The 141736-nt window shown below is 49.2% G+C and overlaps 2 protein-coding genes across 19 annotated transcripts; one reads left to right on the plus strand and one right to left on the minus strand.

Annotated features, from left to right (window-relative positions):
* Positions 1 to 2588: 2588 nt before the first annotated feature.
* Positions 2589 to 50445, plus strand: Atp6v1c2 (ATPase H+ transporting V1 subunit C2). Of its 17 annotated transcripts, none has more exons than XR_006851149.2 (16): positions 2589 to 2978; positions 4265 to 4423; positions 6660 to 6727; positions 26946 to 27031; positions 33370 to 33464; positions 36606 to 36697; positions 39397 to 39495; positions 39935 to 40003; positions 41985 to 42077; positions 42181 to 42274; positions 44602 to 44970; positions 45168 to 45293; positions 45556 to 45653; positions 46886 to 47445; positions 48064 to 48238; positions 49788 to 49906. XR_006851149.2 is itself a non-coding variant. In XM_046441257.2 (15 exons), exons 1-15 carry the CDS (start codon positions 2811 to 2813, stop codon positions 50270 to 50272), a joined length of 1839 nt encoding a protein of 612 aa, XP_046297213.1. In that variant the 5' UTR covers positions 2601 to 2810; the 3' UTR covers positions 50273 to 50445. The 17 variants fall into 17 exon arrangements, 8 of the variants coding, with proteins under 8 accessions (XP_058434347.1, XP_058434349.1, XP_046297215.1 ...); XR_006851151.2 differs by having other exon boundaries at positions 45168 to 45242; XR_006851152.2 differs by having other exon boundaries at positions 2590 to 2978; positions 44602 to 44739.
* Positions 50446 to 50883: 438 nt separating this feature from the next.
* On the minus strand, positions 50884 to 72698 carry Pdia6 (protein disulfide isomerase family A member 6). Of its 2 annotated transcripts, none has more exons than XM_046441262.2 (13): positions 72595 to 72698; positions 65961 to 66102; positions 62656 to 62713; positions 61901 to 62027; positions 58961 to 59067; positions 57379 to 57509; positions 56947 to 57061; positions 56331 to 56471; positions 55540 to 55624; positions 55355 to 55427; positions 54198 to 54356; positions 52054 to 52150; positions 50884 to 51354 (listed from the first exon to the last, which is right to left on the minus strand). In XM_046441262.2, exons 1-13 carry the CDS (start codon positions 72611 to 72613, stop codon positions 51286 to 51288), a joined length of 1323 nt encoding a protein of 440 aa, XP_046297218.1. In that variant the 5' UTR covers positions 72614 to 72698; the 3' UTR covers positions 50884 to 51285. The 2 variants fall into 2 exon arrangements, with proteins under 2 accessions (XP_046297218.1, XP_058434350.1); XM_058578367.1 differs by lacking the exon at positions 72595 to 72698 and adding an exon at positions 71946 to 71982.
* Positions 72699 to 141736: the final 69038 nt, after the last annotated feature.

Below are 141736 nucleotides of genomic sequence, written 5' to 3' on the forward strand. Positions count from 1 at the left end.
CACAGTCTGATCTCGCTTTATAAGGAAGCTTGGGGAAACCTCCCGTCAGTGCACAACTCTCATCTAAACACATAGGTGGTTAAATTTCAGAACAGCGAGTGGCGCACGCCTATAATCCTGGCTACTCAGGAGGCTGAGGCAGGACCATCGCAAGTTCAAGGACAGCCTCAGCAACTTAACGAGACTCTGTCTCAAAATAAAAAGTAAAAGTGTCTGAAGATATAGCATAGTGGTAAAGCTATATCAATCCTCAGTACTTCAAAACAAAACGTAACAAAACCTCAAATCTCTTGGACAAGATATTCTCTCTCCTTCTCAAGATGTAAATTGTTCAAAAAGATATCTTTATTTGGCTTTGAAATCTGATTCAAGTTCAGGGCTGTGATAAATTGCTGATAACTCTAAATTATCCCTAATGATAATATACATTTGATAATTTTTAGTCTTTAAAAAGCAACCAACCACAGGTTGCCAAACTTATACAATATACAATATTGTACAATATATAATAATCTCAATCATGCAAAAAGTCCACACCTGTATAATTAAATATGCATTAAAATTAACAAAAATAATTTGATTACCAGTTTCAGTTATTCTCATATCATAAAAATTACAGGCTATTTTTATTCTTTATACTTTTTCATTTTCCAATTTCTTCATAATAAGCGTAGAATTATCTTTATACTCAGGAAGAAAGATTATATGGAAAAAGCCAAGTTACCTCTGCAGCTATAGACATCACCTATTATAAATTCAGATATTTAATAGGAAATTTAAGATGTGAAAGAACAGAAAAATTTCAGATTTTGAGAAAGAAGATTTGAAGGAAGACAAGGAGCTTATTGTTTTATTGTTTTCTTCAGCAGACGTCCAGGAGTTATTTGCATCTGATTTTTATTTTTTTTAATAGTAGTGGAGGCAGAACTCAACATACAAATCTTGAATATTTTAGGGTTTAATCCCCAGCACGCACACACACGCACACACACACACACAATGCCGTAAGTAATATTGGAGACACCATTAAATGTGTTGCCAATCTCTGAGAATCCAAGTCAAGTCAATGATTTTGAACGTTGGAGGGTAGAAAAATATTGACCGAAGGGACAGCTCAAGTTCTCTCTGAGTGATGCCTCACTCCTGCAGGTTCACTGGGAGCAGCAGAAGCACCCAATCCTGGGATGGCTGGCCCCAGTTCCGTGCAGCTCTTCCATTGACCAGTTGACACTGGGCAGTTTGCACAGCCTCACAGGCACCTCTACACTTGTTTATAGACGATGTGGGGCCCCAGATCTACCATTCTGTTTTCCCTGGCTAAGAATGGCATGACTCAAAGTCCAAGACTGCCACCACCCCAACTCTAATGTCCAACCAGGCCACTCCTTCCCTGGAATAGCCACTCAACCCCTGTGCAAGCGGGGTTTCCTCATCCCTGGGTTTCAGGTGTCCTCCCTCGGAAGATGTTGCAAGGACTGACTAATGCACACTAGTGTCCCAATAACAATGATATGCAGTGCAGGTGCTGGGAGTTCCACAGCCACAATAGCACTGTGGTGACCGCAAAGCCACCTTTGTGTCTTGAATCTGGGCTTTCCAACCTACCATTTGGGGTTCCAGCTGAAGTCTCAGAGGATGTCACTTTCCCCAGGGACTGGAAAGCATTCACAAGGATAGATGGATATGGCTAGTTTTATATAGTAGGGGAAGTCCATTCTTAGGAAGCCAGGAGTGCCTTCTTCAGCACTAACCCTAACCCCTCAAAGAACAACCCCAGGGGGTTGTTATTTTCTTTCCTTTTTGCAGTGCTGCAGATCAAAGGCAGGGCCTGAGGCCACTGAGCTACACCCCTCCGCCTTAGCCCTGAGATTATCTTTCCCAGAAGCCACTGAAAACATTGCCAACTCTAAAATTTCCTCCTTTAACCCAGAGAAGACGAATCCTCGGGTTTCATCTTGTTTTTAACATTCCTCGTTAGCTCCTGAGATTCCTGTCTTGGTTTCAGGCAGCGCAGGATTCATCCCGCGAAGTCAGCAGCTTTATTTTATGTATGTTGTAGCTATGCATGTATGTATGGTGCTGGGGACTAAGTTCTAAAATAAGTAGGACTGGGCTAGTTTAGTTAGACCTCACTAGTCGTACAGAAATCGAACACAATTTTATTTATTAATTTATTTGGGTGTTGGGGACTGAACCCGAGCGCACGCCGGCAAAACCTCTATCATTGATCGGCACCTCCAGCGCAGTCCTAGTAGCTTTATATCCTCTCCATACACAGCGCAATTCGGGAGGTGGGTGGGGGGAGCTGGGTTTTTCCTGGGTAACAAGTGACAAGCTCGCGTCCACACGGACGGGAAAAGTCGCTCCTCTCCCAGGTGTGTGTTCCGAACATCTGAACCTGTTGCGTTGCTCTCCACAGGTCAGCCCCGTCTGTCCGGCACGGGCCTGGGAAACACCCGCAAGCAGGTGTTTTCCGGAGACCCGTGCGGGTGCCCGGCGGCCGTGAGGTGGGGGTGGGAGGCGGTGGCAGCTGGAGGGCGGAGTCGCCCCACGCCGGGAATCCTTTCCCGGCTTCAGCCTCGCGGAGTCGTCTTCACTCGCGGTGGGCCCCGCTCAGTCGTGGGGCTGGAGACCGGGCCAAGCTCTCCGGCACCACCCAGAGGCCCAGCCCGCGCATCGGGCTCGGGGAAGCTTCGCCGGGTCTGTCCGGGACCGCGTCCCCTCTCCGCCAAGGCCCAGACGGAGCCCAGCACCTGCTACTCGAGCCGCTGGCCCCGGCCCGTCGCGACCGCGGGAGGCAGGCGGCCCGTATGCAAATGTCCCGCGGGGGCCGGGGGACGCCTCCAGCGCCCGGGATAAAAGGCGGGGTGAGGCGCGCGGGGCCGCAGAAGTCGCTGCCTCCCGGGAGCCTGCCGTGCGCTCAGGCCCCCGCGCTCCTGCCCGCAGCCCCGACAGCGCGGTCCTCCCCGCGGCCCCCGGTAAGGACGCGCGGCAGCGCAGACACCAGGCGAGGAGGTGGGCCAGAGGCGCCGATGCCGCGATTGCGACGCCGCACCCGGCGACCCACGTCCCCTCGGTCGGGACGCGCCTCCGTGCGCCCAAGGGACCCTAGTCCGCGCTTTCTCACTGGGAACGTGGGAAGCCGACTCCCACACCGCGCTCTCCGGGACTGAGCAGGTGGCATCTCCCTAGGTGCCGCTCTGGGACAGTTTGTCCCCAGGCCATTGGCAGTGAAGACGGAAAGAACTGCGTTTGGTCAGGGTTAGGAGGGACTAAGAGGATCTCAGGCTGGAATGAGTGGGAGTCAGGAGAAAAAGGCCAGGGGACCCCGGATAGTCCATGTTATTCTCCTGTTCCCCCCCCCCCAGAAGTCCGGGGACGCTAGGGAGGCAACGGGCCTGGAGAACCCGCGAGGGGGACCGAGTGGGTGGGTGGGTACGCGTTTGAATGAGCAGAATCGACTTTCTGGGCCCCTGCGCTGCACTGAAACTTCGAGTTACCCATCCCTGCAGAGTCGTCACCTCCTCTAGTCAAAAAAGTCCTGCTCCGCAGCCCCCTTCCTCCTCCTTATTTTAAAAAAGAAGAGACCTTCTAAAGTCTGTTTTTTGTTTTTATTTTTATTTTTTTGTACCGGGATTGAACTCAGGGCCACTTCATCACTGAGCCACATCCCCTACCCCTTCCCCCTTTGTATTTTATTTAGAGACAGGGTCTCTCTGAGTTGCTTAGCTCGTCTCTAAGTTGCCGAGGCTGGCTTTGAACTTGGTATCCTTCTGCCTCAGCCTCCTGAGATGCTGGGATTACAGGCGTTCATGCCAACAGGCACTGGCCTAAAGTTTTTGAAACTAATTCCAAACTCAAGGTTGGTGGATTAATCTGGGGTTTGTGATGGCTCCTTCCTTCATCCACCCATCCTGCACCCGCAAGATGCAATGTGTGAGGAAGAAAAATATCCCAGAGAGCACCCAAGTCTGTCCCCGCAGCTTACGACGGCAGGCAGCAGTTGTGACCTGGGTCCTGGGGAGAGTGAAAGGAACCAGCCCTCCTGCCTAAAACCAGTCAGGGCCACCTGGGGATGAGAGCCTGTGAGTCTCCTGAGGGCTTCTCCGGAGGAGATCAGCACATTGCTTTGTTCCTATGGGTGTCTTTGGAGCTAGACTCATCCAGAGAGGATTAATTCTGAAGGCAGGGAGTGGTGACAAGTAGAGACATCTGACACATCTCTCCTCCTGTTTCTGTTTGTGTGCGTTTGTCTTGGTTCTAGACAGTGACTGGGAAACAGAAGACTGGAAACATGTCCGAGTTTTGGTTGATTTCGGCCCCTGGTGATAAGGAGAATTTACAAGCACTGGAGAGGATGAATACAGTAACCTCCAAGTCCAACCTGTCCTACAACACCAAATTTGCTATTCCTGACTTCAAGGTGAAATTCCTGGGGAGGGGAAAGGAGATGGTGGACTGGTGGGCAGGAAGCAGCCTCTGGGGAATGAAGGAGAAAATAACAGGTCAAAGTGGGGACACTGAGGACAAGCCTGAGCTAGGGGATAGATAGGGGAGTCGGTGGGCTCCATGGGTCTTCAGGCCATGGCTCCAAACTAATTGTGGCACCTTGGCCTTGAAGCCCCAGGAGAGAATGAGGAGAGGGAGATGGTGGTGGTGGCAGCATCTAATGCTTCATATAAGTGGGAAGAACCTGTGAATAGCAGGTCCTCACCGTGGTCCTGGGGACCTTCCTGTTTTGTCTGCAACATCTAAGAAGACCAACCCCAGACTTGGGGTATTCCGGCTTGCAGGCCTCAGGCCTCGATTGTACTCCTGACCTAGGGGAAAGGCAGGAAATCCAGGATCTTTCTGATTTTATTGTGTGTGGGGGGGCTGTACAGACAGCTGGCAGAGTGGCAGAGGTTTGGGGTAGTGCACAGTATCTGAGGACTCTTTAGTGGACAGCAAAATGAAGATAAAAGGGTAAAGAGGAGGAAGATATATACAATCCTCAAAAACAGTGGACTGGGGCTGGTGGTGTGGCTCAGTGGTAGAGGGCTGGCCTGGCACGTGAAGTCTTAGGTTTGATCCTTAGCACCACACATAAACAGAACACAGACTGGCAGTATTTCCTAAGACTGTAGGTTTCCAAGGGGAAGAGGTAGCTAAAGAATTCTTTGGGACCACACCAATGTACACACACTGAGAGTGCCAACCACCCAGAGTCCTTATAATCAATCCTCTTCCAATCCTCAGTTTGCCCCTCTGCCAAAAGAGTGCACTGTCACCCTGAGTTGTTGGTGATGCTGCTCCATGTGCCAGCATTTATTGAGCAATGTTCTGGCAGCCAGGTCCTGTAAACAGAAGATTCCTTGTGGAGTCTTCGAGGCTCCCCCTGACAAGGTTGGGATGGGCTGAGAGAAGCTTAGTGATTGCTAGGCTGTGGGGCTGGCAAGAGGACAGATGCAGCTGGGGTTCTGTATCCAGGGCTTGCTGCTTCTTCAAGCCTGCCTCTGTTAACCCTGGGGACAGACACTGTAGAGGTTAGTGAATCCAGCCTCCACTCATTTACTGAGCAGGGCACCGTGCTAGACTCTGGAGGATACAAAGTTAAACAATGACATGGCCCTACTAAAAGTTGCTTAAAACTAAGTTGCTTGCATGTCTATAATCCCAGAGACTTGGGAGGCTGAGGCAGGAGGATCTCAAGTTCAAGGGTGGCCTCAGCAATTTAGCAAGAACCTGCCTCACAATTTTAGAAAAAGGTATGTAGCTCAGTGGTAAAGTGCTCCTGGGTTAAATCCTCAGCACCCTTTGCCCTCAAGAATTAATTTTTTGAAAATAAGCAACTTCACCAATATCCAGTGGAGATTTCCAGGCTTCATCAAAGATTTATTAGTTTTTTAAATTTGGGGGATTCTGGGGACTTAATGCAGGGCCTTGCTCATGCTAAGCATGTGCTCCACCACGGAGCCATGCCCCCAGCCCTCCTTAATTGCTCTTAAAGTGTGGTTGGTCTAATCACAGGATGGCAAACCTTTTCTTTCTGATTCTGTGAAAAGACCTTTCAATACAATTTTGCTGACGATGCACTCATTTCTGCACTAAGAGACAGATCATGCATAATCCACAAAGAAAAGGGCCTCGGGGGGATGTAGCTTAGGTAGAGTGCTTGCTTCACACAGGGCGGTAGGTTCTGTCTCCAATACTGAAGAAAAACAAAAACAAAAGAAAGAAAAGGACCATTACAAATGAGTGGGAAGAAAAGCTGCTCCCTTCTAATCAAGATCAATGTCAATAGCAGCAAAGAACAGAGAAAGGGATGGTGGTCCTGTCTTAGGGAAGAAAGGCTTTTAGAAAGGATAACTTGTTAAAGTTGCTGGGGATTCATCTCATGAATAGCAGGCTGCCTCTCTCAGAGGCAAATGAGCTGAGGTCAGCCCATGACGTAATAGTCCTTCCTATGGTGGAGATATGACAGTTTATCCTGTTGGTCCCTAAAATAAAATAAAAATCCCAAATCCCTGGATTTCCCTTAGGAGTTCTTCCCACTTCTCAGTTTGGCTGTTGGCCAGGAGCAGCCAACTCCAGATGAAGGCAGAGTGCCTCACACTGCTGTTGAAGCGACAGCCACGCCTCTCTGCCAGCCAGCACTAATTATTTTATGATCTTTCTAGGTGGGAACCTTGGATTCTCTTGTTGGTCTCTCTGATGAGTTGGGGAAACTCGATACCTTTGCTGAAAGGTAAAATATTTCTTATTTACTACATACAAGTGAGAATTTGACATTGTTGTCAGAGGACACAGTGTTCTTGCTTTGGCTGAATCAAAGTATGGACTCATACTCTAAACCTGGCTCCAAAAGTCAACAGAGTGATCAGGTGGGTCCCCTGGGGGAGTGGGGTCAGCAGGAGCATGCTGGGCCCATCCTTGCTTTGTTTGCCGGAAATAGCATCTTTTTATTTTTATTTTTTTTTTGGTACCAGGGACTGAACCCAGGGGTGCTTGACCACTGAGACCCATCCCCAGACCTTTTAATGTTTTATTTTGAGGCAGGGTCTCTCTAAGTTGCTTAGGGTCTTGCTAAGTTGCTGAAGCTGGCTTTGAACCTGATCCTCCTGCCTCAGTCTCCTGATCTGCTGGGATTACAGGCGGGCCCCACCACCAGCTAGAAGGCAGCATCCTATAAGGGGTTGCCTTCAGTATGAAGATCATGCATAAAGCTGAGTCACTTAGAAAAATAATTGGTGCAATTCCCCTCAAGGCTTTTAAGTTTGTTGGTTTTTTTGATAATATATGTAAAAAAAAATCAAAGTACAAAAAAGAAAGAATGTAGAGTGAAAATTAAGTTTCCCTCTGATGTGTTTTCCTCTTTCCTGTCCCCTGTCCCCTCATTCCCTTCTTCTGAGGCAGTGCTATGACTTTCTAGGCGAACTTTCCAGAGAGAGCCTATTTGAGCACAAGTCAACATGCATGTATTTCATATGTGCTCTCATAAAGTGCAAACACCTGTGTCTTGCTTTTTTGTTTAATAGCATAGCTTAGAGATAGTTCCATGTCAGTTCATTGCTGCACATTCTTTTTACTAGCTGTATGGCCTTAAATAGATGTACCCTCATTTATTTGATTTCTCTGTTGTTGGACATTTAAATTTTCTAGTCTTTTGCTATCACAGGCAGGGTGGTGATGACTGTCCTTTGTGCACATGTAGAAGTGGAACACTTAAAAGTGGTTGGTAGTTCTGGGTCAAAGAGTCTTTGCAAGGACAGCTTACAGATATGTCCCCAGTGCCCTGCCAAGAAGTTGTTCATTCCATTCACACGCTCTCCAAAAGTGTATGAAATATCGTACGGTCTTAGCATGACATTTCTTTTTAAATAAGTTTATTACAAATTTGGTGCATAATCACTGGGAATCAATTATAGCTCATAGAATAGCGTGAAAAAGAAACTACAACTCACCCATGATCACGTAGTCCAGAGACAAACACTGTTACATTGTGTTTACAGCCTGTACCTCCAATTTTCCCAGCACATATATTATTTATATATACATATACTAATAAAAGTAAGCCCACATTATATACCTTATACATGTAAATCCATATTTTGCTGTTCTCTTCATATTTTAGATTTTTTTATGTATTGGGGGTTGAACCCAGGGGCACTTGACCACTGAGCCACATCCCCAGCCCTTTTTTTTTTTTTTTTAATTTTGAGACAGGGTCTTGCTAAGTTGCAAGGGCCTTGCTAAGTTACTGAGGCTGACTTTGAACTCTTGATCCTCCTGCCTCAGCCTCCCAAGCTGCTGGAATTATAGGTGTGCACCACTGTGCCTGGCAAAAATCGTTTTTTAAACTTAGAGTCTTTGAACTGTTATGGTAGAAATTGGTACTGTGGATTGAATTTGGGGCACTTTACTTCTAACTTACATCCCCACATCCCCAGTCTTTTTTTTTTTTCTTTTAAAAAAAAAATTGAGACAGGGTTTTGCTAAATTGCTCAGAGCCTTTTAAGTTGCTGAGGCTGGCTTTAATCCTGCAAGCCTGCCTCAGCCTCCTGAGCTTCTGGGGTTACAGATGTGCACCATTGCAATTGGTGTGCAGGTCATAGTCTTTGAGAAAGAAAACCAACTTTGTCTTTCTCATCTATAAAGCGAGGTACAGTGACCATCTCTCTGCTTTCAGGGAGGAATGTAGGGCAGTAGAATAATGTTAAGTGTCATCAAATCCCAGGGCATGTCCTGTGAAAGATCACCATCCAGGAGATGTGGCTGGATTCCCAAGTGCCAGCTCCTGTCTGCGGCTGCTCTGTCTCTGAGGTCTGATGGACCTTCTGTAGCAAGAGGACAGATGCTAGTCAGATCTTCAAATCGGAGGACCCCAACCCTAAGCAAGGGCTCTGACAGATGCCATCGAGGGCAGCCCCTGCCTTTGGCCGGGATGGCCTTCCGTGCTCCCTGCCAGCCCTGACAGACCACAGCACGAGGCTCTTCAGTCCTCGGCAGAAACACCAGCTGAAGGAAGGTGAGCTGCTCCGTGGCAGCTGCTCAGCACTCTGGTCTCAGCCCTCAGTGGCTGCCTTTCTGTCCCTCCGTCCCACTCACCAGTGCCCCCCGCTCTGAGCTTCTGTGGGCCTGGATTATTGCTGTTGGTTCCACCTGAGTTTCTTTCTTTCCTTTTCTTTTTTTGATTGTCTTTTTCTTCCCAATAGACAGTTGTATTTTGTTCTGTACGTATCTGTTGTACGAGTTGCCTCTGATGGTTCTATAGCATATTTGTTTATTGTTGTTGTTTTTGGAAATGAGGTGAACCCAGAGGTACTTAACCATTGAGCCACATCCCCAGCCTTTTTTATTTTGAGACAGGCTCTCACTAAGTTGCTTGGGGACCTCTCTAAGTTGCTGAGGCTGGTCTTGAACTTGCAATCCTCCCGCCTCAGCCTCCTGAGCCTCTGGGATTATAGGCATGCGCCACCACACCCAGCATGGTGTAGCATATGCTTAAAAAAAAACAAAACTAGAAAATGCATGCACAATCGAGTCGTGAGCTCTCGTTTTGAAACACAGAAACTGTACAAATGAGAGTGTTTTTACAAACAGGGACTAGGTGTGGTCGAGAATGAAAATCACTGTGCGTTGTTTTGAGTTTTGCTTGTAGGTGTGTATTCCCAAGAGCTTTCCTGGGGGGGGGGGTGTGTGAAGAAAAATAGTGAGGTTTGAGTGCCCTTAGAGTTTTAGCTTTGCTCTAGTCCAGGGCCTGGAACTGATAACTCCCAGGTCCATTTGGGAACAACCTCCCTGGCTCCGTGGAAAGTGCTCCAGTGTGATTAGATAAATAAACCCCAGCTGGGCCTGTAACCTAGGCAGCATAAACCTGTCAGCACTGCTTCTGCCCAGGAGGACAGAGAAGGGACAAGGGTTTTCAAGGTGTATTGTTTCCCTATCCTTTTATTATTTATTTACCGGGGACTGGAGTGTTTTTCCATGTCGCTGGAAGGCAGCCTTGGCTTATGCGAGCTTTCCCATTATTTTTTGATTCATTCTTTCATGCCACTGTGTTAATTTATTCTGCATTTACACAATGATTCATGAACATTTGAGAAGCCCAGTGCTTTTATCTTTTAAAATCCACCCCCCCCCCGCCCCAACCTTTCAGCGTGTGAGTCTGTCCCAGCATCGTGGCCTGTCCTGCGGTCCTGGTTGAAATATTACATTTCACAGGCACTTGGCATTCAGCTATGCCTCATGGTTTCTCCGGGGCCATGTTGACTGCCTCTTGCCCCTGAGCGCGTTGCCTGTGTTGTGGAATAGCTGGTGGCTTTTTCTTTACCCACGTGGTTCGTGAAGCTGTCTGAGGGTTGGCTGATCAAAGATCACGGATCTGAGTGTGGATGTCTACTTGGTGATTCCAGTGAGTTCTTGTGGGGACCTTCTAAACAGGAGTGAGATGGAACGGAAAGAAGTGCCCAGGCTTCTCTTCTCTGTGCATGCAGAATATCAGGTTGAGGTTATCTGTGGACATTTCAGGCCTGTCCTGCACCCGCCCTTCCACCTGCCCCCCTGACACCTCTCCCAGGTCCTCCCCATGCCTCTGGACCTCCTGCTCGCCTTCTCCAAGCAGAGTGCCGCTCCGCTCCCTCCTCCACGGCCCTCACCCCCAGGGACAGGCCTGAGAGAGGCCGTCTAAGGCCGTCCTCTGACCCCATTCTGTTCTCTGCTTCTGTGAGTTAAACTGTTTTAGATTCCACCTGGGAGGGAGGAGAGGCTGTCCTCCTTTCTCTGTCCTTGCGCTGTTCACTATGGCATCTGCTAGCCACCGGGCTCAGCGGAGCTCTTGAAATGTGACCAGTCTGAACGAAGATGTGTGTCAAACACACGTCAGGTTCAAAAGACAGTATGGGAAAAATAACTTCAAATATCTTGTTATACTTTTTAATGTTAACTGCCTGTTGAAATGATAATATTTTGGATATTAGATGAAATAAAGTAGGTTGCTAAAATTAATTTCACCTGTTTTTACTTTTGGAAATGTAGTGATTAGAAGTTCTTGAATTACTTATGTGGCTCCTGTAATATTTGTATTGGGCAGCACTGGGCTATAGCTCTGAGTGTTTCTCAACCTTGAACATGTAAGTGAGTGCCCTGGGGATCTTTAGACAACTCGGTTGTGACTCAGGGGATCTGAAGCCAGGGATTCTGCATTTCTTACCATGTTGCTGGTCTGCAGACTGCACTTGGCTTACCAAGGCTCAACACTTTAAATTAGTGGCTCTTCAACTTCAATGTGCGTCGGAATCATCTGGAAGGTTTGTTAGAGCATCCATTACTGGGCCTCATCTCTAGAATTTGTTATTCTGAGGGGCCTGAGAATCTGATTCTCTAAGCTCCCCAGTGGTGGCAGTGCTCCTGGTCCTGGCTGAGCTTTGAGAATGGCTTCTTCGCCTGGTGGTGGGGCGATCTGTTTCCCCATGGCCCAAAAGATGTCATTATGACATGTGCATTTTTAGAACTGGTTCTTGGATGATACAAAATTTTCCAGTTCTGTTGGTGTGTTGATTTTCTCTTGGGGAAGGAGTACTGATATTGATATATTGTGTTTTTGGAGAGAAGAGTCAGTTTCATGAACTTTTTCAGGTTATTTGCATGAAGTCTACCAGGGTCTGCTGTAGCTGCACATTTCCCGTTGATTTTGGTCTTTGCATTTTCTTTGGTTATGCTACCCATGGTCTACCTGTTTTGCTTTTAAGAGGAGCAGTTCTTGTCTTCATTTACCAATTTTATCATTTTCTTGATTTCTGATTTTTAAATTTCTGCATATATTCTGATTTTCATCTTCTTGCTTTATTGAGGTTTGTTTTCTTTCTGCAAAACCTACTTAATTGCATTCTTAGTTCATTTATTCTCTCTCTCTCTCTCATGCTAAGGTAATGAGTTTTTCTCTGAATATTACATAACTTAAGTTTTGATGTGTGGTGTTTTCATTTTTTTTTAAATTTAGCTCATTTTTTTTTTATCCTATGTTTCTGGAAAGTTGGGGTTTTTGTTGTTGCTCCTCCTTCCCTTTCTTTCTTTTGTAGTACGGAGATTGAACCTAGAGGTGCTTACTCTACACTGAGCCACTTCCCCAACCCTTTTTAAGGCCAGGTCTCATGAAGTGGCCCAGGTCCTGGCTTAGCTTCCCTGGCAGCTGGGACCACAGGTGTGTGCCACGGTGCCAGGCTTGTTTTTCCCTTAATTCTTTTGCCTTGTGAGAGAATGAATTGGGTACTATGTCTGCCTTTGGAATTTGATATTTTCTTTGTGACCTCATCTATTGCTGATTTTTCTTTTTTCTCTTTCGGAACTGGAATTGAACCCAGGAGTGCTCTACTACTGAGCTACATCCCCAGTCCTTTCTATTTTTATTTTTTGAGAGAGTGGCTAACTAAGTTTCTAAGGCTGGCCGTGAACTTGTGATCCTCTTGCCTCAGCAAATCACTGGGATTACAGGAATATGCTGCCATGCCTGGCTGCTGTGTTTTCCATGGGATCTAGGGAAGGGTGAGTTCTATTGGAATGACATCATCTGTGATATTTCCTATTCCCTACTTCATATTGTAAACGCCCTGCTGTTCTTTCGGGGTCTGTAAAGGTCTGTACTGGTTCTGACTCCACTGAGGGCTGTCCCTTTATCGTTCTCCAGGCTTCTGTTTATACTGTATTCTATTTTGAGTTCCAGACCACCTGATGTTTGTCACTTCCCTATTTTAGTAACTTCCAATGATTGATAGATGAGAGTATCGACACTCAAAGATGTAAGTCACTTGTGCGAGATCGTACAGCGTGGAGTGTCTGGCCTTTGCCTTGGTCACCCCAACCCCCTGCCTTGCCCTGTCAAGGCCTTGGCAGGTGGCAGTCAGTGCTCCTTTGCCTCTTCTGCCCTCATCCTTCAGCTCAGCCCTGCTGGGACAGTCTGTATTGCCTGGTACCTGACAGGCTTCCCCAGCGCCCAGCCACTTTTCCCAAACCAGAAGCCCAGCCACGGGGTGGGGGGGAGTTCTGGCTGTCCTAGGACAGCATGCCTGCAGTGAGCGTCAGCCTGAGGCTGCCATGTGAGATCCTTGGAGGCTGAGTTTAGCATAAGGCATTTCCTCCTTGGACCCTGCGGGGACAATGGCTCCCAGATTCCCCAATCCCAGTCCAGTTAGTTCTTGGTGCCCTGGGCGGGTGCTCTGGCTCAGGCCAGGTGTGTAGGTACTCCTTATTTTCATCAGCCACGGAGGGTCTCAAATGTCCTTTCTTTGCCTCTTTCTGCACTGCCACGTCCTCTTGACAGTGTCCACAGCTTGCTTCTGGAGAGTCTCTTCCTTTGGGACCTCAGGCCGGGGGTCCTTGGGCCCCAAGCCCAGCTGCTCACAGGTCACCTGTCCACACCTCCACCTGAGACACTGGGAAGGACCAAATCCTGTGGCTCCCTCGCCAAAACCTGTCCCGCGTCCATCCAGGTCTCAACATGCCCAGCCCTGCACCTCTGTCCACACTGCCCTCGACCCATTCCTGAACCTGACAACAGACGCAGTTGCCTGCTGCTTCCTTTTCATCTGCTTTCTCCCCAGAGCCAGAAGGAGGGTTTTTTTTTTTTTTTCCTGTGGTGCTGGGGACGGAATGCAGGGCCTTCAGGGCATGCTAGCCACTAGCCAATGTGTTCCCACACTCCCAGTGCCAGAATGGTCTTTTTAAAAAATGACTCTCTTGCTTGAAACCCTCCCTTGGCTTTCCAGTGCCCTCAGTATCAAGTCTGGGCCCTTGACCCTGGCTGCCAGATCCCTAGCTTACACATCCCGGCCTTTTCTTCACAGAAGAAGGAGGACTACTCTCCTCCAGCCACCCTGGCTCTGTCCTGCCGTAGGTCTGTACACAAACGTCTTCCTGAACATTGAAGGCTCCTGCCCACCACCCCACCCTGGCATGGCAGGCCCCTGGTTATCCCAGTCTCAGTTCAAATGGTATCTCCCCCAGGGACTTCTCCAGACTGCTGGAAGAAGACAGCCTAGTCGCTCAAGGACACACTGTTTTAATTTTGCACATGCCATATACCACTACTGAATACCTGTCCTCCTCCCTCCTTCCTCTCCCCTCTCCCCAGGGCCTTGCTCATGCCGAGCACATGCTCTAGCCCTGAGCTGCGCTCTAAGTACTTCTCTTGTCCATTTTTGTCTGTGATTCCTTACAGAGTATGAGCTATGGGAAAACAGACCAGATTCGTCCCTTCTCTGACAGCAAGCAGTGCCTGCCTCGTGGCAGGGGCTGAGAGACTCTGCTGCCTACACATGTCTCCCCTGTCTCCACTCGCAGGACCCTGGGGAGCGTTTAGAAAGTTCAGTTCCTTGGCAGCAGCTCCAGGGTTCCTTGCCCAGGTCTGGAGCAGGGTCTAGGAATCTGCATGTTAAGGGACTGGGCACCTGTGATTCTGCACCTGGGGCTGGATACCCTGGGAGCACTGTTGTCTTCGCTGAGTGGAATCACAGCCATCCTCCCACCTAATCCTAAAGTGCTTCCAAGAGTCAGTCCAAGGCCAGGATTCTAAACACATGTTGGAGAGCTTAGGGTCAGGTACAGTGGAATGTGCCTGTAATCCAAAAAACTTGGGAGGCTGAGGCAGGAGTATAGGCTGAGTATCTCAGCCAAGTGAGACCCTGTCTCAAAATAAAAAGTAAAAAGGGCTGGGATGTAGCACTTGCCTAGCATGTGCAAGGCCCTGCACTCGACATCCAATACTACTACTACTACAAAAAAAAAAAAAAAAAAAAGGTTATAATGCAGTTTGATTTTTTTCTTGAACAGGTAATGCATTTGTATGTATTGAAGATAAAAATGATATAAAAGGCTCTGCAAGGAGAAGTCTCCTTATACTGTCTCCCTGCCTCTTGCCCCAGACACTAAGGAAGCCACTTTTATGAGCTGCTTGGATACATTGCATCTTCATACAAACACAAGACAATTCTGTATATGTTTATATGCCCCCCTTTTTTTCTGGTACTGGGGATTGAACCCAGAGGTGCTCTCCCAGCCAGACTACATGCCCAGGATGCATGCCCTCTTTTTGTGACAGGGTCTCTCTAAGTGGCTGAGTCTGTCCTCAAACTTGAGATTCCTGCCTCAGCCTTCCAAGCTGCTGGAGTTACAGGTGTGCACCTCCACTCCCGGCTCTTCCCTTGTGAAATACAAAATGAGATTCCACACGTGATGATTTGCATCTTGGTTTTCTCCCTCCTCTTAACATCCTGGGAGAACTTTCCCATCAGTATGGAAGACCTTTCTTGCTATTTCAGGTACCTAGCATCTCACTGTGGTTTGTGAACTAGTCCCTTACAGGGGGACTCTCGGGTGGCAGACTTTTGTGGAGAGAGGCTGTTACCATCAGTGCTGTAACCTTACAGATGGGTCAGTACTTCAGGGAGACACATGCGGGTGTATCTGTAGGATAAATTCTCAGGAGGAAATTTGCTGGGTCCGGGAGTCATGTGCCTTTGTTATTGTTGATAAGTGTTCCAGAGTTCTGTCCATCTGAAGTGACCATCTTGCATTTCTACCAGCAATGAGGGAAAGCCCCTATTTCCTATAACTTTTCTTTCTTTTTTTTTTGGGGGGGGGCGTAGGTACCGGGGATTGAACTCAGGGTCGATCAACCACTGAGCCACATCCCCAGCCCTATTTTGTATTTTATCCAGAGACAGGGTCTCACTGAGTTGCTTAGCGCCTTGCTGTTGCTGAGGCTGGCTTTGAACTTGCCATCCTGTGCCTCAGCCTCCAGAGCTGCTGGGATTACAGGCATGTGCCACCGTGTCTGGCTCCTGTAACTTTTCTAATAGAGCATGTCATCAGGCTTTTGGGTTTTTATAAGCCTGATAGGTATGAATTGCTACTTCAGTGTAGTGCTCTCTCTCTCTCTTTTTTTAATGGTTTTATTGAGAAATAAGTAAATGGCAAAAATGTTTCCATTCACTGTTGGAGGACATTAACATAGTTTTGAGTTATTAAAAATAAAGCTGTTATGCACATTTATGTACAGTCTTTGAATTGACATATTTTCATTTCTCTGAAGTAAATGACATAGCTGGGGTCTTGGGTACCCTAAGTGTGGATACAGACATCCTCTTAGCTCTTGGTATTTGGGACTGATCCCTTGCCCTGTGGCAGACACAGCTTGGAAGAGGACTACAGGGTACACCGGGTCCCAGGGCAGCTCATCTGCATCTAGTGCTTAGTATTTTGTAGACACAGGGAGTGGTGAGTTGTTGTTGTTGTTTTGTTGTCTTAAGGTAGTAGTATTCATTCTTTGAAAGTCTCAGATTCTAGGAGATGACACAAATGCAGTCTCAATGCCGGGTCACACGTGCATGATGAAGGAATGGTAAGAGCCACGTGGCCCTGATCAGCCCTGGACCCACGTCCTGCTCCACATCTCTCTCTCTGTTTTTTAACGTGGACTCCTTCACCAGTTTGTGTGCCATCCTTGTGCGGGAGTCAAACTAATCGCTGTTCCAGTTTTAGGATCGGTGCTACTGAAGCAAGCCACCCCCTCCATATCTCAAGCCTTGGTCTAGCTGGCCACTGCTACCCAGGTTCTCATTGCTCCTGGGCGTTTCCCAGGAGCTGCTGCGTTCTTGCAGAAGCCCAGAATGAGTAGTTCTGAAAGATCTTCAGAGACCTCTTTTTTTTCTTGCTCAGATGAGGAAAGCAACCTTTTAATGTGGTCGACGGAGTTTCAGATATAGCAATGAAGGTTTGTTTTGTCCACCTTCTCCCCTGTAATATTCCCTAATGTGTAATACTCCCTGCATGCAGTACATTTTCCTTAACTGCCAGAAATAATAGGCATTGTACTGTGCGTGTCAGGTATGCGCAGGGTTTCCTGGGACTGTAATAAAGGGTCAGCAGTGTCCATGTGGCTCAGGCTATCCCAGGTGCTCCCAAAGTCCTGCTCAGGACAGGCAAGGGTCAGGGTGGGGTGGCAAAAACCACGGCTGGACAGGCAGGTGTATTCCTTGTAAACTCTGCTAAGGGGTTTGAACATAATGTTTGAACTTCTCAGGAAACCACTGACAGTCTCAGCAGTACAGCAACATGGCAGGGGGTGTGTTTTGGGTGTGTATTTTTATTGAGATCCCTCTGGCTGCTGTGGGATGGATGGACAGGTGGGGCCCCTTTAAGGTCCATGGGGAAAACAGAGAGCAGGTGGGTGAAGGAAGCCTAAAGAAAGACACCATGACGTGTCTAGGATAGTGACCCAGGGTAGGCTTGACAAATTTTGGTTGCTACAGAAAACAGTTGTGATGATGGAAAGGACCGGTTTCAGGTTGCCGACGAACTTTGGAGAATGTGAATTCAATCCTTCGAATCTGAAGGGCTGAATCAGTTCTCGACCTCCCCATCCAGGCTGGCTCTCCACCCTTAAATCCAGGGGAAGAGCAGGGCACTTTTAAATTGAGCTATAACGCACACTCGGTGACATCCACTCTTCGAATCCACGTAATTCATCTGTTCCCCATATATTTACAAAGTAATGCAACTGTCACTACCATCTGGTTCCAGATTTTCTTTACCCACAAAAGAAACTCTGTACCCATCAGCGGTCACAGACCAGTTCTCTCCCAAATTATCGGCAACCATTAGTCCACCATTTGTCCCCTCACCATCTCTGTGGACACTTAGTGCAGAGGGAAAACCAGGATATTTTAAGAGAAACCAGGAAAAGAAATATATGCCTTGCAGATGTGCCAGGAAGTGCACGTGGATGGCCCTGGAAGGCGGCTCTGATTGACAGGATGTGAGGCAGGTATGGCTGGGAGGCTTCTAGGGAGCCCAGGGCCTCTGCAGGGTTGAGAAGAGGTTTGTCTGACAGTCTGTTCCTTCTTCTGACTCTTAACAAGCTCTCAGGGCAGACAGACAAGCAATGGAAATGACGAGCATTGTGGGAAATGCTGTTGATAAAGTCCAGTTGACTACTCTGAAGTTGAGGCGGGTGAGCCCGCTGGCCCTGGTCAGTCACTAAGGAGCTGTGTGTTCTTAGACAAGTCTCCACCCCTCCTGGGTCCAGAGGCCCTTCACCTGTGTCCCCTCCCATGAGTCTGGGTCACAGTGCCTGTGACGGTCACACTTTAGGCATGATCTGAAGCGGTGGTGGTAAGGAGGTTTTCACGGAGGGCTCATTCTTGCTATTGTTTTTGATGATGATAAAATGAACGTTTAATTCTACTACAGTGAACTCCCTGAAGGAATCAACTATCTCTGGCATGACTTTCATAATTAGCGCACCTCTCTGTATACTTTCTGGCTACATTTTGGGTTGTCCTAAAGTTGCATCTGTAAATTGAAATTACAGGTCCCCCTGCGTTTGATCCCCAGTAACAAATGCTCCAGGGCACACACACAGGGATCACGGGGTCAAGGGACATGGGCATATTTAAGCGGTTTGTACATATTGCTAAATTGTTTCCACAAGGTTGCGCGGCGCCCTTTCCTCATACCCCTGTCACTTAAGTGCCTTTAAGAAACTCTGCCATTTCCCCAGCAAAGAAGCAGGGTGTGTGAGAGGCTTCATTTGTATTTCTTGGATTCCCAGCCAGAGTAAACATATTTCCAAGCGCTTATCAGCCAGTCCTAGTTCCATTTTGGAGACTGGCCTGTGTCTGGCTTTGTTCAGGTGGCCCCTGGGGCAGGCTGTGTGTTGGGCACAGTGCTTGGGGACAGTCTCCAAAATTTAAACACATGTTCTTCCAACCCAGATGCTTAGGGGAGGGCCCGGCTTCTCCTAAAAGGCGGGACCCTGAGGCTTTGGTGTCACCTGCCTGGGAGCTGAGTGCAGAATGAGGATCCCTCCTGTCTGTGCCTCCCAAGGGGCAAACAATTTCTGAGGGTGGGTTGGCCTTTTATTTTACTTTTTTGATAAGGGGTCGTACTATGTTGCCCAGGCTGACCTTGAACTTGTGGCCTCAAGCCATCCTGCCTCAGCCTCTCAGGAGCTGGAACCATAGGCACAAGCCACCATACCTGACTCAATTTGTTTTTGAAGAGAATCAAAAATTGCTGTCCTGGGCCACAGCATGTGAATCAAGCTCTGTAATGCCAGCACAGCCAAAAGCTCTTCTTTGAATGACAGGGCAGTTTTGCGGGTGGCTCTACACACAGAATGCAGGGGAAATGTCTCTAAAAAAATCTCATGATTGGTCCATTATTTAAACATCCAGTCTGACAACCAGTGTTGGCCTCTGAAGCATGAGGGATGTGTGGCCAGACTTTGGGACCCTCCTAGAAGTCTCCTTGGACCTTTGGTTTCCTATAAAGCCATTTAATGGCTCCCTAGTCACATTTTCCTGGTGTGTTTGCTGCAGGCTCATTGATTTCTTTGTCCCTTGGCAGAGGTGGAAGCAGGGAGACAGAGGGTGAGGTGCCCGGGGCTCGCCCCACCTTTTGCAGAGGTTTCTGGACTCTCCTCCCCGGAAGTGCTCCTCCCTTGTGGCTGTCCCCTCTGGACTCATCGAGGACCGTCAGGCACAGAGGGCTGGGGCTTCAGGTTGCCCAGAGGGGCCTGTCAGCGTCTGGTGCCGTGGATGGAGGCCTGCTGTAGGGCCAGGGCCGTGGGGACAGTACGGCTGGTGCTGTGGCCGCCAGCAAAGTGACCTGGGGCAGTGTTCTTGCCTCTCTGAGCCTCGGTTTCCTCTGCTCTCGGGGACTTAGTCTTGTTTGTCGAGGATTTGGATAAATCCGTGCAAAGCGCCCTTCTGAGGACTGAGGAAAGCTCCCAGGTGGGAGTCACTGTTATTCCTACTTGGGGACCTTGAACACCTCCCTGCCCTGCCCTGGAATCTGTCTGGCCTCCTCCAGGCACCTGGGTCGTTTCTGACAACCACACCAACCAACCCTGCCTCACTTTTGCCAGAATTATCCAGAAAATCTGGGGAAGGGTGGGAAGCCCCTCTCTTTCATTTGGACTTGCCCTCAGGAACCTGGAGCCCTGCATCCACCATCTGGAGAGAGTGGGTGGAGGAGCCCAGTCCTCCTTCCCACAAAGCAGGGAAAGCAGAGCGGGGCACATACCTCTTGGCTGAGGTGGGCCTTGTTGAAAGCTTGGCTCCCAGTGCTGCTCAGAAAACTGTGGGAGAAGAGAAGGGAGAGAGAGAGAGAGAGAGAGAGAGAGAGAGAGAGAGAGAGCCCCCACACACACCTTGGGAGCTTACAAGGAAGCATCCCTGGAGACACCATGTCTTAAGGCCATTTAGGAGGACTCTTGTGTGTGCCCTCAGGATTGGTGCATTGCCCAGGAATGCAGAGGTCAGCCCTGACCTCCAGATCTCTGCCTGCAGCCTTCCTGGGGCTGAGAGGCTTCAGGTCACCTGCCTGGCTGCACCTCTACCCACATCCCAGGACTGGAAGGCTCCTGCGGGCCCTGTTGGTAGGAATTTCCTGCCTTGTGGTTGCAGGAGAAGGGGGAACAGGAGAGCTCCTACCTCTAAGCCTTTTATACCCCAAGGACTGAGTAGCTGTAGGCCCTGCAAGGCCCAGGTCCAAACACCAGCGGGGCTGAGAGTTTCTCTCCTTCTCGTGGGAAGGAAGGAAAGAGCGTCTGCAGCACGTCCCTGGCTGCGGGCAGATCTGCAGAGCTGCTTTGGCCAGCCCCTGTCGTCTGACTGTCCCCCACCTCGATGTCCGGTGACTAGATGTGGCTTGCCCAGTTCACGAGGTCTCCCTTCCCTACTGCCCTCCTTGCACTTCCTTCCTGCTGCCATCTTCTGTGTCTCCCTTGGCAAGTGGGTCCCGGTCGACACCCAGGGCCACAGGGTGGTGCGTTTTGTTTCCCCGAGGACTTGTCTGGCTGTAAATTATGAATCTTTTCAATATGCCCATGGATCTGTGAAAAATGATATTTCAGAGCGATGAGGCGGAGCTTCCCTCCATGTTCAGGGGCCGCCCGTTGCTCCCCCCTGGAACCTGGAGGTGAATGTTTCTCCAGGTCCCCGCCCTCGGTGCGCAGCTGCTGATCCTGGGGGCCGTCTAGCATCTGGCCTTGTTCTGCTCGGCACTGAGCTACTGAAGCAGGTCTCGTCCTTACAGCAGCAGTTACCCTGCTTGGCTTAGGAATTTATTCATCTTTATTTATTATTTTTAAACATGAATTTGTAGTTCAGCTGTTACCCTTCCCACCACCTGAAGTGTTCAGCTCTGTCAGCGTGGGCATATCAGCCTGCGATCCTCACCACCTTCCAGCCAAAGGATGTTTTTATCTTATAAAACTGCAAGTCTCGGTCTCCGTTCTGCTTGCCCTGGCCTGCAGCGGGGCTGTTCTTGTCATCTCTGTCACCTCCTGTGAGTGGAATCAGACGGTGTGTGCTCTTTTGCAATTGACTTATTTCACTTAGCATGGTGTCCTCAAGGGTGACTGTGTCAGAATTTCCGTGTGTGTGTGTGTGTGTGTGTGTGTGTGTGTGTGTGGTGCTAGGGAATCACACCCAGGACCTCACATGTGCTGGGCAAGTGCTCCACCAGTGAGCTCCATCTGCATCCCTTTATAAGTTTTATTTTCAGACAGCCTCTTGCTGAGGCTGGCCTTGGAGTTGTGACCCTCCTGCCTCAGCCTCCCCAGTCACTGGGATTATAGGCGCGCACCACCATACCTGGCAAGAGTCATGTTTCAACAAACTCGTAGAAATTGAAAGTCCCTCTTCATCCACATGTGAAGATAATGAGAAATGTCAGTTTGGTGTCTTTTCTTCCAGGCTTCTTATTTATGAACATACTGACATTTTTATTTTTTTTAATACTTTTTTTTCTAAGAGAGAGAGAGAGAGAACTTTAATATTTATTTTTTAGTTTTCGGCGGACACAACATCTTTGTTTGTATGTGGTGCTGAGGATCGAACCCGGACCGCACACATGCCAGTCGAGCGCGCTACCGCTTGAGCCACATCCCCAGCCCATACTGACATTTTTAAAGTGGTATTATAACATGCTTAACATATTTAATATTTTTTTAAAACTTTTCATTTTGAGCTAACTTCAAAGCTTCAGAGAGGTTGCAAGATTATTTGAAGAATTCCCGTAAGCCCTTTATCACCTCCTTTCTCTCTTCCTCCCCCATCCCTCTGATGGTGAGGTGCAGACACAATGTCTTTTCTAAATATTTTAGTGTGTATTGTGTAAACACAAGGACATTCTTTTACACAGTCTTAGGGTGGTGATCCAGGCCAGGATGGCAATACTGATATTTAACAGCTGTCACTTGGATATCACCATGTGTCTCCATGGTATACTTCCAGCCAAAGGAAACCTTGCAGTTTCTTAGACAATGATGAACCTTGAGGTGGCTTCCTGTCTTGTAATGAATTATCAGTTCTCTTTGGCTTTGATCAAACTGGAACATGTATTTACACTTTCTCTGTATGTCATGACACCACGTTGTTTTGTTTTTTCTTTTAACTGTACAGGTCAGTTTTGTGAAATACTCCTTAATTTGCGCTCACCTGATGTTTCCTCCAGCTTAGTCTCAGGTTGTGTATTTCTGGCAAGAAGAGCACAGAAGGGTTACCATGTCCTTGGTGCACCCTTTGGGGGCACACGTGGTTGCTTCTGTGTGGGTGGTGTTAACTTTGTTCACATGATTAAGGTACTATCTGCTTTAAGGTGAAAGTTATATATTCACATCTTAAGTAAACAGTTGGATGAGTTTTGACAAATATGTACTTTCATGTAACCAACAGCCAAATTGGGATTTTTGTGTATTGTTGCAGTTGCTCTTCACTAAAAATATGATCTGAGCTGGGCATGGTGGTGCACGCCTACAATCCCAAGCACTCTGGAGGCCGAGGCAGGGGGATCAAAATTTTGAGGCCAGCCTGAGCAACATAGTGAGATCCTGTCTCAAAATAAAATAGATAGAAAGGACTGGAAATGTAGCTCAGTGGCTCAATCCCTAGCAACACCAAAAAAAAAATATATATATATATATATATATATATACATACATATAATATATACATATATATACACATACATATTTATATATGCATGTATATATACACATGTTGTATGATATTCATGATTTGTACATCTTCCTTATGAGTTGATAATTATTATTGCCAGGTGTTATAGGGAAAGGTGCCAGAATTTACTTTGGCTTTGAAGCACATGGGCTTTGGAGTTGTGCAGATTTGTGATCAGTGTCTGGTTCAACATTCGTTTACTCTGTCAAATTCCCTGTTTACAAAAGTACAATAATAATGGCACTTGTTTACTGTTACCTTTAACTAAGCCTTAATTTTTTCGTCTTTACTGGCTTTGGCATGTGTGAGATGCTGGGGATCAAACAGAGGGCCTTGCCCATGCTAGGCAAATGCTGTGCCCCTGAGCCTTAATATTTTTATCTTACAATGGAAATGTCACCTAGAACAAAACACTGTCTCAAAGAATTGGTCTCCAAAATACCTAAGAGCTCATACAAATCAATGAAATAGAATTTCAAAAAGAGGACCAAGCCACAGAAACAGTGGCAGGGGACATAAAGACGTCACTCACAGAAGACGCGAACAGCCTTTGGTAGAGTTAATAAACATGAGGAAAGACGTCCAGTGGGTCGAAGCGCAGATCGGGGCATCAGCCAGATGTAAGTTCTAAGCTGTCAGATTGGCGGAGGTTCCGGTGGCTCCTGACGCCCATGCTGGCGAGGCTTAGGGAAGCAGGCTGCTGGTGGGAGTGGACGTTGGCGAGCGGACGTTGGCGTGTGGTCAGAGGGGTCGGCCTTACTTCTTAAAATTGAAGCTGTCATATCCTTTATTTCATGTCGCACATATGCACCCGTGCATGGGCAGCGTAAATGTATCATGTGGCGTCATGTCAAAGAGGAGGCAAATCCCCGCGACTTGGGAGGCCTCAGCCTCAGGAAGCCTCTGGAGGCAGGAGGATCTTGAGTTCAAAACCAGCCTCAGCAACTTAGCAAGGCCCAGTCTCAAAATAAAATATATCAAATGAGGTTGAGGGTGTGGCTCAGTGGTTAAGCTCCCCTGAGTTCAACCCCTGGTACAAAAAAAGAAAAAGAAGGAGGCACCCCAGGTGTCCAGGGAGGGAGTTAGTGGAATGCTGTGCATCCAGCACGGGGTGGAGGAGGGTGTGACCGTGGTCAGTGTTCCTAATGACTGCAAAGTGGGGACAGTGGATTTGACAAGTGTGGAGGTGCTTGGGTCCCTTCCAATGAGAAAAACCAGCTGTCTGGCTCCATAGCTGCAGTTCACTGATGACCACAGCTAATGGCCACGGCTAGGTGGGGCTGTGTGTGTTAGGTGGAACAAGAGACGTTTCTAGCAGCTAAGCGTTCTCAGAGCACGCTGCTCTCAGAGGTTTCAGGTGTTCTGTGCATGCCTAAGGGCCTCACTTGCCACAGTGAACACCTTGACAGGGTTGGGACACAGAGCAGTGAAGGATCCTTAACACAATATTGGGTGAGTTCTGTCTGTTAGAGCAGAAGGAAGGAGTGAGGGATGGAGAGGCTGTGCAGCTAGCCACCTTGAGTCAGGCACTGTGGTCAGGGCTGGAATTACTACCACAGTCACATCAACAGATAATTCCTCAAGTGTCCTAGCAGATGTGGTGATCGGCGACAGTAACTTGCACATGTCAACATAGGGATTAAAAAAACACCACTGGCAGCTTTAAAATGGAGCTCAGTGACCACAGGGACTTTGTTTTGTCCACAGCATCTTGTACAGTGCTTGGTATACAGTAGTTGCTTAATATATGGGAATTACTGAATGAATGATTAAATTTATTGAATCGGGATCCCAACAGAGAACAGAAGACCACTCATGTAAGGATCACTTGAACCAGGTGGTGTCCAGCAACTCAGGAGGCTGAGGCAGGAAGATCACAAGTTAAGGCCAGCCTCAACAAATTGAGACTCTGTCTCAAAATAAAAAGGGCTAGCTCAGTGGGAGAGGGCTCTGTGTTCAACCCCCAGTGCCACAAAGAAAAGGTAAGAGAACCTGAGGAGGGTGGACTTACAGAGGGACCCCGAGTTGTGTGGGCTGTAGAGAAGCCACAAGGAACAGTGCAGGGTCCCCAGCTGCTGGAGACTCCCAACCACACAGCGGGAGGAGACAGGAGGACCGAGGTTACTCCAACAGGGAGGGACCTGGGCTCTGCCTCCTTTAACCTCTGTGGAATCCGCCTGGGAGCAAAGCCAGGAGCCCCAAACAGTTTCGCCAGTCACCTGAGCATATCTCAAGGTCTCCGTCACAAAAGCCCACCCGACTCAGACTTTGCATACATATATTGCCCCAGACTCCACGAAGAACCCTGTGAGGTGCGTCGTCCTGTCTATTTTCTGGCTCAGGATCCTGCGATGGTCAGGTGCCTTGGCTCAGGATATGTGTGAGACACAGACACCGTAACCACTATTCTCAGAGCTGCCAGCCAGGTAGAAGTTTCAACATGGACCAGGTCACAGTGACTGTCCAGGTGTTGGTGTGACCTGCTGGCTGAGAGTCGTGCCTTTGAAGTCCTCATACGGACTGGATGGGAGGGTGAAAATTACTTCTCGGAGCCTCAGCTTCCTATCTGTGAAGTGGGGCGATTTCCACCTTTTGGAAACTTCTGTGAAGATTAAGTGAGATGATGGCTACAGAATGTCGACACTTGGTAGGCTCTAGAGGAAGCGAGCTGCTGCCGGGAGACCGCAGCTCCCTGAAACTACGCAGGGGTTCAGCCTTGGAAACACTCAGGATGCTGTGTTTCCTCCCGGGTGTGGAGAGTTTGCTGTTGCCTCTGGTGCTGGGAATGCAACCCAGGGCCTCGTGCACACCAGGCAGATGCCCTACCCCTGAGCCTGCCTCCCCAGCCTGGTGGTTATTTTTAAACAAACTTTGTATTCATCAGTTTTTGATCACGTGCGCATTCATTTAATAGTCAGGAAAACAAGTTGTTGCCCTCCTTCCTTTCCTTGCTTCTATCATGGTCCTTTCCAGGTAGTCTCCTGCCTCTGTTTCCATGTTTTGAACCAAGCCTCCATGCTCTAAGTGGCCATGTGGCCAGTGCCTGTGACAGTGGAGGACCCTGGGCTCCATGTGGGATTTGGCGACCTGGGTCCTCTTTCCCTGGGGAGAGGGCCTAAGGCAAAGCTTCGAACATTAGAAATTCCCAGTCAGTCCTGGCTTGGCAATTGGATTCCAATTGGATTTCTCTTTATTCAGCCTCCTGCCGCTGGGCGATCATTGCTGTTAGTTATAGCAATAGTAATCCCCCAAATGGGGCATAATCCACATCTTATGGGTAGGAGAACCAAGGCTCAAAAGAAATTCACCCAATTTGGCCCAAACCATACAGCTGGCACTTGGCAGAGCCAGGGCGAATTTGAGCCCTTTGCTTCTAAATCCTGTACTTCCCGAAGGTGTCTGTCTTGTGGAGGCCAGGTTTTAATTTTCTCATATAAAAGCAATAGCAGATGACGATAGGGAGACGTCAGGTAGGAAGAAGAGTTTTGCAGGTGCAGCCAGCGACCATAACCGTCTGTGTAAGTTCACTTCTTGGTTTTTTCCGCCTGACTTCATAATGCGTGCCTTGTTCCACGGTATTCAAAATTCTTTGTAAACCTTATTTTCAATGGCTGCCTAATAATCCCTCAGCTGGATATACCATTACGCCCTAAACAATTCCCTATTGTTGAGCCTTCTGCTTGTTTCCAGCTTTTCACTGTCAGCAACAATGCTGCAAAGAACATCTTTTTATTCAGAAAGCTTTTTCTGTTTGTCCTGTTTCCTTACAATGGTTTCCCAGAAGTGGAATTACTGGTTCAAAGGCTATTCACATTTTAAGTCCCTTCTCACGGATGCCAAGCTGCTCCCCCAAAGGCCGCCTGTGCCTGGCCCTGCCAGCCTCGGTCCTAGGTGTGTTCTGCCGGCGGCTCCTGCTCTCATGGGCTCTTTCTTCTCTCCCCACAGCCTCATAAAGAGAATGGCTCAGAGTGTAGTGGAGGTCATGGAGGACTCCAAGGGGAAAGTCCAGGAGAACCTGCTGGCCAACGGAGGTAGGTGCCCAGGGCTCTGGTTTCTCAGGAGCGCCTCCCTGCACTCTGGTCACGTCAACCTGTGGGAAATGCCCGATGCACCCAGGCGGGCCTCCAGCGAGGGTTTAGTTGCTGAGCAATAAATAGGAAACAGAGAGCCACCCCCAGAATGCTTGGGTAGTGTATTCCTGCTTGGAGTTTTGGTCTCCCTGTGCTGACGGGATGTGTCTTTAGATTCCAGTGATGCTTGGGCATGTGTGCAATTTGAATGCTTTTAAAATGTTCAAGACAAAAATTTGGAGACTTTGGAAACTTTAGAATTAAATGTTTAAATATCCACAGAGATAATTAAACCTGTGACTGTGCATGTTCATTGAAAATGAGAGCAAACATTTAAATTTATATCATTTGTCATGCACAGAATATATACACACAAATGTATGTGTGTGTGTGTGTATATATATGTATATATTCATACTTCCTTCCTTCTAGAAACACTAAAAGGCTTTTAATTTGCTGGTTTGAACGGATAAGTAGAAATGTGCATTCTTGCAAGTCTGGCCTGGCTTCGTCTGTCTCCGTGGTCTAACAACCCCGCCTTGTTGTGTTGCAGGTGTGAAGGAGAACATGAAATGTCTCAAGAGTAGGTTGTGCTCTGTTTGCTGTGCCTGTGTTCAGAGTGATGCTGCATGTCCCTGGGGAGGTGGAATCTGTCTGGTTGTGGGGCACAGTGACCAGGTCATGGCAGTTTCTCCAGTAAGAGCCTGGTGGCTTGGTCACTGTATCCGTAGGACACAGCAGCTGTTGTGGGAGGGCAGGACTCACAGTAGCTTCTGAACCTTCTGATGCACATTAGCATATTAGAAGCTCTGAAGAGTCCTGCAGACCAGAGACCTTTTAAAACTGAGTTTGACTGGAGTTTTTGCAGTGCTAGCCAAATGCTTTTTCTCACTCTTCTGGCACCCCGCCCTCCCGGGGTAGCTCTGCCTGCTCCCTGGATGTTGGGCTCTTGCTCCTCTGCCTGTGGCCTGCTCTCTGAGGCCATCTGCTTAGTGGACACAGCACCTTAAATGCCAGGCTCTGCCAGGCAGCCTCGAGCTTCCCACACGCGAGCAGCCTCCCGGGGTGGCGCTCCCTCCTGGTGCCATTGCCAGAAGGAGCCATTTGCTTTGGGTTTGCTCCAGTGTGCTTCAACTGGTGGACTGAAAGAGCAAGTCATCTGGGGACAACTAAAAACCTTTACAAATCGCAGGTGACCAATCGCCTTCCCCAATGCCTTCTGCTTGTCACACTGAGATTCTTGCTGACGGTAAGGTAGCAATGTCTTGTCAAGTCGACCAGCTGATCTTTTTTCCCAGCAGTCGATTCTAGGGCCCTGGACTGAAAAGCTGACCAGGTGGAGAGTCACTGTTCTGTCAAAAACCTGGCGTGTAGGGCGCGAGGGTTTAAACTTACGTTAGAGTGATTGAGATGCTCACGTTCTGGGGCCGGGGCTGGCTCCACGGCAGGCCACCGCCTCGCCTCGCATTGCCAGCTGTGCAGGAAGCAGTTACTCAAAGTTAATGCTGCTGGAAGGTAGGTGTCACCCCCGGTCCGATGGCACGAACTCTGAGGGGCAGCTGGCTTCTCCACAGGAGGAAACAGCTTTGTTTAAAATGTTCCATTTTAGGCCTCCTGCGACTTGGGCCCTGACGACTTCAGGATCAGAGTTTCCAAAGCATGCTCTGTAAACCATCCCTGCCCCAAGACCCGGATGGGAGGCAGGACTCACAGTAGCTTCTGAACCTTCTGATGCACATTATCATATTAGAATCTCTGAAGAGTCCTGCAGGCCAGAGACCTTTTACAAGCGAGTTTGACTAGAGTTTTTGCAGTGCTAGCCAAATGAAGAAATCTTCTCCTGCAAGGCATCCACAGATTAGTGATTGACAGAATCAACCAGAGAAGCTCTTTGCTGACCCCCTGGCCCCTGCCCCCCAAAGTGGGATTGTAATCCAGTTTCCTCTAGGGGAATTCATGGCCGATCCCATGAAGGGCCGGCAGCAGGTCAGACCAGCCCTGATACGCAGTGTTCATCTGGACCTTGGCTGGTCGTCTCTCTGGTCTTGTTTTTCTCACCTGTAAATGGATTTAATAGCCATTGACAGGCCCTTAGCTCTGCCTGGACACCTTTTGCTTTTGTTCGTTCCTTGCTTGCCGCTGAGCTAAGCACGGCAGGACACAGATGTGTGTGAATGCCGTGGAGAAGGAGCACGTTGTCTGGCCTGGGTCCTAAAATGTCTGCAGAGGATGGAAACACTGGGCGTGTCTGGCTAACCCATCAAGGGCACAGCCCCCGTGGTCACAGTCCTGTGTGCTGGCAAGGCCTGGTTTGGGTCTTCAGATGAGACCACTGCTGCTCACAACAGGCAGCCTGTGCACAGTGAGCCAGCCAGGTCACGGCCTGACCTAGCAGGCCGTCAGCCCAGGCTCCGCCTTGCCTGCTCCAGGGACCGGGCCTCACTGACTCCAGCGCAGGCAGAGGGTGGGGGGCCTTCCTTTCCTGAGCAGTGGAAAGAGAACCGCAGTCAGGAAGGCCGTGATGGCGGAGGGCCTTCTTCCAACAGCGTTCTCACCAGAAGCAGTGCACAGGGACAGGGAAGTGTCCTTGGGTATCTGGCCTGGGGCAAGGGTCAGTGTCCGGAGCTGGCACTGGTGTTCAGGACATGGGAGAGAGTGGAGGAGCAGGGGGACATGGTCAAAAATCCAGAGGTCTCCTGGAGCTCCTGCAGGGAAGTCCTTGTCCAGCATCGTGTTGGGCACTGCTGAGCATCTGTGGGTACCAAGCTCTTGCTGGCCATTTGCCAGTGATGGCCACAGCCTTTGCCTCTGAGCGTGCATTGCCCTGTGTGCCAGGATGGAACTCACCCCTTTGGTGTGGGTGCCGTAAGGCTTAGGGCTTGGTGAGAAGGCACAGGGAGAAGAGCTTGGTCAGAAACGTGAGTGCAAGTTGTTGCCCGGGGCGGGGGGTGGGCGGGGGTTGCTCTCAGTGTTCAGAGCGGGCAGTGGAGCAGTCACCCTGCGCAGAGCTCCGTGGGCACCGGGAGGCACAGAGAAGGCGAGTCGGAGGCTCCACCCTAAAGGAGCAGTGAGGGGCGGGTAGCCTGGCATGTCCTTAGTATCATGGAACCAGACAGGAGGGACAATCAGGGCAGCTTCCAGAAGGAATTGGCCTCCATCTAACCTGTGGGTTGAAGGATAAAAGCAGCGGCGAGAGGGGGAAGGGGTGAGAGTGGCTCCACTGGAGTGGAAGGGCCCCAGGGTGCTGCAGTGACAAGGAGGACCGGGAGGATCTAAATGCGCACATCTGCCTTGTCACCCGACGCGGGCTGCTGCTCGGCCGCCGTGAGGCTGGCTGCCCACCTTGGGGATGGACTGGGACCACCGTGGCAGGTCAGCTTCCATGATGTCCACAGTGGGTTCAGCCAGGGGGATCGATTGCCATCACTGCCCCGAGGGGTCCCCTTGACCTTCTCCGTCAGCCTCTGCATGCGTTTCCCCCTCTCATCGGCCATACCCATCCCATTCCTCCCAGGCCCAAGTCTTTTCTACGAAGTCATTTTCCCACCATGGTGTGTCAGGGCCAAAATCAGCACCAAAATCTGTCTAGTCCACTTGGGCTACTGTCCCCAAATTCTGCACACTTGAGCACCGTGAACAACGTTTGTTTTCTCACAGTTCTGGAGGCTGAAGTCCAAGACCAAGCGTCTGACAGGGCGGTCTCCTGGCTCGTAGATGGCCACCTCCTCACTGTGTCCCTTACCTTCCTTGCTATGTGTGTGGATGGAGTTCTCTGATGTCCCTTCTTACAGACGCACAGATCTTATCGATTCTGGCACCAATGTTAGAAACATAAGAATTCTCCTAAGGATCTTTTTCAAATCTGGGGATTCTAGAAAATATCTGATATGGCTCTTGGGAAAGGGACAGTGGCAGTGTAACCCTCCCCCTTCCACCTGCAGTGGAAGGGGGAGGGTTACACTTGATGGGGAAGGGAGCTGTGTGCCACCCAGGGCGCTGGGTGCTTTGCAAGCATTTTCTCCTTTTGTCATGGAGCTTACGTAACTTTCCCTGTGCCAGAGTTTCCTCATGGAATAATCGTACTTAATAGGGCTGGAAAGTGAGTTATATGAAATGATTCACGTGTCCTGGCCCAAGCCCAGCAATCAGTAAATGTTGGCGACCTTAATGGACAGAATCACCATCTGCATGACTCAGAGGCATTTCCTCTCTCTCTCTTAAGGGCCCTTAATTCTGCCACCCGACCAGTTCCTGCCTGAGTTTCCTTGGGTTTCCATCGGCTTCTTTGAGACTTGCCACCCACGTATCAAACTCAGGCTCATCCTGGGCTGGAATCATCCCCCTGCCCTCTGCCCCATCCCTGCCACTGCCCCCGAGGGTGCCCAGCTCCGTGCACCTCCCTCCCTCCACCCAGTCACCCAGCTTTGGAATCTGGGTGTCGCCTGGCCGCCTTCGCACCTCCATGTGTCATTAGCCCTGCATCCCGTCAAGTGGGTCCCTCCTCCCCCCTCCCAGGGCTTCTTTGCCTTCCCCTCCCACACCCTTGTGGTCCTCTCTCCTCACCACCACAGAGAGGTCTCCACAGTGGGCTAGAGTCCGGTCGACTCTGGGGGCTCAGTGGTGCCCACATTCAGCACTGCAGCTGTGAGAGTGATCTTGGCCAACTTGGCACTCGATAGGGCTGAGTACGTGGGCTCTAGTATTGGCATGCGCAGGATCAGGCCCTAGGACCCTCGCGCCGGCCTGGCCTTCCTGTCCAGTTCTTATCCATCTCCCTGGACCCTCAGCCTCGCTCAGAGGCTCTACTTCCCATGTACACGTGGGGCTGCCAGTCCTCCTGACTCCTGACTCCGATGCCTCCTTCACCAGCCACATGGCTGGTTCCTCTTCCCTTCAGCCTCTGTGTGAGTCTGGGTCCAGGAAAGCAGTTGTGCCCTCCCTAGGAGGAGCCGGAACCCTGTCCTCAGCCTCCCGGCACCTGCGTCCTGTCCCCAGCTCAGCAGTTCACTGTGTGCCTTTCCCTAGTTGAGTGCCCTGCACTCGGAGCACTTGAGGTTGGCCAGGGAGTCTGTCTGTATCCCCAACAGGGTGGAGCTAGGCTCCATGAAGACAGAGGGGACTGAGTGTTGAGAGAGGACCATCCACTTTCTTATGCAAAAGGCTATACTGGGAAGCAAGGCGGGGTGATAGCTGACCTCAAAAGGGCCATCTTGCTAGGGTTGGGGGGTTCTAGGGGCTCTGAGCCCTGAATCATCTACTGAGCTTCCTGCTTTGCCACAGAGCAGACACGGAAAAGATGCAGCGAGCCTGGCGCAGTGGTGGGTGCCCGTAGTCCAGCCGCCCGGGAGGCTGAGGCAGGGGGGTTGTTTGAGGCCAGCCTGGCAACAAAGCAAGACCTCCTCCCACCACTGCAAAAAAAAAAAAAAAAAGAAAAAGAGGCATAGCACCTGGATAAGCCCTCAGCTCTCTGAATGTGCATAGAGAACATCCAGATAGGCCCTGTGTGGGCGGCTCCATTCCTCAGGTGGGAATCCACGGGGCTCCTCCTGGCTTGAGGCCCAGGGGCTCTGGGCCAGCAGAAGCCTAACCCAGTTCCAGCTGTCCCCAGCCTGGCTGCCAGAGGGAGATAGATGCACCCCGAGGGCAGCAGGCATTGTTTGGTTTTGGAGAAAAAAAAGGGAAAAAGGGAATTTATGGGATCACCCGTGTGCTCTTTTCAGCGGAAGCGTTTGTGAGAAGGATGTGCTGATCGCGCCTCTGTCCCAGGAGGAAACACCCTTTGGCAAATGATTAAAATGCCTTTAAAGTGGACCCCGTAGGTTGAAATTGCCCTGTCTCCTGCCTGGGCTCAGGAGGCAGGAGACACGGTCCTCTGAGCCGGTGTCCCCTGTTGGCAGGCCGTGGACTCTGTGGTTTTCTGGCTGGCTTGATGCTCTCTGGTGAGCCTTGGGCTCACTGGACCTCGTGGGAGGATAGCCGGAGCAGCTCGGGAAGGCGAGGAGCAGCTGCGCCCTCCTTGGATGTTGCTGGCCTCTGGAAGGCAGGCCCCCTGACGCAGGCCCCTGGGGCGGCGAGGCCCCTTCCTCTGGCTGCTGAGGACTTGGATTCTGGCTGGTGGCCCCACTGGCTCAGACCTCTAGGCCCACGGGGAGTGTGCATCCCCAGAGGGGGCTCCTGCGGCTGGCTTCTCAGGCCGCTTCCTTGGTGTGAGTGGTGAGCTCACTTGAATTTGGCGGCCACCACCCTGGGAGACACAGAAAGTGGCATCCATTTATCAACCTGTGTTTGTGTCCCTCCAGTTGACCTGACATCCTTTGTGACCCATTTTGAATGGGACATGGCCAAATACCCTGCGAAGCAGCCGCTGGTGAACGTGGTGGACACACTAGCCAAGGTGAGAAGGGCCTTTGAGAACATCCGGCCATCTGAGATGTGGAGTCCAGTGAGTGACCCTGCGTAGGGGCCCCTCACCCTGCTCCGTTGGGTCTTTGGGCTTCTGAGGTGCATCTCCTTCCATGGCCTGGGCAAGATCTGAACCTGGGAGAGGCCGTGTCACACCCCTCCTGTCCCTGCTACCCTGGGGTTTGGCTGTGGTCTCACAGGACAATCTGCTCAAGGGCCCAAGTCTCCTGTGTTCTCGTCCCTGACCGCAGTCCCCACTGGCCTTGCTGCCCTGCCTCTCTTTACAGAAGCTCAGCGGAGGAAGCTCAGCCCCACCCTCGCCCACCCTACGCACCGGCTGCCCATCCCCTGGGTGCTTATCTACATGCAAAACCCACTTGCTTTAGCAGTTTGTCTTAGGAGCCCCAACTCCTCAGAGATGGTGTGCCCGCTTGTCACCCGGCCTCCGTGACAACTACGAATGGATAGATGGCACCTGTGACAGACTGAGCTGTGGCCTCCGGCTCACACTTGATGAAATAAAAACTGCACAGTGCAGGCCTGTAGGGACACCATGGCTCCTGCATGCCTTCGGGGCACGCTGACTTGCTGATGGCCCGTCCCTCCCTCCTGCCACTAGCACGAAGCCACTGTTGGACCTGGTAGTTGGAAAGGAGGTCTCCGCGTGGCCAGAAACACAGCTGTCCTGCTCTCTACTGCAAGGAACAGTGTCCCCTGAGTGTGGCGGGTGGGTCACTGGGGGACATGGGTTCCATTCCCCTGCGGGTCCCCTGAGAACAGGGGTGAGGCCAGACTGCTTGGGGATCGGCTCCTGCGAGCAGTGCTTACATCACACGGTCCCAGCTCCTCCCACGACAATCAGGCGGTGATTCTGAAAGGCCCTTCAAGGAGGGGCTGCCCAGGTACCCGTGCCAGGTGCAGCTTCTGGGAGGCTACTGTGCACGTCCACCACGGAGCCAGAGCACATGGTTGTTTGTGGGGCGGGCCCTGCCCTGCCCTGCCTCGCCGTGTACCAGCTTGGAATTCAGAGTCCAGGGATGCTAGATCCAGTGGAGGCCCCCCGGAGCACGTAGCAGGCAGCAGAGTTGGGGCGGAGGCCAGGCTTCTCTCTAGTCCAGGGTACCTGAGTGGCTTTGGCAGGACAGCAGGGCAGGAGGGGGAGGAGGCGCTGGTTTTGATAGCTCTGGGAGCCCTGCCAGGCTCTCTTACTTCCCTCCTCACCCACAAGTGGGTCCAGTGTCCTCTGATTTCAGATGAGAAGTAGCTGAGAGGCCAAGGCGTGCCCAGCAGTGCTGAGGTGCATGCGGGGAGGGGAGCCCGGCTCCCGGGACCAAAGCCCAGGAGTTGAGCTGTGTGCATGGCGCTGCTGCCCGAGGAAGCCCTGGTGGCTCCACCACAGGGCCAGCTGGGGCAGAGCCGTGGGGTAGCAGCTCCCTCTGTCCTTCCTGCACCAGGAACCCTTGCGTGACACCCCAGTTCTTCCAACAAGAGGTCTGGTTCTGCCAGCCAGAGACCTCCTCCTCCAAGGAAGCCCCCGAGTTGCCTCAGTGTCCTGTGGATGTGGCTCCGGGGTCCTGGAGCTTACACCAGGTCCCACCAGTAGGAGCTGGACCTGGCGTGTATGGGGCCTCACTGGGTCCCAGGCCTCAGCTCTCGCTGTCGGGCTGGTGTCCAAGCACCCTCAGCAGCTTTTCTCTGGCTTATGGTGTAATCAAAAAAAAGGATAAACAGTGATTTTGTTGTTGTTTTCATTTTACTTTTTTTGGTAGTGCTGGGGATCAACCCAGGGCCTTGTGCATGGCGGGGGGGCTCTACCACTGAACAGCTGCTCACTTAAAAAAAAAAGTATAAATATTTTATTAGAAAGTAAGATTGGGCTGGGGATGTAGCTCAGTTGGTAGAGTGCTTGCCTCACATGCAGAAAGTCCTGGGTTCAATCCCCAGCACTAAAAAAAAAGAATCATTTTGGTGATGACACTGTTCCGGGGTCTTCTGCATGGAGTGCAGTTGTCCGCGCACCAGTAGAGAGCGCTATAGCTGAACGTCACATGGTGGAGGTGAATGGTATACTGGGTTGTACAGTTGCCAGCACAGCTGGGTAGCAAGTGCAGCATGGTGTTCATTTGTGCACTTTAGGTGTGCAGTGAGCGGGGGTAGTACAGTTGTGCAGTGTGGCTGTGCAGTAAGTGCAGGATCGTCACCGACTCCTGTGCCCTTCATTCTAAAGGTCACTAGTATTCAAAGAGGAGCCTCCCTCCCACACACATATTTTATATATATATATATATATTTAGAATCAGATTGTCCATGTTTTGTATCTCATGTCCCCATCTCAGTGATGGCACCATGCTCTGCTGTGTTTGCTGGTGTCTAGGGTGTAACGGCTCCGCGGGGGCTGATGGCCGGCGTCCAGCGGTGGGCTTGGACCACTCTCCCTGCCAGCCCACGGGAGGTGGGCCTGGGTCCAGAATGTACTCCAGGATAAGGGGGTCCACCTGGAAGCTGGAGCGACGTCCTGCCCACACAGGCTGGAGATGGTGACCGTGAGGGCTGAGTGTGGCGCAGCTCCTCTGGCGCAGCTCCTCGGGGCTCCGGCTGGGGAGGCATGGGCTGGAAATGGAAAGAGCTGGTCTCAGAGTGTGATGCTGACAAGTCATTGTGACTTGGTCCTCAGTGCCTACAGAGTGGTGTGTTGTCCCCTCCTCCTCCCGGGCGTGGGCTCCCCATAGGCCCAGTTGCTGGGATGACAGGGAAACGGAGGGGAGGTCAAAGCCCCCTCTTCCTGCCATTTGGGGGGCAGCTGTTTTTCTTTTCTTTTCGGTCCTGGGGATCTAACCCAGGGGTGCTTTACGGCTGAACTATGTTCCAGCTCTTTTATTTATTTATTCATTTTTATTTTGAGGCAGCTTCTCACTAAGTTGCTCAGGGCCTCACTAAGTTGCTGAGGCAGGCCTTGAACTTGCGATTCCCCTGCCTCAGCCTCCCGAGTTGCTGGGGTTACAGGTGAGTGCCACCTCATCTGGTGGTGGCTGCTGCTTTTCTCACATGTCCCCTGAGCACGTGGTGGTTATTTTGAGACATTCGGGCACCTCCTTCATCACTTGGGGTGACAGAGCGTTTCCTACCCCGACAGCAACTGGCACAGATCGAGTCGGACCTGAAGTCCCGCACGGCAGCCTACAGCGCCCTGAAGACGACCCTGGAAAACCTGGAGAAGAGGTCCACGTGCGTACCCTTGCCCACCGCCACCGTGGGGGTCTCAGGCTTGCCTTTCCCACTGCGGGGACACCCAGAGTCTGTGCCTGAGCTGAGGAACGTGAGCCAGGGCTGCGTTAAGGGGACCTGGGGCAGGAGGAGGTGGTTGCACCCCCTCGTATGTGCCCAGCAGGGAGCGTGTGCCCTGAGGTGCATCTTCCCTCTCCTGCCTGGCAGAGTGGCCACAGGGACTCGGGTGCCTTGTTTGTCCACCTGAACGGTGGGTGAGGCAGTGGGCTGCTGGGCCCGGCAGACAGACCCGTCACCCACGCGGTGCAGCTGTCGGGAGAAAAGTGAGGCCCATTCCACCCACCCCTGGCGGGAACTGCCGCGCTGAGTTGGTGGCCCCGGTGGTGGAGGAAGGCTGCTGCAGGGCCCGGGGGTGCTTCTGGACTGGGTGGGGCAGGCGTGGGAAGCTCCCGAGTCTCCCTGGTCCCTGGGCCCCGCTGTTGGTGATTTCTGAAGATTCTCCAGAGAAGGGAAGTGGCCCAAGGGCTCAGAAGCAGCTGCCAGCCCCTGATGGCCTTCCTCAAGCACAGGAATGTCACCTCCTACTGGGCTTCCCTCTTGGAGGGCCCCTGGGCTAGCTCTTTTGGTGACAAGAGCAAATACATGTTGAATGTCTTTAATCTGAAACGCAAAATGCCCCCAAATCGGAGACTTTTTGAGTCCCAGCATGGGGCCGTGAGTGGACAATCCCACATGTGACCTCATGACTCTGGTCACAGTGAAATGCAGAGATACTGAGATCACTGTACCACATGACCTTCAGGCTAGGTGTGTAAGGTCGATGTGAAACTAAAGGATTTCCGCTGGGCTTGGGCCCCCTCCCCAAGATACCTCATTATGTACCTGCTACCATCCCCAAATCTGAAACCCAAGCATCTCAAAGAAGGGATAGTCAAGGTGTAGTTTTTAGTGTAAAATCAGAACCAAAGAGTGAAAAGCACACTTCATCTAGAAGCCATCACTGCTGCCCGACTACATATCAGAACATGAGAGAGAAGACGGGAGGAAGGTGTGGCAGTGAGCTCTAAATGGTGACCTTGGCACAGGTCCAGGGTGGCATGGTGACCTTGGGGCTGGAGCATGCTGAGCCGCCTCCTTGCTGCATCAACAAGTTGTAGGCTTCTTAACTGGTTGATGGCGCTCGCCTATAATCTCAGCAGTTAGGGAGGCTGAGGCAGGAGAATCGCAAGTTCAAGGCCAGCCTCATCAACTTAGTGAGGCCCTGAGCAACTCAATGAAGCCCTGTCTCAAAATAAAAAAGAAAAAGATCTGAGGCTGTGGCTCAGTGTTTGAGTGCCCTGGGTTCAATCCCCCATACCAAAAAAAAAATTGGTTAGGGCCTGGCCTAGCCACTTTGATTGATTTATTGAGCACATACACTGAGTGAAGGAGGGCAACATACAAAGAGGGTGATGAAGCAGTCTCCCTCCTCTGATACTTCTTTTCTCCTTCCTCCCCTGCCCTCCACTCCCCTTCCCTCTTTCTTTCTTGGTACTAGGGATGAAGCTCAGGGCCATGCACATACTAGGCAAGCATTCTACCACTGAGCTATTTTGAAGCAGGGCCTCACGAAGTTGCCCAGGCTCTCCTCAACTTGAGATCCTCCTGCCTCAGCCTTCTGAGTAGCTGGAATCACAGGCATGCACTGCTGAGCCCAGCCGGCTTCCTTTCTTCTTTCAATGCACATTTGTAAGTGCTTACTATACCCTCGGGCCTAATATTAGGCCCTAAAGATGAAAAGCAGAATAAAACACACTCTCTGCACCTGCAGAGTCACGGTTATTCATTCAACAGACATTGATAGAAAGTCTGCTTCGCGCTGGGTACAGAGGCAAATAGGAGTCCCCCAGCTTGAGAAGACTGTGTCTGCTGCTGGGCCAGGGTAGCTGGGTGCCTCTGGAGGGCTTCCGAGGGATTTGTCCGTGGCCACACAGTTGTGTGGCGATGTTATAAGCCAGGGCAGGCAGGAAGGAAGGCGAACAGGCTCCTGGGCTGGTGGGGCTCTGGAGGAAGGTGTTTCCCGCTGTCTTGAAAGCTTTGGCCTTGGCTTGGAGGTGCCCGGAGGCAGGAGCAGTCCTGGCCTCGGCTTCCACTCCCGCGTCTTCCTGGCTGTCTGGTCTTGGTAGCTGCGTATCGTGTTGGCCCACACGACGCCACGATCCATGCCCTGTGAACACAATGCCCTTTGTTCAGGCCAGGTCCACTGGGCAGGTCCAAAGCTATTTCAGGTGAGTGTCCCCTGGCTGCTGGACAGAAAGGCCTGTAAAGTGACACGGAGTTCTATCTAAGCCTATCTCTGCCCAGGGTGGCCCATGCAGCTGGCCGCTGTGTTGACACTTGAGTAGCTTCGGCGGCTGCTACCTGAGGTCCCCTCCTGATAGCTTGTGGCTTGTGCTGGGCAGTGCAGGTCACTTAGGTGTTGGATTCAGACACTGGTGACAGAAGCCCAGGCCCTGCCAGCCTCCCTGTCCCTGGAGGGGAGGAGGCTGGACTCTGGCTGCCCAGCATGAGCAGCGTGACGGCCTGTGGGGACCTGTGCTCGCCCTGGCCCCGCCTCTCCCAGGCCTCCGCTACTGCCTGCCCCACCCTGGTGCCTGGCTTTGGGTGAGGGTCAGTGGCCCTTCCTGCTGGTCACACCTTTCCTTCTGCGTGCCTTTCAGGGGGAACCTCTTTACTCGGACACTGAGTGACATTGTGAGCAAAGAAGACTTTGTGCTGGATTCAGAGTATCTCGTCACACTTCTGGTCATCGTCCCCAAGTGCGTGGGCCGGGAGTGAAGGGTCGGGGGGTGTCTTGGCCTGTGCTTGGGGATCGCAGAGGGAAACTGGCACTGCCTGGTGGAGAGGAGGGTGGGCCCCTTCTGCTGCCACCAACCTTGCTTCACGTTGGGGACTGGAGCTGTGAGGAAGAGGATGCCCCTGAGGGTCCCAAGGCACTGGCGTTCCTGCACAGGGGCTCCTGGGAGATCCGCGATCGTTCCCTCATCCTGTGGTCATGGTCACAGGTCACCTGGGACAGGATCAGGAAGTCATTTGTCAGAGGCAGACATCTACAGCTGAGTTCCTATAGGGACCTTCTGCAGGAGCCCTGGGACCCTCTCGGCAGGCTTGGGGATATTAGGGGCCCTCCCTGGTCCCTGCCGTGCAGCTTCCTGGGAGCCTTTCTGCCAGCAGCGTTGTGTGACTCTGCTCCCACAGGCCAAGCTATGCACAGTGGAGGAAGACCTATGAATCCCTCTCGGACATGGTGGTCCCCAGGTCGACCAAGTAAGTGAGAGCCCGGTTTGGCCCAGGGTCCCCGGGTCCCTGGCCTGGAATTCCCTCTGGGTCCCACACCAGACTGCCGTCTCTGGAAACTGCTTCACTGCCCCTCTTCTGGGAGGCTGCCCTGGCTGCTGTCCAGCAGAGGGGCTCCTCCAGGGCCCCCTGACTCTTGTTTGTGGCTTAGCACCCACCTTCTCCACTTGAGGGTCAAGCCAAGACCTGGCTGCAGTGGCTGGCCAGGGAGTGGCCACCGCCCCCAGCAGGAGAGGAAGATGGGCTCAGTGTGTGATCTGCTGGGGTCAGAGAAGAGTGGTCAGTGGCCACTCCAGAAGTGACAGGAGACACCCAGCGTGGTGGCACATGCTTGTAATCCCAGCTCCTCCAGAGACTGAGGCAGGGCATTTGCAAGTTTGAAGCCAGCCTGGCAACTTAGCAAGACCTTGTCTCAAAATAAAAATAAAAAGGGCCGGGGTGTAGCTTGGGGTGGAGCACCCCTGGGTTCCGTCCCAGTGCCTCAAAAAGGAAAAGGCACAGGAGAGGAGCGGGCTAAGCCAGTGTCCACGTGGAGAGCCACGGAGCTGGGAACACGAGCAGGCCAGTCCTGGCGTCAGCAGGGACAGAGAGCTGGGAACAGACTGAGCAGCAGAGGAAAAGCCACAGGAGGCCACCAGTGCCCTGCTGTCTCCTAAAGGTCTGTGAGTAGGCAGATGGCATCTCTGTGCCCTGGGCACACTCAGTGCACAGGAGAAGCTGGGGAGGGGTGGGGATGAGAAACGCCACCTTCAGGGTGGCCAGTGGTGACCTTGGGACCTAAGCAGAGTGCAGCTGGGCCAGGAAGCAGGGGCCTCTCTGCTGTGCGGCAATGGCTTGCTCTCCTAAGAGGGCGGCGGGTCCGCAGGTGTGTGCTGTCCTCGAGGCCCCTCTGTGAGTCTGAGCTGCTTTGTGATTTGGAGGCCGCCGAGTGGAGCCACCCACCCACCTACCTTACCCCACCCGGAGCTGCCTGCTCCCCTCCCCTCCTAGAGGCCTCTGCCCTGCCTGCTCCCTCGTGGCAGGTAGCTCCCCCAGGGCCACTAACTCACTGGAGATGGCCATCAGGAGCCAAGGAACAGGACGGTCACTGCCTGAGGTCACAGGGGAGGTGGAGGAGTGAGCCGGCAGCGTGTGTGCAGGGGAGGAGAGGCCTCAGAGCTGCCCGCTGGCCTGGCCGCTTTGCTGCTCCCTGCTGCACGGGCCCAGGAATCCTAGCCTTGCCAGGCGGGGCTGCCTTGGCAGAGGGCACCTGCGCAGACGATTCTGGAAAGATGTGGAGCACGGGAGTGGCTCCTGTGGGTCTGAGCTCTGAGAAACAGGAGCGGTGACCAGGCCAGCATGTGCCCGGGGCATGCCGTTGCCCAGCACTCCTAGTATCAGGGGCTTCTGGCCAATGGGACTTGGAGGTGCGTAGACCACTGGCTTCAGGAGCACCTGTGTTCCTGGGGACAGTGACACCAGTGGTCCTGTGCTGAGGCGTGCTGGGGATGCTGTGGTAGCCATATGGCACTTGGTGACATTGGAAGTGAACTGGACCTTGTGGGGTGGTTTCTACCAACTGGAAATCTACCCTGCTTCCTTATAAGCAAGAGTGCCGAGGACTCCCTGGCCCAGCCTCCGTGACCGAAGCCCCAGAGGGACTTGATCCAAAGCCATTTAGTGAGCAGGAGGCAGCCCATCCTCCTCACTCCCCACGGCTCCCACCTTCAGATCCCTGGAGGCTCCGGGGCCCTGGCTGGAGTGGAGTGTGGAAGGGAAGGAGGGAGCCAACCCGGAGCAAGGAAACGATAAGGGTCACCTGTGGTTCCCCGTCCCCTGGCTGCCAGGGCCCCCAGCATGGCCATCATGCCCAGCTCTGCAGTGGCTGACCTCCCGGGAGCCCAGCTCCAGTGCAGCTGGCTCAAGGGGACACTGGTAGACGGTGCAGTGTGTGGATTCTTTTCCCCAACAGACTGATTGCCGAGGACAACGAGGGTGGCCTCTTCACAGTGACTCTGTTTCGAAAAGTGATTGATGATTTCAAAGTCAAAGCCAAAGAGAACAAGTAAGGGCGCACCCTGTGGGCTCCCCAGGTTTGGTGTGTGTCCCCGGGGGTGGGGGGTGTCTGCCACTTTTGGAAGCTTCTTAGTGACAGCTCTTGTTTTCAGGTTCACTGTTCGTGAATTTTTCTATGATGAGAAAGAAATTAAAAGGGAAAGGGAAGAGATGACCAGGTTGCTGTCTGATAAGAAGCAACAGTATGTGAGTATCCCAGGCAGGCGGTGAATTTCACACAAATGAGCTGCCCCCTGAAGGCCCTTGGGGCGAATGCCCTCTTCTAAATCACAGTGTCCCCTGGGCTCACCCCTTCAGGAACAGCTGTCTCAAGGGCCTCGAGAGCAGGTCTGGGAAAGGATGGTAAGGAGGAACACAGGTGATTCCAAGGGCCATGAACCGTGAGCCCACACTGTGCCGCGCTACACCGGCTCTCGCCTGCCCTGACCTCTGCACTTACCAGAAGGGGTCATCAGCCCCCTGCAGAGGAGAACCAAAACTGAGGCCCTCCCCTCCTTTGGCTAGAGGACCCTGCCTAAGGTCTCCCTGCAGGTGGGAAGTGCAGCCCCAGGGTCACGCAGGGCAGGTGGGCTCTAGATGAATCCTCTGTGCCCAGTGTGGCCATCTCCTCGGAGCATGAATGGCGCCAGTCATCTGCTGACTTTGGCTGTGTGGCTTCCAGGGCGTCACCAGTGCCTGTATTGACCTCCCCTGTGCTCTTAGCAGAGAGAGGGTACTTAGCTGGGACTTCCAATCACAGCCACTTGGAAACGCTGTGGAGGGGGCAGCCTGGCTCACGAGGGAGAAGAACTGGAGAGACCAGAGTGTAGTTTGGAGGGAGTTGCCACCTCTCTGTAAAATGGGCACCTTGCAGACTGGGTGTCCTGTAGCTGCAGAGCCCAGAGGAACCCCTCTTTGGATGAGCATCCCAAGGAGCCCATCTGGATGGGAGGGTCTCCGCCTCTTCTCCCCCATCCCTACTGGGAAGGGTTCTTAGGAGGAGAGAGGAGGGAAGAATGAGTAGAATGTGCTCAGGCCTTGCTGAGGAGTGTGTGTAAACAGAAGGCTGTGTGTCTGTGCTTGGGGAGAAGAGCAGGCAGGAGTGTTGCACACGTGGCCAGGTGTTCGCCCCGGGCCTCCTCCCACGTCAGGCAGAAGGCGGGGGAGCTGCACGTCCACCTTGACCTGGGTCAGTGCTCTTTGGCAGGAAAGCAGCCACCACCTCGGGAGAGAGCATGAGCCATGGAGCCCCTAGACTGGATCCCGGAGCCCCCTGGTGCTTCCCTTTGGGGAGGAGCCAGGGCCGGGGACGTCGAACCCAGCCTGGGGACGGTTAGCCGCCTCCCCGGGAGCGAAAGCAGAGACACGTGTGTGCACCAAGCGAATGTGCACCTGTGCTCCTCAGACTGGAAGGCTGCTGGGCCCTGTGCCCCCGAGGTTGCTCCCGTCCTTGGAGCAGTGTCACAGGCCTGGCATACCCAGGCAGTGCCCGAGAACAGCAAGCCCAAGGGTGTCCCTGCTCGATGCCCGCTTGCTCACGAATGCCCTGCTGTTCTCTTCAGTTGGGCCTTCCCTGGTCGCTATGGTCTTGACCCCACACTGCCACGGTGTTCCTGGATGAGGCCAGATGTGTCCAGTTAGAGCCCTGCCAGAGGACAGGTGGTGAAGTAGGACCTTTGGCACCCACCTCCATGCTGGCAGATCTGCCAGGCTCTCTTGAGTCAGGGTGACACAAAGACGCCTGCCACCTGCCATGTGGGGCTCAGGTTGCCCACTGAGTGCCAGGCTGCCATGTGTTGTCTGCACGAGGTGTGGACTTCAGCACCCCCACGCTGCCCCAGAGAGGCTGCCAGGGCTCCCTGCAGGTGGGAGTGGAGCCCCAGGAAGCCGTGCCAGTGAGCAGAGACTGACTGGGGCTCAGCTGCAGGCGGCCCCTGCTGTCTGGAGATGGCTCTCCTCCTGGCCTGGTTGGAAGTGACACACCCCGCATCGTTATCCTTTCTGCTTCCTCCATCAGAGGCGACAGAGAGGGCCCAAGTTTCAGGGTGCGTTGACAGCACAGGGTGGAACTGTCCTGTTTTCCACCTGCTTTCAGAGACAGGAGATGGAGGGTGAAGTGGCCTCACAAGCATGCCTGACTAATTTTCTGCACGTGGCACGCGTCAGTGCTCTGTGAATGCCAAGGAGGCATCTGTGGCGGGTGTGGCAGGGACACCGTGACCGAGCCCGGGCAGACCAGCTCTGCAGGCGGGGCCCTTTCCACTAGTGCCTCTTGTGCTGTCCTTATTTGCCCATGGTGGACAGTGGAGGTGTTGACCCAGGCCAGGCAGGGAGGTGGCGTGGGACCAGCCCCACTTGCTGGCGTCGGGAGCCAATGCTTTGGCTCTGCCACATCCTAACAGGCAGTACATGAGTGCCTGGGTGGGCCAGGGTGTCTGTGCTTGCTGTCACAGCTCTTCGGGCAATGAGAATTATTCTGTGTGTTTGTGATGCATGTTTGCTGAAAGATTAATAAATCATTTCTGTGCCTTTAGCAAACTTCCTGTGTTGCCCTTAAAAAGGGATCATCTACCTTCCGGGACCACAAGGTTAAGGTAACCCCGCTAGGGAACCCTGATAGGCCTGCTGCGGGGCAGACCGACAGAGAGAGAGAGAGTGAGGGCGAGGGCGAGGTAAGCAGCCCCCGGGAGTCCTGGGGGTCCCTGCGCGCATCTCCCTGCCAGCTCAGGTGTCTTCTGAGAAACCGCGTCCTTGCATTTCTGTTGTCTCATCCGGCTTGTGAGTTCTTAAATTCATTCGAGGAGCCCGGAATCACGCCTTCCTCTGATCTGCAGGCCCCTCTGGAGCTGCCCCTCCCGGCAGGGAATGGTGCTTGTGGGCCAGCGTGCTTGTGCCCTGGCCAGGTGGCTGGGGCTGGTGATGGGCAGGGCCCTGGTGGGGGTGGTGGCAGGCAGCTCTCAGTCTCCTTGTTTGGCTGCCCTGGCTGGACCTGCCCCTGACCTTGGTGGGCAGTTGGTGCTATCGGATGGAAGCTTGGGGCTCTTGAGCTCCCCCAGAGGACCGGCCACCCCAGTCTCAGTGGCTGTTGTTGTGGCCATAGATGGGGCTTGAGAAACCTCTGGAGTGGCAGTTGGTGGATGGTACCAGGACCCCAAGGGCGGGGCCTTCCCAGAAGGTGGGCTCCTTGGCTGGTCAATGTCAGAAGCTGCCCGCCGACAGCCTTGAGGTCAGGGGCTGCCCTGCCCTCATGCCCCAGTCTGTGGTGGCCCCTCGCATGTGCCTGGTGGCTGACCGGCTGAGCTTCCCCAGCACCCGACGCCCTGGACACGGTGGCCCTGAGCCTCCCCTGGGGCTCTTCCGACTCTGCTTCTGCTGGTTCCTGGGCATTTCTTCTCAGCTCAGGGCTTGCTCTGTCAACACCTGAGTCCTTTCCTGGGTCGCTTTCGGCCAGTGGCTGGAGGGGTCATGTGGCTGTCCTGTCTCTGCAGGGCCCCCTGCTGCGCTGGCTCAAGGTGAACTTCAGCGAGGCTTTTGTTGCCTGGATTCACATAAAGGCCCTCAGAGTGTTTGTGGAGTCCGTGCTCAGGTGCGTGAGGGGGCCTAGCTGTCCTGAGGGTGGGCAGGAGGGACCAGCTCTGGGCCACCAAGCTCCCGCCTTCCCCTTTCCTACAGTCTTCTTGCCCTCTGCTTGCCCTCCTGACTGGTTCTCAGCAGCTCTCTTGACTTCCTGAGGCCAGAGAAGCCCCCTCGGCCACGTGCCCCCTGCCCCTTGTCTGCTGCTCCTTCCCGTCGGGCCAGGCTCAGGCCAGGGTCACCTGGGCTTCCTGTCGTGCCTCACTCTCCTACCCTGGGTGGACTTGTTGGGCTTGAGGGGCCTAGTGGCTCCTGGAAGATGTCCCAGACTGTCTCAGCCCTCAACCTCTAAGACCAGTAGTTAGGGTGGCCCGCAAAGAAAATCAAAGCAAAACCATCACCGATGAATTTTGTTTTGCCTTATTATTTTTTTTAATAAAACCAAAAGAGGTTCACCGTGGAATATTTGAAAATTATAGGTAAACAAACACAAAGGATGAATAAAAATCACCTGTACAGGACTAGAGGTGTGGCTTTTCTAGAAAGTGCAAGGCCCTGGGGTTCTATCCCAAGCACTGCTCAGGACCAAAAAGAAAAGGAAAAAAAAGTTATTTGTAATATATCCTGGGACATGCCCGTTTTGGTTTCTGGTGGGGTGTGTGAGTGTGTGTGTGTGTGTGGTGTGCACGCGCGTGTGTGCGTACACTGCAGACCAAACCCAGGGCCTCATGCTTGCTAAGCAAGTGCTCTATCCCTGCACCCAAGTGATTTTTAATAGATATTTCTTGATATAAGGATTTTTAATATATAATTTGTATGGAAATTTTATCAGACAGGAAATGCCTTTTCCCCCCATCCCCAGTCTTTTTTATTGTTTTTAATTTTTGAGACAGGTCTCTGGGGGTCTCACTAATTTGCCAAGTCTGACCTTGGACTTGTGATCCTCCTGCCTCAGCCTCCTGAGTTATTGGGATCCTGGGGAGCACCACCACTTCATTACGGGAAATGCTGTTTGGAGCCTGCTTCTCTGTCTTACTCTGATCATGTCTGTTCCCTTAAGTGTGCTGGATCTTGGCAGTGTCACACATGTTGGCTGCTGTGCCCTGCAGGCTGCTGGCTTCTCTGTTCCCTATGACCCTCTGGGTGAGCTCCAGGGACCCCTTTCCTGCCTGTTCTGGAGGGTGCCTCTGGATCCCTCTGGTCTCCACCGGCGGTTCCCAACTTGCCCTGTTTCTTGGTCTCCAGGGTCTGCCGTTTGCTGCTGGAGGTGCTTCCTGGACAGCTGGCTCATCCTCTCTCCCTCACGCCTCCTCTGGCATCCCTGGTTCAGCCAAGGGCCTCACCATCCGTTCCATCCCACACCCCGAGTCTGGCTGCCAGCCTGGACACCTCCCATCCTTACACCCTACAACCTTCAGCCCTGCACCCCGTGATACACCGGCCTCCTCTGTCCTCACTCTCCTGTCCTCTCCCTGCTGCCGTCAGCCTCTGTGGGTCTCGGCTTCAGTTCCTCTTCTACATAAGTGTCCATATATGTTTTTGCCCCATACAGACCCAACTCTGGTTCCTTGTTCTTCCTCCCGACACCCACACATGTACACACCTCCGCATGATACTCGTGCCCTCCTCAGAGGCCTGCTGCGACAGATCATCGCATTGAGTTACAGGGTGCACCAGCTAACCTGGTCTAGCTGTGTGTAGGAGAGAGCCCAGACCAACCCTCCTGGTGCTGGAGATGTGTTCTCAGGCCCCATGCAGTGTGGCCTGTCTAGGCCACATGGGTTTCCCATCTGCTCAAGAGACAGGTAGAGAATATATCCCTAAAAATCTTAAGTTCAGTAAAACTTTCAAGTGTTTCCCTTGAAAGTATATGCAAAAATAATTCCTTTTGAAAACTATCAATGCATGTCATCCTTTACTCCTCATTTTTCTTGAATATAGTTATAATTCATGTGCACTGTAAAAAATTTCAAGTTCAGGGGTTGGGATTATGGCTTGGTCGTAGAGCACTTGCCTGGCATGCATGAAGTCCTGGGTTTGATTTAAAGTACAGCAGGAAAAAAATTTGATAATGGAGTTTTGTTTTTATTTTAATTCAAGCTCAGAAATATGTACTGTTCTCAGTGCCCATCGATTACCACAGTTAGTGCTTTGAAAAGACTCGTTATTCTCCTGTTTATACTTAATGCTCTATAACTTATTTTATATTCCACTCAGATCAGTATGTGTAGAGCTATTTGATTCTTTTGGAAGGCTTTCTCATAGCCTGCCACATGGAGATACCATAATCTAAAGACATAGGGAGCCAACAAGATCCTTGGAGGAAAGACATGTAAGGGGAGGAAGTGAGCCACCGCCTCCCGGGCCCCCATCTAGCACCATGGCTCACTCCTGGCTGCTTGTGGCTTTTGTCCCCCCTGCAGTGGGAAGTCTGGCTCCTCTCTCCATCTGTTATCCAGCCTAGGGTCGATGGAAATGTTTCTTGGTTGAATAAAATCCAGGTAAAGGGGACACAGCCCTCAGTTGAGGAGGTGCTGGCTTGCCCTCATGGATGAAGGACACCAGATGCTTCAGTGACCCAAGACGCAGATGGAACAGGTGCTGAGAGCAACAGGCTGGGATGAGGTTACTGCAGCTGGCTGGGAGCTGGGTTTTGGTGGGGAAAAGATACTATCGTGGTGGTAGGTTTGGGGAATGAGATCACTCGGAGAGCTGCATGGAGGAAAAGTGCCAAGGGGGAGCCCTGACATTTAAGGGGTGAATGGAGAAGTCCATGGTGGGAGGAGGGAGCAGGATGAAAGGCTGAGGTTTAGCATGTCCTTTGGATTTGGCCTTTAGGAGGTCATTGAGAGAAGCTGAAGGGCAGTGGTTGAAGTGATGTAGGACATTACTCTCAGATTTGGCTCTGAGTACGAAAGCTCTGGAGTTGAGAAGCTTTCATGTTTGATAGGTATGAAGTCACTATGGTAAAGGGAAGGGGATGGTAATGGGGAAAGGCTAAGTTCTGCAGCAACAGGACAGCTCCCACCAGTGACCTCCACCATCATGAAGTGGTGGCTCCTCTCCCAGGCAGGCCAGGGCAACAGCCTGGGCAGCATCTTGTCTGAGGAGGAGAGCTGGACAGCTACTGCTGGAGGCCACGTTCTGGGAGACGGGGAAGGCGTAGGACAGGGATGCTGCCACCAAGAGGCAGAAAGCAGACTAGATGGGTCTTGAAAGATGGGGGACCTGAAGCTACCTCCAGGCTGAAGTGGCCTTGACTGGTGGGTGACCAGGCTGAAGGATGACACAGCAGGGTGGCAAATGGAAGGGTTGCATCCTAGTGGCAGAGCAAGAGCCTAGCAGTTGCCTCAGGAGCAGACGTGTTGCCTGGCGTGGGTTAGGGATTCTGCCACCTGAGGCTGCACAGGAGGCCACCAGGTGGAGTCAAGGTTTGCAGTGCTTGATGCCAGCCATGGGAGCTGGTTAGGAAGGAGCTGAGCAGCACATCCAAGGTAGAGGGCTCTCCAGAGGGTACAGCAGCCTCTCTGCTGACCACAGATGGAACAAAAGGAATGGGGGGCAATTAACTGGGCCTATCCTCTCACCTGGGATCTACCCAAATGCCAGTAACCCTGCCAGCCACTATGGCACCTGCTTCTAGGAAGTAAAGGCAGCAGGAAGAGGTTGGGCTTGTGCTGTCAGCCAAGCAGGAGCACCTGTGGCTGCTTCACTGACCGGTTCACATGGCCTTTCTGCAGCTCTAATGGGAGAGCTCTGTATCCCAGGAACCCTCTGCATGAAGTGAGGCCCAGGAAGGCTTGCAGTGAGGGTCTGACTGAGTGCACTAGTGCCAACAGGTGCTGCCCTGTGACTCAGTCCACAGCAGGCCTGTCTGAAAGCCAAACCCTGAGTGAGTGTGAGGCATCCTGTCGGTGGCCAGGGAGCGACTGCTCACCAATAGTCCTGAGCATGCTCTACAGCTTTTTCTGTGCAGAGGTCTAGAGGTCAGTCTCACCTCTGACCCTGGTCATTTCGCCCAGCTGAGGTTCCTTTTTTCTTCAAGCTACACTGGTTGAAGCTGCTCATTCTTGGAACTCCTTTATTTCTGTCAAACTCGTCTTCCTGGGTCTGTGCTCAGTAGCTGAATGCCTGTCTGTCTGGGCAGGTACGGGCTGCCAGTGAACTTCCAGGCAGTGCTCCTGCAGCCTCACAAGAAGTCAGCCACCAAACGCTTGAGGGAGGTGCTGAACTCTGTCTTCCGGCACCTGGATGAAGTGGCGGCAGCAAGTATCCTGGATGTAGGTATCTAACCCAAGCCTGTGGCCAGGATATCCACAGGATGGACACTTGAAACATAAGGCATTTGCCAACCTGTTGGGAAAACCTACCCTCACAAACATGGAGGCACACCAAGGAGGGCTGAGTGTGTGTGTGTGTTTGTGTGTGAGAGAGAAGCACTGTGCAGGCCCAAACATGTGGTCAGTGCCTGGAAAGTTTCCTCAAAAATACAAAGGAAAAGCTGTTTCTATACTAAGAACACTACCGTGTCCTCTCTCCTAGGCGTCTGTGGAGATCCCTGGGCTGCAACTCAGTAACCAAGACTACTTCCCCTACGTCTACTTCCACATTGACCTCGGCCTTCTTGACTAGGAAGGCCAGCAGGCACAGCTGGCTTCACAGGCAGGCTGTCGGTGCAGACACTGCTTTCTCTAAGGCAAAGGATGAAGGCCTACAGAACTGTGATTTTCAGAGAAAGTGCTCACAAAAGTTAGTTACAGTGTATTTATTTTTTTAAGTTACAATAAAATGCTCAGTCCTTTGAAGTCTCTTATGTTCTAACATAATTCAAAACTTGATTTTTTTCTGAGTTGTTTACGTAAGTCTGAATGACCTATAATGTGGTAACCTGCTGCTTTCATGTTTGTTCCTGTAGCACAGGAACAAACTAAGTTCTAAGGGAGATCAGTAGGAACATAAAATACCTTGAGCTAACTGTATAACCAGGTATCCTAATAAATGGTCACTGGTGACAGCCCAAAGACAAATTTGGGAGCAGGAGAAGCAGATCTCATCTGACAAGCAAGTTCCCTTGTGCACTCTGCATTGTGGGCATCCCAAGGCAGCATTTGAGTCAAAGAGGTCTTGTTTTCCGTTTTAAAAAAGGTTCATGGGGAGAAGGAGCCAGGGTCATCAGTTCATGACATTAATTTACTGCTGAACATCTGACTCTGTATGATGTGGACACTAATTTCATACATGTATTGGCATTGTCCAAAATATCATTTTATTCTTTAATGGAAAAAGCCATTGATATTCAAATGAGGAATCACATTTAAAAAAACCTATATATAAGAAACAACCTCCAAGAACATTCAAGCAGCCATCAGGGGGAGGGAAATGTTTCTACAGCCCAGTTTTCTTCAAAATATTATGTGAGAATACAATCCAATTCACTGGCTACAACAATTCATAGAATTTTTCAAAGTTTTCTTGAGATGCAAAAGCTTACTGTCGCAGTGCTTTCAAATGACCAATCAAGTGTTACTTCCTGGTTAAAAAGGCCCCTGGTAGATTAGTCGGATTGTAAAGAATGTTTCTTCACTGCTGGAAAAATCTGTTCACTCTCAAGAAAAGAAAATGATCTGAAGCCTGGGCTGTGGCTCTCACAATTCGTCTTTCTCCAAGTCATCAAGCTCCACATCGCTGAGGTCAATGTCATCCTCCACAGGAAGCTGGGAGACAGAAAGCCATGGTCAGAGCTGCAGGTGGAGACCCCCCGACAGTCCTCCCTCTCTTGTAACAAGGAACAAACTAAGTTCTAGAGGTCCCCAGATGGCAGGCTCGTGTCCCCTTGGCCAGCTCTTCCTTTTCCTCTGTGCCCATTATCATAGAGATGTAAACGCTGAGAACTGGGAAGCCAGGGGAGGGTACTAGGGACAGAATTGTATAGAAATGTGAATTTGAAGAATTGTTTTTCATTTCTCAGAGACAAAATATATGAATTCCAGGTCATGTGTTTACCTTAGGGGGAACAATAAGGAAAGCGGCCTTACCACTAGACTTTAAGGTGGACATTTGTCAAGCTTACCCAGATTTACATAGATCCAAACTGCCTACTATTTGGTAAGCTGCTGCTTGTGTCTCTATGGGAATTTAAGGCGATCAGTGAAACATAAAAAAACTTTTTTTTTTTTTTGCGCTAATTGAATAACCAGACAGCCTAATAAATGGTCACTGGTGACAACCCAAAAGGCTGTGCAGCTCTTTCATGTGATAGGCAAGAGCATCTTTAGGGAAAGAGCCTCTGGAGAGGTACAGGACTCAGAACACTAGGAGCTCCCAGCCCAGGGTCTGGCCACAGAAACACACAAGCCTCAGGAAAGAAAACGGGACTTTTTCAACTGGGCAGCTTGGCCTTGACCAGCACTTACCTCACCGTCCCTGCCATCCCAGGGCTCTCTTACAGTGATAGCAGGAAAGGCACCACCTCCCACTGGTGCTGTGGAGCCACGCCCAAAAGACAGCTCCCTTGGGGAAAAAGACCAGAATACACGCATTTATGATGGACTACTGATCAATGAACTGTCCAAAAGGATGAGCAGAGGAATGACATGTCCCCTGTGTGTGCGAGGCATTTCTTGCTATCGTATGTTCCTGAAAGGCAGCTGGTGAACAGTATTATTTTCCAGTCAAGGACCACAGAGCCAGAAAGGATGCTCCTGAGGCCTTTGCATCTGCTAAAGCCAGGCATCAGACAGTTCTTAAAAACCTAGAAGCTGTGCAGCCTTAATAAAAGTACATACAACATACCCAGGTTGATTTAGAACACTGGCTACCAGTGAATGTTGTTTTCTAAGACTGTGAACTGTATAGAGCATGTCAACTCACTAGTGAGGTGAGTGGTTTTAGCAAACCCAGGGCTAGGGCTGGCAAAGAGCTGGTGTACATATCTGTTTAGCAGTGAGGCGTGAGCATTTGCACTTGAAAAATACCATAGGCTTCTTGTAATCTGGCCACTGGAAAACCAGAGCTCAAAATACTGTCAGTGCAGATACATAGAGACCATCCAACAACTCACAGAAACTCAAGGCAACAGCAGTGAAATTAACTGGATGAAGTAACAGCAACAAGATTTAGCTGTATTCAAATTCTGAAAATCCCGACTTTACAACTGAATAAACAGAACTCTGACAAATCACAAACTTAAGCAGTCCCTCAACTTTGTATGAAAACACCCCATTAACTGGCAAGAATGTATAGTTTCATTTGGAAATGAAATAAACCATAAAATTAAGATGACTAACAGTTCAAATCATTTAGTTGTTTAAGGTACAATATTAATACTATGACTGTCTTTGAAAGCTGTCATTTAGCAGTACATGATAAAATATTTTACAGCTGACAGGAGGGGACTTGCTTTAAAATATTGTTGGTAGAAGCAGATGATAATATAAGGCTTTAGTTGCTAGCTGTTGAAGTTGAAAACAAGTAGAAAAAAAGACCTTTAGTTTCTCTGCTTTTGCAATGATTGAATTTTTCCATAATAACTCAAAAAAAAAAAATTAAGGAAAAAAAAAAGAGGAAAAATGTAATACCGTGAGTTCCATTTGTTACAATGCTTAGGGCAAATGCAAACTAAAAAGATGCCCTAAAATGTCCACTTTGATGTCATGTTTATTGCTTCTCACATACACCTACCTTCCGCTTTATTTCTAATAATTTCTAAACGAGCAGATTTACAACAAACCCTCTAATGTAACTCCTTCTTCCCATTATTCAAATCATGATGGATGTAATACTCTAAGATTTTAAAAGTAACAGCTACATGTAGATGTGTACTCTGTCCCTGGCACTTTTTCTGGTAACTATATAGTTACCAAAGTCTATATAGGAGTCCTACAAGAGGTAGTACTAGTATCCCATTAAAATAAATAAGGAGGTGGGGTGTGTGCATGTGTATAAAACTTATGTCATTTTTTTCATATAGTGGCTGAGAAATGAACAAAGAAGGAAGCAAGAATTGGTAAACAAAATCTCTTTGGGCAAGGCTTCATATTTGCCTAAACACGATCAAGGCAGTTTTAGCATAAGTTGCATAGCAGAGGAGAGTCAGTTCTATAAATGGCTGTGACTTGAGAATGCATGTTGTCTGCACAATGAGGGAGTGACTTAAGTAAGCACACCCATTTTCAAGTAACTCATTCCAAAACGAATGAAAACCAGAAATGGAAACCACATCACCTGAGGTCAGCAGTACAAAGCACACTAGGGTGGGAATGGGTGAGACAGGGCTGATGTAGCTTTATGAGAACTGGAATGAACCCAAGGCCAGGTGCACAGAAGGGCAACAAGGAGGCCTGAGGATGACTATGCACACTATGTAGAGTATTTCCAAGAAAAGAGAATAAAGCATAGGAAACCAATTTAAAAGCTCTACTTTAGGAACACAGAATTGTAAGTTTGAATAAAAAATAATTCCATTTATTGCTGGTTTATACATACCTAGTTTAAAATGAAAAACCACAATAGAACCAAATAGATCAAACAATAAACAACTAAGGAAATAAGAAATTACCTGAGAAATTCATTAATGCCTTGCTCACTGAAAGACCCTTTTAGAAGCGCAAATTTCATCTTGCGTGCATTGATGGCTGCCATGGCAGGGTATCCAAACCCTCCAATACCCAGTGCGTTCTCAAGTTCACTCTGGGCTCCAGCTTCTGTCCACAGCCACCTAGAAAAGCACATGGGCTTTTAGGGCAAAGATGTCTTTTAAATCAGTTAGAAGTCTAGCTAGTAGATCTTAATAAAGTCCCCGGAGTGGATGGCTGTATTTTAAGACTCTTTTTGTCCCAGTCCCCATAATGTCCACAAAACTGTATGAATTTCCCATTTTTACTTGAATCCCACCAATATCATTTGTGTTATAGTACATACTCCTGCATTTGGTGTGTATGACATGTATGCTGAACAAATGGAGGAGAGGCAAAGTCATTGTGAGAGGGACAGCAGAGGGCACTAGATACCTGGGGGAAACAATAGATACTAAGGATGAGGAGCAAGAAGAGAAACGGGAAGACAGAGACATACTTTGTTGTAAATCTGCTTAGATCTACCCCCCCACTCAGAAGTGGGTAAGGAAGTTGGGCATGATGGTACATGCCTGTAATCCTAACAACTTGGGAGGCTGAAGCAGGATTGCAAGTTCAAGGCCAACATGGACAACTTAGTAAGACCCTATTTTATAAAATAAAAAGGCCTAGGGACGTAGCTCAGTGGTAAAGCACCTCTGGGTTCAAACCCCAGTACCAAAAACCAAACCAAGCCAAACCAAAACCAAACAAACCCCACAAAAGGTGGATAAGGAAACTCCCTCCTTCCCTCATTCCTTCCCTGGCAAGGGCTCCCACTGAGTACATCCCTATTCCTGTATTCTTCTTTATTTAGTCTTTGAAGGCAGTACTACAATTCAGCTACATTGCTAATTTTTGCTTGTTAATAACCTAGAACTCCAGTCACCATTGGAGTTAAAATATGATAAAAATAAAATACATGCTGTGAGTCAAGAGCTCCTTGACTTCCCCCCTCCTAAATGCCAATTATTTTTCTATCTTAAATAAAACACACAGTAGGAAAGAGAGGAGCACATCCTAGAAAACACAGAGGGCACCACTTTCAGGAAGTCCCACACTCCCTATCTACCAACACACATTGGGAAGCTGCATAACTCACCCCCACATTTTCTTCTTGTATTTGTCTGCCAACTTGAGAAGAACTTCCAAGTAAGAATTTCTCCCTGAAGCTCCTGATTTTAATGAACAAAATAATGTTAAAGGTAAAAAAATAAGACTGAGCCATTTACAAAGTGTTCTCCCTGGCACAGGACAGTCAATGGGAAGCAGCTTCTCTCGGCTCACCTGTGTCGAGGATGTGGGGCAGCACAGCCACAACGCAGAGCTGGTGCTCCTCACACGTACTCTTGGCAATGTCCTCGTTGATTATCTGTAGGACCCAGAAGACAAGGGACAGTTGGAAGGCTGCACAACACAACACCACGTAAGCATGAAAACAAAGGCTTAGCATTGGCACTTCCATTAGAGACGAGGAGACTCCTCCCAAATAATGCTTCCTTGTATAGAAACACCAATAACCCAATATACAAGATTTCTGGAGCACCTACTGCATACAGATCTGAAATCACAATGAATACTCACTCATTTAAACAGATTATACCCACATGGACTATATTTTCATAAGCTTGAGGCTCCATGCCTCGGTTTCCCTATATGTAAAAGAGATACAAACAGTATCTACTTCTCAGCATTCATGTGAAAGTTAAAGGAGAAAAATCTACCTAAAAGCATTACGTAGTGCCCCTTCTGTGATTAGGTACTCAATAAATGTTGGCTATTGTTTTAAGCATAAAAATAACTGAATTAACTCTATTTTTAAGAAACTAATGTATGTTTTTGCTCACAGTGCAATTATTTTAATCCTGAAAGTTACAAAAAGAAGCAAAATTTACCAGATTTTTTTTTTCCATCTCGAAGTTCAAAACTACTTTAGAATATTTTTAAAAGGAAGTAAAAAAAGCTTAAATTGAACAGACCTAAAACAAACAAAAAAAGCCCATGTCATTTCTGCTTTAATATTCCTTATTATCAGACTGGAAAATCTTTCCTTACTACCAATGGATCAAGTAGTTTACCTCAAGCAGCTCAGGAGGTGGGGCGTTATCGGAAAACAAATCAAGGGCCCGGGACACTATGTCAGACCTTGTCCGCCCTCCATCATAATCCACGGGAGACTCGTCTTTCTGAAATATCTTGATTGTAGGAAATCCTCTAATCTATTTTTAAAATCAAATTAAATTTAATTAAAAAACAAACACATAAACCCAAGCAATCTTAATGGTTTCTAAGATATCATTTACTGTAACAAAAATATTCCCCAGTCTGCATCAATGTCAGATGGAAGGCTCAAGAGTGCTGTCAATTATGGAGTTTTAATAATCTGACTGCAAGGTTCAGCCAAACCTTATTCAAGCCTTTGATATTTGATTAAGACAGTCTACATGCTCTAAAACAGACAGACTAACTTCCAAAAGCCAGGTACACAACTTGAAAAAGCAGGGGCAGCTGAAGTTGTCCATTAGGCTTCATTCAGTTCAAGTGGTATGAAGAACCCCAACCCCGGGAGTGCCACGCTCAAGAGTTAGGGTAATAATGGGACTTAAGTCTGTTCATTACAAAATGGTTCGACATCTCCACTCCCAGCCTGTGGGGAGGCCTGAAATAATAAATCAACGAGCCTTATGCACTTACGCCGTATCGGCTGGCTAGCACCTGATTCACAGTGGCGTCCACAGCCGCCAGCTTCACTTTTCCTTTGGTTTGCTCCTTTACTTCTGTGGCTGCAGCAGCCCACTCAGGCTCTAAGCTGTAGAAAAATTTGCATCTTAGAAGTGCTTTTAACTCACAGCACAGGTACTTTGGCTGATCAGTGCCTTTCTGCCCAATCCCTGTAACATCTTGTGGAGCTTCACAAAAGAAATGATGCTAGCCTTCACAACTGCTTCCCAGCCCTTCACTGCCCACCCTGGACACTGATGTCAATGCTAAACACTCATCTAGAGTCCAAGTTTTCCTGGAGAGCTCAGAGATTATCTGCTCTCTAGTTCACCTCCTTCAAAGTGAGCAGGGGGAGAATGCACTGAAAGCAAGGTGCCGGACAGACAGCTCCAGGGAAGTACTTACTTCTTGCAGTGTCCACACCAAGGGGCATAAAACTCAACCATCCACACATCTTCACTGTCAAGGACATTCTTATCAAAGCTGTCGTCTGTCAGCTCAATCACATCCTTCTTACTTGAACTATCACTTCTGCCCTGTAATTTTTGACATTGTCTAATTATAACCTGGCCCAAAAGAACATCATTCCTATTCTAAATAAATATACATGATGACAGCTTTACATTGTAACAGTTTTAGAGTTGTTATTCAAATTGGGGGTATTCCTTATTATTAGTTTTGCTTGGTAAAGTCTTCATTTTCAAATAATTATGAATACATTCAGTGTAACGTGTAATCTGTACTCAAACTCTTTCACCTGCTGTATTTTTATAAAGACAAACCTCAAGATGGTCCACATAACCACAAGAACACTGTTCTTGCTCAGACTTAAGCATAGTTGCCGCTTTGGCCCAGGACATTCTACATGACTAAAATTCACTACATTTCATATGTAAAGTTACTATCATTCAAGAAAGCTAAAAAGAACATTTTCCTTTCTTTTTTCTTGGTGGTCCTAGGAAAGGAACCCATGACTTCATACAGATGAGGCAGGTACTATACCATTAAGCCACACTGCCAGACCTCCTGTTTCTTTCTTTCTTTTTTCCCTTCCAAGAATTTTTTTTGGCACTTAACTTAAGCAGCAGCCAGCAACGCTGTTATTTTCTGTTGCCAGGCTACTGTGCTCCTTAAACGTCTAAGTCTGAAATAAAAGGCAAGATCTTAGAATCTTTGAGTAGTTCTCAATCTGTATAAAGAAGCTAGTTTTATTGGTCTTCTAAATGGAAAGCTTCATATTTCATACAAGGGCATCTAAAACAATAATCTCTAAAACAAGAATGTCTTAGTTCTTCCTCTTCTTTCCAATTCTTTCATGTAGACTTTTCCATGGATTTCAGGTGGAATGCCACAGATACTGGTCAAGAACTCACACAGATTTCATTGTGTTTGCCCACAGGCAATCTGGAGAGGAGCTGGTATCCCTTTCCCCCCTGAATGGTGACAGCCAGGAGATTCCAGTCGGCTCCCTTGGCTTAAAGCTTATTCTTCCTCTGCAGTCCAAATTCTCCCATTTCATCCCTGGGCCTATGATACCATCATGGGACCTCATTCTTAGTGACTGGATTTGTGGCAAGACTGGTGATTTTAAGGAGTCCAAATGAGCAGTCTGGGGGATGGCTCCCTCCAAGATCAGCTGACCCAATCCCCTAATATATATTTTTTGGGGAATACCAAGGATTGAAATCAGGGGCACTCGACCACTGAGGTAGACCCCTAGCCCTATTTTGTATTTTATTTAGAGACAGGGTCTCACTGAATTGCTTACTTTTACTGAGGCTGGCTTTCAATTCACCTGCCTAAGCACAGCCTTCCGAGCCACTGGGATTACAGGAGATTGCCACTGTGCCTAGCTCCCTATTATTTTTTAGTGGACAGTTCTCTGATTTTAAAATATTAGGGGAGAAAAATCTGCCTTCTACAAGAAGTCCACACTGAGGCTACAGAATCATGACACATATTAAAAACTGACATTATGCAGTCTTACTTGTTTTCCAGAACTATATCCACCACTCTTTCCCCCGAGGCGATCCTTCACAAGCTGGCGCAGAGCACTGAGGGCAGCATCCACAATGGCTTCACCAGTTCTGCCACCTGCAGGACAGCAAAGGAGAGTCAGGCAATCCTCAGCCCAGCCTCCTGGAAGTGTCTCTCAATCACTGTCTCAAGACCTCCACCTGATGGCAAAAGGCTCAAACTACACAAGTATTTATGCCAAACCTTTCTCCCAGAACACGCTCAGCACCGACTACACTTCAGACTTGGAAAGCCAATTTTTCATCCTTCGCTTTAGGCTATTAATGTATACAAGAAGTCCGTTTGGTCACTTGTAACTACCGTCTACAAATGTCTACTGAACAACTAATGTGTACACAGATAAATAAGAAATGTAATCTAGTTAGGAAAGCAGGAAAATGGCCAGATAGAGAAAAAACAATTCTATAAAAGTGTGGAAAAGGTAAGACATAAGGTACCTTTGAAACCAAGTAACTAGAGTCCTCTTTTTTCCCCATCTGCTTAAAAGCCAGCTGTTGTGTTGCACTTACTATAAGAACTAAAGACCACTGTTAAAACTCAATGAGACAAAATAACAATAGCTCTTAGAAGTTTGCCCAGAACTATGTGCTCAGGAGTGAAGGGCTATTAACTGGCCCAGAAGGGTAGAGATTACAAACGCTTTGAGACCATCTTCAGAGCTCAAAGGCCTGAAGCTCTAATATAATCTCTTCATAAAGTTTCTTTTTTTCCTTTTCTTTAGCATTCTAATCAAACTGCCCAGGAAGAGATAAAAACATGTGAGAACACCTCAGAACTCACATCAGAAAGAAAATAAAGTACAGTAGCCACTTATCCACATCTTTACTTTCAATGGCTTCAGTTAACTGTGATCAAATAGTAGGAAAATATTTGTCTTGCCTCTTTCAAGTGGGGAGACCTCATTTACGTAAGTTTTACTACTGTATATTGTAACTGCTTTATTCTATTATTGGTGATTACTGTTAAATGCTCACTGTGCCTAATTTATAAATCAAGGCACGAATGTGTAGGAAAACCCAGTATGCTCTATGGTTGCAGGCATCCACTGGGTGTCTTGGAATGTACCCCTTGCAAATAGAGGGAGGAAAAGGGACCACCTACAGTGACACTCCAGAGGCTTAGGTAGTGTAGTGCTCGCTGGGTTGCAGCTACCTAGTCGGTTCCTTCATACCTTCATAAAGAAGGGCTAGACTCACCACAACCACAGCCTTCCACCCCTCACCTACTTCAGACAGCTCCACCACCTGAACCAGGGCCCCTTCCCCAATCCTTCATCTGGAATATGCCAAATCCCAGAACTGGACTAAGGAAAGGGAGGTGTTCTCCACAATAGGTGAGCAGCTGCAGATTCTCTAAGGGGCCAGACATAAGTATCTTCACCACAACCCCTCGGTCCTGCTGTAAAAGCAGCCATGAATAATATATAAAGAACAGCAGTGTGTTATGAAAAATCTTATTTACAAAAATAGCAGCAAGTAGAATGCTCTAAACATTTTATTCAAAATAGCCAAACTTAACAAATTATTATTCCAAAACATATGCTTATTATTCAGAAATATGAAACTGATCATTTTATTGAGATTTGGAGCTGAAGAGTCTAGAAGAAATCCTGTGTCTAAGACCTTATCTCCAAGGATTCTAACCTTCAGATTGGAGATGTACCAACTACACTGATATCCACCAGCTATTTGTCTCCTATGCTTTTTATGTACTACTTCAATCAAACTTCTCACAGCTTAAAATAGGATTTTCATTTTACAGATAAGGAGCAAGCTCAAAGGGAGTAAGTCCTATTTAGCTTCAGGCCCAAGTGTGGCAAGGCCAGCAGTCATGCAAGGCAGGGCTAAGCCTTCTGAGCTAGTACTCTCAGATTCTGCATGCCTGGCCTCCCTGTTCTGCTAGGTGGACAGCAGGGATCACAATGACTCTGTGTTTTACTGTGATGCTGGCTCTCCTACTCAGCTCCACAGGCACATTATGCTCACACAAAGTAAAACTATGGTAGCAGACAAGCTTAGCCACTTTATGTCCCATGTGAGCAAATCTTTGAAAGGATTTTTAAATCAAATCAGCCACAATTTAAGCTTTAAATACATTATGTCCAATACTTTCATTAAAACCACGAACCTGGGACCAACCTAATAATTCTGATGATCTTAAATATAATAATCTGTGATCGTCTTTCTTTCTTTCAATGGTACTGGAGATGTATCACAGAGCCGTGTACATGCTGTGACCACTCTACCACATCAGGTGTCCTCCAAAGCTCATGTTTGAGACAATGCAAGAAGGTTTAGGGAGAAATGATTGGGTTATGAGAACCTTAACCCAATTTTGGTGAATTAATCTCCTGGTGGGATTAACTGAGTGGTGGCTGAAAGCAGATAGGGTGTGGCTAGAGTCAGTATGTCACTGGGGACGTGCCTTTGGGGTATATACTTTGTATCAGGTGAGTGGAGCTTCTCTGCTTCCTGATATCATGTAAGCAGCTTCCCTCCACCACCCTCTTCCCCCATAATGTTCTGCCTCATCTTGAGCCCTGAGGAATGGAGCCTACCATCTATGGGTTGAGATCTCTGAAACCATGAGCCCCTAAATAAACTCTTCCTCCTCTAAAATTTGTTCTTTTTAGATCTTTTTATCATAATAGAAAAAAAACAAAACAAAACCAACAACCAACTGAATAAAACACATAATTTAAAAGCTTACCTGCATGACACTTTAAATGTTCAGAACCCCCACAGAGGGGGTAGGAATCTCTCTACACCATTTATAGATAAGAAAACTTGGGAACAAAGAGGTTGAGAAACTTGTGGTAGCAGGGCTGACAAGTTATAGAATCCCAGGTTCTCACTTACAGGGGAATGGAGTAGTGAGAAAAGGTATTTACCCTGATAATCTTCTGGTCTGTTTTTGTTGGATCCAAAAATCTTGATGGTAGGAAATCCTTGAACGCCATACTGTCCTCCTAGGGACTGATGTTTATCTGCATCAACTGCACCAACTTTTACAACATCCTGTGGAAACAGAAAAGAACTAATCTGTTTTTCTTTCAACTAGAGCATCATCTGACTCACACACACAGGTAAAGGGCTGGGTGAGGCTGACAAATACGGTCACTGAGTGTTGTAGCACTGAACACCAGACGAGAGACCTAAATGGCAGGAAGGACGAATCCAAGCCCAGCTCAGGGAGGTAACTCTGTAGCCCCCAGAATTAGTCTGGCCAGCATTAATGATATGCATTACCTGGGAAACAGAATGAACACAGACATAAAAACTAAAATGTGTGTTTCTATACCCCCCACACGTGATTCTGGCAGCAGAACCAGTGTTTTAAACTCTGATGTGAAAATCAGCTTCCTATTGTGCATTAAACTTATCTGTACACCTAGACACACACAGGTGAGCGTGGGCATCTCAGAAATTTATTTATTTATTTTTTTGGTACTAGCAATTGAAACCAGGGGTTCCTAACCACTGAGCTACATCCCAAGTCCTTTTTTTATTTTAAGACAGGGTCTTGCTAAGTTGCTTAGGTCCTTGCTAAATTAGTGAGACGGGCTTTGAACTTGTGATCCTCCTCTCAGCCTTCTGAGTTGCTGGGATTACAGACATGTGCCACCATGCCTGGCTTGAAACTTACTTTTAATGCAGTTGCTGCTTTCTTCCATTCTGGTGTCAATCTTTGGCAATGACCACACCTTTAGGGTGAAAACACAAATAGGGTGACAGTTAAAGTCTTTGATCTATAATTCATACAACATCCATCAATGGTCTTATTGAGTAAGATGACTCAGGGTGGGAGCTGGAGAGGAGGACTAGCACTAATAAAACAGAATCAGTGATGGTCACAAGTAATGAAATGTCTTATAATTCACTAAAGAACATTTCAATACTTATGATACTTACAAAAATCATTTTTCATATCATCCTAATAAAAGAGATCCAATAAATCAGGAATTTAAATAAAGCCACTCATCTTACACCTCTTAAAGCTTGACACTCCCTGATCCAATCCTCCTCATTTATTTATTTTTGTGGTACTCAGGGTTGAACCCAGAGGCACGATCTATCACTGAGCAGCATTCCCAGTCTTTTTTACTTTTCATTTTGCAACAAGACCTCACTAAGTTGCTGAGGCTGGCCTTGAACTTGTGATCATTCTCAGGTCCCAAATAGTTGGAATTATAGGCAGATATCATTATATCCAGTTAGATATCACATTCTTAATCACTACACAGTATAACATTACAGGGGCCTAATCTCAGCCCTAATATTTGAAATATATTTGAAATGCTGCTTTTACATATTTATATACAGTATGTTTTGTTGCTCAGATGAGATATTCAGAATATAGAAGTCAAATTTTCACAGGGCTTAGACTTCAGATTATATAAGAAAAGAGGACTCAAACCAGAGACTATCAGAGCAAATACCTCTTCAATTTAAATGTTAGGCATATGCAGACAAATCAATGCACTATATAAATAAATATCTATTTTTTACTAACCTGTAAGTAAAACTGAGTATTTCCTTCAATTGTGAATGTAAATATCATTCCAAAGCCAATGAATACTATGACTCTGTCACTAATAAAAACCACAGCTCAGATTTACTGTCCTAGTAAAGAAGTACAGGTTGAGCATCTCTAATCCCCAATTTCAAAATCCCAAAACCTAAAAACTTTTGAGCACTGACACAAACTCCAAAATTTTAGATTTATGGATTAGGGAAGCTCAACTAGTAAAATCTAAACAAATATTCTAAAACCTGAAAAACTCCAAGATTTCAAATACTTCTGGTTTTGGGCTGGGGATGTGGCTCAAGCGGTAGTGCGCTCGCCTGGCATGCGTGCGGCCCGGGTTCGATCCTCAGCACCACATACAGACAAAGATGTTGCGTCTGCCAAATACTAAAAAGTAAATATTAAAAAAAAAATTCTCTCTCTCAAATACTTCTGGTTTCAAGCATTTTGGATAAGGGATTCTCTATCTGTACTACATTACCATGTCAAGATTTATTTCAATATTCTGAGAACCATGTTTCAACATTTTAGTTTTCCTTTGCAATCCCATAGGATACACATGTAAAGTCTTTATTTTATGAAGGAATCCTTTGGAATCCTTCACCAGTCTGCCAAAGAAGTCCAAACACCAAACTGCTCTAATTAGACATTTTTCGTATTTAGAACAGTACGCGGTAAAACTTCATCAGTGTAATATCAATAATAATCCACCAGATCCAGATTCTGCCTTCTCAAGTGCAACTTTATTATTTTTTGTGGTGCTAGGCAAGCACTCTACCACTGGGCTACACCTACAACCCCAAATCCTGCCTTCTCAATTAGGCTGTCTGGTATAATTTTATAATAATGTTCTCTTGTATTGCAGTTATCAGAAACAAAATAAACTACCCATGACACAAATGATTAAAAAGTTGAACTTGTAAAAATTACATAGAAGTTTTAAACAACATAGCAGTTTATACAATTACTATTTATACAAGATAACCATATTGAAATTAGCATTTATATTTAACAAACAAAAAGAAAGAAGCCTTTAAAATATAGCAAAGGCAGGCCAGACATGATGGCACAAGCCTGTAATCCCAGCAGCTTGGAGGCTAAGGCAGGAGGACTGTGAGTTCAAAGCCAGCTTCAACAACTTAGCAAGGCCCTAAGCAACTCAGTGAGACCCTGTCTCTAAATAAAATACCAAAAAAAAAAAAAAAAAAAGAGCTGGGGATGTAGCTCAGTGGTTAAGTGCTCCTGAATTTAATCCCTGGTACCTAAATAAATAAAATAAGGCATTAAGACAAATATAATTCACAATATGGTAGCAAAATTTTATCTCAATTTGCTACACTGAACCATCAGTAAAGTACTTCATGAGAATCAGTGTTGAGCTTCCCAAACTCAGTTTCATGGTCTACCAAAGGAAAAAATTAAAGTAATACAGAAAAAAACTTTTCATCAAGTTATGAGAATTTGATAGCAATAATTTCCTTTGCTATGCCTTCCTCAAGCTTCAAGGCACTGTTCACATTTGTGAAGGTCCCTCTGGGCGTCAGCTCACTGTACAGTTCATCTTCACAGACATGCAGTGGCAGGGCTTGCGTCTCCCCCTCGTGTGGCCTGCTGCTTTACAGCAGCGATTGTCTCATGCATATTTTGCAGTTTTCACTGATCTGCCTCTATTCTTTTTTTTGGCATTAAACACATAAACAATACCATTGGTGCAATATTGTATTCTGACCACATACAATTATGTACCATTTGTTCAACAATAATTATATCATCACAGGGCTTTTCCAGTAATGAATATAAGGCAAGAAAGATTTTTTTTTTAAGAGAGAGAGAGAGAGAGAGAGAGAGAGAGAGAGAAGAGAGAGAATTTTAATATTTATTTTTTAGTTTTTGGCGGACACAACATCTTTGTTTGTATGTGGTGCTGAGGATCGAACCCGGGCCGCACGCATGCCAGGCGAGCGCGCTACCGCTTGAGCCACATCCCCAGCCCAAGAAAGAATTTTTAAATTAAACCAGATTTTCTAATTACATATTCAGAAAACAATCTTCTTCAAGAGACAAAAAGGAATCCATCACTTATTTTCCCCTTTGCTCAAGATTCTTTCTTCATAAAATTAGTTTCCCTTCCACCCTTATCTTACTAGCTTCCTTATAAGGACAGATTTTCTTTAAATTAAGAATTTTTCCTTTCTTATTTTTTATAACGATTATCTACTCAACCTCCCCACCCATTTTTTTTTAACTGACTCAACTCTAGGGCCTTTAACAGACTCAACATTGCAGTCTCCCTTTTCCCTCTCTTCTTCTTTTAAGCAAGCAATAATTTATATAAACTAGACGTCAGAATAAAACCAGGCACTTATACAGAATTTTTACCAATGTGTAAAGCACCGTAAATAACACCATTTTGTTGCACTTACCATGGAGCATAGAATTCTACAAGCCACAAACTGTTACTCTGAATAACTTCTCTGTTGAAATTAGATGGAGTTAATTCAATGACATCATCGCTGGAGGAATACAGACCATTCACTGCTAGAAAGAAGGTACAGCTCACCAGACCTAGAATAAAGACAAAAGCACACCAATGGGGCACGGTTCACAGCCACCAGAGACCTCTCCAACCCACCCAGGCCCTTCTCACAGAACATGGCCTGGGCTCAACACTGCCCTCTGCCCTCCCTACTGTCACTGGAGTCTCTGGACTTCACTCCCATGGGTTGCGCTGAGAAAGAAGTGAAAGGAGAGTCTCCATTCACATTTCTTGAACTTCAATGGAAAAAACTTTAAGCACCATTTTTAGTGCACTCCACAAATTAACTTTCATTCCTTTACAACCATCCTATGACTATTGTTACCACTCTATGGGCATGGACCTACATTAGGAAATCACCTCTAGCTGCATGACCTTGCATAATCCACACAGCATTTATCCCTCATGTTATTCACCTGCAGTATTAGCACCCTACTTTTTAAATTTTTTGAAGTGAAAAAGAATCATCTCTCCCACTAATGACTGTGGGGTGCTTAGCCAGTGAGCCACATCTCTGGTCCTTTTTATTTTTTGAGACAAGGGCTCACTAAGTTGCTAAGGTTGGCTTTGAACTTGTGACCCTCTTGCCTTAGCCTCCCAAGCCAGTGGAATTATACACATGAGTCACTGCGCCTACTGCAAATATTTTTGTCTCTACTTTTTCAGAAAAATGTTTAGCACTCTTGAATGAGCTTAGCATTTTCATGTGAAAGATGTAAAAGGGAGAATACTGGTTTCTTATTAATAGCACAGTTTAGCAACAGTGTGGATCAAGTATATTTTTGTTGGCTACTCTGGGAGCTGAAATGCAATTTTTAACAATTATACAGGAAAACATTCTGAACTGACTTACTAATATATTAAGAACTTTAGTTTTTGAACTGGCAATACTAGTTTCACCACCATTTAAGTTTTGTTGATTGTTCTTCTTCTTCTGTGAAGTGTCTGTTCAGTTCCTTAGCCCATTGATTTTTTTTTTTTTTTTGGTGTTAAGTTCTTTATATAATATCCTAGAGATTAATGCTTTATCAGAGGTGAAAGTGGTGAAAATTTTTCCCAATCTGTAGGATCTCTCCTCACTTTATTGTTTCCTTTGCTGTGAAAAAGCTTTTTAATTTGAATCTGTCCCATTTATTAACTCTTGATTTTACTTCTTGCATTTAGGAGTCTTGTTAGGCTGACGTGGTACAGATTTGGGCCTATTTTTTCTTTTTTTAGGTGCAGGGTCTCTGTTCTAGTGCCTGAATCTTTGATCCACTTTGAGTTGATTTTTGTGCAGGGTGAGAGATAGAGGATTAATTTCATTTTGCTACATATGGATTTCCAGATTTGAATGTTAGAGTCTGTAAACAAGTCAAAATAACACCTGGCATTTAGCCAGGGGAATGTTAGAGTTCGTAAACAAGTCTGGATGGTGTCTGGCAAAATGCCAGAGGGAGTGGTTTGAGAAGTAACAAAAGCGAGCCATTAAGTGTAGAGATTCCTTATTGGTTGACTGATGTATCTAGTTTATGCTAATTAGATAAGCTCTGTGGAATGTATAAATACTGCTCCTGTCCTGCAATAAACGGCTCCCACTCCTGCTGTATCAACATACACAAGTTATTCGTCACCTCCCCCCCCCCCCCCCCCCCCCCCCCCCCGGTTATTTTGCTGCAGCCAGACAGACTGCGGCACAGATTGGCCAGTACCATTTGTTGAAGAGGCTATCTTTTCCCCAGTGAATGTTTTTGGCACCTTTGTCTAGTATGATAACCATATTTATGTGGGTTTGTCTCTGTGTCCTCTATTCTGTACCAATACAGGCAACAATAAATGTTGGCAAGGATATGGTGAAAAAAGCTCACTCATACATTGCTGGTAGGACTGCAAATTGGTGCAATCACTATGAAAAGCAGTATGGAGATTCCTCAGAAATTGGGAATGGAATCACCATTAGACTATCCCACTTCTTGACTTATACCCATAGGACTTAAAATCAGCATACTATAGTGACACAGCCATATCAATGTTTGTAGCAGCTCAATTCACAACAGCTAGACTATGAAACCAACCTAGGTGTCCCTCAATATGAATGGATAAAGAAATACTCAATGGAATATTACTAGGCTTTAAAGAAGAGTAAAATTATGGCATTTGCCAGTAAATGGTTGGAGTTAAGAGAATACCATGCTAACCAAAATAGGCCAATTCCACAAAACCAAAGGCCAAATGTTTTCTCTAATATGTGGATGCTAATTCACAATAAGGCATGGGGGGGTGGGGGACAGGACTACAGAAGAGTAGCGTTACCTTAGATTAGGTAGAGGGAAATGATATGAGGGGAGGGGAGGGGATGTGGGGATAGGAAAGATAGTAGAATGAAACAGACATTATTACTATATGTCTATATGTGACTGCATGACCAATATGAATCTGCAACATGTGCACTCAGAAAAATGAGAAATTATATCCTATCTATGTATGATATATCAAAGTGCATAAGTGCATTCTACTGTCATGTATAACTAATTAAAACAAATAGAAAAATTTAACAAAAACGTCTATTCCCATCTTTTCAGCATTTCTTTCTTTCTTTTACTCTGTTGACTCAGCATATTAAGTGATACTGGCCTGTAGTTTGAAGTAGTGTGGTTATGGCATCTCAGTCATGTTTTCATATGCTTACTTCCTAACAGAAATTGGAAGATTTCAAATAGAACTTTTCAGTATCCCAATGGTTAATGTCTTCTGGAAGGAGTATATACTAGTGTTGATTTTCATGTGGCTAAATCTTCCACATCACTTCACATATATTAAAACACTTGATTTTTTCACAGCATTACTACTAGAAAGCAGGAATTATGCTCATTTTGCAAATAAACAGAGAGGAAGAGGAGAATGCCCACCTGGGGTCATGCAACATAGTAAGTGGCAAAACAGCTCTCGGACTCCAATTTCCAAGTTTTCCCATTAAACCATGCTGTCTTTTCGTGCTCAAGATAAAATAGTTTAGTAGGCCTGGGCATGAATAACAATTATATTATTCAAGAATATTGTATTTGAATGATAGTTAATGCTGTAAGAACTTATGAAATAAAACTGCAGACTTTACTCATCAAAAGCCATAGCCCCTAAACCAAGAGAAATACAGAGTGGGCAACAGTAATGAATGCTACCGGGAGATAACACAGGAAGACAGAAAGGGCCAACTGGGTTTAATGACAACCAAGTCAGGGGCACCTGCAGGTGTGAGGGAGTAGTGAAAATCAGCAGCCAGTCCGCAGAGGACTGGAGAGAGTAGGAGGGAATGAGTTGGAAAGAAAAATATAGTTGATCTTGAAACATTTCATTACAATGAGCAGGGGAGAGCAAGCAAGTGTGGGGTAAAAGGAGGGTTTCTTTTTAAAGATGGAAGTGATTTGAGCATGAAAGGAAAAAAATGTTAAGTGGGGAGGCTTAAGAGGGAACACCTGAACGTCCAGGGGGAGACAAGGAACCCCGTCAGTGATGGAGGAGACTTTCACAGGATGACTTTCTCACCTATTTTAAGAGGTGGGCAAGGTTGAGGGTGTTTGGAGATCAAATCAACCAGTGAGATTCCCTCAAAGACTGTGCTATCCAAAATGGTACCATTAGCCACACATGGCTACCCCACACGGAGATGTGTTCTAAGCGTAAAAATAGCACACTACATTTCAAAGACTTGGCGGGGGAAAAATACTGGGTAAATAAAAGTATGTGTTGCTTAATGACTGGACGCTTTCTGAGAAACACATCATTTATTTATTTTTTTTTCTGGTGCTGGGGACCGAACCCAGGGACTTGTACATCCTAGGCAAGTGCTCTACTACTGAGCTACATCCCTAGCCCTTTTCTAAATTTTATTTTGAAACAATTACATAGGAAATAAGTTGCTATATTGCCCAGACTGGCCTCAAACTTATGACCCCCCTGCCTGGGTCTCCAGAGTAGCTGGAATGTGCCACCATACTAAAATGTGTCACCATTGTGCAAATATCACAGAACAAATTTATACAAGCTACAATAGCTAGGACTTCATTAGGTGGTGTAACCCCATGGGACCACCACCCTTGATGTGATCCACCACTAACTGAAGCATCTTTATGTGGCACATGCCTGCATGAAAACTAATTTACCTGTTTTGTTTCCTCTTTCCAAAAAAAAAAAAAAGTGGCTACAAGAAAACTTAAAATTGGATTACATACAAAGTTTATGTTATATTTCTATGAAGTGCTACTTAGCAATCTTTGTGCCAGGTATAGTGGTGAACACCTGTAATCCCAGTGATTGGAGGCTGAGGCAGGAGAATCCCAAGTTCCAGAACAGCCTCAGTAACTTAGGGAGATCCTGTCTCAAAATAAAAAATAAAAAGGGGTGGGATGTAGCTCAGTGATGAAGCACCACTGAGTTCAATACCTAGTTCCAAATAATCTCCTTTGTTTACAAAAAAGTTTTAGTAGAATTTGATGTATTTACAAAGCAAGTAAATCAAGCAGAGAGAGTTCTAACTCTAAATAAGGGTAAAATGAAGCCTGGCCCTGGCTAATTCCCCATGGAATTCTACTCCATAATTATGGACTACACATGCAACTACAGTGGTATAACCATGCTGCCTATCTACTACTGTAAGTTTTCCTATTAGTAGCTCAACGCTGAAAACTGTTAAACTCCCCACCCCCCAAAATATTACTGTTTCCTTAAGAGGAATTTTTGCAAGGGAGATCAGTAAGTATGGCTAACATTTTGACAGCTGACCAACTACCTACCATCCAGAAACTAGGTTCTTTACTTTTTTTATGAGACAAAAATAGCAATAACATTTATATTGTTGTATACCAGCAATGCTGTCAACATTTTACTTATATTAATTCAGTGAAAAACTCTATGTGGTGTGTACCATACTGTCCATTTTGTAGATTGGTAAACGGAGACATAGAAAGTATAACTTGCTGCAGTCACATAATTAGAATGAGATAGAACAGGGGTAAGCAACCCAAATTTCTCTGGACCAAAGGACCTGAGAATGTAGTGGTGTTTTCCCCTGGAGCATCACTAGGTAGACCACAGCAGGAGAATTACCTTATTCCACTTCTAATGGCAATCAGGGACAGCCATAAGCAACCTACTCTCCTCTGCAGGCTGGAGTCACCAAAGGCATGTGGGATTTTTTTCAACACAAAGACAATCAAACTACTGACACTCAGCATAATATGGTCTTGGATTATTTTTTTCCTTGGTAATGGTGATGGAGTTTTGTTTGCCTTTAAATTTTAAGTTTCCCCTCTATACATGGCTATCCAATGGTAAAAGGTCGAGGCCTAAGCTACTTAAAAGGACACGTACTACTTAACCTGATGGGGTTACAAAGAAGTCAAACATATTACGGTGAACACGTAAAAACTCACAGCATAAAAGTAGCCAATAACTGCTCCCCTCCAGTCCTCCCTCAAAACAAAAATACTGAGCTCATTTAAGATGACAAAGTAGTTCAGTGATGCTGTTTCTAAAATTCACATGGCCAATCAACTCAGTGATAATGCACAGCATCGGAGATCGAAAAGTGTGAGTGTGGAGAATCTGTGAGCGGATGGCTCTGCAGCCGAGGCCTCCCACTCCTCCCCAGCACTCAGGGCGGTACAAATTCACACCAGGACCAGCTTTGCCCCCCATCTGAGGGCAAGAGTATATGGTCCCAAAGCAGCCCACTATCAGAAACCAAAGGGCCCTCCAAAGGCTGACTGCGTTTACTAAAATAATGAATTAACTAACAGAATCAGAATTTCTAGTCTGAATTCGCTCGTGGGAACCCAAAATCTTTTCCCTCATCTACTCTCTCGACAGTTAATACGGCAAGTTTTTAAAATCTTACTCTTTAGGTTGTTCAAACTCATTAACACCCGTGGGGTACTACTGCCAACCCTAAAAGGTGGACACGGTTGGAAAAGCCCCGGCACAGAGCAGTCCAGTGACTCGCTGCGGTCGCCTGGCTAGGAAGGGCTGGATCCCGAGCTGGGCAGGCACCGTCAGGGAGCCTGGGCGGCGACCGGGACCCTCGACTTCGCGCCCGGTCGAGGCTAAAACGGACCTTTACATAATTCCGGAGCCTGGGCTCCGCCGCGCGGCTCAGAGGTCCAACCCCCTGAAAGCGCTCCTGCGTCGTCAGCTCCGCTCCCCGCGCACGGCAGCCGCGCGGACCTCGGCTTCAGAACCGCGAGCCGCGCGGGAGGTGGCACGACCGCACACACGGGGCTCCGCACGCTCGGGCCGGAGCGGAGGCCGCAGCGGGACCCGGCCTCGCCGCGAGGCCCCGGCCCCGACGCCCCGGCGCTGCTCCGCTTCCCCCTCGCGGCCCCCGGCCCGCAGGCGCCTCGCCCGCCCTCCCGGCCCCGCGCCCGCCACCCCGGAGCCAGGCCGCGTGCGCGAGGCGGGGCGGATCTCCGCACGCCAGGCGCGCTCCCGGCAGCAGCCCGCCGAGGGGGCGCGCGGCCCTGCAGGTCGAGTCCCCGGCCCGCGCCTACCGAGCCCCAGGCGAGCCATGCCGAGCGCCGGTCAGTCCGTCCGCGCCGCCACCGCCTCAGCTCTGCCGCCGCGCCCCCGCGATCGCGTCCCGCCCTCGGCCGCTCTGGCTGCGGCGGGACGGCCGGCGGGGGCGGGCCGGAAGGGCTCGCCGCGCGTGGCCGCGGCTCATTGGCCCCGGCGGACTTCGCTCACTCGCTTGACCAATGGGAAGCGGCCGGGTAGAGGGCACCGGTTCGGTTTTTTTTTCAAGGGGGCGGTGACGGACGATAGGGGGCGGGGCCGACGGGGCGGTGACGAACGACGGGGCGGGGCGGGGCCAGCCGGACTCCGAGGCCGCCTCACTCCTGCCTGAGCTGTGGGTGCCTTGAGTCCGGCGCTGGGGGTTTCTTCTCTCAGTTCTTCGTTCCTTTCTCCCTTGACTCTCACGTGACCCTCCCGGTCCTCACGCCTCCTGGTCCTCATCCTGTTTACCACGGGAGAGTAGAACTCGGGGCCTTCGGTGTGTCCCCACCCTTATTAAATAAAGGACAGTAATTCCTCTTGTGCCCACGTATATTAATTAAAGCCGCTTGCTAAGCACGTCCCTGTGCCAGGTGATTCAACACGTCTTTATTTTGTTGAATTACTTTGAGTTCCGATGTCCTCTGCCCACAACTACAAAGCCTTTCCCATGCAGGACCCCAGTCACCCTGGAACCTGGAACCTGCGCTGGAACCGCAGGATTCTTCCCGCGCAGGCTCCCTTCTTGGTCCTGGGGTGGGGGTCGGGACCAGCGACGCGCTCACGTGGACAGTTGTTTTGTGAAATGTGCAAAAGTAAAGTATTCTAGACCTAGAAAGTTAAGCGAGACCCCTGGGTCTTTGCGTTCTGATCCCTCCCCTGTGTTTGGGGTGGACACGTGGTCAATTTATTTTTGTATTAGTAGTTTCTCTGCAGTAATTACTGCATAAACGGGCTCTAACTTTGGCCAAAGCTTTCGTTGGCAAAGGCGTCCGGGAGTGGTGATGGCTGGCTGGTGGTCTTCCTGGAGGAAGTGGCCCTACAGTTGCCCCTGGAGTTCTGTCAGCAAACCAGACTCAGCCACACTCAGCCCACTGGAGTCGTAGGGAAGCCCAAGTAGTCATCCCAGGGCTCTGTGGAGTCAGAGCACAGGCTGTGGTCTGTGACGACACAGCCAGGCTTCTCTTCTCCACCTGGGTGGCGCTGGAGTGAAAAGCTGCTTATTTTTCCTGACACCCTTCTGTGCTTTACACGTTTCCCCTTGAAATGTGCCCGCTCTGCAGGACTGAATGACAGTGAGGCCCTTCTCCTCTCACTTAGAAAGTCGTTCCTTTCCTGACTGCTGTGGGAGTTTAAGTCCTCCCACGTTCAGGGCCCCCTCCTTTCCCTTTCCTCCAAGTTCATGGCAGTGTCTTAATTGGGCCCCAGGGACCCCCGACATCACAGCATGCACAACTGCACTGTGGCTATTAGGGCCACAGTCCAGCTCAAAACAGCGCCTGCTGATAGAGTGGCCAACGCCCACTCATGCCTTCCCTGACGTCGGTGGTCTCTGTCCCAATCTGCCTAAGAGCTCATTGTCCTGGAGAAACAGAGGCACAAGCAAACCTGCTAAATTGTTCCCAGGCGTAGGGCCATTCTGGGCTGTGGGATAAATGCAGAGCACCCCTTGGGTGCCTCTGTGAAGCACCCCCTACAGTGTCAGACTTCCAAAAGCGTACCAGGGTGGATGTCATTCATTTCTTTTTTTCATTAAAATAAAGCACATATTAATGGCCTAATTATATCAGGTACTGTCCCAGGCACAGCCACTGGCTCAGGGAGCACACAGCCAGCAGAGGCCAGAGAAGACAAAGGCACATTATACTGCAGCATTCTGACCAAGAGAAGCCTCTGGTACAACGGAGCCCAGAAAAGATAACTTCTGTGTTTGTTTGCTGACCTGGTAAAATATGCATACAAATTGTCATTTTAACCTACTTCCCTTCTTTTTCACAGTGGGTCCAACATTTACTGCATGCACAGAATACAGAGTACGTTTGTGTTTCACGGTCAGCCTGTGCTGCAGCAGGTGTCAGAATTTCATTCTTTCAGAGGCTGAATACTCTTCCGTTTTATGGTGGACCACGCTTTGCTTCTCCCGTCATCTGCTGATGGACATTTGCGTGGTTCTCACCTTTGGGCTGTTAGTAATGCTGCGTTGAACGTGGGCACCCACGAATCTGAGTCGTCGTTTTCAATGCCTTTGGGCACATATCTAAGAGGGGCACTGTGGGCTCCTGTGGCCATTTCACATTTAACTTTCTGAGGAGCTGTCGGTTTTCCATAGCAGTGGCCCCATTTTATACGCCCCCGGTGACGTGTCCCATGAGCAACACGGTTTCTCCCCAGCCTCGCTCGTGTGGACTTGCCATGTTAGGGATCTTAGCCATCCTAGTGGGTGCGAAGAACAATCTCTGAGTTGAGTCGGGAAGGATTTGTAGAAGCAAACAAAGAATGGGAGGGAGAGAAGCCACCCAGAGAGCCAGTTACAGAGGCAGGAAGTCCCTGAGGGTCCCGGGAACTTGAAGTGGAGTGGAGGATGGGGAGGCCAAGGCTGCAGGACCAGAGAGAGACCAGATGTGGAGGTTCCTGAGGATGTGCCCAAGCGGGGAGCCTGCTGAGAGCAGCAGGGAACCCAGGAGAGGAGCTCAGGGAAGGTTAGGGAGCCCAAGGGGCCTGGGGGCAGATAAATCTTTGGAGAAATCCCCCAACGCCTTTCTCTCCTGTATGTCTTCAGGCTTGATCTCTCTGAGCTTCAGTCTCCTTGGTTGTAAACAGGGATAGGACTGTATTTTGTCACAGCATGGCTGCCTGGTTTCAATGAGACAAGCGGTGAAAAACACTCTGCACGGCACTTGGCCCCTTGAATGTTAGATATTATTATGAAATGAACATCACAGTAAATGCTAACAGAGCATTCATTTGTTTCACAATAAACTAAAAACAGTGTGGCCAACCCAAGGTAGATGTGCAGTGTGAGTGAGAAACACTTTCAGGACTGAACGCTGAGATTAGAGCCCTTGGTTACTGCAGCAAAACCCAGCCCAGCCTGACTCTAGCATCTAAGCTACCGGACTCTGGGCTACTTCTTTGAGCCTGTGTTTTCTTCTGTAGAAAAGGGTGTGTTCACAGCTCCCTGATAGGCTTTGTTCCTTCACTCAGCACAGATCCCCGTGGGCACTGTGCCTTGTACCTCACAAACAAGACAAAAGGAAAAGACAAGTAAATATTTACAAGCTGAGATAATTGCCAGGGTAGGCAGAAGAGAGGCCCATCCTCCAACCCTCAGAACTGCCGAGTAGGTGACACTCTAGGGCAGAGGGGAGTGCTGTTGGCTGACAGAAGTAAGGGTTGCCAGTCAGCTGTCCTTAAAATGGAGATGAGCCTGGCTTCTCTGGGTGGCCCATAAAGGGTCCTTAAAACTGGAGGAGCAGATCGGACAGAGGCAGCAGGGATGTGGCACAAGAAGGACACAGGGCTGGAGATGGAGGGGCCATGAGCCAGGGCCTCTAGCAGCAGGAAAAGCTCAGGAGGCGGCTCCTCCCCTCATCCTCCAGAAGGTGCATAAGCAGCCCGCACCTGGCGCCCAGGAGACCCGTGTTGAAACTTCAGCCTAGGGAACTGCAAGGTGGTAAACTGGCACTGTTCCAACTCACTCCATTTGTGGTCGTTTGTAGCAACAGCCAAAAAAATTAACACAAGTAATAATAAGAACAGGAAGTGATAGGAAATCAGGAGCCAGGGAGGAATGAACCTTAGTCAATATGGTCCGAGGTGTAAGCAGAGCCCTGAGGATGGGAGGCGGGGTAGATCCTGAGAGGTAATAACTTAGCTTCAGGCTGGATGCACAGGAGGCATTAGACGGCTGGTCCCTGTGACTGTGAGTTCTAGACACCTGCTTTAAGAAAAATGTAGCCGCTGAGGAAAAAAAAGCCGCATACCTTCCTGCCCGCCCCCCCTGCCCACTCTACCTTCCTGCCCGCCCCCCTGCCCACTCTACCTTCCTGCCCGCCCCCCCTGCCCACTCTACCTTCCTGCCCGCCCCCCCTGCCCACTCTACCTTCCTGCCTGCCCTCCCCACCTGGGAAATCCTTGGCTGAAGTGAGGGAGGCAGGGCCTCCTCAAGGACATCGCCACTTCCTTCCTCAAGGACATGTCAGCAAATGTAACAAACATGGGGTACTCATTCCAATCCAGCCCTCTTGCCTTCCTCTCCTCTGCCAGAAATGAGCTCTCCAATGTACTTGTCAACACCCCCCATGTGAGAACAACTCTGGGGGGAGTGCACACCAAGTCATAACATTATGTATCATCACCGTTAGTGACGATATGAAGTGCGGTGGGATTTCCGTTGGTCAGCGCGGAAAGAAGCAAAACAAAGGTGGCCAGGTCGTCCTTCCCCTACTTTAATCCCCTGGTTTATTATTTTCTTATTGGTCATCCAACCTTTAAGGCAAGAACAGGAAGAACAGTCCATTGTACTTTAGAAAATATTGTGGTCATCCTCTGTCTTTTCCAGGAACAACGTCCTAGAACTGCTGTTTGGTGGCCTACTTTATAGCCAAGGCCAAGGGGATTTTCTGAAGTTGTCTCCAATCCTGGTCACTTGACCCTGGCCCATTCTTATTTCCTGGGCATCCAAAGAAACATATTGTCTTAGACCCTAAGGAACTTTGGTCATATATAGGATGTGTTAATCTTCTGTCCTTAAAACTGACTGTGGAGTGAAGACAGTGAGTGGCTGTGTCCCCCTCAGGTGACTCCTCCAGATTCACCAGTGCTTTCCACTTCCACGTCTTTGTTCATAAGCCCACCGCTGCCCAGGAGGCTCGTCCACATCAGACTCCCCTTATGAGTGACTTTACACTGATCCCACAGAACTTCCATGTGGACTTTGATTGCAGTTGTTAATTGACCTGCCCCCACTTTAGAGTGTGAGCTCCTAGGGGCCGACTATGTCTTATGATTGTCCCTGAAGACCCAGGATCCAGCATAGGACCTGAAATCAATGGGTTTTCAGTCAAATGAAGGCAGGAAATCGGAATGTGTGAATGAGTGGCCACGGTGGGCCCTTCTTCGTTTGCACCTGTAGCCAAAGACTTCTCTGTACTTTAGCTCTTAGTTTTTGTTTTGTTGTTTTTTTTTTTTTTTTAGAGAGAGAGAGAGAGAAAGAGAGAATTTTTAATATTTATTGGCGGACATAACATCTTTGTATGTGGTGCTGAGGATCGAACCCGGGCTGCACACGTGCCAGGCCAGCGCGCTACCACTTGAGCCACATCCCCAGCCCCAGCTCTTAGTTTTGAAGCCTTCGTTCCGGAGGAGCCAGCCCCTTCTAGATTACAGCCCAACTATTGGACTGAGGAACCTGCTTTTTGGTGGTGGGAACATTTTCATTTCTTTTGTGCTTCCCACCGTATCTAGGACATTACAGCTTTAGAGACCCAGCCCACCTAGCTCCACAGACCAACCGATTCTTCTGTCATGATTTAACATATTGCTTTTGCTCTAAGCATGGCTTACTGAACGACCCCAGCCTGGGGTTTTCCTAAGCTGTATGTGGTTGTGAGGTATTTGCCAGAACTGGGATTTAAGTTGTGACACCCACAGTCTATCAAACACCAGGCATCATTCAGAAAGAGAGGCCCTTTGTGTCTACCACAAACACCTTGGAATCTAGATGCTTCCTCAGTGCGTCCCTCTCTTGACTATTTCTTCAGGCTTCATTCTTAGCAAGTCATGACCCCTCCTGCCTCCCAATGTTTCATATTACAAATTTCAAACAGTCAGGGGTGGTGGTGCATGCCTGTAATTCCAGCAACTTGGGAGGCTGAGGCAGGAGGATCACAAATTCAAAGCCAGCCTCAGCAACTTAGCCAGGCCCTAAGCAACTCAGTGACAGCCTGTCTCAGAATAAAAAATAAGAAGGGCTGGGGATACGGCTTAGTGGTAAAGCACCCCTGAGTTCAGTCCCTATTACTGAAAAAAAAAATTGTGAATCTTCCACTTCACTTTCCAAGATCAAGCAGCTGAGCTTTACTTCGTGGGATCAGATCATGGAAGAGTTGAGAATTTTCCAAGGAGGATATTGAATTCAACCTTCTACTTTATGGAGGGAAGGGGTGAAGGTAGAGAGGATGGGAGAGATGCCATGTGACCTGCCCAGGAACACTTACTGTGTCTGTGCTTGGCACGGTGCAGTGTTCTAGAAATGTTCTTATTTGAGTTTATAGCATGTAAAGACCAGAAGCCAAGTTCCTTGATTCCATGTGGCCTGCTACTGGTGCAGGACTCCTTGGATTGCCCCTGCTTCACGTTCAAGGTTCTTTGGTGATATGCAAGATGAACACAGCCCCCACTCCCATCCCACCCACCCACCCCCCCGTGTGAACGCAGCCACTGTGACTCCAGCCTGCTGCTATCACCTTTCTCTTCCATCCAGGGAGCCCACGCGGGTTCCTGTGAGTGACAGCGATGTCATTACAGTCCAACTTGTTCACACTCTAACTTAGATAAAGTAGTGAACGCTGTGCAGACATCAGTCCTGCGGGTTATTAGCAATGACTCGCTTGCCTCACACCTGGGAGCTGCCAGTGATGTGTGACGCAGAAGGTAGAGGCCTGGCTGCAAACCTCCTCGCTTAGCTCCCGGGGTTCCCAGGGACTAGATCTGAGCCCTGGTCAGTCGTGTGTTCTTTCTAGATTGGCACAAAGAACTGTCTCAAGCTCCAATGTGGAGAAGGACTTTAGTTTTTAGAGTTTGTGGCAGAGACTTCGAGCTGACCTTCTTGCAGGGTGACAGAATCCCAGCCAGGTCCGCGGCTGTCTACTGCGCTGCGCTCCCAGTTCACCTGGTGTTTGCCCAAGGACTTGCCCAAGAAAGGAGGGCAGAAGTGGCGTGCCCGGACAGGGAAAGCTGGTCCCCAATGTTCCTTGATGGCCTCTGTGTGGTTGGGTGCCTTCTATTTAGCCATATCTAAATGTATGCTAAACAAACATTTGGAAAGAGGAAGCTTTGTAGGAGAGTCCAGCGTGTCCCCCACAACAGGGTGTCTCTGGGGCTTTAAGGATCCTAGTCAAGGGCAATAATAGATTTTTTTTGAGAATTTATTAAAAATGTACTAAGCATTTATTTATTGAGAACTTACTATTGCCAGACATTGTGGTATGTGTTTTGAATGTACACAGCAAACAGATAAGTGGGCGTAGGCCCCTTATCAGGAACCTTCCTAGGATCCATTAGTAACAACCACACCTCCACAGTCCACCCAGCCTGAGTCAAACGTCTTTTAGGCAAAGCTAAAGCCAAAAAGAAATATGATATGGTGCCTTCTCCAAAAAATAAAGCCTGACCTTGAGCCTCTGTTAAGGGTGTGGCTCTCAAGTTGGCTCAGGAGACCAGCTTGAGGCAAACCTTCCTGCCCATGGTGACAAGGCCCCACCTGTCCCAACCTACCTCCTGGAGCCCCAATACAGGCCACACCCCCATGGCTGCCCTGGGGCTGGTCTTAGACGCCCAGTGTCTGTACTGGCGTCTTCTGACCAGCCTAGGGCTGGGCTGTGATGGATAATCTCTCTGACTTATTTTCCCAGGAGTGGGGACAGTCTGTATGGAACCCCTTGCTCAGTTTTCCTATGTTTCAAAGGTTACAATCTGATGCTGAAGAATCCCCAGAGCAAAAACTGAGGCTTATTCTAACAGCGGGGTGTGGCCCAGAGCCACAGCCCGGTTTCTCCCTTCTCCTCCACGGACCAGGCCCTCCGGGCCAGCCCTCTGTAAGGAGCAGTGGCTTCCAGTTCTCTGTCATGCTTCTAGTCCCCACCGCCCCTGCTGCTGGCAAAGCCCGTCTGGCTCCAATCCTTCAGATCCCTGACGGGGCCCCAAGTGATTCACAGTGACAAGGGAGGGGACAGGGAAGCAGGAGGCAGCCCTTCGTTCAGGGCCTGCTTTCCCGCCAGATGGCGCCACTGTCCGTCCAGTGGCTCAAGCCACATACATGTGCCTCCTCTCCAGCACGGCTCCACCAGCAGATTCTCTCTCTGCTGCCAACACACAGCCAAAGCCGGCTGGCCTCATTTCCCCACGTCTTTACAACTACCACCCCGGTTCCAGTGCTCATGGGGACTTGCACAGTCACCTAGCAGAGCAGCTTGTATCGCCCTACTGTGGTGGACGCCTGCGGGGCCACCAGACCCCTCAGGAGGAAGCCCTACTCCTCCAGTAGATGGGAGCCTCGAGTGCTGATCCCCCACAACTGCGTCCCTCCTTTCCCTCAAGCTTACGCCTGCTCCCGGGATAGTCCTCCTTCAGTGGGTGGTTAATAGGGGACATGAAGGACTGCTGTCTTGGCTTCATTTGGGACAATTCTGAAGTTCCAAGTCCAGGTCCAGGTCCCCTGCAGACCCACTGAAGCCATGTAGGGACTGTGACCCTGCTCATCTTCTCCTGCCTGGTCTGTCCCCTATTTCCTTGCAGTGTCACCAAGCACCAGCTCCAATAAACTCCCTGCAGGCAAGACCGTCTCCAGGGCCTTGTTCCTGCGGCTTCCCCCATGGTGTGGCCAGCAGGGGATGTGGACGGGACAGACAGCTCTGGAATGGAGTCTTATTAGCTAAATTCCTTTGGCCAGACTCTACCCCCTTGCCTCAGTGATTGGCCCAGAAAAGGGTCTGTCACCACAATTGTAAGGATGGCCTTAGCCTAACTGTAAGGATGGCATTGGCCTAAGCAACGCCATTTTAAATAAACCTGCAGTCCCACCAGGCACCATCCTACAGAGCCCTCCAATATGTCAATCAGGCATAGCCTGATAAAGAAAAGTCACTTTCCAGGGTGAAGTCACAGGTCATTAGCCTTTGCAAATGGACAGACATTGGGACCGGCTGACACTGATGCACACACCCGAGAGCCTGACGAGGACCTGGACTGACAGCCCAACTCTTCTCATCATCTGCCTGATCCTTTGCATCATCCTCACCACTCTCGAACTCTACAGCAGCCTCCTGACCCTAGTGAGAACGGCCACTTCTCCTTATTACCATCCCCTCAACCAGCCGTCAACTCCACACCAGGAGAAGCCTCCATCTGTTCCTGACCTGATCACCGTGGTCTGAGTGAGTGTGCATCTGCTGGACTTTAGATCTGGCACTTGATCTTAGCATGCAGAGGGAATGTCTGCAATAACTCTGTCATGATTAAGTGTGTTTACAGTGCTTAGAGTTAACTTAGAATTTTTTGTATTGAATTGATTATGGCTATCGTAGTGCCCAGCATTAAGGATTGTCATTTTCTTGATTAAAAACCTATTGAGTGAATTGTATTGAGTGATTTTGAGTGAATAAAACATTGAAAAGGGCAAAAACGCGTGGCCATTCTTTGTTTCTCCCCCTCAACTGCATAAGTTGCACCTTTGCCCATCAACAACCATCCACACTCAAGCCAGGTGGCCTAACGGTTCCAGGATCATATTAATGGTTCAGTGGTAAGCATGTGACTTGACTGGGCCAATCAGAGCAAAGCTGTGGTGGGCCGTTGGGGAGGAGCAGGTCTGGAGGAAGCCTGGAGTCCCAGGTGCTCCTAGAAGCCACCAGCAGCCTGAGCAGACCTGATGTGAGCCCGAGGTTGAGAAGGGCAGAGCTGAGGAGGTCACAGGGAGAGGGGATCAAGCCCTGGGTGGCACCTGCATGCTGCCCTCAGTGGAACTATCAAGGCCTTTTCACCAACATCGAGATTTCTAGCTGGGTTTCTGAGGGGGTCTCACCAAGCAAGCAACTCTTTTTATAATTTTTTTCCTACATTACGAAATATTTTTAATTAATTTTTTAATTTATATATGACAGTGGAATGCATTACAATTCTTATTACACATATACAGCACAGCACAATTTTTCCTATCTCTGGTTGTACACAAGCAATTCTTGATAAAGTTTGAATCAGATCGTGCTCTTCTCCCCTATTTAAGTCTCCAATAACCTCAAAGGGGAAAAAATAGACAATTTGGCAACTGCATACTTACTAGTGTGGCTAGAATTTAGAAGTCGGAGGAAAGCAAGTCTGGAACAATTGGAACCCTCCTCCCCTGCTGTGGGGCAGTGAGCGGCTTCTCTGGGACAGTCTGGCAGCTCCTAAGCAGGGAGACAGATTGCGGATTGCTTAGATCCTCTGCGCTCCAAGTATTCATCCCCCATCCCTGAAGTGCACAGAGGAAAATGACCCCAGTTGCTCCTGTGCAGCGCCAGTGCCCCCTCCTTCCTGGCGGGGCACCTGGGCTGTCCCTCTTCTCCAAGCTCCCATACTCACACCCCCGTGGCCTCTGTTGCTTGACACTTTGCCAAAACCCACAAAACCAAGGATGTTGACTTTGTGTTCTCCAAACAAAAGATCCTGTCCTCGCCATGATCTGCCTGGTCAGGAAGCAAAGGAGGGATTATACATAAAATCATCCATTCGTAAAACCGCCAAATCCTGCCAAGTTTGAAAGCGTAGTAGCATTTTCTTCTCTCCATGTGCACAGATCCTGGCCCAGGTTTGAGCGTCTTGACCTGGGTGCTGCCAACAGCCTCTTATCTTTCCTCCCCTCCCTTCCTTCCTTCCCCAGAGGCTCTGAAGATTGAGAGAGGCCCTGGCTCTTTCTTATTTTGTTTTTTTACCATCCTGAAAAACAAACATGTATCAAAGCAAGGTTACAAGGTATTTTATAATTTTATTTTATTTTGCAGTGCTGTGGATCAAGCCCAGGGCCTGGCGCATGCTAGGCAAGCATCCTACCCCCGAGCCACGCCCTCAGCCCTGTGAGAGATTTAACATGCTTATTTTTAATAGAATGAATGCTTTAAACTAAAGGATATGATTTTATCTAGTTGTGCTAGTCACACAGTGGCAGTTCACACAACATGTGACCTGGTGACAGGACACAAGGTCAGAAGTCTCATGAACATGGCATGGTTTCCATCCTGTCAGTACGGCTCGCCTGACCCCCTCGCAGCACGTCACCCCTTCCAGGAGGCTGCCCTGGCACCATTCCAGTCTTGTCTATCTGCCCCCTCCAGTGCTCAGTGTGCATGGAAGTCAATGACCACGACAGTCCACTCTACGTTCCCCACCTATCACCTCACAGGGCAATGAATGAATGCTCAAGTGAACAGGAAAATAGAAATGAAGAAAATGTCACAGACCTCTCTGCTTATCGGTTTTCTGTTTGTTTGGGCTGAATGTTTGAGCCTTTGCAAATTTATAGGACCACAGCTGTTCCTGCCCAAGGGTCAAGGTCCCTGGGGGGTGAGGTTGTGGCACTGGAGTTATCATCACAAGTACCACCAGGTGGCGCCAAGTGCACTTTCTGGAAAGCTGTGATCCACCTTCTTCAGGAGGACCTGGAGCACGTTGCAAAGAGACCACTGATTTTTCTGGATTATTTGCTGGAAATCATTTTAAAAAAACAAAGTCCTCACACCCAAGACTTATTTTTTTTTAAGAGGAAAGACACAGAATTTTGATATTTATTTTGTTTTTAGACACAACATCTTTGTTTGTATGTGGTGCTGAGGGTCGAACCCGGGCCGCCGGCATGCCAGGCGAGCACGCTACCGCTTGAGCCACATCCCCAGCCTGACACTCCCTCCACCAATCCTGTCCTACCAGGACTCCTTCCAGGGCAACAGCATGGGTGGGTTTCACTCCCAATGCTTGGAGCTGCAGGTGAGTTCTCTGTAGCAGGCCAAGTGTGTTAGATTTTAAGGGTCAAGGGGAAGGTTAAGCCCATGGGGAGCAGCCGAGGTTGCAGTGTTGCCCAAATCCAGGGCCCTGTTCCCCTTGGAGTTTACATGAACGGCGCCCTCTTGTGGCTCATTTCTAAGGGCTACTCAGTCTGTGCAGTCACTGGGCTCCTTAAAAGGTTGACCGGCCCTGAAACAAATACATAGGAAAGGCAAGGCCCAGTCTGGACTGGTCTGACTCCCTCCACCCACTGAGCCGCAGCTGCACAGAAGCCAGAACCCTGGGGGCTCCCACAACACCAGCCCTTTTCTTGGGGGGAAAAGGAGTGAGGCAGGGAGTGGGCATGAGAGCAGGGAGCCCTCAGTGGTATTAGAGCACAGAAAGAAGTCAGGAGTGCCTGCCCCCTGGGGCCAGAGCACCCCCAAGCACCCCCCTGCTCTTGGTTCCAAGGGTCAGATGCAGAGCCCTGGCTGGGTCTCCGGGACAGCTGAGGTTGCACCCACCCAGCCAGCTCATGGGCAGGCCAGCTCCACAGAAGGGGCAGGTGTCAGCTGGGCCTCCTGTCTCAACTTGGGCCCAGCCTGGGATTCAGGGCTCCCGTCCTTCTCCTACCGGTGGTGGGTTTGCCCTGCTCACCACAGTGGCCACCACTTCCCTCTGGGATTTCTGGACTAGGGCAGGCCAGAGCCTCTCCTTTGCTGTATTTCTCTGAGTTTGTCCCCAACTCCCCCTGGGTCTTGGTCAGGTGAGTATCAACATTGTTGAGGGGGTGAGAGTCCCCCAAACCTCAAACACTGTCAGAGGGCCCAATACTGGACTTCTGCTGGGTAAATAGGGACAAGCTGTCTCTTCGGAACATGTGGGAGCCCCTTCTCAGAAGTTCCCAGAACGCCATGGACCTGACTGGGGTCTGGTGAGCCATTGCCAAGAGTGACCTGTCATTCTCACCACGGATGAACAGATCGGAGCCCCTGGAGGGCAGTGCTGGGGACTTGGGCCTGTGTATCACCAGGCACAGCACCCGGGGCACAGGCTCCAACAAGCTTTAAGGAATAAATGGTGGAAGTGGAGGCTGGAAAGGCAAAACGATGTCCCAGGCTAGAAGCCACCAAGCCTCTGGAAGTGGAACTCGGGCACCAGAATCCTGAAAGGGGTGGCCAGTGTCCGGCTCGGCACGTGGTCACCTCTGGAGGAGTCTGCCTTCTCTGGTCCTTGGGTGCTTCTCCGTCTCACTTTTTACAGACTATAGGGGAACCAAATTCTTCAGTCAGTCCTCTCCCTCTCCACCCCCACACACTTCTGAAGACTTAAAACCGGGGCATTAGGAATTTTCTAAACAGTGTTGCGAAATCCCAGCAGCTTATAGGAGAGCGCAATGAGGATCTGAAGAAAAACCCGGGATGAATTTTTATCTTTGCTTTGGCAGCAGCGGCAGCTACACAATTTCAAAGGGAGGCAGCTCCTCAGCCTCCTTTCAAGCTCCACTTCTGAGCAGATATTAAAAGGGTGAAAATCTCAAGCGGGATCAAAGGCGAGCTCTCTCCACGGCAAGCCATGGAGGTTACCCAAATACTCCCTGAGGGGAGGGAACATTCTGGAACCTTGTAGATTCATGCGCCTCCTCCTCTGAGAGGCTCCCCTCCCTCTCTGAGGCTGGGTCCTCCACTGTGCCCAGACCACTCTGGACGAGTCGGGCAGGTGTCCGCCCCGTGGCACCCTCCTTCACCTCTCCAGGGGGGGACTCCAAAAGGCGGAGTGCTTGACGTGCTTGACGGCGACCCAGGAGGTGCGCAGCAGACACTTGTTGATGGGACGCAGGGTGTAGCTCCTGTGGCCGAGCGGTGTCCACGTCCTCTTTGTTTAGGAACACCAAAGGCAGAGGCAGGCACGTGGACACTAGGAAGCCGGTTAGTTTCGTAGCGTGTGGTTGTAGCACGCGTGTGTGGAGGGGGCAGCGGCCCGGACACCACGGACACTCGGCGCCTACTGAGCCTTTACTCTGCTCAGCTTCGCCCCACAAGCGCTCTGGGAGGAGCGGGGTTTAGAGCTGGCTGTGCAGAGAGGTGCGACTCCCACAGGGCCCAGGGCCGGAGGTGGGCAGGGTGGGACACATGCCACGTCCTGAGCCTGCCTTCCTGGCCACCCTACCCTGCAGGGAGTGAGTACCGTTCCATTCTCTGACCTGTCCAGGTTGGTCTTCCTGGCCTCTCTGGAGGCCGGTCCTCAGCCTGCGGGGGGGGGGGGGCAAGGCCTGCCAAGTCCAGCTGCCAAGTCCTGCAGGCCAGGCTGGGGCTTGCTGGAGGCCTCAATGGGTGGCGGGCGGGCAGGCGGCAGGGAGGCGGCTCCAGAAGGCACATATACCAACATTGCCAGGTGGGAGACATCAGGAAAACGTGTTAGTAGGAGAAGTGTGAATATCTCACACCCACGAGGAAATCGGCGTGGGCCTCCACCTGGGTTCAGTTTCGCCTTTCCTCAGCTGTCAACTGGGGACAGTGGCCTCAGCCCTGAGGCTCACAGGGCTGCTGTGGGATCAGTGACGCTTGTAAAGTGCCACTGAGGTGTTCCTGTCATTAACCCAGGTGCTGTGTAGGCAAGTTATCGCTCGCCCTGGGCGGGCTCCTCCCCATTTTGGTTGACTTCTCTGTGACAGGATAGGGACAGTGACAACAGTAGCTGAAAAAGAAACCTTCTTCCCACTGTCCTCGTCTAGTTCTCCTTCAGAGCCCTGAGTCCCAGGGACTCAGCCAGAGCCCCGAGAGGACACCTTCCTGTGGGCGGGTCTCGGCTTTCCTCCAGGGTGAGGCCTCATTAACAAGGGCTCTCTCCACGTCTCTAAAGTAAACTCCTTCTGTCACAGTGGAGTGGGGGGACCCTCCTTTGAGAGTCCCTCGCAGGAAGCAAATTCTAGCCAGGCTCCCTGTAGCCCTGTTACACAAAGCCACCGTCCCGAAGGACACGTCCAAGTCCATCGCCCCACTCAACGGTCAGCTCCAGCATCCTTGTGTAGGGTGGGCCTGGCTCCACCGTTTAAATGCACTTTCTTTTAGGCTTTTTTTTTTTTCCTAATTGAGAGATAATTCATATGCCATAAATTTAGTCTTTTTTTTTTTTTTTTTGGCCATGTTAGGGATGGAACTAAGGGCCTCACATGTGCTAGGCAAGTTCTCTACCACTGACTTACATCCCCAATCCAACTTCTTTCTTTAAAGTGTCCAATTCCGTGGTTTTTAGTATATCACACGTGTGCAAACTGCCACTACTAATTCCAGAACATTTGAAACGCACGGGCCATCCCCCCTCAGGCCCAGCAACCTCTAATCTACTTGGGCTTTTCTTCATACTGCTGTCTTTTTATTCCTGTGTGTGTTCAATGAGGATTTTAAAAAATGGCTTACCTCCTGTCAACAAGAAGGACATGCATCTTGCATATAAGTCCTTGGTGCAGCAGACAGGTCACAGGGTCCCACTCTTCCAGGATGGGTGATGGGTGGACAGGGGAATGGTAAAATCCCTCTCACTTCCCATTTTTAAGGATTAATAACAGTTGATGTGTCCCGCTTACGACAAGGAAATCCCACCTCTGTTAAGTAAGTCTGCCTAGATCTGATGCAAGGAGGAGAGCCTTCTAACGGCAGCTGGATTGAGGAACTCGTGTCTGTTCCTCAACTCTGTTCTTAGGCAGGCCCCTGGGGTGGGCATAACCCCCTTCTCTAGATTCCCCCGCCCAGTAGGGGGGCCCGGCATTCTCACATTCAAGGAGATGACCGGGAAGGAGAGCACAAAATGCCTCATTTGTTTATACGCTGCTTCGATCCCCGAAGTATTTGTGGCAGTTTGCAAAGATGCACTCAATATAACAAGATTAAAAAAATACTCAAGATTAAAAGAATTCAGAAGCGGAAACGAGGGGAGGAAGATGCAGCCAACAACTTTCTGAGGCAAGTCCCTTTTATTCCTTGTTTCCCAGGCTTCGAGGCCCAGGCACAGAAGGATTATGTAACTTTCCCAAGGGCTCCCAGTTACCAGGCGGAGACCCCGGATGTGAGCCTGGAGAGCCTGGTCCTGTGAGTCCAAGCTGCCCCTGCCCCTCCAGGGCACCACACAACACCCCATCCCAGAGGGGTAGTCTGAGCATGAACACAGCAAACAAGAAACCCAGGAAGTCCTGACTCTGCACCGTGCTTCAGCCCCGCGATGTTCGTATCCGTGCAACAGACCATTGAAGATTAGATGCGCCACTGTCTGAGTTCAGCTGGGGTTCCAGAGGGTGCTGGACAAATTCAGGTGTTAGGTGGGCTGTGTCTCAGGGGCAGCCTAGGTCTGCTTCTGTCAGGACCGGGCGTCACCTGCCTCCGGGGAGAAGGACAGGCTGGCTTTGGTGGTCAGCAAGGCCGGTGCGGGGATTGCTCAGAGGGCCTGGGGGTGTGCTCTCTGACTTCCCTTCCCAGTGCCGGCTGGCCTCCAGGGGACCCACTGGATGGACTGACTTGCATCTTTGGAATTAGAAGGACTCAGGGTCTGATGTCGAGTCCCGTAGGAAGTTCTCACCATGACAGGCTGCGGCGTGATGGCTAAGAGGCTGTGACATGCTAGCTAAGAGGGTGGTGTTGGAGGTGCTACTCTCTCAGTCATTCATTCAACAAACATTTATGGAGGTCCAGTCCATCCTATGGACAATACAGATTGCTCTGTAACCGTAGAGTCTAGTCAGGAGGGTGACGTCTTCAGAGCAAGGGCCAGCAGATGAGGAGTGGTGATGGGGGCTCTGCTTGGTCTTGGGAAGTGGCAGCAGTCCTGTCCTGGATCCCCCTGCAGCAGTCCTAGGTGACGAATGGGTAATAGTATCAGGGGTTCGCCTGCTACAAGCTGGGGGGCTTCACATGCCGTGCCTCTAATCCATGTACTCCTGTAAGCAGGGACACCCTGAAAACCCACGGGAATGGGTGCCCAGGCCCACACTGGGCTCTTCTGCTCAGGGCTGGCCTCTTCTTGCCACTCTGATGATCTTCTCTTGGTTTCCCAAAATGGAGAAGGCAGGAGTGGAATCTCTGTGAGATCCATCTTTGCTGCCATCGGACATGATCCTGAGTTATGTCTGTGTTCCCAGAGGCTCCAGGCGGGGAAGGCGCCCCTCGAGACCGCAAGCTCTCTGAAGGGTCGGTCAGGGTGGCGCACAGGGAAGCAGGTTTGAGTAGTTTTCTCAGCATGTAGAGTTGTGGGTTGTGTGTGTGTGTGTGTGTGTGTGTGTGAACATTTCCTAATGGTTTAGCCAAATGTGAATACCATTGAGATTGTTTTCTTAATGAGCACACTGCATTGTATTGGGAAGCAGCTAATTAATCAGTGGTAATTTTATTTCAGCTTGGAAAGCTACAGATGATAGGAGGCCCCATCACGGAGACCTCCTATCCAGGCCAGATGGAGAATATGGACTCTTTCCCAGGAGGAAGCCTGTGACAAACCCAAGGACCCAGGAGGTGACAAATTGGGAAACAAAGCTATCTTAGTCTGTTCAGTGGACTGAAAGGTTTATCAACAGCAGAAATTCATTTCTCACGGTTCTGGAGGCTGGGCCCAAGGTACGGGCAGGATGCGAGAGGACCTGTCTTCCGGTTTGAAGACGGCCATCTTTTCACTGTGCCCTCATCAGCCCACTCATGAGGGTCTCACCCTCAGAACCCACCTCCCCGGGTCACCCCCTTAACACCATCACGTTGGGTGTTAGGATTTAACGGGGGGGGGGCAGTGCCTATCAGCAGCCCCAGCCCAGCCCCCGCCCCTCTCCTCTGCGCTCTCTCGTGCTGCTCCTCAGAACCCAGGACTCAGTGAGAAGGTCTGGGTTTCTGGCTCTGCTTCTGGACAGGCCTGGGTGGAGGCTCTCCGTGCCAGGACTGGCCTTGTCCACACTAGAAATCACACAGGGTCATTTGAGGGTCAGCAGGAAGTCGTCTAAGGCAGCATCGAGTCTGACTTGACAGGAATTTTCCAGAACACCCATGGGAGAGAACAAAAGTGCTGGATTTTAAGAAGAAAACATACAATACAAGGTTTCTTTCAGGTGGTTGTTTATTTCCAAAATCTGACTTTTACAAAATTCTGGGTATATGACAGTATTCTTTGCACCTGTATTATAATAAAGTTTAAAGTGTCAACAGGGAACAAATATTTACTATGTGTCAGGCACTGTTCTGGGTGCTGGGGATACTAGGGAAGAATAAAGGTGGGTTTGTTTTGCTCTGGGGATTACATTTTATTGGGGGGGGATGGCTCACAGACAGAACAAACATAACAATCCTAGGTACAGATGCTTGTGGGAAAGATGATAAAATAAAGCCACATGGCATGGGGGCGGCTTTAGCTGGTGGGGTTGGTCAGAGGGAGGAGGAGGCCCCTGCAAACATCCCAGGGGATTCAGGCTGAATTGAGGGAGTGGCATCAGCAAAGGTCCTGGGGTAGAATGATGTTGGTCTGGGAGCCAGAAAACCAGGAGAGGTGTCAGTGTGAGACAGGTGGGGGCTGCAGGCCTTGGGCCGAGCCTAGACCGATCTGAGCCAGGAAGTCTCTGGAGGGTTTCAAGCAGGAGCTGGAGGCAGTGAGGGCGCAGGGGTGTGTAGCGGGGAGGAGTCAAGTGCTGGAATCAGGATGGCGAATCAACTAGGGCTGGTCAGGAGACAGACTGTAACCTGAACAGGAAAAACGTCATGAAAGGAGTGGTCACCTAGCCAAAGGCAGTGCGAGAGTTGAACTTGTCCCTGGAAAAGATGTTAGGGTCCTTTCCACTGGTACCCGTGACTGAGAAACAGGGACTTTGCAGATGTAACTAAGGCGGGTCACTGGGGGTGGGTCCTTATCTAGGTAACTGGTGTCCTTAGAGGAAGGAGAATCAGGGAGGCGGCCACGTGAGGAGAGGAAGAGGTTGCAGCCGCCCAGCTCCCAGGACCCTGTGGCGGGCGGTCGCCTTGATTCTGGCTCCAGAATGGGGCGAGAACAAGTGGCTTTGGCACTTTTGCTGTGGCTGTCCTAGGCCACTCACAGGTGGTGAGCAACTGAAGGGTCCAGGAGGGCTCTGGAGCCTGGGAATGACCAGCACAGGAAGTAGCAGCCCCTGTAGGGCTGAATTAAGGAAGGCTGTGGAGGAGGCTTCCACCCTCAACACACTCCATCTCTTGGAGGGGGCGTGGCTGCTGCTGGAGCAGAAGGAACCTGCTCTGGAGGGGGAGGGCAACCTGCTGGACCCGGCCATGGGCAGGCCCCAAACCTCACTAGGAAGGGAGAGCAGGCCGAGCTGATGCAGTCTGCAGGTGCAGAAGTCCCTCGCTGAATGAGAGACACCCTCCCTGCGGGCAGCTCTACCAGGGCAGGAACTGCGTGTCGTCGCTGAAGAAGCTCGTCCCTCTGCGGAGACCCAGTGGTGGCTCTCCAGCGCCCTCTATCGACACATTCTGGGATTGCACCAGCTGGCCAAAGGGAAACGGTTTCCCCAGGGTCCGGCCATAATATTCCAAAGCAGGGCAAAGAAGGGTGTATTTGGAGCCTAGAGATAATAAACTCACAATGGCATAGATGGCAGCAAGAAAGGTGAGAGGCTAGAGTGAGAGGACGGAGCTGAGCCTCCCTTATATTGCTCACGGTTCTGTGACTTTACAAAATAGCATTGAAATTTTTGTGATAGGGATGAAACCGTATCCTGTTTCATCACAGAGTCTGTGTCTCCTTGTCATTTACCTTCTTAATTCACACGATTATTATTGTCCCTAATGCATAGGTGGTAAGCAGAAGCACAGCAAAGCTGAAAAACGTGCTTAAAGGCACGCCACTAAAAAGTGGTGTCCCTCTGCCTCCAAGACTGTCCTTCTATTGCATCTGCTGTCTCTCCTGTGGACAGCTGGACTTCCTGAGGACTCAGTGTGGCCCTTACTTTGTGCTTCTTTGGTGACATGGCCCCTCTGCTGCTCCTGTGGCTCCTGGCAACAGGGACACTGATTTTGGTACTCCTAGGCTCAGGGGACACACTGGGCCTGAGCGCTGGACCCCTTAGCTCCAGTGCTAGAACAATGCCCATCTCAGCTCTGAGAGGGCCTGGGCTCTGGGCACACTGGGCATGGAAGGACTGGGGGTAGGTCTCCCCTGTAAGAGGGTATAATCTTGTTTTCAGTTGGTTTGGTTTCTCCTTCAGGTAGAAGGATTTCTGCTTTGAAGGGGGTGAGTTGGGGACATACCTGTGTCCCTTCCACAGAACACCTCCCCTGTTGGCTCCTTGCTAGCAGGCTAGGGAAGGGTGTGGCAGGTGCAGAGACTGTTTCTCTATAAACAGGATCCTAGTGAGTGCCAGCTTGGGTCAGAGTCCCCATGCCCTGGCAGGAAGTAAGATGACCTTCTTGGAGGGGGTCAGAATCCCATGGAGAAAGACTGGGAGTTGCAGGCACCTCCGAGTTCAAGGTTGCAATTGTGCCCTCTGGGGAAGGTACTCCCAGTGACTGGGACGAATTTCTCTAGGAAACTTTAGGAACCCTCTGGATCCTGTTTATCCAGATTCATGACACCTACGACGTGCTGGGTACTGTGGTGAAGTAGGCACTGTGGTCTCTGGTCTACAGATGAGGAAACCGAGGCTCCAGGAGGTTAAATGAGCACCCTGCAGTATTATGGACAACTGGGTTCCGGCAGTTTCTGGCCACTTGCCTTCGATGCTCGTTTGCCCATGACAGTCTCTTGGTCCCTGTCTGCCCTGTCAACACCCTTGAAGGACCACCTGGGGTGTGCAAGTATCTTATGTATCATCCCCAAATGCACATGAGGTATGTAATAAGCAGAAAGAGAAGAAATGTGGGCAAATGGAAAGCCAGGGCAAAGAAAGATGCAGAGTAGTAAGAGAACCCAGCAGGAGGGCCACCTGTGCCCACTGAGTTACAAAGTCAGGGCAGAGATCCCTGGGAGCAGAAATAGAGAAACCTGAGCAGTTAACACAGTTACTACTACATATTAGGCAAAAGAAACCAATGGGCCTATGTGTATGCACACATTCCTGTGCCAAGAATACTGATTGCAGCACTTAGATCTAAAAAAAAAGGGGGGGGGGGCTGAGAAAAGCTCAGAGGTGTTGAGGAACTGGCTCAAGTTTGCACAGCTATTAAGAATCTGACCCAGGATTCGGAACCAAGTGTTCCTGGCTCTGGAGCTGGCTGGAATTTCACGTGTTACTATTTTCTTTCATTTTAAGTAGGGATAGTTCTGGTCCTTAAGACTCTGGAGAGAAGACAGGTCCGTAGTGGCTCATTGTGTGTTGCTGTTATAGGTTCACAACAGCTCTGGCTGTGCGTGGGTTTCAGAGTTGTGCAGGCGTGAGGTGCAGTGGTCATGGCTGGGTCTTGAAAGATGCCTGACTGGCTCTGCCCTGAGCTGGAGTTTGTAGGGATGCTAGACATTCTGAGCTGAGGGTACAGCATCAGCAAAGGCCCTGGGACCAAAAATAGTGTGTGCGCAGGGTAGCTCTGAGTGCAGTGCTCCCAGAGTTTGCAGGGTCAGGCAGGGGCCTTTGAGGCCAGAGGTAGGCAGGATGCAGACAGCTGTGGTCCATGATGAGGCTGACTTATATTTTTAGGATCACCCAGAGTGGGATATAATTTATTGTCCACACCACACACTTTCAATGGGGAAAAGGTGCTAAAAAATAATAGGTGTTAATTGCTCTGTTAGAAGCATACACTGTGACCCTCCTGGGACACCTCATAGAGAGCCCCTGGAGACTGGCAGCGGGGGAGTGACATGACCAGATTGCACCTTGGGAGGCTGCTGGTGCAGTGAGCAGGATGGGTTCAGTGTGTTTTTATTTGGAAGGTAAAATATGCTTCACATAAAGAATTTGCCCAGTACAAAGAAGTAGACAGTGGCAAGCTGATTCCCTTCTTACCCTGCCCCAAAGGCCCCCTTCTCAGAAGCCATCATTATCCCCAGATTTAGAGTTTTATTCCAGAGATAGTCTGAACATCAGAGCATATAGATAATTAGCATATATGTATATATAAATTTCCAATTATATATGTCCCTGCTTTTAGCTCAAGTTGCAGCACATGATGTGCACTGCTCCATCCCTTGATTTTTATTGATAGGCCTCAAAAGTCATTCTATATTAGTGTTAGAGCTGCCTTTGTCTTTTTATTGCCTGTAAAATGTTCCATGTTCCATGGAAGAAGTTGTGTTGTATTCAACTTCTTTCCTGTTGGGCACTGAGGTTGTTTCTAATTTCTTGGTGTTAGAAATAGTGCTGCAATTCATACCCTCACGTGCAGGAACATGCCAAGGCGGAGCCCCCTTGGAGAGGAATCGCGAGTTCAAAGGCATGCACATTCTGGACATTGACCAGTGTGGCCAAGTGGAGGGAGTGTCTTGCACAGGCACTTTGCTGTGTGGGAAGATGCCGATCTCGCTGGCGGCAACAGAGGTTAGGGTGTTCCCGGGAAGCCCAGGAGAGAGGGGCCGAGGGTCTAAGAACCTGCTTGCAAAGCTGGGAGAGTGCAGAGGGGAGTCCTGGGGCACAGCACAGCCCTGGGGCACAGGCCCTGGCAGGGGGGCAAGCAGGCCTCCTCCAGGCGCCCCCTGCACGAGCGCACCCGGAGTGAGGCCCACTCACTGTGGTCCCTGGCCGGCCTCCCCTGTCCCAATCCTGGCCCCAGTGGAGGGAGCCCAGAAGATGGTGTGTTCAGGGGCAGGCCCCAGGGAAGGGAGAGAAGGAATGCCGGGAGGGAGGTGTCGTGGGGCGCAAGGGCCATGCGATAGGAGGTCCCTGCAGTCCTAATAAAGAGCCGGAGGCTCAGATGGTCTCGGCTTCTGTGAAGCAATAATAGAAAGCCAGGGTTTCCACCCATTGGTCGTCTCCTAGCAGCAGTGCGTTCTCAACAGGGTAAGTGTTCTAGATGCGGGACCAAATTATACTGGAACACGGTGTTCTAGAATGTCTGCAGGAGTCTGCCAGCGATGCCTCGCGCGGAGATTAGCGAAAATTGCCCTCTTTTCCTCTCACATTTCCAGGTGGTTGATGACAGGCATTTATTACGCTAATAGAACTTCAATGCTTTGCCAGGGACGCCTCCCTAAATTCAGAGTTAAGTGAGGGCGCAGGATGAGAGCGCCCCCAGCTGGGAAGACGAGCCCGGGCTCTGGTGGCACCCCTTCACCTCTGCGTTCCTTTCCCTCCCTCTGGGGACCCTCCTCCAGCTTTGGTGGCAGATTTAAGCCAAGTTCATTTTGCTGCTGCAGAGAAAATTGGAAGGGGGTCTAATCCAGCCTCTTCCTCTTCCTGTTTGGGCACTCCAGCCCCTTGTGTGCCTCACAGAGGGCACCTGATACAGCCGATGGACACTGTCCAGTTCCACAGGTCCCTAGCTGGACCAGTTGTTTCCAGGCAGGCTCAGGCCCTTCTGGGTCTGGCTCATTTCCCACAGCAAGGCTGGAACTTGAAGCCGCTAGACAGCGCTGGCTGACACCCCACCCCCACCCCCATGTTGGGAATCTTGCTCAGGGGACAGGCCTGCCCTCCAAGTGCTCCAGCCAGGCTGCTGGGTCCAGCCCAAAGGGCTCCCCTAAAGCCACCTAGGCACCTGCTGGCTCCAGCCCACCCTGATGTCCTCCCCTCTGCTGGCTCATGGAACATCATCCCTCTTTTGTCTAGTATGATTTCTGCCCAGCCCCGACATCCTCAAGAACTGCCTTAGGACTGTCCTGAGCCCTGCTGCGTATTTGGGCCTGGTCCAGGCAGGGGCCGCTGGCTCGCAGCCACCTTAGCTGTTCACTAGTTTCCCACCAGAGGGCGCTCTCCTTAACACAGAGGTTGAATTACCAGCACAGACCACTTGTGATGGCAAAGGAACTTAAATGCTTTGCCAGGGTCACCTCCCTAAATTCAAAGTTAATCCAGTAGAACAGGAGAGAGCGTCCAGAACTGGCATACTGTAGGCATTTGAAAAAAATGATGGATTGAAATAATGGTAGACCAGGAATGTTAGGTCTGTTTTATATGAAACTCTCCCTTTTAAAATCGTCTTTGCTGGGCTAGAAAGATGGAGTATGAGAACCCCTGCCTCATAACATAGACAGGAAATTTTAGCTCTCTGTGTCTTGGAAGAAAGAGGAACCTGTGTTTGTTGCTCGGGCTCCAATGGGCCACTGAGGTCTCTGTGAAAGAGCAAGGTTCACTTGGGGAGGGGTAGGCTGGGGTGGGAGAACAGAGCAGCTGAGAGAAGCCTGGAGCTGGAGGAGGTAGCAGGGCCTCTGGGATGGGCTCGGGAGCTGGGCTGGTCCCAGGAAGTCATCCAAGGATGGAGCGGTGGAGCCAGAGAGGCCCCTGCAAGGGCCTTGCTGTGTCCAGGTGCATAGGAGCCTGCCGAGCCTCACCCCAGCTGGGCCGGTGCCTGGGCTGCTCCACGGATCCTCCTGTTGGTGCCCGAGGGTCTTCAGCCCTTGATGGAGTATTCACAAGAGCCACTTTCTGGCCAGGAGCCTAGGAGGCCGTCTCCATCCAGTAGTTCATGGAGGCACCTCCACCATGCCTTGAGAAGACACGATATGCGTGGGGGTGTGCATGGGAGTGTACACTCGTACATGTGTGTGTGGGTGTGTGTGCATGTTAAACTGAGCAAGCCTGAATCCCCTGATCTGTGATGATACCCACTGACCTCCCCCCAACAGCACACATGAAGCGCTCAGTGCTGACCCTGCGTACGGCCACCTTTCCAGGAGTGCCCACTGGGGTTTTGCGAAGCTCACTAATAGGCACTGAGGTCACACAGCCAGCAGTGGCAGCACTGTCATGTGAACACAGGTCTTTGGTTCTGAGTGAGCTGTAAAGACGACACCTCAGGGTGACTTCCTGGCAGCCTCTGGAGATGCTCTGAGGCTTGGGCTCAGGAGTGTCCTCATCTGTGTCCTGTGGATGAATAAGATCCTGGAGAAGCAGAGACAGAGATCTGGAATAAGATCTATTTTAAATAAGAACTATTTTTAAATACTGTTTAAAATAAGTCCTGTGAAGACATTTCAAATAGTGATGTTTATGAAGACGCTGACGCTGGGCGTCTACCAAGAGCCGATGGTGTGTCAACAGTTTTCTTGTTGAAACCTTGTGGCAACGTGTGAGGTGGCCCTTGACCAGGAACGAGGTTGCCACTGGCTTCTTCTTTAAAGGGTGACACCTCCAGACATGCAGCTTGTGGCCCAGGGCATGGAAATGGTGCTCCTCTTGCAAACTGGTACTTATTCCACTATTTCCTATTCCTCGGAAACAGAGATAATGGGCCGGTTCTGAGATGGAGCCCAGGGCGCGAGTCTGATGGGCCGGGCTGCTTTCCTCCCGCTGTGTCAGTGTGTGAACAGTCAAGAATTTGTTCCTGTTTGAGCTCAGAGGGGGCCAGTTAGACATAACCATGGTAACTAACAGGCGCTAATGCCAATCACCGCTGCCGCCGCTGGTTTCAAGTGCCCTGCTGGAGCCCTTTCTGAGCTTCCTCAGGAGTGGCCCACAGGCTGTGGTGGGAGGCAGAAGTCCTCTGGGGCCATTCCTGTGGCACTGGGACCACAGTAGCAGTACTGGGAGAAAGCCCTGCTTCCTTCCGGTCAGAGCCTGGGCTCAAGTCCCAGCCTAGCTGCCCGCCCAGTGGTCCCTCCTGGTCCCGCAGAGTTCCCACTTTAATGGCTGCCTGGACTCTGACGTGTGGACGAACAGTTAAAGCCTGTGAGTCATCCAGTCATGCACTGCACAATGTTTTTTTTGTCAACGCTGACCCCATATGTGACAGTGTTTCCATGAGATTCTCATGGAGCTGAAACTCCTGTTCCTGGTAGTTGCTTCTCTCTCTCTCTCTCTCTCTCTCTCTCTCTCTCTCTCTGTGTGTGTGTGTGTGTGTGTGTGTGTGTTTAGATGCAGGGCACCTGCATTGTGTTACAGTTGCCTTCAGTATTCAGCGCAGTGACATGTTGCATGGGTTTGCAGCCTAGGAGCAATGGATGGAGAGGAGGCTCTTCCACCTATGTCTAGTGAGTGGACTTAACCAGACATCAACGCACTCTCCAAAGGCATCCATTTCATGGCTAGGCCCCACAGGACTGTATTTTGTGAACAGTATGTAAGTGCTCAGGGATTCCTGCTCCTATTTTTCAGTTCCATAGGGGAATCTTTCTGGGGATGGAATGAGGGTATTTGGATGAGGGGTATTTTGATTTTTTTTCAAAATTTGTATTATGGTGATTTTCAAATACAGAGGAAAGTAGACAGAATTGGATCATGATCTTGCACGTACCCATCATCAATGTCAACAATTAACATTTGGTCAATTATGTTTCATCTATCGCCCTTTTAAAATCAACTTTATAGAGGTATAATTTATACATAAGCAATGCATCTAAATATAACTTTTGATGAATTTAGACATTGTTAAGGAAAACATTAGTCTGACACTTGCTAAAACAGCAAGGAAGACTTTATTCACCACTCCTGCACCAGAGGTCCCCTCTGTCACGACAGGGGAGAGAGATGGAGCTCAGCTTCTAACATGATCAGCTTAAGTGGGACTTATAGCCACAGGGGTCATGGGCAGAATGTGACGGAGAGTAGGGGATTCTTGCTGAAAACAGGTCAAGGTCAAAGTCCCCAAAGGGGAGAGGAGGGAGGGTGGGGGAAGTGACTTGCAGGACCCCTGCTAAGACTGGGCCAGGCAGGCTGAAGCCAGAAGGGACCCTGGTGGAGACCTCATGGAGAGGGCTGGAGGAGTTGCCTGGAGCAGGGTCCAGGAGGGCGTCTGGCGGCCCCAGGTAATCACCGCCACAGTTAGGTGTGTACATTCCATCACTTCCCAAATCCCTCATGTGCTTTCCCTGTCAACCCTGTGGTCTCAGGACTGGGAAGACCCAGCAGGGGACATGCACACCCCAGTGGGGGCTCGGGAAGGAATGGTCAATGGTTGAGTCATCATGTCTGTGCGTGGAACCTCCATAAAAACCTGAAGGATGAGTGGGAGGCTTCTCTTGGGAGCAGGCTGATGTATGGTGGGCAGTGCGTTCTGAGAGGGCATGGAAATGGCCCTCCTCCACGGGCCCTGACAGGCGCATCTCTGCCATTAGGCTGATCTTGAATTTTATCCTTTATTTTAAAAAACCAGGTAAGTAAAGCAACTTCCTGAGTTCTGTAGCCTTCCTAGCAAATGATTGAACCTGGGGACAAGGTTATGGAAACTTCCAATTTGTAGCTGCTAGGTCAGAAGTGCTAGTCACAACAGGGGCTGGGGGCTGATGTCTGCAGTGGGACTGGGTCTGTCGCCTGTCGGGTCCGTGCTAACTCCAGGCTGTGTCAGAAGAGGACTGATTAATTGTATGTCCAGATGGTGTCTGGAGAGTTGGAGAATTGGTTGTTGATGTGGAAAAATCCACAAATTGGGTGTCAGAAGTGTTGGGAGTAGAGAAAGACTCTTCTAGAAGGTTGAATAGTGTACGTGTACATACCACATTTTGTTTAGCTATTCATCTGTTGATGGTCACATTCATCTGTTTCCACCTCTTGGCTATTAGGAATAATGAAGTTTTGATCATGGTTTACAAATATCTGTTCAAATCCTGCCTTTTGGTTCTTTGGGTATATGGCCACAGGTGGAATTGCTGGACCGACGGTAATCGTGTTTAGCTTTTTTGAGGACCTGCCAAATTGCTTTCCATAGAGGTTGCACCGTTTTAGTCTCTACCATCAATGCACAAAGGGTTCTCCACGCCCTCACCAACACTTATTTTCAATTTTGGCTTTTTTTTTTTTAATAACCATCCTAAAGGGGTGAAGTGGTATCTCATTATCTCATTGCCATTTTGATTTCCATTTCCCTAGTGACCAGTGACGTGAGCATCGTTGTATGTGCTCACTGGCTATTCGTCTGTCTTTGGAGAGATGTCTGTTCACATGCTTTGCCCCCCCCTCCCCTTTAAGTTGTCTTGTTCTTTCAAAGAATTCTTGTCAATTCTTCCTTGATCTTCTCATATATATATATACTTGCTATTATGCTCTTTTAAATTTAGTCCTCTCTTCTGATAGTTCTGTTTTGGGGGCTAGTGGTATTTATTTGGCTCTCCTGGCTTCACGGTGGAGTCCCTCTCAGCACTCAGGTGACTTTGGCCTGTGAGGATGTCAGTTACCCCACGTGGAATTGAGGCCTCGGGAAGAGTCAAGGCAGGGCCTGGGTCAATCCCAGAGTTCCTTGGAAGGGGTGGGGGGGTAGGGCCCCGGCGGAGACTCTGGGCCTGGAAGACCTCTCCTCGGTGTGGTCCCCCTGTCTGGCAACTGCTCTCGTCAGTATTTCCCTGTTACCCACCAGGAAAGGGCTGTCTTGGGAGACCCCTCCCCCAGATCCCTGTATGCAGGTGCTCTTGGGAAAGCCTGCGTCGGGTGCTCTCTTTTTGCTAAGTTCCTGCCCCAGCAGGGCTCCTGCTCTTCTGTGACAGTCTGTCAATGCTAGGAGCAGTGGCCTGTCCTGGAGGGCCAGGCAATGACTGAACCCAAGGCTCGCAGAACAGTGGCCTCTCACCCACCTGTCTTCTCTTGCCAGTTGTCATCCACGCCGTAGCCCCCTGTGCCACACCTGGGCACCAGCCCCCTCTGACCAATGAGAACCGAAGTCTCTGCCCCCATACTGGGCCTGGACATAGAGCAGAGACGGTGATGACATGGTTGCTGCTCTTCCTCTGTGTTCACTAACATGAAGCAAACAGCTTGATAATTCTTACAGGAACTTCCAGAAAGATCCATGAACTCCTTGAAGGAAAACATCAACAGAGAGTATTCCGATTCTTAGCTTCAGAATCCCCACCTTGCTCTGCCCCCAGTCCCCGACCAGGGCATCATGGCAGTTACCCCGTCCTTATCAGGACCCCCCCCATTTGAAAGACCTGCCTTAAATCAAACTTCCAGTTCTCCGGAAACTGGCTTCTAGACCCTGCCGAGCTCTGGGACGCCACTCCTCAGCTCTCTTTTCCCGCAGGTTGTGCCCAGAAGCCAGGGCTGGCTCTTGTCCTCTTCCTTCAGCCGTTTCTCTGGCTCTGCAGCTTCTGCAGGTGGTTTTGGGGAGTGTGCGTTAGGCTGCCATGGTCTCCATCTCAACTTGCCCTCAGCAAAACTCAGTTACCTCGTAGACATCAGGGACCGCATGCCAGTTCCTGCTTCTGTTCTCTGCCAATTTCTGAGTTTGTTTAATCAAAACCCCACTTACGTTTTCTGTTTTTTGTGATTGACCCTGAAATTTAACTAATCTTGATCAGCGTTTCAGTTTCAATCAGGAAGGGAATTTGTTAGTGGTGGGACTAAAGCACAATGGTTATCTAATAATGGAGTAATCATTGCCAGATTAATTATTCCTGCTCCTTGTGACTATTTTTAAAAATATGAAGTCTGTAGGCAGTGAGTAATTATATATGGGAAGATGTTGCAAAGCTTTAAAAATGTCCCATTTTCTAATTCTAGGTATCTGGTTAGTGTGTTGGGCACTTTTATTCATATGCAATAAAAAAGCCAAGTATCTACAAAGATTAAATATGGTCTTGAAGTCTTGCCTGTTTCAGTTTGTAATTCCTGACTGTGCTAGCGCTAGCAATGTCTTCCGCCAGACTCCGGCAGTACCCTGACCCTGGGGGTGAGGCTGTAACAGGTGAGAAGAGCATGCCTGGGTTCAAGTCCCCGCTCTGTCCCTTACCATGTGTGACCTGGTCCAGGTTCGTGATATCTGATCTTTTACTCTCCTCAGATATAAATAGAAATATTCCTATCTCATGGGATTATGGGAGGATTGCTGGCTTGATTGACCTGGATGTCATTTTAGGTTTTCAAAGTGATTGTATGAAACCTGCACCACCATGGACTCAGAACATCTTTCCTCACCCAGCTCAGCCCATCATCTACAAAGCAGAGCAGATCATTTGAAATAGGAGGAGGGGCATTTGCTCACAGAAATCTACCATGATGGAGAAAGATGAATATGGATGAGCTCAGTCTCTGCACATGTCTCTAAAAACAGAGAATGTGCCTCTAGCCGGACGGGAAGGGCCCTGCCTCCTGGGACTTAATGTTAACAAGGGCAGAGCCCAGTGGAGAAGCTCAGGTCTGCAGGCCTTGTCTGAGGGAGGGGGCTCTGGTCTCTCTGCACCCCAGCAGGCCTGGGCCATGGTAGTAGCTGGGCCAGCTGCTGACCCCACACTGCCTCCTCTCGGCCCTGGGTCTGTCTCTCACGGCCAACCATCATCATTAGCTTTCGGTGTCCTGCTCCCTGTAGGACAAGACGATTCACAGGACCCGGATTCGGACTTGTGCGTGGGAGTGTTCAACATGATTCATTGCCCACAAATGAAACTTCCGTTGGTATCTGTCTCTTATCTTGCTCTAACCTTCTAGTTTGGGCTTATGTGACAGACTGTGCAGATTGTGGTTGTGGAATCGCATTCACTGCTCACACCGTGCCTGGATTGAGGATGCGTTCTCTACATGTTCTTCCTGATATGCTGCCCATGAAAACAACAGGGGCCACTGCCCTAGGGGTCTTATCCCTGTGGTCTTTCTAACTTGAATCGCAAATTAATTCTCCAAAGTCTTATTTCGACCCCCAGCCCCCCAAATGCACAGCCCACAAGCCCACTCTCTCCCTAAGGGATATTTCTCATATCTACACCTTCATTTCAGTTCTCTGCTATAAGTTCTTGTAGATCTTGACCTAACAAAGCCACTTCTAAGTGGATCTTTGTTAGAAACAATTTTCATAGTAGAAAAAGCTCACCCGAGTCTCCACTTGTTTGTAAGTCTTAATCTCTCTGAGACTTAGCTTCTTAGAGTCTGTCAAGAGTTACAATAACAGTTGTCCTGTCTGCCTCCCAAGATGGTTGCAAAGGTAAGTGAGAGGTCATATCCGTCCCTGCTGAAACCGCAGAACACCAAAGACACGGAGATGACAGCAAGAGTGGCGAGGGAACAGAGAGATGGCCGTCAAAGGAATGGAAACGTAGACCAACAGGTTTCTCCCTGGCTCTGCCTCCCCAGGGTTGTTTCTTTTTCTTTTTCTTTTTCTAATGCTGGGGAATATTTACACAACAGGATGCTACGAAACAGACTGAACAAATGCATCACGACTGTGTGCTTCAAGAAGGTGGAGCTTCAGAAGACACGGTTGTTTGCAAGGTACCCCACAAAAGTGTAGGGTTTGTGTCCATTAAAAAACAAACACACAATTGAGAAAAAAAAAGCATAAGAGTGAGTCTGTGTCATCTCATTTATGTGAAATTCAAAATCACGCAAAACTACATCTTCAACGGAACAAACATGGTGAGACTGTGGAGTGCACTGGGGAATATCAGCACGTGGTGTGTGATAGAGGGCATGGCAGGCTGTGGCGGTCCCAGCCATCCTCCCGGTCTTAAGCGAGGCTGTGGGTACGTGGTATTTGCAGTACTAGTAGTTTTTACACCCCATTCCCTGGTTTCAAATATCCTTCTATTTCTATTTGCTAATATCTTATATCTACTCAGTTAAGACAATGGTTCAAACACTGAGTTTGCAAGAGCCCACTGTTGTAGCATCGCCTTGGGTAGACCTGGCTGCACCTTGTAACTGTGCTGTGCTTCTGGCTGCTGGCCATGGTCTGCTGTTGTGTCCTGATTTCTGTACTTGGTGTTTATAAGACCACCTAAGCCCCCTCCCACCCCAGTAGGCAGGCAGAAAGCAGGATCCCTGGGAAGCTGCTCTGCACTTTGCTGACCTCAGGAGCAAGGGGTGGACTGTGTCCTTCTAGAGCGCATCTGGACCCTTTTGGCCAGGAGCAGTTTAGCCAGGTCGATGCCAGGCCCTGCAGGGCACTGGAGAGGATAAATAAGCCAGCACACACCGAGCTTTGTGGGGAGGCAGTGGGATGGAATACAGAAAGTGGATGCACCATGATTCCTTCTTACCTATGGTTGTCAAGGTTACCAGAGCCTCTTGTCTCTTAGTAACCACTCCTCCCAAAATAGCCTCCATTGGTGCAGCCAGTGAACTGCGTGCCATGTCACCGTCATTTATTACATGTTTGAGGGGAAGTAAAGTAAAGGAGGCCTCTTCCTATCTAATAAGGTTATACAAAGCACACAGCACGCTTCCCCCCCCAGTTGTTCCCATAGCAGGGCAAAGGGTCACAACCTCCATTTCATAGACAAGAAAACAGGCTCCAGGAGGGTGAGAAGTGACTTGCCCTGGATGATTAGCAAGTGTCAGAACTGACAAGGCCCCAGGGTCTGAAGCCCTGGATCAGAACCCTTCCCACACTCTGCCTCCCCTCACTGGAGGCCCCAGTGGTCTGCGTGTGCTGGGCTGAGGTTCCACCAGAACCCACCCTCTTCCTGGCTAACAGAACCTCTGTTCTCTTCAGGTGTTGGGGACTATAAGCTCTGGGGGCTTCCCCTGGCCCAGGGGTGGAGGGCGATCCGTTGTAATGATAACCCTGTTCCTGTGGCTAGTGGTTCTTTACCTGTGACCCAATCCCAGCCAATGGGGGTGGGGCCACCGCAGGGGAAGGTGCTTGTCTCAGGAGGAAAGGCCCCTCCTGCTGGTCTGCTTCCCTGTGGTGGCCACAGGAGTGGAAGCAGGGAAGGCAGAGCTGGGCCTCTCACCTGGTGGCACCTTGCTGGGTCCCCTCCACTGCACCTGTGGCCTCCTGCCAGGTGGCAGAGTCCTGTCCACCTATGTGCCCCACTCCCGTGGGGTGCGAGCTCCTGGTGCTGGGCATTTGTCCCTTCCCCTCCTCCCCAGGCCACTCTCATGACAGGGCTCATGGTGGAGAAGTCATGAGAGTAGAGCTGGTTCCCTATGGGAGGTACCCCCTGTGTGAGGGACCCTGATGACCCGTTAGAAGGCCTTGGTTTCCCGCCTGGCAGTAGCAGTACAACACCCCACCACCCCTCCCTGCCTTGAGGATTCTTTCACTTGAAAACCCTTCACAGTGCACACGGGATCCTGTGACGGGCGGAGGAGGTTTTGTTTCTGTGCAGTGAGCTCCTGTCCTCGCAGAGGAGTGTCCCTTTACCTCTCATCCAGCCCCAAGCGAGGGCCCCTTGTAGGACGTCAGGGCCTGCTAAGATCTGGGCACAAAGAAAAGTTACAGGGAAAGGGTTTGATGTGGTTCCTGTTCCAGAGGCCGCAGCCGGCACAGTGAGACGCAGCGCAGAGGGGCCGCCCAGTGGCACTGCGCTACCACTGGGCGGAGAAGGGTGGAGGGCTGGTGGCTGCCCCGCAGTCGGAGTTGGAAGGAAGTGAGATTGCAGGACAGGTCCCTGGGGACATTTGCTTCCCAAGTTGTAGAAAGGACAGAGCGATTTCGACTCCCAAGGCCGCCAATCTCTAGAAGATTGGGGTCCCTGTTTGACCTGCAGTGACGGGGAAGATGTTGAAGGGTTCAGATGGGGACCGAGGTTTCAGGAGCTGCGCTGCTGGGGAAGCAGTTGGCAGAGGGAGGATGTGGGAGGGAGCTAGTCGGGAGGCACCTGGCCCTCAGCGTGGAGGGGTCGCCCAGGGAAGAAAGGAGCTGGTCAAGTCGTTTTGTCCTGGGTTGACCTCTGGGGCGATGTGACCTGGCCACAGCATGATTCTTCTCTGGCCTTTGTGTTCTCAGTGCAAACCAAGAGGAAAGAGCCCGGGGTCTCCTCATCATGGGGTCTCAGCATTCCCTGGGCCTGTCCTGTGAAAGGCACCTGTAGGAATCCATGCAGGCTCTGGGGCTGACTGGTGGGGGCTGGTGGGCCCTGAGGCATGGCCAGAGCAGGGAGATGGACCATGGGGAGGTGACAGGCTTGGCTCCAGGTAGGGTGGCTGAGATGCTGGCAGGACAGGGGGGCAGGGTCCAGGTCCAGCAGGCTGTTGGAAGAGGTCAGGGCTGGAGAGGAGGTTTGGAAGTTCTTGGTGCGAGGGCAGAGGTTAGGGTGGGCGGGGGTGAGAGAGCCCAGGCAGCTGACAGGCAGAGAGCTGACTGCAGACGGGAGAAACAGGACCAGGGGACAGCAGAGGAGAGTGACAGACAGCAGAGGGAGAAGCGATCCAGGCCAGCACGAGGGAGCTGGAGGGAGGCATTTAGAAGGGATGGTGACGTAGGTGGTCATGATATCGAAAGGAATTTCACAGTGAAAACAGTTTATTAAATAATAATATAGAAAAACCCTGTGGCGGAGATCTGGAGGAGAGGCCTGTCCTGGGGCCCAGAAATACACGGTGAGCCACCCAGCACTGGGGTTCCTTATTCACCAAAGCATGGCTCCACCGCCAACATCAGGGGACAAATAGGCTTGAGGCTGTCACCGCCACAAAACTGGGATATCACTGCTTATATCAAGGGACAACAATAAGGACCTGGTAAACATCATCAAGGTCCCTGTGGCCTGGCTGCACCAAAGGTATCTCTGCTAGGGGTGCTAACAGTTATCCTGTTGCTGAGGTCACAGGGAGTCCTTCATGGGGTGGCCTCTCTCTTGTTCCTCCTACTAACAGCCGACTTCTTGTGATCACCCTCTCACTAGTCATATAGTCTAATACTCCATATTCTCACATCCTACCTCATAAACACCTCAGGCACCATCAGAAACTGTAAACCATTATGCAAACCTATTGATTGTAAGGTTGAAGATAACCAAAATCATCATTTCTGATTATAGTGACAAAACTGTAAATGCAAAAATAGAAGCTAACTGATATATGGCTGCATTTGGGCACACTGAGTGCTGTAATATTGATCTTCCCCTTAAAAGTGAGGTATTGGTAACCTATAGGGACACTGTAAGACAATAGGGCAGAAGCTGTCATACCTCAGATCCACACTGCAAGAGAGGAAGACTCATAGACATCATGAAAACACAAGGGAGGAAAGTGCCCCAAACAAACCAAGATGCTACAACAATAGGATCCATAGAGAGCGCAGTAGGTGAAATGTCAGAGGAGGAGTTCAGAACATACATAACTAAAATGATTTGGGAATTAAAGAACAACCTATGGGGGCTGGGGATGTGGCTCAAGCGGTAGCGTGCTCGCCTGGCATGCGTGTAGCCCGGGTTCGATCCTCAGCACCACATACAAACAAAGATGTTGTGTCCGCCGAAAACTAAAAAATAAATATTAAAAAAAATTCTCTCTCTCTCTCTCTCTCACTCTCTTTAAAAAAAAAAAAGAACAACCTATGGGAGCAGATGCAGGCAAAAATTGATCACTCCAACAAAGAGATAAGAGAGCAAATATAGGTTGCAAGAGATTACTTCAAGAAAGAGAGATACTGGGGGGAAAAAAAGAAAGAAAGAAATCCTCAAAATGAAAGAAATAATAAGCCAGTAAAAAAAAGCTCAAAAGATAGCATCACCAACAGATTAGATCACTTGGAAGTCAGGACCTCAGACAATGAAGACAAAATATACAATCTTGAAAATAAAGTTGACCTCACAGTGAAGATAGTGAGAAACCATGAACAGAATATCCAATAACTATGGGATACCACCAAAAGACCAAATTTAGGATTTATTGGGAAAGGTTCAAAGATTTATTGAGAAGGTTCAAAGATTCAAACTAAAAGAATGCACAATCTCTTCAATGAAATAATAGCAGGAAATTTCCCAAGCATGAAGAATGAACTGGAAAAATCAAATACAAGAGGCCTATAGGACACCAAATGTACAAAACTACAACAGATCTACACTAAGGCACATTATAATGAAAATGCCCAGCATACAGAATAAGGATAGAATTTTAACGGCCGCAAGACAGAAAAATCAGATTACCTATAAGGGGAGACCAATTCGGATCTCAGCAGATTTTTCAACCCAGACTCTCAAAGCCAGGAGATCCTGGAACAACATATACCAAGCCCTAAAAGACAATGGATGCCAATCAGGAGTCTTATATCCAGCAAAACTAAGCTTCAAATTCGATGAAATAAAAACCTTCCATGATAAACAAAAGCTAAAAGAAAGCCTGTACTACAGAACATTCTTGGCAAAATATTCCATGAGGAAGAAATAAAAAACAACAATGAAAATCTGCAAAGGGAAGAATTACAATAAAGGAAAAGTCAACTAAAGGAGAAACCAAGTCAAGCTAAATATCAAAAATAAACAAAAATAACCTATAATACAATTCATGTCCCTTTCAACTCTTTTTGATAAATTTTTACACATAAAAATTTTAACTACAATATCATCTAATTTTTCAGGTTTTTCTTTATTTCATATTTTTTTGTTTTCCATTTCTCTTCACAAAGCTACATAAATATATTCTTTCAAAGTTTAGCATTTTATATGCTATATTTTAATATATAATTAATCTGGTTTGTGTATATACATTGCCTGTGTTATGAGATGAGATATATTTTACTCTCTTATAATTTAAAATTCATTATTCAAGATTCAAGGATGAAAAAGATCAATCAGAGTAAAAATTGTTTAATAAGGTATTTATAAAGGTAAGGGCAAGGTTGAAGGTAACTAACAAATTTTGTGAAGCATCTTTCCTTCTATAAACTTGGAGAGGTAGGAAGTGAAATAAGAGAGCCATTATGAAAAAGTTGTAGGAGAAGGTGACCTGACTGCAAGTTATTCCCACCAAAAGCATGTAGAAACCAACTCACAGTCTAATAGAGTGTTATAGGGAGGAATAAAACACTTTGCTCTACTCTTGTATATTCTAAGTTCATCTCTTTGGTGTCCCTCTCTGATGGAACTCAACAAGACACCACATAACAAGGGGACTTATCATGCAGCCTACAGCATATGTCTCTCCAAAAGGTGAAAGATGGAGAAGGGAGCCAATATGGCAGCCATTGGTTATATGAGGCCACTGAGTATTTGAAACGTGTCTAGTCTGAATTGAGGTGTGCTGTGTGTTAAATAGACATTAGATTCCACAGAATTACAAGGACAAAGAAAATGAACATGAAATATCTTACTAACAATTATTTTCTTTGCAAATTATTTTGGTAATCCAGTGGGTTAAGTGAAAATATATTAAAATTAATTTCTCTATTTGTTTAAAAAAAGAACAAGCTAACATATTCTGTATCTTGACGGTAGCATTATATATCCATATATATGATGTCATTTTTTATATTTATGTTACCAAAATTCATATAACTATAAAACTAAATGGGGTAAATTGTACCATATATAAATTATATCTCAACAAACATGACTTTAAAAAGAGATGTAGTTCATGAAGTGTTTTAACAGTATTGGACACATACTCACCACCTGATAAATAATGGCTATTATTATGATTCATTAGAATAACCAGCATCAAGCTGTTTCATAGTGGGGTAGGGAGGGGGAGCATGGGAGGATTAGATAAACTCTAGATGGGGCAAAGGAGTGGGAGGGAAGGGAGGAGGCATGGGGTGAGAAATGATGGTGGAACGTGATGGACAGGATTATCCAAAGTCCAGGTATGAAGACACGAATGGTGTGATATGAAAAATTGTGCACTCTATATGGAATGTGATTCGTAATGCATTTCATTGTCATATATACCAAATCAGAATAAAAGAAATAAAATTGAAAAAAACCCAAACCCTGTGACTTCCACAAAGTGGGTATGATATGGAACCTCTTCAGAGAGGGACCCTGCTGGTCAGCCCCTCGCCACACTTCCACCCCTGAACAAGCCCTTCACTGCACACCATGGGGGCTATGCCAGGGGCTGGGAAGGGCCTGCCCCCTGGGCCTTGAGTCAGGCCACTGGGTGAGCTTTAAAGAAGTGCAGTTTTCCTTCTCTGATTGGATGCTTCCTACAAGCCGGTGGATTGGGCTCTTGAACCTTATCCAGAGGAAGGAGGAATGAGAGAAGGCCGGAGCTGTTCTGTGAAATGAGCAGCAACTGTCCTGCTCGCTGTGCCTGGGAAGGGCTTGGAACAGCAGGAGGGACCTCAGGCCACTCAGGGCATTAGCAGGAGGGACCTTGGGCCACTCAGGGCTGGAAGAGGGCCCAGAGCATGTGTGGGGTGAGATGGGGAGGTGGATGGGGAGAGGCCCCATCTCTGTGAGGAAGCAGGGGCTGGCTTGGGGGGCACAGAGAGGTTAGGACAATCTTCTGTGACCACATGGCCACGGGCTAAGTCCACTGTTTTTGACAGAACAGTCTCCACTGCCAAGTTCATAAGCATTTGGAATCAGGAACGCACGTGTCTGCAGTGGCTTGTTTTTTTGCCCGTTGTTTAATTTCTCTGTCTGATTCCCAAGTGTGTATCGGAGTTAATGAAGCAATTCTGTTATTAAACCACTTAGGAATTTAGAAGACAATGTACTGGGGTTTGAATGGGATAATTAGATATTGGGGAAAAAGCATTTGTAAGAGAGCTCCATATAGATCTCAACGTTGTCCCCTGGTACCACATCTCTCTGCAGATAGGATCCCTCACCGAGCTCAGAAGCGAGCCACTTCATGCGTGTTGGTAAAAAGCAAAAGCAATTCTATTTCCAGGGGACCGCTTTGCGAAACACTTCAAAATATAGATCTGAAACTCCATTTCTGCTTTCACGTCTACTGAGAAGGTTAAGATCACTTTTCACTTTTGAAGTGGTGCCTGGCACTGCTGGAAGCCATGAGGGGCTGCTTTGGCAGAACAGGTATCTGCTAAGAGGCTGGGGTGCCATTCTATTAGTTGCTGAGAATTATCAAATACAGTTTAAGTTACATTTTTGTCGAGGGAGAAGGGGCTGTTTTAGAATATGGTGAGGATGTAGAAGGAACTGGGGTGGGGATTCATGGAGTCTGGAGAGAGCCCCAGTGGCCTTGCAGCAGGAGCTGTATATCCCTAATTCTATTTCCTGCTGATGATAAGACTTTGACCTTGACATTGACCCACATTTGTATGGGTTATCAATTTACAGGGCTCATCTTAAGCATTACTTCATGAGTTTCAGATCACCCTCAGAAACAGGTGCAAATAGTTTCCTTCAAAGGGCACACACTGCTTGCTCAGAGTCAAGGCAAATTTGAGTTGAGTCCAGCTCCAAATTTGTCCAGATACTATGTGCCAAGCTAGACATATGTATTTGTGTATAAATGAGGTGTCTGGCAGGGGACCTAGCAGCAACTTGGAAGGGTGCAAAGAGCACTATATTTGGAGCCAGGAAAGTGTGAGTTCAGACCTGAGCTTGGTCTGGTTACATGGCCTCAGGCAATTTATTCTACACTATGAGACCTATAGTCACTGTAGGTTTTAATACCTTCTCTCAAGGGCATTTAGAGGCCCAGATGAAGCATGGAATGTAGATGTACTTTATAAATGATGAAGAATCCTACAAATACACCACCTTGGAGTGTGCCAGCAAACCTAGTATGTTCCAAGGAGTGGGTGAGGAGAATGTCAGAGGACCAGGATCAGGTTGCATGTTGGTGGTGGAAAAGCCGGCAGGGCTTAGCCCCAGAGAAGATGCCTACCCTCAGGTTCTGCTTGGTTAGTTAGCACAAGGCAACGGAGCTGTGACCAAGGGGACTTCAACTGAGTCATCTCCAAGTCTTGGCAGTAGCCAGTGCCTGGCATACGGCCCTTTGCAAAAGCCCAAGAGTAGACGGAAACTGAATGATGGTCACTAGGAACCTCAGATGAACAGGGAGACGAAGAACATGCTTCTTCCTCCCTATTTCCCTCCTTTTCTTTCCCTTTCCACCTTCTTATTTTTGTGTTCTTTCTGTCTCTGGCTGATCTTCAAATAGCTCTAATTATTTAGTTGTCACTTTGCATTTAATTGTTTGCCCATAAATTAATTCACTTATTTAACAAAATTTATTTTAACGTTCAGGCTTACATTACACAAAATGGGAATTTTGGGCTGTGGCATTGATGTGAGAACCAGGAACAGGGTTCAAGGACTCCTATTATGCACCCCCAGGTCCTTACCATGACCCCCAAAGCTCATTATTATGGTGCAAGAGATGAGGAGTTCTTTGCAGACCAGGAGCATCCAGAGGGGACAAGACAGCTGCCCTCAGAGAGAGGGTGATGAGGGCAGGTCGTCTTACAGCAGGGTACGGCAGGGTCTTCGGACCAGAGGGAATGGCTTTAAGGGATTCTGAAGCTCCCGTGGAGCACCTGCACCCCAGAAGTTCTTTTTTTTATTGGCTTCATTTTTAATTTTAAAACCAGGTAACACTTCATTCCATAAAACAGAATGAGCCAAGCACTCATCAAAAATAATTTGATGAGTTAACATCAGATTATTTATTTTGCTTACACAAAATAAGGACAAGGGAACTTCACTGTTTCACCAGTTGAGAATGGCTCTTCTCCCTCCAATCCAGAGTTCTCTTGGAGGACCAGATGTATCCGCTTGGTTTGATTGACTCCATGTTGTTGTTGTTGTTGTTTTTCCCCCTGGAATATTGTCTCTGTTGAAAAACTGGCTTCACAAAGAAGGTGGCAGCAGGAAAATTTCAGAATCTAAAGCTTAAAAATAAGTGGCAGTGTGGGGTTATTTTCTGTCTCTGGGGGGATCATCCGGTGTCCGAGGCCTGGGACAGAGGCAAAGTCCCCAGCCGCCCATCCAGGAGATGTCACTGTCAGTAGTGTCTGGTGTCCTGACCTTTGCTCGCCCAGGATGATGGTGGGTAAGGAGCAACAGGTCACAGGGGCCCCCTGACCCTCTGGGAGACAGCGCTCTCCCTGGGCAGACCCCGGGGCTGAGGGTCAGTGACCAGGGGAGAATCCATGTCAACGACTGTCCCCGCTTGTGGTCCCTGAGGTCCTGGGTCAGGGAGGCAGGAGGCAGCCAGTGTCACAAGACGTCCTCATCCCCAGCCAGGCCGGGCGCCTGGCTAAGTGAGGAGAAAGACAGTGTCCCTCCTCAGGGCCTGGCCCCTGTGTCTGGTCTCACTTCCTTCCCAGCACCGCCTAGAAGGGGAGGAAGTGACACCCAGGGGAAGGCCGGGAAGTGAGGCCACCGTCACATTCAAGTTCAGGGTGCGACAGCTCAGTCTGCCCCCCAACAGGCCCCATACTCAGCTCCCCTTCATGGGCCATGTCCCTTCTGAGAGTCACACCCTGCCCTTTATAGGCACAAGTACCCAGAAGTTCCAGGGACACATCCATGTTTAGGCCCTCGGATCCGGAAGTGCCTCAGACATCCTTGTTTAGGATCCAGATCCGGAAGTTCCAAAGGTGCACATGTTTAGGTGCCCAGATCCGGAAGTTCCTCAGGCGCACATCCATGTTTAGGCCGTAGCATCCGGAAGTGCCTCAGGTGAACATCCATGTTTAAGCTCTAGGATCTGGAAGTTCCTCAGGTGTCCATGTTTAGGCCCCCGGATCCGGAAGTTCCTTGGGTGCACGTCCATGTTTAAGCCCCCGGGTCCGGAAGTTCATCAGACATCCATGTTTAGGCCCCAGGATCCAGAAGTTCCTCAGGTACATGTCCACGTTTAGGCCCCAGATCTGGAAGTTCCTTAGTTGCATGTATATGTTGAGACTCCAGGATCCGGAAGTTCCTCAGGCGTTCATGTTTAGGGCCCCGGATCAGTAAGTTCCTCAGATGCACGTCCATCTTTGGGCCCTTGGATCCAGAAGTGCCTCAGGCATCCATGTTTAGGCCGCAGCATCCGGAAGTTCCTCAGGCTCACGTCCATGTTTAAGCCCCTGGATCTGGAAGTGCTTCAGGTGTCCATGTTTAGGCCCCCGGATCTGGAAGTTCCTCAGGCATCCATGTTTAGGCTCTAGAATCTGGAATTTCCTCAGGCGCACATCCATGTTTAAGCCCCCAGATCTGGAAGTCTTAAGGCATCCATGTTTAGACCCCCAGATCCGGAAGTCCTCAGGCGCATGCCCATGTTTAAGCCCCAGGATCCGGAAGTTCGTCAGGCGCACGTCCATGTTTAAGCCCCCGGGTCCAGAAGTTCCTCAGGCATCCATGTTTAGGCTCTTGGATCTGGAAGTGCCTCAGATGTCCATGTTTAGGCCCCAGGATCCGGAAGTTCCTTAGGTGCACGTCCATGTTTAAGCCCGTGGATCAGGAAGTGCTTCAGGTATCCATGTTTAGGCCCCCGGGTCTGGAAGTTCCTCAAGTCATGTCCATGTTTAGGCTCTAGGATCCGGAAGTTCCTCAGTCCTCCATGTTTAGGCTGTAGCATCCGGAAGTTCCTCAGGCGCACATCCATGTTTAGGCCCCAGGATCCGAATGCCTCAGGCGTCCATGTTTAGGTCCCCAGATACGGAAGTTCCTCAGGTGCACGACCATGTTTAAGCCTCCGGATCCAGTAGTTCCTCAGGTGCGTGTCCATGTTTAGGCTCCTCCATCTGCCCATAAGTTCTTTATCAGGAAGTTAACTGATAGGCTCCAGTTCCCAGCTCCTCTATAAACTCTACGATGCCCTTGGGAGATATTAAAGCTAATTTCTTCCTCCAAAAGACTGATCAGTGGAGAAAAGAATGTTTGAGAGCTGTTCATGCAGCACTGGATGCTGTGTACAGTCTTGCACCTGTCAGCTCAGCCACCATAACAGGGGGGTGGCTTAGACGGCAGAAATGTATCTTCCCACAGTCCTGGAGGCTGGAAGTCTTGAGACCAGGGTGCAGGTGTGGCTGGTTCTGATGGGGGCTCTTCCTGGCTGGCAGTTGCTGCCTCTCACTGTGAGCTCCGCTCAGTGTCCCTTTCTAGGAGGACCCAGGTTCTACTTGATCAGGGCTCCACCTCTCATCACCCCACTCAATGCAATCTCCTCCCAACGGGCCCAGATCCAATTTAGCCACCTACTGGGGGTGTTAAGACTTCATTATATGAATTTAGGGCACCCCATCCAGTCCAGAGTGGCCTGCAGAGGTGGATGGAGCCAGGGTCTGGGAATGATACTGACCATGACCACACCCTGCCCTGCTGCAGCCGTGGGGCTTGGGCAGGCTAACATCCTGCTAATTCCTCCTCTGTAGCACGGGGGTCACAGAATCACAGAGGTACTGGTCCACCCTGCTAGCCCCTGTTCACCCCCTTAGCCCCTGTGGCAGGCAGCAGCAGGCCTTCCCTTCCTGTCCTGCACCGAGATGCCACCTCCTGGCACTGTGCTCTTGGCAGGTGGAGGTGTCACTATCTTTCTGCTCCGCTTCTACTCTTCTGCTCCTGCATTCTGGAACTCGGTCATCTTGAGACCACAGCATAGCAGTCCAGTCATAGCAGTCATGGAGAATCATTCCTAGCTTCCAAGGTCATCAGTACGACCCTGTGTGGGGGGAAGTGCTGGTGTGCCGTGGATATTCAAGCTGTGTTCTTGCACTCTGCCTGCAGAGGACACCTGTGTTGGGAGGCTGTCAGTCAACAAAGATTTGTGGAGCCTCCCCTAGGTGCCAGGTACCAGGGACATGACAGAGCAGACGGGCACAGGCCTTATGGAACCGCAAGTCTTAGGGAAGAAGGGAGGCATTTGAAAGATCACTGTGAAGAACAGTAAGAGCAAGGCCTCTTTGCCTTTCAAATAAAGCTGCAAGTAGGATCAGAAAATGTGACATGAGGAGGGCCCTCAGCTGCCCTCTCATTTCACCAGAGAGGGAGGGGGTTTTCCTGGGCTCACACAGTGGGAGGCAGGGACAGAACTGTTGGCCACACTCTTCATCCTGCCCTTGATCTGAGGAAAGGTGACAAAATGTGGCAGCTGAGTATGAAGCTGGGCAAAGGTATCTGTCGCGTGTGCTCAGGAACCGTTAGCTCCCTCGGTCTCCCTTGCCAACTCTGAGGGACAGTGGCCCTGGCTGGACCTAGACACGGTCAGCTTTTAGGCCCTGGGCCTGCTGTGCATGCAGGAGGCTCTGAGGGAGCAGGCTGGGCCCAGTTCTCTCACCCCTGCTTCCAACGAGGAGAGCAGTGATGCTGTTGTCCATGGCTCTGCCCAGCGCCCTGCCGGGCTTCAGGGCTTGGTCTCATTGATTTGTCCCAGTGAAGGACACTTGATCTCCGTCTGCGTGAGCTGGCTGGTGTCTAAGCCAAGGCCCAACCTGCCTGCAGGTCCCCAGGCCCTCACCTGGCCCAGTACCCTGACCTCTGGGGCCTGTGTGGCATAGGAAGCAGGGTTCTTCCTATGGTCTCAAGTCCATGGTCTTGGGTCCCTGACCACCTGCCTGGGACCTCGGCATCTCCTACTGCTGACAGAAGGTGTCCCCTAGAGGGGCCCCTCAGGGCCTGCCAGCCAACCCTTTGAGAGAGGTGCCCTGGGTGAGGGTGCTGACATTCCTGCTGCAGGCGCTGGCACCTCGCCAAGTGCCAGCTCAGCTTGCAGCTATGCGTCTGTTAGACCATCTCCTGTTTTGGTGTCCGCTGGGCAGCCAGCAGCAGGTCTCCATGAGTCATGGGGATGCTTCCTAACCCTGGTCCCACTCTCAGTGGGGAAGAGAGTTCCATTTATAACAAACACGTCACGGGAGTTCAGGAGCCACCTGGAGCCGTACGGTCTGCACCGTGACTGAAGGTGCTCTGCACGGGGCGCTGAGAGCTGCCCCCCCCTGGTTTCAGCTTTGCCTGCACTTGCTGGATGACGGGGGCAAGCCTCTGCTCCTCTTGGGGGTGTTGAGTTTGTAGTCTAGAAAATGCATGGTATGGGTTTGGGATGGGAGGCAGACTGTGTTTAAACCCGAAAAAGCAAGAAAGGTGGATTGATTAGTGTCACAGGGCAAGACTGTCACTTGCCCTCTTTGAACCTTGGTTTCCTCACCTTTTAACTGAAGAGATACTCCCTGGGGCACTGGGTTGTTGGGAGGCTGTCTTGAGAACACGCTGGAGCAGTTGTGAGCTGTAGTGAGTGGTCAGAGAACCTGTCCCCTCTCCTGCCGAAGGGGCTGTGTCGTGTCCCCCAGGAAGACAGGTTGAAGTCCTACCCCAGTACCTGTGAAAGTGACCTCTGGAAATAGGATCTTGGCAGGTGTGATGAAGTTGAGATGGTCATAGTGGATCCCGGGGATCTACTGATTGGCATCCTTCGAGGAGGCAGATTTTGAGCCCCGACTCCTGAGCCATAGGGAGACACAGGAGAAGGGCATTGGGGACAGGCAGGGGTTGGAGTGAAGTGGCTGAGCCAGGGACCTCTCAGGAGGAGGCAAGGGAGGATGATGTTCCATCTCCTAGGGACGCGGCCTGCTAACACCTTCATGCAGGGCTTGCAGCCCGGCACTGGAGGGAACACACTTCTGTTGTAAGCCACCTAGTTTGCGGTGATTGGTTGGGGTGGGCTCCGGGAACGAGTAAGCACTCCTGATTCCCTTCCCACGTTGAAATTCGAGGACTTTCTCAGTTTAATGGCCCAATTATAAAAGAAATGTGCAGTTGCAGGGAGCGCTCACTGAATACACAGGGACTCCTGAGTGAGGCAGGGTTGGGGGCAGGAGGAAGCCTGCTCTTCTGCGCCCCCAGGAGGGACCGAAGGGCCAGAGCCAGAGGGCTTGGCCTCACCTCCTCTCTCTGGCCTGTTCTGGGGCCTGGGTAACAGGTGGGCAGTGGCTAACACTGCTTTCCTGGGGGTTGAGGAATCATACCTCAGAGGCCTTGATCTCCATCCTGGAACCCGAGTGGCAGGCGTAAGGGGTGGCTGAGAACCGTGGGAGGAAAGGCGTAGAGCTGTGTGGGCCACGGGCCTCCCTGTGTGCCGCAGAGTGCATCCAGTCAACCTGTGCCTGAGAATCTCAGCTGTGTCTCCCCAGGCAGCGGACACCGTGGTGGGACTGGCCCTCCCTGGGTCTCACCTGGATTGTCCAACCCGTCCTCAGTTGACGCTGCTCTTTTCGGACAGTCTCATGTCTCTTAATGACAGGAGACGTTCCCAGCGTGCGTCACTGGGGGCTTCTATTGTTGTGTGAACATCATAGAGTGAATGATGGTGTGGGTCAATTACTCTTGGTGACGTCCACAGACACGGTGGACAGTGAGACGCCGGAGGCTGCTGCTGGCTTAGTGTGGCGCACAGCTTCCCCGCCAACTCTCTTCACAGGCAGGAGCTCGCTCTAACAACAGTGGTCTCGCTAATGCCCGGCAGGAACGTGGCCCTTTATTATCCTCAAATATTGTGAACTACACGTAATTATTTGTACTGTACTCTTATTAAATCAAGCTGCATCTTTATGCAAACACTAGCATAAGCCGGGCTGCAGCGTTTCAATGGCTGTGGAGTCACCAGGCACCAGGAACTCTTCCGCTCCTCTGTGACCTAGGGGACCCCTATTGTCCCTGTGGGCTGTTGTTGAATGAAACAATGGTGTGCTCTGCCTCTTTTCATCTCCTACCCATCTGATGTCCTCCTTTTACATTCAGTTAACATTCTCCTATGTAGCACCTGAATGACCCCAGTGCTTCTTCCTGGATATCTTGGAGTCACGTTCTTGGTGGTTACTCCAGGCTTCTCCATAGAGACCTGATCAGAGTCTGTTTAGAATGATGCTGACTTCACTCCAGTGAGATTGAGGAACCTTATTCCTGTACAGTTCTCTCCCACTTCCCATCCTTCTGTGGGATAATTGCTTAACATACTACAGCTACACATGTCACACGCCCAACGGTACATTGTTATGTTTTATGTTATGTAATCTTATGTCTTTGAAATAAGTTGAAAGATGAGGGGAAAGCAAGTATATGCTTAGAGCTTTTTGAATATTAGATCCCAGAGTTCCTATTTCTGGTTCTCTTGGTTTGTTCGTGGTGATTGTGTTGCCATATGGAGTCTTTTGCTCAGCTCAATATAGCTTTGTCCCCGCCCACCACGTTTGTGCTGCTATTGATGAATGCGGTTCATTTCTATATGGTAGAGGCCAAAAATACAAGTCAGTACATATGGTCTTCCATCCTGGCTTTTAAAATCAGTGAATGGAAGAACGGAAAAGAAATGTACATTTAAAATGTCATTTATAATGACATAATTATCTATGCTTGTGTTCTTTGTTTTTCCTGTGGCTCTGAATGACCTTCTCGGGGTAGCTTCAGTCTAAAGAACTTACACTGGCATTGCATGTAGCAGGCCTGCTAACTAGAAATAGTTTTTCTCTCTCCACGATTGATTGTCATTTGACGTCTTTGTTGGTGCTGTTTTGTGTGCTTTGAATGTTGTCCTTGGTGTCCTGGACTCCGATGCTTGGATGAGAAGGCGCAATTGGTCATATCATGGTCCCCTTGTGAGTGAGGATTCATTTCTTGCTCCTTTGTGCTAGGAAGTGTCTGTGGGTTTCTGTGTTCATCCTACAGTGGAGTTTGCCGAGCTTCTTGGATGTGTCAATGGAGGTGTTCCATAAACTTGGGGATTCTGGTCATTGTTCCCACTCTTCTTCCTCCGGTAACCCCACTGCACATAGGCTGGTTGTGGCTGCTCGTGGGACCCAGCATTTTTCTAAGTTCTCGTCATCTTTCCTCCTCCATTTTCTGTTTCTCTGTTCTTCAAGTGGCCGTCTCTGCGGCTCCGACTTCAAGTTTGTTTTGTTGTGGTTTGTTTTGTGCTTTGGTGCTCGGGATGGGACTCACTGATGAGCAGCCACTCTGCCACGCCCAGACCTTACATCTGGTAATTCTTTTGCCCATCGAAACCTGTTGAGCCCAGTGAAGATTTTATTTCCATGAATCATGTGTTTCAACTCCAGAATTTCCATTTGGAATGCTCTTTCAGAATTTCTCTCCTTATTGATGGTCAATTTGATGAGACGATGCCCTCACAAAGTGACGTGGTTCGCTTTGCTGTAATCACAACTTCCTTTAGTTGTTGGAACACTTTTTTTTTTTTTGGTACTGGGTGTTGGTCCCAGGGGTGCTTAACCACTGAGCCACATCCCACAGCCCTTTTTAAAATACTTTATTTAGAAATAGGGTCTCACCGAGTTGCTCAGTGCCTCACTTTTTTGCTGAGGCTGGCTTTGAACGCGTGATCCTCCTGCCTCAGCCGGCTGAGCCACTGGGATTACAGGCGTGTGCCACTGACCCCAACTTTTTGGGACATATTTGTAACAATGCCTTGCAGTTCGTCTGTTAAATCTTTCCTCAGTTATCTCCTGCCTCCTTTCCCCCTTATGTATGGGTCGGATTGTCTTGTTTCTTTCCATGATTTAGTTTTTTTGTCGGAAACCAGACATTTTAGAAAACATACTGTGGCAACTCTGGGTGTGGTCCCCTCTCCTCTGGGGCGTGTTATTGGTCTTGGGTGGTGTGTGTGTGTGTGCTGACTGGCTGTGCTGTCTTAGTGAAGTCTCCTCCTCGGCCCACATAGTTTAAACCCGTCACGCTGCTCAGCAGGGGCTCGGCCCTGGGCACATGCACAGCCACCGTGGGGAGCTGTGGGTTTGGCAGGGCTCTGCTCTCGTTCCCTGATCACACCCTTGTGTTAAACTCACAAATTTCTGGCTGTTTCTCTATTGTTTTTAACAGTCCCTGGGTATACAGTGCTCCACTGGCTGATTCCATGAACTTGGGAACCTTTGAGAGATGGCTTTTGAGATCTTGCTTTGAGGCTTGTTCTGATTGTGGAGGGGTCTTCTCGGCTGTCTTTCCCTGGCCCCTCTGGTACAGGAGGCAGCCTGAGGTTTACTGCCATCGCTAATGAATAGAATGGTCTCCTAATGGCTCTTCATGGTAGCCTCCATTGTTCATCTCAGCCTCCGTTGTGTTGAGAGAGTGCCCTGGGTCTTAAAGGGAAACCCCCATCTCCCCACTATATTCACCCTGAACAGGGGTGAGGGCAACTTGAGAAACCCCGACATCCGACAGCCTGCTTCTCCCAGGGGGAAGCTGTGGCTGGGGGAGGGGAGTCAGAGCACCGCACCCTGGGCTGCACCTGTCTGCAGCAGAGTTGCCACCCTGAGCTGGGACAGGAGGGTATCTGTCGTGGCCCAAATGCCACAGACAGTCACTTCTCTAAGTTCCTGTAGATTTCCTCCAATGACTTTTCCCTATTTGCTCTGTGCCCTTAGGACTCTTGTTGAGTATTTAAGTGGTGTTTTCTTAAGAAATAATTTTCGCCAGTTTCACGGGCAACAGTTCACAAGCTCCTCAGGCTGCCCTGCTGGAAATGGAAACTTCTCCCAGCAATTTTCATATCAAGGGCTTAATTGTTTTTGAATCTCTCTCTACAGAACTTGAAGCTATTACTGTGAAGCCAATGGCTTAAGTATTCTCAATATAGATGTGGGCATGAGTCATGTATATATATGCAAGTATTTTCTCAATAACTTTTTGATGCTTAAAGAGCTAAAGATGTCACATAAATTTCCATAATGCATGAGGAGTTTGGACTTGTATGACTTTTAAAAAAATCATTATTCTTTCAACTAAGACTTTCTATTGATCTAAAGACATGTGGTACAGCAAGGGCCTGAATTTTGGGATCAGACAAACTTCATTTCATCACTTGGCTTGGTTCACACAAACCACCTGGCTAAAACCAAGTGTTTGAGGCGATGAAATCTGGTGGATCCCGGAAGTGTCCGTCTCATAGTATATGTGGTCAGAATCTCTTTGACCCTCACATTCTTCACCTGCAAAATAGCAACACCTGCTTAGCTTACCTCTCTGAGCCAGACGGGTGCTCCTAACCAGAGGGGAGAAGGATAAACAGACTAAGAAAGTGGCTGAAAGTGCCCTGTGCCCCCCACGGGGGCCCAAGCACGGACAATCCCTTCCTCTTGTCAAAGGCTGGAGGCTTTGGGGAGGAGGGGCATCTTCACCAGGTCACACAGACTTTGATTTGGGAATGGTGCTGTCCCTTGGCTTGCAGCGTCTGTCAGAGGAGTCAGGCATCCCGTAGCCTCTCTACCTTTCTTGGACCTGTGGGCTTTGGATGGCATCTCTGTGCCATGGGGGCCTCCTCCCCTGTCGCTGCTGCAGGCTGGTGGAATGGCCAGGCAGGAGGGAGAAGGCGACGATGGCAGCGACCCTCATCTGCAGAAATGGCAGCGGGCAAGGCCGACGGCCAGCACCCCATTGCTGGCCTCTTTGCTTCTCTGCTGAGCGGCCACAGGCATTGTCTACCCAGGACCCTGGGTCTTGCTCTACGGGGATCCTTTTCCCTCAGAACAGGAAATCGTATGTTCACGGATTCTTTGATGGATGCTGTCTCCTTCATTAGAATGCAAATGCTCACTACCTCTCTCCAGGGGAGCAGGGTTTGTTCACTTCTGTTGGCTGCTGTTCCCGTGCCAGGCACACGGGGTTCAGCATTCCAGGAGTGAACCAATGAGAGATTTGCGATGAAATTTCTTTCCAGAAGCCATAACTCACCCAGGAAGAGGACCCAGCCTGACGTGGCCTCATCAACATTCTGCCATTGATCACATAAGCAGGGGTAGGGGTAGCAATAAATAGCAGAGATTCTAAAGTCTGGACCTATCAGAGATGTGTGTGATCTGGAGTGTGCAACAAATGACAGAAGACAGCCTACCTGCTGCTCCAGGAACCTCCTCCAGTGAGCGGGTCCCAGAGGACCGGCCTGTGTCCATCCCATCTACTTGACACACCTGGTCTCCATTCTTTCCTTCTTCCTCTTAGAATAGAGCCTCCTGAGTTCCTAAGAGCTTGTGAATGGAAGGTACTTGACTTTTGTCCGGGGAACACATAGCTCTCGTGGCTGTGGTCACTCCCTAGGACATGCAGTTCAAATCAACCTGGAAAGCGGGAAGGCCACAACCTGCACAGGGAAGGCTCTCCCCTCCTGGCAGCGTGGTCAGTGCAGCTCCCAGGCCACCTGCTTCTTCCTCGTGGGATCTGGTCCTGGAATTTCCAACTTGCTTACACAAATGACAAGGACATTCTGAGGCAGGAAATGGTAGCCGCTCTGCTGGGTGTCTTTGTAGAGGTGCTCAGAGGAGACCCCCCATGCTGATTTCCCTGTGACTCAGAATCAGAGGGCTCAGCTGGCACCACCTCGGTGGTGGTGAAGAGCCAATGGGTGGCTCAGGAGGGCGTGTGCCAGTGTGTGCTGCCCTGCTGGCCCTGGGGAATCGCTCAGGGGGGATAGCAAAGGTCCCCTTCATTATTTTATTTGTGCAAACAGCTTGCTAATAGGAATTGTTTATGGATGAGAAAAGAGCGACTTGAAGAGGAGAGGCAGGTTGCCCAGGGCCAAAGGGAGGAGGCCAGGCCGATCCTAGTCTTGGGGCATCAAAGTCCATTTTCTCTTCACTGTGCCCACAGCAGCCAGGGACACTGGCGGGAGACTCAGGGTGAGGACTACAGTGGGCCCTTCCCACATGAGGGTGGGGCTGTGGTGAGGTCTGCCAGGGCTGTCCAGAGACCCTGAACTTGGCCTTGGAGAAGGAGTGATAATCCAGCAAGCAGACAAAGGGTGGGTTTGGGGCTGTTTCTAGACAGACAGGAGCAGCGTTGCCAAGGCCCAGAGGGGAGAGAGCGTGGCGTGGGTAGTTGGGTATTCAGAAAGCCCTGGGTGGGCGAGGGGTAGCCGAGGCGTAGGAGACTAGGTCAGAGGGACAAGCAGATGTCTCTGGGGCCTCCCTTTGGAATGAGCCCCTGAGCTGGTCCTGAAGGCAGAGGGACAGACGTGCGTCGATGGGACGACATCTCTGCCAGGCAGTGGCTTGTTCACTCACTGAGCTTGGGCATAGGTCTCTGTGGGAGGGGGCACCCTCCTGAACCCCCATGCCATGCACCCCCTGGGGCATCCTCATTTCCCAAAGTACCTTTCATGGAGCACTAACATGTTTGAGGGAAACAGTTCTGTGACATAACAGAGAAAATGGGGTTTTTCCTCTTTTTTGGGGGGAATTCTTTCAGGTGAGCTAGGACAGTCTCGGGAGTAGAGGCTGCCTTTGGGCTTCCAGTGCACTTCCTAGGGCTGCCCTAACAAAGTGGCCCAAGCCTGGGTGACTTCTACCAACGGAACTCTGGAGACCCAGTGTTGGTGGGGCCTCCGCAGGCTCTGTGTGGGGGGTCCTTCCTGCCTCTCCCAGCCTCTCGGGGTGCGTCCCTGGTGTTCCTTGGCTCCTGTGGCCGCACGTGTCTCTGCCTGGAGTTCACGTGGTATCCTCCCGGTGTCTCCCTTAGCAGGACACTGGTCACACTAGATTAAGGCACACCCTACGCTGAAGGACTTCATCATAATTTGATTATATCTTTAAAATTCCTGTTTCCAAATAAGGTCATAGTTGGGGGCACCGCCACGTTTTTGGGGGGAACAACTCAATCAGGACACTTTGTTTGGCCAGCATTTCCACGGTGTTATTCTCTCCCTCCAAGATGCCCCAGCCGCAGCCCCAGCCCCTCATCCCTCATGGATACAGCAGCTCCCTTTGGGACCTGGATGAATGGACCCAGCCCTGGGTGACACGGGATGTAGAGGAGCCTCTCGGGCAGAAGGAGGCTCAGGCTCCACCAAGGCCTCTGCAGAGAGGCCTCCCACCTGCCTAGGAGGCCGCTCCTGCTCCTGGACCTCCTGAGCCCTGGGGCAGCAGCAGGTGAGGGGTGGGCACGGGTTGGGAGCCCACCTGGCCGAGCCCGGAGGCCCTGACTGCTCCTGTTCCAGTCATACCTGGGCCCGCCCTCACGGCCAACAGGGCCCAGTGTAGGTGGCCTTTTCAGGTTCCTGGAAAATGCCCCAAATAGACCGCGGGTCTGTACACACAGTGTTCTTCCTGCTCCTGGATTTTCCCCTCAACCGGGTTCCCCGAGGAGCGAACCTCCGCCTCCCGCCTCCCGCCTCCCACTCCGTTGCTCTTGGAGAGATCAAGGAAAATCTTCAAGGTTCTCTGTGGCCAAAGACACGGACTCGAGTTCAGGGCTTGCTGCCCGCCTGCTGAGGGTCCTGCGTGAGCTCCTTAGCCCCTCTCTGCCTTAAAGGAACTGAAGCAACGATCAGTCTGCCGTGCCTCCCTCCCGTGGCCGTGGTGCAGTGAGTCACGGGTGAGAAGCAGAATAGGAATCACCAAACCGCCACTTTCCTCCTTTTGTGCTGGGCCGGGGACTGCTACAGAGAGGGCTCTGAACGTCCCTGTCAGCTGCGATGTGCGTCGCGTTCCAAGGGCCTGTGGTGAGCGTGGGTGTTCATAGCTCTGTGAACTATGGAATGCAGTCACGTCCCGATCAGAAGAGATCAGCACAAATGACGCTCCCTTTCTCCCTCGTGAACGATAGACTTTTGTTAAAAAAGGGAGGAAACAGTCCATGAATATTGGGGTGGTACTTAAAAAGTTTTAAGGTCCGTTTATTAAAGTGGATTTATTGCTGGGAAAGGTCTGTGTGCTGTTGTGGGAGGTTGGCCACGTCCACACAGTGTATGAGCATCACCAGAATGTGACAGAATATTCCACAGTCCCCCCAAATACCCTCTTAGTCCTTTAAAGGCAATCACTCCTCCCACATCTAGTTCCTGGCAACCACTGATTGGATTTCAGATCGTGATGGTTGCGTCTTTCTGAATGGCACATGAATGGGATCACAGTAGCCATTTATGGCTGATGTCTCTCACTGGGTGTCATGTTTTCAGGATCCGTCCATGATGTTGAGCATGTCAGTGGTTCATCCCTTTTCCTTGTTGAGTGGTACTCCACTGTATGGATGTGCCACAGTGCCTTTATTCATTCACCTGTTGAAGGGCATTTGGTTGTTTTCACTTTGGGACCATCGTAAATTCGGTTTTATGGCTATTCATGTACAAGTCTTTCTATGGACATGTGAAGTGGCTGGATCATAATTTAGAAGTTTGTTTAACTTTTTAACAAACTTGCCACATTATTTCCCAAGGAGTCAGCCCACTGGAGTGTGTGAGTTCTGGTTGCTCCATATCTTTCAGAGCACTTATCGTTGTCAGTATCTGTTTGTCTGTCTGTTCTTATGGGTATGCCGCGGTGTCTGATTGTGGTTTTGAGCCGTATTTTCCTACCGCCTGATGATGTTTAGCATCTTTTCATGCACTTAATTTCCATTCATATTTCTTCTTTGGTGAAGTATCTGTTCAAATGTTCCGCACAATTTAAAAATTGGCTTGTTTTCTCGAATTTTGAGATTGAAAAAAAATATTTGGGATACACTATTTTACCAAATACATGTTTTGCAAATATTTTCTTCTAGTCTGTGGCTTGTTTTCATTTTCTTAGGTGCTCCTCAGAGAGTAGTTTTTAATTTTGATGAAGTCCAGTTTCTCTTTGGATTCTGGCTTTTTTTTTTTTTTTTTTAATGTCTTAGCTAAGAAACCTTTACCTGACTCCTAGGTCGGAAAGATTTTGCAGTATGCTTTGGTCTCAGCCTTGTAGTCTGGGTCCTTATAGCTAGGCCTCTGTGCAGTTTGACTTCTGTCTGTGGTGGGGGTCTGCAGCCGAGGGTCTTCCTCATGCCGACTTCCTGGTCTCGTACCACCTGTGGACCAGACTCGTCTTCTCCATGGATCAGCATCTTGCCTCAGTTACAGTCAATGGGCCACAGAGGTCACTTCTACTTCTTCATTCTCTATTCTGTTCAAGTGGTCTCTGTCTTTTCTTTTGCCAAGGCCACAGGGTCTTGACTATTGTGCTTTATATTAGTTTTAAAATCTAATATTGTGATTCTTCCAACTTTGTTTCTCTTTCTAAAATTTGCTTCGCCATCTTAATTTTGTCCTGTTGACCTATCCGCTCTTTCGTCAGAGCCACACTACCTGGAGAGCTGCAGCGGTTCCTTGTCCTGTCCTGAAGCTAGCATATCTAGTAAAATGTTGATTAGGAGGGGAGAAGGGCTGTCTTGTCCTTGTCTGGTTCCGGGTCCTAGGGGAATGCTTCAGGCAACGTCCCGACCCACCCGTAGGCATCTATTGGTGTGATCATGTGATTCTCTTCCTTAGCGCGAGGTTGCAGTGAATTACATTTGCTAATTTTCAAACGTGGAGCTAGCCTTGCACACCAGGAGTACACCCCACTTGGTTGTGGATTTTTGCATCTGTGCTTACGAGAGATGTTGGTCTTCGGTATTCTTTTCTCCTAATGTCTAATACCCTTGAGTATTAGGTGATGCCGGCCTCACAGAATGAGTTAGGAGGTATTCTCTCCCTTCTCTCTACAGAACAGACTGTAGAGAATCGGCACGACTTCTTCCTTCCATGTTTGGTAAAATTTACCAGTGAACCCAACTGAGCCTAGCCTTTCTGTTTCATAAGGCCATAAATTAGTGATTCACCGGTTTAATATATGTAAGTCTTTCTGATTGTCTAGTTCCTCTTGAGTCCATTTTGGCAGATTGAGTTTTCCAAATAATTGGCACATTTCGTCTAGATTTTCAAATTTATGGCCATGAATTATTCATAGTTTTCCTTTATTATCCTTTTACTGTCCATGGAATCTGTAGTTATGTCTCCTGTTTGGTTTCGGGAAGTAGTTATGTGTATGTCTTGAGTCATAAAGTCCACTGCCTCTGACCCGGGGACTCCAATCTCCTGTCAGTCTCTGTTCAGTTACAGCAGGCTCACTTGCACGTAGGGTAAACCTCACGGTTCCTACATTCACTACATATACAATAAGTACATGGCTTATTCCTCTGATCCTGTCAAACGCGTCCTGGTGCCTCCTGAGGACGCAGGCCCTGGGGGTCCAGCGTCTCTGTCTGCCGTCCCTGATCAACAGATGGCCTCAGCCGGGAGGACTCAGCCTCGCCCCTTCACACCCTCCTGGTTTCCCTTGGTGCCTGGAGGACCACAGCTCCGACCTGGGATGTCAGCCCACCTCACCTTCTGAGCCCCTTGGGTCTGGGCTTCATCTCTCACCTCCTTCAGTGTCACCATGCTCACGGCGGCTCTACACAGGACTTTCCAGAGAGGGATCTCAAATTATGTCTCTTCATTACGTGAGACTCCATTCAGCCACATGCACCCCCTGCCCAGAGCAGGTGGCCATGGTTAGGATTCTTGCACCGTAGCTGGACTGCAGAGGGGCTTTCTCAGGCTTGCTGGAGTAGGAAGGTCCCTAGGGACCGAGGGCATCATAGAGAAATCTTCAGAAACCAACTGGGAGGCTTGCGTGGGAGGGAGCTGCACTTTTTAGCCTCCCTCCTGGTTACTGAGATTTGGGGATGTAGCTGCATTCATTTAAAAGTCAATTTGCCCCCCCAGCCCTTGAGAGCTCAAATGGCTTTTTGTAAAAGTCTGCCACTGGGTAAATCAAACCACTCCCATTTAAAAACCCTCAAAATCAAGGTCTCTTTGTTAAGCTGTTTATTTGGTACAGATGAGCTGCCAGGACTACAAAGGAGCCCTTGCTTGGTTTGTCCTTATACCTGCTGATGGCTTTGGGGGGCAATCTTTCTGCTCACTGAGACTTAACCCTTCAGAGGTCTGTGGCCTGTGCCCTCAGCATTTCTCAGAGCTGTTGGGAGACCCCTGGGGGGGACAGGGGGGTGGCAGCAGCATCCCAGATTAGCTGCCTCTGTCTAATGGAGAAACTCTTCCCTTGCTGCTAATATTTAATTCTTGCCTGCCAAGTGGTTTTTTTTTTTTTAATATTTACACAGACTATTTACACATTCTCTAACAAACTGTCACTGCCTGAGGGCAGGAATCAGGACTGTTTTCTCCAAGGCCTCATCACCCTGCACAAGTGTTCAACGAGTACTTGTGGGTTTAGGGTATGTGTGCACACGCACATGCTCAATAACGCAGGGGATATTAATTAAGGAGTGAGCCTCAGGGAGGCAATCCGCAGACAGTTTCAAGTCCGGCTGCCTGGGAGGCTAATGGGGGTGGATGGTCTTCAACAGGAGGCAGTCAGCAATGATCATGTAAGGGGCGGTTTGTGATGGGCGAATGAATCTTTTAGAGAATCAGCTCAGATGACATTTTCTTCTAATCCCCAAACTTCAGATTCTGGTGGTCACTGCCCTGGGGAATGGAGGCACCCTCCTGCCCTGGAGGAGAGCTGTCCCTTCATGTATTGATTCAAGGGCAGAAAATTCCAAGGCCTTTGGAACAAGGAAACTCAGTGGATGGCTGAACCACACAGAGAGAAAGGAGTACAGAGGCAGCAGTGCCTACTGTTTACACTGATCTCTTCCAGTCGGCACCGAGTGTGGGAATCCTTTTCTTCTTTGTACCATTTCTGTGTTAGCAGCAAATCCACTGCATCTCGGGAAGTTCCACAGGGACCATCCCAGGGCCCAAGCTGAAGTGTGATGTGTCTCTGTCCCTAGCAGGTCCCCTTCCAGCCATGGCCCGCCCTCCCAAGCGCTGCTGAGAGATCCTGGGCCCAGCCAGTGCTGAGGGTGCAGCCATCTTCAGTGCGAGGGTCTAGGCTCTTCTTAGACCTCCCTTAACTTTTCATTTCATTTTCCTTTAGCCAGGAAATACAGGCTAGTTCCTAGGTTTTGTTTGTTGTGTTTGCTAAAATCTTTCCAGTGTTTTATAGTTTTCTTTCCTTAGACAAGCAAGCACATTGGGTGTATCAGTCAGCTTGAGCTGCATAACAAAACCTGCTAGACCGGGTTGCTGAAAGAAACAGAAGTTCAAGTGCAAGGTCAGCGGTGTGGCTGATGAGGTGCCATGAAGCCTCTGTCTCTGGCTTTGCAGTTGCTGCTGCCCACGGTCCTTTCTCTGCTTGCTCATGCTGGTGTCTCGTCCTCCTGTAAGGACCACTCTCCTACCAGGTGAAGGGCCCACATGAAGGACCTCGTTTACCTTTAACTATTTCCTTGGAGGCCAAATACAGCACACTGGGGGTAGGGTTTCAACATGAATTTTGGGGAGACCCAGACAGTTAATCCATAACACTGGAATTCACAGCCCCCAAAGCACCTTTTGGGACTAGATGTTAGGAAGTAGAGGACTTCGTTAGGTAGATAGGGAACTGAGCCCCAGGTGGGGGGGGTGATACAAATGTGAGAGTTGTCACAGTGGTGTCCTCAGGTGGGACTCAGCCCTCTCACAGAGCAGAGCTTGGGATGTGATGGCTACTCTTGACCACGGACTTAGCTGGCTTAGGTCAAACATGCTCCTGGGTGTGTCTGTGAGCGGGTTTCCAAGGATGATTGGCCTGTGGATCAGCTAACCGAGTGGGGACGGACTGTCCTGAACTTGAGCAGCACGGTCCAGTGGCTTGGGGCCTGGAGGGAGCAAAGCAGAGGAGGGAGCTCAGGCAGGCACACGCCCGACTCTGAATTCAGTGGGCCCATGTTTCTCTGCTGTTGCTGTGGCCATCGGATTCCGGGTTCTTCAGCTCCTGAACGTGGACTTGAGATAGAGGCTCTCCAGGGCCTTCCAGGAGCTTTGGCCTCGGACTAGGGCTGCGTCACCTGTCCCTCTTGTTCTGAAGTTCAGCTTCTCGGGCTGGTTCCCCGCTCTGCAGCCTGCAGCCAGCCACCGAGAGGCTCCTGGGCCTCTCTCTTGTCAGTCTACCCCCCTCCTGGAGTTGTGCTGTATACGCTCTTGTTGGTCTCTCTGGAGAACCCCGACTAACTCAGAGGGGCATCAGGAAAAGTCCAGGACACACTCTTGGTGTCCTGGTAGTGGTCATCTGAGTGTGGGAGGAGAGTCATGAGGTCTCCAGTGTCACCTGAGTACAGTCTACATTTCCTCAGGCCTGATGCATATTGGAATCAACCCCCCACCAGTTAAAAAGAAAGTCATACAGCCTATGTTTTATGTATCACACACCTCCAGCAGGTTGAGAGGGCTGGTGGCACCCTGTAACCAAACATAAACTCTGTGGAGCAGTCCAAGCAGAGGCACCCCAGGTGGGAGAGGTCAGGTCTAGGACTGCTACCACAAACCTATGGAGACAGCTCCTGTGTTCAGAGTGGCCCACAAGGCATTGTGTGTGCCAACATTTCAACAGAGGAGACTCATGGTGGCAGAAGAAAACAGTCACTTAATGAGAGAGCAGGAAGCTGACCAGTCCCAGGGTCTCCTGGGCCAGTCTGTTGCTGAGGCAGGGAGCCACAGAGAGGGTTTGGGTTCCCTTCTGAGGGAAAGAGCCCATCTGCCCCTCCATGCACGACCAGAAAGGCTCCCCAGCAACTTCCCATCCACCGCCCACTGAGCTGCAAATTGCCACCCCCACTCACGGAGTGCAGATGTTTCTCTCTAATCAGGGTGTAATTAACACCTGCCACTGCACTGGGCTGGGCCTGGAGGGGGTCCCATCTTCCCGGCAAAGGCTGTCCAGTGTCTAGGACTTGGAGGGATGAAAAGTGATATTATTGTAAGGTGCAGAGGCAGGTGGCGTTTATCTGGGCCAATGCTTCTGAGTTTACGTGTTTAGTTCCACGAGCACACCGACAGATGCCCAAGGAGCGACAGAGGCTTATTTTGTTCACTAATGGACCCATAGCCCCACATGTTAATGCCAAAAATCCGGGGATGACATTTTCCTTTACTCCCTATGGGTAGCAGGAGGTTGTTTGTTACCAGGTGCCTCCATCTCCATAGTTATTTCACATAAAGTAAAACAAGGAGAGATAAGTTCAACGTTCTGTTTATGATGCCGTATTTTAGGGAACTCTGCCATCAAGTAAAGGCCCTGTAGCAAGTGAATTGCTGAGGAACCTGTGGTTTTGTGGGACATGGTTGCACATGTCCCCAGGGCTTTTTATTTCAAGTTTGAAGGGTGCTGAAGTTGCACATCTGTAGGTGAGGGGACTGGCCATATCAGTAAGGCTGCACCACACCCTGTGCTCTGGACTTGACGATTTCACATCACTGTCTCCTGTGGGTCTTGCAACGTCCTTATGATGAGTTTCATTCTGATGCATCAGTTTTTAGATTCCTATAGACTTAGGGGGTTGAACAACTTGGCAGAATAAGGGAGGATGTGACTTCAGATGCCATACATTTTCCTAGAGATGAATCCTCCCTTCTCCTGCCTTAGGAAATGGGGTGACATGGCCTTATGAAGACACCAGTCAACTCTGGAAAGCACCATGGAGAGTCCTCAGAAAACTTGGAATGGAACCACCACTTGACCCAGCTCTCCCACTCCTCGGTTTATACCCCAAGGACTTAGAATCAGCCTACTCTAGTGACACAGCCACATCAATGTTTATAGCAGCTCAGTGCACAATAGCTAGACTACAGAACCAACCTAGCTGCCCTTCAACAGATGAGTGGATAAAGAAATTGTGCTACATATACACAAGGGAACATCACTTAACCGTAAAGAAGAATTAAAGGATGGTATTTGCAGTTAAATGGTTGGAACTGGAGACTGTCATGCTAAGTGAATAAGCCAATCCCCCAAAACCAAAGGCAGAATGTTCTCTCTGATAGGGTTGCTAACTCACAATAAGCAGCGTATGGGGTGGGGAATAGAAGTTCATTGGATCAGACAAAAGAGAATGAAGGGAAGGGACAGGGGATGGCAACAGGAAAGCGAGTACAGTGAATCAGACGTTAGTTCCTGCGTCCATATGGGAATACAGTGTAAGTCCACGTCATGTACAACTGAAAGAAGGGGAAGTTGTACTCCACGCATGCACAATATGTCAAAATACATCCTACTGTCATGTACAACTAAAAAGAGCAAAAAATTTGAAAAAAATCTCTAAAAAAAAGACAGTGGGGCTGGGGTTGTGGCTCAGCGGTAGAGCGCTTGCCCTGCACGCATGAGACCTGGGTTCGATCCTCAGCACCACATAAAAAAATAAATAAGTGAAATAAAGGTGTTGTGTCCAACTACAACTAAAAACTAAATATAAAAAAAATAAAAAAATAAAAAAAGACACTGGTTGTTTGGATTAAGGTCCACCATAACCCATAATTTTCATCCTGATTTGGTTACACCTGCAGAGATTACTCCAAACAGAGGTGCCAGAGGCTGAGGCTTCAACCTGATTTTGTGGGGGTGGGTGCAGATGAAACCCACAACACTGTGCATAATGAGGGTTTCAAGGCCACCATGGCCCTGTGCCCTGTGGAGCTGCAGAGTCCAACAGCTGCGCGATGACCACCTGAGACACAGCCTGAAGACAGAAGAGGAAGTCTGGAGTCTGTGCCCCGCTGGGCTGTGCTTGCTGCTGGGATGCTGGCCTGTTCAGGCTCTCAGAAAACAGCCTGGGGGAGAGTTCTGGGGAAGGGTGGGAGTGGGTATTGCAATTCCAGTTCAGCAGGGGTGAAGGGAGAGGGATGTGGGACCAGAAAGGAGGGAAGGCAAATACAAAGCCATGCTCCACCCAAGGAGCTCAAAGTGAGTGCACCCGCCCGGGCTGGGGGCAGGGCAAGAAATTCAGCCGACCTCTCCTGGCCTCCTGTCCCTGGTTTAAGCTAACCCTCGTGGTCTTTAACTCCTCTGATGCTGGGTTGTCATTAGGGTCCCTCTGGGCAGCCTGTCTGTCCCCAGAGAGCCCAAACCACATACTGTGTCCACCTGAGCCCGGAAGCTGCAGGAAGAGCCAGGTCATGTCCTGCTACAGAGCAAGAAGCAGCTCCCATGGTGGGCTCAGGAAGGCACCCCGCCCTCCCCCCGGGCTGAGTCTGAGCAGGATGGTCTGAGGCTGCCCAGGGGACCAGCCGAGCACCCCAGGCGCCCAGCCAGGTTGCTAACTGGGGAGGCATGGCCGAGGCTGGAGGAGATGGGCATTCTGGATGCAGCTGTACAAATGGCCCAGAGCTAGAGGCTGGGCGAATCTGGAGGGGCAGACAGGGACTGAGTCAGTCTCTAAATGTCGGACTCTATTTTGGAAGCCCTTATTCAGGTTGCTGACACCCCCTGCCTTCTATTTGTGAATACTTTGAATATGCCAAGTTGATCACAGGCTTTTTGGAACAGCCGAGCAGGCAGGTGTGCACTCGGACAGGCTGAACCTCTGCTCAGTTGTCCTTGTTGAAGGGAGAGCAGGGGAGCTCACAGGGCACTGGACCAGTCACGCTTCCCTGGCCACGCCAGGTTCCCTGAGGCAGGACAGCCCTCGGGCAGCCTGGGGCAGCTCTGCGTTCACCTGGACACTCTGCACACCAGGCCATGCACCTTGGAGTGGATGCACCAGGTGGGGAATGCGCAGACAGGTGTGCCTTCTCCTTCCAGAGGTTCTCTCTGAGCCTGTGGCCGCTGAGTTCCTGAGCGCTGGGGAAACTCTTGAAGTGCACAGAGGGAAGGGACACTCTATACCTCTTCTATCAAAGTCACACATTCTTCTCTCTGATTTTGGGTTGGGCTCCCTTGAGCCCCAGCCTCTTCCCTGGCTGGAACTCACAGAAACCTGCAGGAAGCTGCAAACCCACCTCCATATTCTTTTGTTTTTTTTTTTTAGAGAGCGAGCGAGCGAGAGAGAGAGAGAGAGAGAGAGAGAGAGAGAGAGAGAGAGATAATTTTAATATTTATTTTTTAACAAATATTAAAAAATATTTTCGGCGTACACAACATCTTTGTTTTTGTACGTGGTGCTGAGGATCGAACCCAGGCCGCATGCATGCCAGGCGAGCGCGCGCTTGAGCCACATTCCCAGCCCCTACCTCCATATTCTGACGTTTCCTTTCTATGTTCCCTGATGCGACAGCCATGGTGAAGCGTATTCACCACAGACAACTTAAACACTGCTTGGTCTGAAACATATGAATGCAGCACATCAACCTGGCATCCTGCTTACTGGCCAGCTTTGATTCAGCCAGATTTTAAGTTTTATCGCCATGATTATATTTCTTTGCACAAAATTTGGTAATGGGGATACTGAGCGTTGCAGACCAAAGTGGTTTATGCAATAATGGGGCACAGTGGCTCTCCTGGTTGGAAAAGCCAAGTGTGGTTCAGCCTTCAGGATCAACCTGATCAAGTATTTCAGGGATACAGAGACAACATCTGTGTGTGTCTTTGTTCTGCTTTTGGCTATGTCAGTTTTATTTGAAGCCTGACTCTCATGGTTGCAGGATGAACACCAACATCTCCCAGAGAAAGTCCTTGTCTATACCCAGGAGGTCAGGAGTTCCTCCTGCCTCAACAGAAATCTTTTGTTATGCTTGTGGTTAGAGCAACGGGAGTCCTGTGCACTCCTTATCACCAGGGCTAGGGAAGTTCCCAGGGTGGCTTGAGATGGGGTCACTTTCCTTTCTGCAAAACAATAATGACAAGGGGATGTCGAGAGGATGGTGTGAATGACTCAGTCTGGCCTCCTCTAAAGTGGGGGTGGGGACGATCCTGTGCAGACGCCACACTAGCAAATTTGAGACAGGAGGTACCGCTGTGAGTAGACGAGATTAGTACGCATACAAAGATGAAATGTGGACCTAAATCTCCCCAGTACCCTGGCCTCTTCCTGTTCTTTCTATCTGACCATCAGCACGTTTTTACAGACAGGACATTAAAGCTCATGTATATATTGGCACTGGAATGCAAAGAAATTCGTTTCTGATTTCTTAGGTCCTTTTTGATTCTAACATGAAAAATTTCGATTTTTTAATTTTTATTTTTGGCAGAACTGGGGATTGAACCTGGGGCTACTCTACCATGGAGCCACATTCCTTGCTAAGTTGCTGAGGCTGGCCTTGAACTCGTGACACTTCTGACTCAGCCTCCCTAACAGCTGGGATTACGGGAGTGTGCCACTGTGCCTGCCCACAGTTCTGATTCTAATGATGAAAAATAGGTGCATCATTGTTCACATCATTGTTCAGATTGTGCTTTCTTTTTTATTTTTATTTATTTATTTATTTATTTTTATATTTATAATTTTACTTTTTTTTAAATTTATTTTTTTATTGGTTGTTCAAAACATTACAAAGCTCATGATATATCATCTTTCATACATTTGACTCAATTAGGTTGTGAACTCCCATTTTTACCCCAAATACAAATTGCAGAATCACATCTGGAACAGGGAGGAAGAGCATGAGGAAAAGATTAACATTAAACAAAGACGAGTGGGGGGAGAGAAAGGGAGAAGGGAAAGCATATGGAAATGGTAGGAGACCCTCAATGTTACACAAAATTACATATAAGAGGTTGTGAGGGGAAGGGGGGGGAAACAAGGGAGAGAACTGAACAACAGCAGATGAGGTAGAGAGCGAAGATGGGAGGGGAGGGGAGGGGAGGGTAGATAGTAGGGGATAGGAAAAGTAGCAGAATACAACAGATTGTGCTTTCTTGATCACCAAGTCACCACCTGGTGAATTTTCTCTCTAATGGCAGAAGAGACAACTGAGACCGGAGGAGGCCAAGCAGCTCGTCCAAGATCACAGAGCTGCCACAGGGCAGAGGTGGGGCTCCAAGGGGAATGTCCTGAGGGACGTCTCACCTGCGTCCGCAGATGTGGCCTCCTGGGGCCAGGGCTGGGTCATTTCACCATCAGGAAGGAGGAAAGGGCCTCTCTCCTCCTCCAAGAGTCCGTGTGCTTTACCATTCCTACTCCCTGGCCATCACACTGGGACCAGGGGCCTGCTTGGAGGGAAGGGTGACGGGAATCATCCAGACCCTCGGGAAACCAGGCCTCTCCAAGGGCCCATCGGTGCCTCGTGCAGTCCTGTTGGGTTGTCCAGCACAGGAGGAGGAGGCTTCTGCTCCCCAGGGGGGCCTGTGGTGCAGCCCATGGGGTGACTAAGGCCCAGCAGGCTGCCGAGGACGCACCGACCACAGACATGAGGTGCCTGGGTGCTGATTTGGAGGGAGGCTCGGAGGCCCGTGACATCATAATTATTTGGTGCTCGTATACTGAAACACCCCACAAATGACAGTAATTATCAAGTCCTGCCTGACGTGACATTTTCCTCCCAACACTGTAAGATGTTTCAAGCCTTCTCTCCCTGCTCCCACGCACCATCCCTCTCTGGCCCACACCACCTTCTGCTTCCCACGCCATCCTTTCCTCTTCCCCATGACCCGGAGGTCCCCGGCCCCCCACTCCCTTCCCACTCTCTGGTGAAGCAGATGTGCAGCTGGGGACACCCAGAGACAGCACTTAGTAGCCGCTCCCAGGCCCTTCATTCAATCCTGTGGCGCACAAAGAGGAGCTGGTTGTCCCCTGTCCCTGTGCTGTGCTAGGGACTGGTTTCCCACATGGCAAGTACTGTCCAGGGAAAACTGGACATGGACACGCACAGCCAGATGTTTTTAAATCATTTGTTATTTATTTTGTATGAAAAATAATATTGCCAAGTTGGGGATGTGGTTCAGTGGTGGAATTCTTGCCTGGCATGGGTGAGGCCCTGGGTTTTACCTCGTGAGCAAAAAACAAACCAGTAAAAAAGCTTAATTGCTCATCAATAGGCAAATGGATAAAAATGACGTGGCCTATGTACAGTACACACCCCAAGTGACACTTCTGTATTTCCTGACAACAGAAATCAACCTGGAGGACTTCAGGCTGAGTGACAGAAGTCAGCCACAACACCGCGTGATCTCCCTCATATTAGGATCTGAAGAGACCAACTCAGGGACGTAGGGAGTAGGAAGGGGCAGGTGGCGTGGGCTGAGCAGTGGTCAAGGGCAGGGTTTCAGTTACACAGGAACAGTGGGTTCTGGCGCTGGGTTGCGTGGTGTGGTGACCAGAGTTACTAATAATGTAGTCTGTATCGCAAAATTGCTGGAAGAGTGAAGTTGAAGTGTTCTCAGCATGGAGCAATAAGTATTTGAGATGATGTTAATTAGTCTCATGTGTTAATTAGTCTGATTTGATCATTTCATAATGTTATAGATATCAAAATGATCATCTTATGTGCCATAAATATACCTAATCATTTGTCAATTAAAAATAAAATAAAACCAGGACAACTCTATTTTTGGAGCAGTTTCAGGTTCATAGTAAAGTTTAACAGAACATGCAGAGAGTCCCCAGGTACCCTTTCCAGGCTCCCTCTAACAACATCCCCACTGGAGTGGTAACTTTGTTAAGTCATAGTCCCACAGTGACTTGTCACCACCGACCTCCGAGGTTGATGTGATGGTCTACCCTTGGCGTTGTAGGCGCCACGGGCTTCCACAGGTGTCTGCTGACACGTGCCCACTATGGTGTCGTCATTCAAAACAGTTTCAGTGCCCTAAAAGTCCTCTGTGCTGCGCCTGTTCAGCCCCTCCTCCTCCTAAACCCTGGCAAAGCACTCCTCTTCCTACACTCTCTGCGGTTCTGTCTCCAGAATGTCCTACATTTGGAATCGTATGAAATGCAGTTTCTCAGATTGGCTTCTTTTATTTAGTAGATGCATTGAAGGGCCCTCCACTCCACCTCATGGCTTGATGGTACGTATCTTTTAGAGCCAGCCAAGATTCCATTGTCTACATGCACCATGGCTCAATCTCACCCACTGAAGGACACCTTGGTTGCTTCCAGGTTTTAGCAATGATACGTAGTAAAACTGCTGTAAATATCGGCATTTGGGTCATTGTGTGGACATGAGTTTTCAGTTCATTTGATTCAGTTACAAGGACTGAGATTGCCAGATCATATGGTGAGAGTGTGTTTACTTTTGTAAGAAACCACCCCGTGATTTCCCAGAGTAACTGTGCCATCTTGCATTCCCTGGGAGTTCCTGTTGCTCCACCTCCTCACCAGCATTTGATGCTGTCGGTGTTTTGGAGTTTACATTCTACCAGGTGAGTAGTAATATCTCACTATTGTTTTAATTTGCAGTTCTTTAATTGAATTGACATATCAATGTTGAGCATCTTCGCCATCATTGGTGAGATGTTTCTTAAGGTATTTTGATCATTTTTAAATTGGGTTGTTTATTTTCTTTTTGTTGAAATTTAAGAGTTCTTTGTATATTTTGAAGACAGTATAGTTTTGACTAAAGTCAGTTATGTCTTCTTTTGGGGGTGCTACAAGGATTGAACTCGACCACTGAGCCACATCCCCAGCCCTATTTTGTATTTTATTTAGACACAGGATTTCACTGAGTTGCTTAGAGCCTGGATTTTGTCAAGACTGACTTTAAATTCACAATCCTCCTGCCTCAGCCCCCTGAGCAGCTTGGATTACAGGGATGCACTACCATGCCCAGCCTGTTGTATCTTTTGCAAAATTCCTTATAGTTTGTGGCTTATCTTCTCATTCCCTCATCATTGTCTTTTCTAGAATAGAAGTTTAAATTTCAATGGACACCAACTTATCAGGTTTTTCTTTTATGGATGGAAACTTTGGTGTCATATCTAAAAAGTCACCACCATGCCCAAGGTCACCTACATTTCTTTCCTTTTTGCCTTTCTGTGATTCACTTTGAGTTAATTTTTGTGAAGCATGTCCTCTGTCTTCAGTCACTATACAATAGCTTGCTTTTGACAGCATTTTATGTAAATGAAAGTGTCACATTTTTCTGCCTTCTTTCACTCAGTCTAATTATTGTAGCATCTAGTTTATTTGTAATTGTCATTCTATTGTAATATTCTTTTGCATGGATATACCATTACGTTTTAATTCAGTCACCTGTTGGGCATGTGGTTTGGTTCTAGTTTTTGCCTGTTACAAATAAAAGTACCAAAAACATTTATGGACAAGTCTTCATGCAAGTATCTGCTTTTGTTTCATTTTGGTAAATAACTGGAAGAACAATGGCTGGATCATATAGTGGTGTGCTTAATTTTAAAGAAACTACCTGCTTTCTAAGTGGTTGTACCATTTTACATGCCCACAGGTAATGTCTCTGAGAGTTCCAGTTACACCACGTCCTTGCTAACTCTTCATATGGTGATTTTAATTTTAGCCATGAGAATAGGTGTATAGTGACATCTCGTTGTGAATTTGACTTGCTTTCTCTTCTGACTAGTATGTCTGGCATTTTTGCATGTGCTTATTTCCAGTTGTAAATCTTCTTTGGTTTGCTTTGGTTGCTATGTTTGCTTAAATCCTTTGCCAGTTTTGGAACTGGATTGTTTTCTTGTTATTGGATTTAAGTACTTTTTATATATTCTGGATACAAGTCCTTCATCAAATATATAATTTGCAAACATTTTTTCCCCCTGGGTGGCTCATATTTTCATTCTCTTACCAGTGTTTTTTGAAAAGAAATTTTTAATTTTGATGAAGCCTAATTTATCAATTAGTTCTTTGTGGATTATGTTTTTGATGTCATATCTAAGAAATGTTCATTTAACCCAACTCTTCTCTTACACAAGAGTTTCCTCTTAGGTTTTATTCTAGAAATTTTATGGTTTTATGTTTTGCACTTAGGTCTAAAACCTATTTTGAGTTAATATTTGTATATGGCATGAGTATGGACCAAAATTCTTTTTTGCTTTTTTTTTTTTTTTTGGTACTGGGGATTGAACCCAGGGGGGCTTAGCCACTGAGCCATATCTCCAGCCCTGTTTTGTATTTTATTTTGAAACAAGGTCTCACTGAGTTGCTTAGGGCCTCTCTAAGTTGCTGAGCCTTGCTTTGAACTCACAATCCTCCTGCCTCAGCCTCCTGAGCTGCTGGGATTACAGGTGTGTGCCACTAAGCCTGGCCTTTTTCTGCATATGGAGACTCAAATTTTTGCAGCACCTTTTGTTAAAAATGTCATTTTTTTCTTTTAATTGCTTTTGCATCTTTATATAAAATCATTTGTATGATCAGCATGAGTTTATTTTGATTTCACTGTTTTGTTCCATTGATTTTTATGTCTTCTTTCTGTAAGTACCACACTGTCTTGATTACTATGGCTTAGGAATAAGTCTTGAAATCAGTGTTAATCTTCCAATCTTGTTCTTCTTTTTCAAAGTTGTTTTGGTTGTACTAGGTCTTTTGAATTCCCATATGAATTTTAGAATCAGTTTGCCAATTTCTATTACATTAAAAAAAACTTCTGGGATATTGACTGGGCTTGCAATGAATGTATAAATCAACTTGGGGAGAGTTGATATCTTAACCTACTGAGTTTTCTCACCCATTAACATGGCATAGCTCTCCCTTTATTTAAGTCTTCTTTCATTTGTCTCAGCAATGCTTTGTAGTTTTAGTATACAGGACTATAGATCTTCTATCAAATTTATCATTAAGAAATTCATATTTTGATGGTATTGTAAATGGCATTGCCTTTTATATTCCCATTTCTGATATTTGTTACTAGTAAAGAGAAATGCAATTTTGTTTTTAATGCTTAACCTGTAGCTTTACAGACTTTTGAAGATACTTATAAGTTTCAGTTTTTCCGTTGGATTTTCTATAGACAGTCTTATTATTTGCAAATAAAGTGATTTTTATTTTTCATTAATTTTCAAAGGTCTTTAACTTGCCTCATTGCACTGGCTTAACTATCCAATATAAAAATAGTTAAATAGAAATGATAAGAGATGACACTCTTACTTTATTCCTAATCTTAAGGATAAAGTACTCAGTCTTTTAAACTTAACTATAATGATAACTGTGGATTTATTATAGTGTTCCAGGTCAGACTGAAGACATTCCTCCTAGATTTCTGAGAGATTTTTGCTTGTTTTTTTTGCTTTGTTTTCTTGAGGTGGGGTCTCATTATGTTGCCCAGGCTGGTTGGATTCATTGGCTCAAGCCATCCTCCTGCCTCAGCCTCTTGAATAGCTGAGACTACAGGCATGTACTGGCCTGAATTCTGAGAGTTTTTTT

This window comes from Marmota monax, unplaced genomic scaffold (genome assembly GCF_021218885.2).
Source record: "Marmota monax isolate L192 unplaced genomic scaffold, Marmota_monax_Labrador192_F-V1.1 WCK01_AAM20220418_F8-fsc00010, whole genome shotgun sequence".
Lineage (NCBI taxonomy): Eukaryota > Metazoa > Chordata > Mammalia > Rodentia > Sciuridae > Marmota > Marmota monax.

What these genes read in the sequence shown, in the direction of transcription:
- Atp6v1c2 (XM_058578364.1), top strand. Translation starts at nt 2,811, where the DNA reads ATGCAAATGTCCCGCGGGGGCCGGGGGACGCCTCCAGCGCCCGGGATA. An exon ending in GGTCCTCCCCGCGGCCCCCG is followed by an intron (nt 2,979 to 4,264) that starts GTAAGGACGCGC and finishes TCTTGGTTCTAG; the next exon opens with ACAGTGACTGGGAAACAGAA. An exon ending in TTGCTATTCCTGACTTCAAG is followed by an intron (nt 4,424 to 6,659) that starts GTGAAATTCCTG and finishes TGATCTTTCTAG; the next exon opens with GTGGGAACCTTGGATTCTCT.
- Pdia6 (XM_058578367.1), bottom strand. Translation starts at nt 71,967, where the DNA reads ATGAGTTTGAACAACCTAAAGA. An exon ending in TGCTAGCCAGCCGATACGGC is followed by an intron (nt 56,472 to 56,946) that starts GTAAGTGCATAA and finishes TTTTAAAAATAG; the next exon opens with ATTAGAGGATTTCCTACAAT. An exon ending in GGGATGGCAGGGACGGTGAG is followed by an intron (nt 51,355 to 52,053) that starts GTAAGTGCTGGT and finishes TCTGTCTCCCAG; the next exon opens with CTTCCTGTGGAGGATGACAT.